General features: G+C 25.1%; 6 protein-coding genes across 10 annotated transcripts; 2 read left to right on the top strand and 4 right to left on the bottom strand.

The window, feature by feature from the left end:
- Positions 1-10426: 10426 nt before the first annotated feature.
- Positions 10427-12070, top strand: LOC145836514 (type-2 angiotensin II receptor-like). The gene is made up of 3 exons (XM_082944310.1): positions 10427-10722; positions 11123-11255; positions 11345-12070. Exons 1-3 carry the CDS (start codon positions 10427-10429, stop codon positions 12068-12070), a joined length of 1155 nt encoding a protein of 384 aa, XP_082800436.1.
- A 14916-nt stretch (positions 12071-26986) lies between these two features.
- LOC145836515 (type-2 angiotensin II receptor-like) lies at positions 26987-28624 on the top strand. The gene is made up of 2 exons (XM_082944311.1): positions 26987-27282; positions 27907-28624. Exons 1-2 carry the CDS (start codon positions 26987-26989, stop codon positions 28622-28624), a joined length of 1014 nt encoding a protein of 337 aa, XP_082800437.1.
- Positions 28625-42262: 13638 nt separating this feature from the next.
- LOC145836516 (uncharacterized) lies at positions 42263-43977 on the bottom strand. The gene is made up of 4 exons (XM_082944312.1): positions 43856-43977; positions 43544-43673; positions 43063-43469; positions 42263-42647 (listed from the first exon to the last, which is right to left on the bottom strand). Exons 1-4 carry the CDS (start codon positions 43885-43887, stop codon positions 42263-42265), a joined length of 954 nt encoding a protein of 317 aa, XP_082800438.1. The 5' UTR covers positions 43888-43977.
- A 12008-nt stretch (positions 43978-55985) lies between these two features.
- Positions 55986-67840, bottom strand: LOC145835847 (uncharacterized). 5 transcript variants are annotated; one of them, XM_082943581.1, is made up of 8 exons: positions 66875-67840; positions 63872-63959; positions 63496-63570; positions 59580-59696; positions 59320-59409; positions 58264-58422; positions 57069-57125; positions 55986-56179 (listed from the first exon to the last, which is right to left on the bottom strand). In XM_082943581.1, the coding sequence occupies exons 1-8, from the start codon at positions 67645-67647 to the stop codon at positions 56090-56092; spliced, it is 1449 nt and encodes a 482-aa protein (XP_082799707.1). In that variant the 5' UTR covers positions 67648-67840; the 3' UTR covers positions 55986-56089. The 5 variants fall into 5 exon arrangements, 4 of the variants coding, with proteins under 4 accessions (XP_082799707.1, XP_082799710.1, XP_082799709.1 ...); XM_082943584.1 differs by lacking the exon at positions 66875-67840 and having other exon boundaries at positions 63872-64865; XR_014369868.1 differs by lacking the exons at positions 55986-56179; positions 57069-57125; positions 58264-58422; positions 59320-59409 and adding an exon at positions 60811-60991 and having other exon boundaries at positions 59579-59696.
- A 13677-nt stretch (positions 67841-81517) lies between these two features.
- LOC145835766 (galanin receptor type 1-like) lies at positions 81518-91640 on the bottom strand. The gene is made up of 6 exons (XM_082943481.1): positions 91403-91640; positions 89325-89526; positions 87707-87836; positions 84472-84524; positions 83991-84207; positions 81518-82556 (listed from the first exon to the last, which is right to left on the bottom strand). Exons 1-6 carry the CDS (start codon positions 91581-91583, stop codon positions 82179-82181), a joined length of 1161 nt encoding a protein of 386 aa, XP_082799607.1. The 5' UTR covers positions 91584-91640; the 3' UTR covers positions 81518-82178.
- Positions 91641-98989: 7349 nt separating this feature from the next.
- LOC145835921 (uncharacterized) lies at positions 98990-107680 on the bottom strand. The gene is made up of 11 exons (XM_082943677.1): positions 107502-107680; positions 107109-107225; positions 106166-106297; positions 104163-104312; positions 102508-102733; positions 101845-101972; positions 101240-101459; positions 100778-100935; positions 100380-100520; positions 99859-99942; positions 98990-99370 (listed from the first exon to the last, which is right to left on the bottom strand). Exons 1-11 carry the CDS (start codon positions 107656-107658, stop codon positions 99222-99224), a joined length of 1662 nt encoding a protein of 553 aa, XP_082799803.1. The 5' UTR covers positions 107659-107680; the 3' UTR covers positions 98990-99221.
- Positions 107681-144179: the final 36499 nt, after the last annotated feature.

The following is a 144179-nucleotide window of genomic DNA, read 5'->3' on the forward strand; positions in this document are numbered from 1 at the left end:
ATTAAGATTAATTTTGTTTTACAACATGAATAAAAACATCACGCAAAAAGTTACAGCTAAATTTTTAATGATAACGGTTTATACAAAACAAACATACTGTAAAAAATATTCAAACATAAGCTTAGGTGTATGATTTAATTTGAACTCAATTGAAAGTATGCAGTGTTGATAGTTTTGTTGTTACATTGCTGTAGTTCGTTTTAAACCCAAATTAAAAGCTTTGTTTCAGTATGCTTACAAAAACAACAAGTTGCTGTTTAAACTTAGAGTTTCGAAAATACAAAGTGTTTCATGCACTAGGCCAGAGGTCGACAGCCTTATAAGTCTTTAAATTGATAATTTAATATCGTTTATACACTTTACTTGTAATTTATATACAAAATTAAGGTTTATGAAGTTTGTAAAAAGTTTTCAAAGTAGTTATATTTATAATTTTACAAATGATAAGCTTTTTAATTTTTTTAGAGTTTTGTTAAATAATGAAGATTAGCATCAATTAAGTAATTATAAAAAATTAATACATGATGACTTAAGTACATTATTGTACTAATTATTAACACTTTTTCATTTTAACTAGTAATTTTAATAATATAATTGTTTTTGTCCAATTCGCTTTGTAGTTTTTATTAGTTCTAAACATTGCCTAGCGTAAGAGTCGGCAAAATGCGGCCCGCAAAGCATAATTCGGCGGCACTTGATGCACTTTTCAGCTAAAGATAAACTATTTAAAACAACAAGATACAAAATTTCTGCTGTAAAAACGTACAACTAAATTTATAGATTGATAATTATTACTTACTAGTGAATTTTTATTGCTTTTTTTATTAGTCAGGTGGTTTAATCTAGCAATCTGTTGTTTTATAATTTTTAAATAACTGAATAACTGCAGGCTTTAAGCTACTTTTGCTAGGAAAACTGGCCCAAGACTTGTAAAAAGCTTCCAACCAACAACTTCTTTAGTGCATTGTTGTATTTTAATAAACGTTAAGTGTAAAATTGTACTCTAACATGCTGTTTTCTATTAGTAAAAGTCTAACTTTAGACTTGACTCAATGTATAAAATTTTATTTAAAATTCTAAACAATTTTAGCTGTCTGTAAAAGTGTGCGTCGTGCGAATTCGACTCGTTTTTTACGAAATACTCTCACACCTGGCTCATTGGCTAGATATGCAAGTTTGCTATACATTATTTGAAAAAGCATGTAAGTATAAACTATTAAGAAAAAATCAAAAAAAAAAAACTTAAACCACAACATTTTTTAGAAAATGAACACTGGAATGTCATGTAAAGAAGAACTAAAAATTACGATGAACCAACTAACATGCTTTTATGATCCACAAAGTTAAACAATATACATTAGTACAAGTAAAAAAGAAGCTTGTGGGTTTTGCATTAAAGTGTTTTGCAACTTTTACTTCAACGAAAACTTGTTTGTAAATGTTTGTAAACCTGCATTATATAACAAACAAATAAAAGTTAAAAGTACTAATAAAAAAGTTTTGTTGATGCCTTGTTTGATGATGATTTACTAATGTCTAAAGGATTTGAATATAAAAATGAGTTCTATTACGATATATCTAATAAGCTGTTTAAATACTTACTAGATACTAAATAATTTAAACATTTTAAACTAAATAAAAGAGCTGTTATATTAAAATAAACATTTTTGAACATTTCTTTTAATCAATTTAAAAACGATTATCTACAAGCATGTTACTAATAAATCAATTGAAAAGTTAACGTTTATTTTACACACACCGTAATGCTTATTTAGCTTTTTAAAAACTTTGAAGTAACGTCTTTGAAGAGTAAAACTCTAAAAGTTTCTAAAACAAAGTTTCAATACTGTTAAAAGTTGTTTTCAAGTTAACTTACCTAGTCCTGTAAATAAGCTTCTAAAAGACTCAAAATATCGTTACTTTTTTATTAAAATTCTATAAACGTTGATAAGTAATATTTAAACTCTAATTTCAACTTTATATAGTTGTTCCCGAAGAAAAGATGCAACTAACTAGTACAAAAGTAGACTAAAACTAAAGTTTTTATATGTAAAACGTTTAAAAACACATATAAACAATATTTTAGCAGTATTTTTTTTTGATTTTAAAAGAATAGCTAAAATAAGTTTTTAACAAACTTTGTAGTTTTGTTAAGCAAAATCGTTGTCTTTTAACTATACAAACAATATTAACCTGAAAAAACAAGTTTAAAAACTTTTAAAATTTTGAAATAAGTACAAAGTTTCATCAGAAATACAAATCTAGTACAAGTTTGAAAGACTAGTGAAGAGGTGATCAACTTTAAAAAAATTCAAAATAAAAACTATTAGCTTGCTTATATAAGTTACTAATAAATGGAAAATGCTGTTCCTTGTGACTCGATGTTATTTTTTCATGTTACATTTACATAGCTATAATTAAAAATAAGTAATTTATGTTTTGAGTTGTTTAATATTCCGCCAAAAAGTTTATTCCCATTTAGTAAAACATTATAAACTAAAATGAAAACATATAATTTTATCTTTTTGAGATTTTTTTTCGATTATAACACTTTTAGCTTTGAAAATAAGTAGGTTTGGTTTTATAACAGTTCTATGGCTTGCATGTTGTAACTGTAGGTTTATTAATAATTATTTGTATATAATTGTTTTTTCAAGTTGTATACTTCAAACTTTATGCTATTTAAAAGCTATTGGTTAAAATTAGCAATACTTTCAAGTTGTAATAATTTTATAACAAAAATAACTTACTTTTTAGCTTTTGTTCATCTATTTACAAAACATAACATTTCAAGCTATTTACATAAACAAAATTCTTAAGGCAATAGTCAAGAGAAAAAGTATTTGTAAGTACTACATTATAAAATAATTGTAACTTAAAGCAAGTGGACAAGTGTTGTTAATTTAATTATCGACAAATTTTTGATTTAATATCATTTTGATATAAAACTAAGGAAACTATGAAACTAGCCTTTTTTATACTTTAACCCAAGTATCTGTTTTAGTTATGATAACAGTTTAAACTAAGTTAAATAAACAAGTGTTTTTTATTTAATTTACATTATACCCTTAAAAAAATTAAATTTTAGCTTTATATACCTAACAAACTGCAATTTTGTTAGCCGTTTTTATGGTTTTAGATTAAATTATAAGTATTTAAGTTAAACCTCGTGTTTTTATTCTGCAGCATAACAATTAAATATCGTTCGCACGATAAAAAGTACACATAAAATTCAAGCATTTGTTTGCTTAAGCAAAAGATGATTAAATTATTTAAAACAAACGAGTTGTCGTGTCATTTTAAAAAATTTCAGCTCATTTTGCACCGCAATAACGCATTATTTTCTTTTTACACGCTGCAGTTGCTTAATAATTCATAAAACTTGGTTAGTAATAACGCTGTGTTTGCTTATGAGCTGAAAAACCGCTACTAGCAAAATCACAAAACTATTTTTTTTACCCGTCGTGTTAATAAGCCACAAAATTATCATACTTTTTCACTGTTGTTTAAAAATGAAATGCTGTTTGAAAATATTCTGAGAGATTTTCATGTTTAAGCTTGAAATAAGCACCACTTTAATGGTTTTATCAACCTTAAAAGTAAAATACTTTTATTTACACTGTTGAAAATTGATAAAACATTAAAAACTAAACTAAAGCAAAAAACTAACTTATATTGCAATGCAAATTTGTTGATATATCTTTTCAAAGTGTTTTTATTTTTTAATAGTTAAGGGTTGTTTGTATGTATTTGACGATACTTTAAAAACTTGATCTAAGGTATTTACGCGAAACACAAGTGAAAATTTTAGTAAAAAAAACTTATTTATTTAGAAAAAATACTCATTTTTGTTTAAACTTAAAAAACTAATTTTTTTTTGTTTAAAAAATAATCTTGTTATCTTGAAATTGTTACTATGTACAAAAAGTTTTTCGAACTAAATCATAACATTTCAGATTAAAAAATAAAAGAAGTTTTCAGCTCTGTTACGCCCGGTATACGTTAGCTAAATTGTGTACATTTATAAATTTAAATTTACTGAAACACAAACTTTGAAGCTAAAAACGATTAGTAGAAAAAAAAAACTATAAGGTAACATAATCTGTTTTAATAAACACCAAAAAAGTACACAAACAAAATTCAAAACGAAACAAAATTAAAGTTTATAAAGAACTGTGCAGCACATTCTTCAGTGCATTAACACATGGCGTTAAGTGTACAACTTTATCCGAAAAGTTACCGTTTTAAGCTTAATAGAAAATAAAAAACTTATTTGTTAAATTTAAGTTAGCTAAGTGATTTTAGTAAAATGTTTAAAAAAAATATCGTATAGTGATTAAAAGCAGTAGTATGAGTAGTAATTAGAACCTTTTAACAGATTATTTCAGTTTATGTGATTTTTTTTTGTTAGCTAAAGTATGCAGTATTGTGTGTAAAATATTATTGTTAAACTACTTTTGTAATGAAATATTAGGTAGCAAAAGATAAAGCGGTTTTTTCTTTTGAAGAAAGTGCGTTAATTCTTTTTAAGACTTAATACTAAAACGTAATCAATAGTGAACTTAGTTAGTCCTTGTGATATTTTTACTTTAGCTTTTTGTTCACTAAAACAACTTGTTCTGAATCTGAAAATTGGTATTTAACAGTTTGGTTTTAGTTTTTACTCTAAAGAATGTAAAACAAAATATTTTTAAAGATTATTTTAAAACTTTTTTAGTATTTAACCTTCCTGTAATGTTTTGTGTTGAATCATAATAACAATGTTTTTTTTTATTTCCTTAAAAATGCTCTAAATAAATAAAGCTTGAAATTTTAAGTACATAACTTCCTAATATAGTGGTATGCATTTAAAAAGTAAGACAAAAATATTGGATGCTGCAAATAAAAAAATAAATAATTTTAGTTTGTCTACAAAACATTTTCAAAATATGCATAAAAACAAAGGAAAAATGAATATCAACTTCAAACAATTTTTCGCTTTTGAGCTTAGTAAAATAAAAGAACTGTTATATTTAAGTTATTGTTTAAAACTAATGAAATTTTAAGTGAATAAAGAGGAAGCTAGTGTTATAAGTCTGTTTTGTATGAGCATTTTAGAAATAAACTGTTTTATTTTTTTGCGTAACTAATGATTTTAGTTCACTGACTCGTAAAAATTAACTAAACACATAATGATAACCGCTTGAAAAATTTTAAATTTATATAAATTTTAAACTACTTTTATTGTTTTTAGGTAAGTTAAAGTACAAACCTAAAAGGTTAAGTTGGTTTGAAGTTTATTTTTAATTAAAACTTCTAAATATAAACAAAAAAATAGTTTTGGTTTTCAAAATTTCTTCTACACAATGTATGAAAATTTGTGTAAAAGAGTATAATTTCTTAAAGTTTTCAACAAATTATAATTTTTAAAAGCATTTCTTGTACGTAAAACATCGTTAGTCTTACAATGCCGAAAACTTTCAAAGAAACGTTTAATTAAACATAAAAACATTTGAGTGCAAATGTTAACACAAAGGACACAAAACCACAAGTTGAAAAAAAATATATGTTTGAAAATTCAATGGTTCGCAATTCATGATAAGTAATCAATAATTGATATAGTCTAATTTAATTCTTTTACGTTAGTTTGCTTGAACTTAAAAAGGCTAACAACATTTAATTATAAAATGGAACAAAATTAGGTTTTAAATAAAACTAAGAATATTGGTTTCATATATAATAATTATCCGCTATTTAAACAAAGATTATAAAGCAAAAGATCATGTAAAAACAAGCTAGATTTAATTTTTTATAGTCTGCTTTTTTTAATTAACCTAAACGTAAGTAAAATCGTCTCAAAATAAATCATACATTTCATTTGTAGCAATGTTTTTTTGACTGTATAAAAAATTCTAAAAATCCAAATTATAGAGTTTGCTAAACTTGTTTTCATAATCGTCAAATAAGTAATCGCCCATCCCTTTTATTATTTATCACCCTTTTACTGGTTAATTGTTTAATTAGATTTTTACCCTTTACTGGTTAATGCCGTTTCACAGCCAAAATAGCCCTAAGGGGGATATCCTTTTTTTTTCGAAACCGTAATCTATTTAAGTGCTGAGCTTTGAAGTAAAATTCGAAATTATTTCATAGCTTTGTGTAACATTTTATTTTATTTTAATATATATATATAAACCTTTTTAATAATTTTAATAAATATTCACGTTTTTTTGTATTAGTTTATCAATGTTAAACGTTTTAAAACAATTGACTTTTAAAAACAAATACGTTTTTCTAACCTAAAAGTACTTAAACAGATTAAACAATAAGAATTTATTTCAGCTAGTAATGATTATTTTAATTAAAATCAAATTGAACTGTACATCACTTATGTTCATACGGATATACACAGATTAGTTCGACTTCATTAAAAGACCAGGTCTTTTTTTATGGGCTTAGTTTATTAATCAAAGTTAAAGTGTCTTAAGTTGGTTTGACATCAATTTGATACAACTACAACTCAAACAAGTTGAAATGGTTAACATCTGTTTAGCCGTACAAAGAGGCGTATACAAAGCTAAGATTTTTAAACGAATCATCAAAGACTAACTTTTTGTATTGTAAACAAATACTAGAATAACAATTACTAATAACAAGTTTTAAAATTTAAAGCTTTTTAAAAAGTAATTTATAATAAAAAATATTAATTAAAACAGAAATCCAAATTACGAGGTTACTAAAATGAATTAATTACAATTGTTTAGACTCTTTACGATTATAAGTTAAAACTTTAGGTAAAAGATAGGCTATGTTGCTTTTTTTATTGTAATTTAAAATGTTTTAAATTTAAAAAGTTTTGTTTCACCAGGAAAATTTCAAGCAAAAATATTAGTTTCTATAATTATAATAAATGATTATTATAATAAATCAATAAATAAAAATACTCATGTTTGCTTGTGAATGTTTACAGATCTATAAACAGTTTTTATAAGCATATGCTAAACTAAAACTAAATTAATTAAATTTGAATAAAGTTTCAATTAAACTTTCTAAATAAAAGCAAATACTTTTTAGACTATAACGTAAACATTAATGTTATTATGCTTTTTTTAAAGAAAAATACTTTAAAACGATCAAAAGATTATAAAGAGAAATTATAAACTAGAAATATACATTTATATGTTAAAGGAAAATTATTAAAAAAAACACAGAGTACGATTAGTAATTGTTCAGTATAATTTATCTTACCTTTATTTTTATTTATTTACCATTGATACAACCGAATGAGCACATTTAAATTTTAAAAGCAAATAAAGTATATTTTAAGGTACTGTTTAAATTAAATTGAAAAGGTAAACTAAACTTTATGCAAAAAACTGTCTCTACTCTTTGAAGAGTAATCAATAACTTCATTTTAATAGACAAATTAAACAAACTACATCGTGACACGGAGACAACTAACTTAAATTATTTAGCTTTAAAGCCGATATTTTGAGAATCTGTTGATTAAAACAATCTATTAATTGTTCAAAACTCTATATGCGTTCGGTATGAGTTATTGATGCACCAGTATGTTTTACTGGTGACAGTTTTAATGAACTTTTAACTTATAGTTCGTATTGCACTTTAAAATTACATCTTTTAAAAGTCCGTGACTTTATATTTTAATTTCCAACTTTTTAGTAAAAGTATATGTTCTTTATCTTAAATGTTTTAGTTACATTTATTGCTAGCTTTGTTTTAAAACTCTTTTAACATGAAAACCTTTATTAGTAAATTTTAAAGATATGAAAATTTTTTTTTTTGGAATAATTTAGTTTTCTTGTTAAGACATAATTTTACAGGTTGGTTAATTGAATTAAAACTATTGTAAAAGAAGCTTAGAAATGCGGTTTTATTTTGTTTAAGCAATAAGTATAAAAGTACAATTACTTAAACTTCATATATAAGATAATTGGTCACTGTCAAATTTAAACATAATTTTCAAAAATAAAATAACCTTATTATACAAATACGACCGACTAGTAGCAGTGAATACGAAATTTTGTTGTTAGTTTACTCGTTTAAATTTTTATGTTTAGTAAACTTCAAGTTAAATTTATTAGTTGGTTCCTTCAGTAAATTATTAGAATAAGGAATAAAATATCAGTAACGTTTTGATTGAATTAATATTAAAAATGTTCTTTTAGAGTATTTTTCAATTATTAGTTAGAAGTAAGATTACTTTAAATGTACATTTATAAAGCAGTTGTTATAACGATGACCTTGATATACTAAAGTAATCCGTAGAAAGAAATATTTAGATTTTAAATTAATTCGAAACTTCCCTTAAAATAAAACTCGACAACTCGAATTTTTCCAGGTAAATGAAAGGTAGGGTGGGGTATTTTACTTATTTACGTAGATAAAATGTTGTAAAGTATTTTTTTCACTTTACTGACATTTGTAAATCTTATAATTTATTTTATTATAACATTTCTTTGAATATTTACAAAATAAGGAAAATTGCAAAATTAAAAAAAAATATAGCTGTACTTAAACTTATGTTTTTGATAATAATAATTTACTTATATGACTAAACTTTAAAGTTTTTATTTTTAATACTACTAAAAACTAAATATATTATCCTCATTTATTTTTTTTTTAATAAAACTATTTTAAAGATCAATTTTTCTAATGCAAACAATTCACTTTGCTTATAAACTGTCCTGTTTTTAAAGTAGAACTTTACTATTCTATTGATAAAAATTTATGCATTTTATAAAAGGTTTTCAAAAGATTTGATTTAAAAATCAATGTTAACAAAAATTTTATTGTTTTCTTCGTTTAATCTGAACCAGTTTTTTACTTAATTGTATTGTTTTTTATTTAGGTAAAAACAAATAAAAATTTAACTAGCCAACTATTTATAAAGTTTATTTGTACAGCTGTTAATTTTCATTATTTTTTATTAAAATGGTAATAAGTTTAGTAAAAAGCTTTAAACGATAAATATTCAAAAAGTATTTTTTTAAAGTATTGTTCTTTTAACAATAGTTCAAAGCTTAAAAAGGTTATCTAGAACTAATTGATTCAATATGTTAAGTGGTTAGTGTACTTAAAAACGAAAATGCAATAAAACATAAGATAAAGATCAAAAGAGAGAAGTAACAGTTTTACTAAAAAAAAGATCAGCTATACATTCTTTGTTTGATACTCGATTCATTCGTTCGATTAAAGCAGAAAGACAAAAAGGATAAAGCAAAAAGGGTGAAATTCATAAAAGTATGTTTACATTTTCATTAAAAAATTTTCTAAATAAAGTATTTAACTATTTTAAAAATTAATAAAAAACAGTTTTTATTTTTTATTTTGAACCATTGAACGGAATCAAAATTAAACTGTATGCTTATCACTAATATTATATAGTCACTTTATTAGAAAATTTAAAAAGTGTTTTTTTATAAAAGATACTTTTTAAGCAGTTATGCATATGTTTATATCAAAATATAATTTACAACTGTTTACTAATAGACTATAAGTTTTAGAGAAAAAATTTATTATATAAGTTTAAAAATAAGAAAGTTACAATTAAAATTAAAAATAACAATCACTTCGTTTTACCTCACTTATTGTAGTTATTCGTAGAAAATAAATACAAGCTATAATACTTTAAAAGGTATAAAAAAGTGTAACCTGTTGTTGAATAATATTTATTAAAACTTCTGTTTTTAGTAAAATTATAGATTTAAGTAACATTTAGATATAACATACATAAAGTTAAGTTTCTTAAACCTAAAATTATTTAAAAGTACATAATCGAAAAGTTTACTAAATATAATAAGCTTGTTGTAGAACTATCTGAAATAAGTTTTATTTTTTTAATTAGAATATGAGTTACTTGTAAAGCATTGTAGGAAATTGTCTGACTTCTCGGATTATAAAATCTATTTGAGTCATAAGTTTTGACTTTTAGTTAGTTAAACGGTTGACAGTCAAATATTTATACATAACCACTGTTTAATTTAGACAACCTTCAAAACAAAAAAAACTATAATACAACTGTGTTATCTTAGTACAAAACTTTCTTTAAATTGTTTACATATGTTAGTAGTTTTACTCTATAGAGTTTTTACAATCTACATTTTTCTATAAAACGTATGAAAAAAATTAATTACATTAAGAATATAATCAGATTAGTGTTACTGTTTTAATATCAAAAGTAACTTTTTATATAAATTTAACAGTAAAATTTTTAGCTAAACTAACAATAGCTACAAATCTAAAAATTAAGTAGTATTTGAAATAACATTTGATACTATATAAAAAAGTCAAAAAGTTTTTACTAAAAACATAAAAAAATTAAATGTATGCAATGCAGTAAACTTTGCTCTATAATTTACAAAAATTATTAATTATAATTAATCTGCTACGCAAGTTTTTAATTTTTTTACAAAATTTGATCAGAATGAATATCGTCGGTTTGATTCTCTTCCACATTTTTGCCGTCGGTTTTACTGGTAATTTACTTTTGTTGGTGGTTTTGTTGAAACAGCGCAGCAAATGGACGTCAACCATGACCTACTTGACCAATCTCAGCATTTCTGACCTTTTCTACTTGTCCACGGTACCTTTCTGGGCCACAACTTACATGAAAAACATGGAGTGGGTATTTGGGCCACTGATGTGCAAAATTTGTGGTTTTATTCCAACATTCACGCAGTTCTCTTCTGTTTTCTTTCTAACTGCAATTTCTATAGATAGGTATATTTCGATTATCAATGGCTGTATAACTATACAAATTTGTGGAAATAAATATAAAACTTATAATTACAAAAAGTAGTTTTTTAGTTTCATTATTAAAAACTGACAGATTGTATTTTGATGTACACAACTCTAACCCTACAATAGTTTGGTTAAGTTTTTTAAAACTTACTACTATTTTATTTTGCTACAATAATTGGTTTTGTTGTTGTACATTGTAATTAACAGTGTTTTGAACAAAAAATAGTTGACTAACTATTAAAATATTGTTTTTAGATTTATCAAAATCAAAGAAAATGTAATATTGTTTTTTATAAAGTATAAACAATATAAAAGAACATTTTTGTAAAAGCTTAAAATTTATGAAACAAACGTTTTCAAAATTTTTTAAATCAAACAGATGGTTCGCGGTTGTCCATACAAATGGTCAAAAATTCCGAAATTGGAAGAGTGTTAAACGTATTACTGCCATCGTGTGGACGATATCAGCGTTTATTTCCACTTATCGAATCCCGCTCATGGATACAATGGCCGTAAAATTTAACAAAAATTCAACTTTTTTTAATGACAAAATCTAACAAGTGTTTCTAACTTCTCGAAAAAAACTTTTAACGATACCGAGTCAAACAAAACAACTAATGATTTTTCCAACAACGATTTTGAGAAATGCATATTTTTCTACGGCACGTATGGCATGAATGAAACTACCAAAAATGTTGTTAACCTTGTCATAGAAACTTTTGGTCCACTTATAGGTTTTGTAATTCCAATATTAATTATTAGCTTCTGTTACGCCAGCATTGTGTTCACTGTCCGTAGAAAAACCATAGAAACAAGCTCCAGGGCGCCAGTGGGCCGCGTTGCCAAGTTGAGCACATTGGTCATCATTGCTTTCATATTTTGTTGGACGCCACAAAAAGTCCTCAACCTTTGGTCAGCTTTCTGCGGTTGGTTAAACCTCTGTCCGTTTGATGAGAAGGCTTACCACCAAGTGTACCCATTTTGTCTGGTCCTAGCCTGGACCAACTCGATAATGAACCCAATTTTGTACGCCCTGACCACCCCTACTGTTCGCAAACACCTTGTAGAAGCATTCCCTTGTTTAAAAAGACGTCCAAAGTTTCGCAGCATTCGCCAATTTTCAATGAAGTCATTGCGCAGGTTGGACCCTGCGGTTCAGCATGGCGATGAACCTCGACCCCCGCTCTGTTCGTGCGCCAAACAAGAAAGCTTGCAGGTGGTGGAAGGGGAAAAAACCTTAGCTGAAAGCCTTGTGCCGACTCCGGAAAGCGCACGAAATTTGCACGGAACTACAAAGTTGACAGCTGTAGAAGAAAACTCAGCTTAAAGTTTGAAAAAATTAAAGTAAGTTGTTGCACTTGATTTGAAAAGGAATTATAACTTTATTACAAAAGAACTGTCTTGTTATCTGTGTAGATGTTGTATGTTCTTGTTCTGTATTAGACTTATCAATTAAACATAATAAAATAAATTTCACAATTGCATTCAGTAAAATTATACCTACTTTCATACCACAGTTGTATTAAAGTTTGTTAAAATAATAAAATGTATGTTTTTTTACGAGCTCATTTAATTTATTAGTAAATAGAACACAATTACTTAAAGAAGTTTTCCACGAAAAGAGAACTTAATAGTTAATTTAATTGTAGTTTCCCCATTTTTATCAGTTAGACTTGGTAATTCAATCATTATGATGTCTACTTTAAAACATAAAATGAACAAAATCGTAGTTAGTTTAAAATTTACTTCATTAAACAGAGCTCAGTAATTATATTAGAGCTTAAAACTGTTCATTAAAAAATTCAAACAAAAATGTTACTAAGTATAACTTTTAAAACAAACCTCTAAAAATGTTTCATCTTAAATATTAGCACAAAAATATATTTGCTCATAAACTTTTTTCTTTACAGGAGTTTTTCTTGTTATAAATCATTGATCGAAAGACGGGCTTGCTTTTAATGCATAATCTAATTATATTAATTTGGAATTTTGTAAAAGTAATTTGAAGCCTCTTTTTATATACATAAGAGTTTAAGCTCAATTTAAGGTGAAAGTTATATCTATATAAGATTTATAAACTTTTTTTACAAAATAAAATTATTTTCTATTAAATAATTAAGTTACAAAACTTTTCAAGTAGATCAATTAAAAATATAAAACTTTGTATGAAACAACAGTATTTATTTAAAACTTTTTTTCTGAAAATGACATCAGACATATTAATCCAATATTATACATTTTTAATAAGTAAAGCGTTTAAACTTTATTTCTTTAAAACTAAAACAAAAAAAACTCTAGCTAGTTATGAAACAATGTAAGAAAAAAAACGTCTTAAAAAACTAATGAGTTAAAACAGGCCTTCCTGTTTATTGATTAAGTTCTAACAAGAACAAAACATATACGTTTCATGTTAGAAATGCGAAAATGAACATATTTTTCACCTTTCATACATTAGTGCTTATCTTGTTTGTATGAGAAATACTTGGAAAGCCTACTTTAAGTAAATTTTGTATGACATTAAGTAAAAGGTGGTTAGAAGGAAAACAAAACTAATGTAGCTAACCATAGTTCAGCTAAAGTTTAACTTGAAGGAATAAGGCTTGTAACAGTTTATAATAGTATTAGTCTTTTTTGTCTGTTTAAATACGTAGTTTTTAGCTTTTTTAGCAAAATTTTACGACTAACAAAAAACAACGATTTTTATAAATAATTAAGTTTTTCAATAATATAATTGTGCTCCATGACTCACTTTGCGTTTTTTTTTCAGAAACAAATTGCTAACCATCGTTACAATTTTCTCATCACATCACATCAAGTTGACAGCTAATGCAGCGCATAAAATGCTTTGTCGAACAAAATCAAGACGAACTTTCCTTTTTGTTTTCTTTTCATTGTTTCGCATTACAAAAAACTATTCGAAATTTTTAAAACCAACCCAAGTTTTGATTTTTTTATGGTTTATGTTGAAATTTTCTTCAATACTTTTTATCAATTCCAGTTAAAGGAAAAGAGTCTTGAAATTTAGTCTTGAAGACTATTGTAACAATATTTTTTTGTTTTTATCATTTGTTTTCTGTAAGTGTCTTGTTTTGCTAAATTTTTTGTTATACTGTTTTTGTTTATTCCTGCTATCATTGAGTTAATAAATATGCTTATATAACTAAATATTTTTATAAAGACTTTTTTTACGGGTTTATTACTAATTACTGCTAATAAAAATATTATAAAATTTTTAAGAGTACTTTCTACTAATTTAAACGCATTTTATTTTGTACATAAAATTTTTTTATAAAAAAAAATACTATTAAAGACTTTCAACTAATCGTATAATCTCTTTTTTTTTAATTGATACTAATGATTTTATAATAAAAATTGTTGTTATTAATATCATTACTAAACCATTAGTAAGTATTTAAACTAGCCTAAATACTGATAACTCTACAAAAAAAGTTAAAATGGTCAAAAAAATTTTGCAGCCTATTAACCTGACAAGAAAAACAAGTTTGTAATTTGGTTAGCAGTGGTTTTCAGCTCATAAGCTAAAGCATAGACAATATTAACCAGGTTTTATGAATAATTAAACAACAAAGCATGTAGTATACAAGCACACATTAGAATGAAAATTAACTGAAGTTTTAAAAAATCCACGTAAGCTTTTTTGCTTATTAAAATGTCATTAATATTTAAAAAAAAAATATTAACTTTTGTGGTGTTTTTTCTTATTCTACGGCAAGGTTTGTAATCTTAAGCTAGCAACTCAACATCAAAGGTTGTTGTAGAAAGTTAAAACATATTAAAAATCTATACTTAGTTTCTATCGATTAAATCTGATGGTAAACATCTATGAAAAAAAGAAATACTTAACCAACCCTTTACTAATGATTCTTATTACATCCCTTTTTCAGCTCATTAAACTTACTATTTTTCAATATTTTAAGTTATTAATGTAAAAAGCACAATAGAGATACAAATAAATAAGAGTAATAATTAAAAAATCTACGCACTATAATTTAGCTCTTAGCTTAGATAGTTTGATATACAAGAGCTTAGTATATTCTTACCAGTTCTGTAGAAAAAAAAGTTCTTTTATTTTGTAGTAAGATATATTTTGACCAAGAAATTAAATGTTAGCAGATGATGACGAAAGTATTTAATGCTTAGAATAACAAATTTCAATGAAGGTTAACTAGATATCGATATAAAAATCAGTTGAATAGATTTTGTTTAAAAATAATAGTTTAAACTTTGTTAACATTTAAACAATCCGTTTTAAAACAACATTACTGAACAAAAATGTTGTTACTAAAATTTGTGCAGAATGCTTTGAAAGGTAATTTTGATAATTATGTTAATTTTGTAAATTCGATAACTATAGGTGTTATACAGTCTATGCGTTTAAATTTGTTTTTTACGTAAAATTAAAATTTAGCTAAAACATAGCTAATTTATAATTTATGACAAAAAAGTATTCAAAAATATTTAAAATCAAGTTTTAGTTTTAAACATAACTAAGAAGCATTCGTTTAAATAAAGCTTTTCATTTATTTTGATAAAATTATATGTATTTTTTGCTTTAATGAACTTGTAGTTTTTTTGTCATTAATAATATTATCAGAACTTACATTATCTAAATTTAAAGGTTGCATAACTTTTCATTTTAAGCATCACTAAAGTAAACGACCTTATCTATTTTTTGAAGATTCTGCAAAAAAAATTAATTAGTCATGGCGATGTGAACTATGAAATGTGTTTTTTCATGTTGAACCTTTATTAACGGGTACTTTTCGTAATGAGTTTTTAAAAGTGATAAATGTGTACTATTAGAGGAAACTAGATAATTGTCATAGAACAAAAATGAAAACTGAACAGAACTTTTCCACGTAACTAAACTCTCAAAAGAATTGTTTTTAATAGAAAATAATTGATTTTTGTTTTGCAAACAAAAATTGTTGCAGCTTTAGCTTCAAGTTTAGATTTTTAAAAATGCATATATTGAATTTCTTAAACTTGAGCAAATTTTTTTTTTGCTTGTTTTGCTACCTTAGTACATTTATTAATAAAAACTTATAACTTTACTCTTTTCTTTTAGTGTTAGCCTTTAATTTTTTTTAAGTTGTTGATAAGGCATGTATATTCTAAACATTATTTTTCTATTTTGATAATCGAAGTTAAGGAAGTAGTTTTAAAACTCATAAAAACTTTAGAAAAACCTATTATTTCTACAAGTCTAACTTTAGTAAAATTTTCCTTTTTTAGTTTAACTAAGAAAAAATAAACATATATATGACTGATATTTCCTAAAGTTAAATGCGTATATCCTTAGGTATAGTTTATATTTTATATTAAAAGTTTTGCATAACAAAAAACAGAATATTGTTTTAAAATACCTGAAACTTCGAAAATAGAGTAACAGCCAATATCAAAACATTTTAAATTATTTTTGTAATACTGGGTTACTTAATACCTGTTTTAACAAGATTTTAATTTTGTTTTTATTCTAAGGATTAGTCAGAGAGCATTATATTATAAAAATCATTAAGTATCAAAAAAGTCGTGAAAAATATTAATAATTAAGAATTTAAAGTTTTAGAAAAACTAAAAAATTGAAAATTTTTAAGGAAATGAAAATTATTTTTACTAAAATGTTACATAAAATTAAGCAGTGATATTAACAAGAAAAAAAAAAACTTAAAATGTTTACATTAACTTCTATTATTAGATGTTTAATAAGTATTGTTATCTTTTTAAAGCTGTTTTTGTTGTCATTTGATCTCAGGATATAATACAAGTTAATACTTTTATTTATATTTTTCTTGACTAAATATCTGTCAAAGACACTAAACTTAACTTGTTCTTTATGTCTTGTATAAGTTTATTATATGCTAACTACCAATTATAACGTGTAATTATATACATCATTTAAGTGGTAAACGAGTTTTTTATTTTTAATTATATATGAAAAAAACTCCAAATGTACTTAGTACTAGGTCCTGGACAAAACATTCGACTGTATCCGTAAAGTGTGACTCGATAACCGAAAGGTTCATTCGTACACAAGATCCTTAAACTAAACTTTTTTAAAGTTTCTTTTTGTCGTTGTATAGATAATTTTAATACACGTTTCCATACTTCAAACACATTTCAATTGAACTTTATTCAAGCATATAACTTTTAGTAAAATATCTGCAAAGATGTATAATGAAAAAGTATCGATTAAAAGTCTTTTAGAAGTTTTTTTTTTACAAAGAATTGCGAAACAGTTCGATTTATTTTTAGTAACAGTCTGGATGTGGTTTTCATTATATTTTACGTGTGTGATGAAACTACAAACAAAAAATACTTGTTTAAAGTTTGTAAAATAAAATAAAACTAAACGAATTAAGTCATTAAAATAAAGGTAGTTTAGATATTTAATATTAAACAAAAGTTATATTTTAAATGTTTGTTTTTTTTTGTACAGTTTCAAGCTTAAAGATGTGATAAAAATGCAGTACTTTTACACCACTTTAATAAAAAACCGGTTCATTCTTTTCTTAGAGTTGATTGAGTTACATAAACTTATTATTTCATTGAAGAAGATTACAGTGCGCATGAAACTTTTTCTTTTTCATATGCTAATAAACAATCGTTTTAGTACAAGTTAACTTGTTTTTTAATACAAACCTGAAACACAAAAAATATTTTACAAATGTATATACTTTTTAAATATTCTTAAATTGTTCAAAGTCTGATGCAAAACATCATATTAAAAAGTTATTATGAAAAAGAGGGTCATAGTGTACTTTGTTTTTATATGAGGATAGTTTAATCTTACAAAACGTTACGTAATTATCAGTATACTGTTATTTGAAACTTTGAAACACTTATTTTTTCCGCCGTATGGTAAAAGTTATGTATTGAAGATTATTAGGAATGAAATTGACTATTGATTTTACTAAAGCATGAAGTAAACTTTTTCTAAGTAATTGCAGTTTGTTAAACAAACAATGATAAATTTAAATACTGACATTATATACTAAGTTGTTTTTAAAGTACTTTTATCAAACTATAATACTTGTAGCTAAAGCTTGTACGAAAACTTACAACTAAAAATTAGGAAGTATTGTCAAGTTATATTTTTTGATAAACGTCAGTTTTAAAAGTAAGTTATTTTTTCACTGATAAATTTTAGTTTTTTTATAATGCTAAATATGCTAAACTAAAAATCCTTAAAGATTTAAATTTTTAGATTAATCTTAAACACTACTTGAAACAGAAATACATTTTTTTATTAATTGTAGTTATGATATATACAATTAGTTAAACTAAACAAAACTAATAAGGATTGCTAATAAAAACTTTGATCTTTTTGCAAAATAACATGACTATCTATTATTTTATTTTAGTTAAATACGTTTAACATTTTGTTTAAAAAAAAAAGTAATTAAAATAATTAAATTAATTAGTAAAAACAAATATGAAACTGTTCAGCTCTATTTAACCAGTTCCACAAAAGTACTTTCTTACAAATTTCACAACCATGCTGTTTAAAGCAAACAAGCAAACTTTCTATTTCAACTTTTCTTGGTAATTTGTTACCACAAATTTTAGTCTATTTTTTATAATTTTTATAACAACTTATGAATCTAGAACAATGTGGTAAATTTTTTTTATTATCTAATCAACCTTAGCCAACATAAACTTAACAAGGTTTATTTTTGTCATATAAGCAGACTATTTAAAATCTTCTGATCATTTTTAGTTTCTATTTTAACCAATTCTTTAAGTTGTATAAGAACTTTTTTTAAACGGTGCTTCAAAATTGTTAGTTTTTAAATAGTATACCCAAGATAAAAAAAAGTTGACGTTACAACATAATTAGTTTCCAACTATAAAAACAAAACCAAAGTTTTAACTGAATTTTGATCTAAGCACGTCTAAGCGGAAAGTATAAAAATAAAAATCGGAAAAGTTAAAACGAATGTTTTTCTTTAAATACTGAATATTAGTTATTTTGAGACAAAGATACAGACAAAACAGTGAGTTTGCATACTAGAAACCACACGAACGGATGTGACGGTTGAATAATTCAATTATCAGTCTTAAAATAAAGAACAACTGTTTACGTAGACTGTTACTTTAATCATTTCACATGTAAAAGTTTTTGCTTTTAATTAAAAGAGTGGCTTAATACAAAATAGCATATTTTCATGTTTTTTTTTTCTGTTAAACAAAAAGTTTTAAATAACTTTTCTAAAATTTAACAATGTACTTTAGGTTTAAATTATAAAATTTGTATACATTTTACGATACTAAATAAAAACCTTTGCTTTGTGTAATCACGACTTTTGAAAACTTTTATTGACGTAAAACGTACGTAGGTTTGCGTTTGATAACGACAAAATTAAAACTTTTCAAGTGAATTCCTAAATAAGGTTCATTTGTTGATGTTAATTTGAGTTTCAAGCTTAAATTTAGTTTTGAACTAATTCATAGATTGCATTAAAACATGAAACAAACAGGTAAAAATATTTTTGGCATGAATGTCCTGTTTAGATAAAAGTATTGAAATCTGTTAGAATAAAATATATTTGAAACTGAAGCTTGATTTATGGTGTTCTAAATTAATAAGTTGAATTTTTTATTATTATTTTGATAAGTTTAACCTAAAAACTATATATTTAAAATAAACTAATCAAATCAAATCTTAGAACACTATAATGACTAAGAAAATGATTTAAAACAATTATAAAGACGTAAAAAGGCGTGAATGTTGAAGATCCAGAACATATCTTGATTATTTGATTTGTGTTGAAGGTATTCTACTACTTTGAATTGAGGTTAAATACGTTTATTACGTTTTTATTATGTTGTAATAAATTAAATTTAAAACTAACTCAATACTCATTTATTTCATTAAAGTATATATTTGATTAAAGTAACTAATACTTTAGTTTTTCATTTACTTTAGAAAATTTGTTGTACATATATTTTTATAAACGAATATTGAATAGTTGATAAAGTTCATACTTTTCACAACTTTCTCTGCATATGTTCATCTTTTCAAACTGTGTATAATTGTTTATACTAAATTCATAGATAGATAACTGTATATTTTTTAAGTAAAATAGTACAAAAATAGTAATTATTAAAATATTTATTAGAGAAAAAACGTAACTTTTGAAGAACAAGTTTAGAATTGAATTATAACGCATGAAGTCAATTTTTTTATTGTTTTAAATACATTGCACTTTACCTAATCTTTTTTAACTGTTATTTTATATTTAAGATAAAAGTAATTACAATACAAACTGTTATCTATATTTAAACTACTCAATAGATTTTATTTTTTAAGCGAGGTTTTTTCAATTACAACTAGTTTTTAACATAACTCGAGATAACTTAATCTAAAAGTTTGGATTTAGATATGTTTACATCGAAAAATTTATTTATTACAAACATTTTCAAAAGTCTGTTATAAAAACGTATATACTTTTATTTTGTAATGCAACTATTTTAAGTTTAAAAAATTAATGTGTACGGATGTTATAATAACGACTCAATTTGTTTTTAAGTTGTGTGTTTTTGATTATTATAAGTTCAAAAAAGTTTAGATGAAAACAAAGAAACTGCACGATTATAAAAAGTGCATAAATCGAAAATGAAATACTACATAAATTATAAAATTAACATTTTATTCAGTATTTTTTGTAACTAAATGTTAGCTTTCATAATTATGAATCCTAGTATTTACATAAACTTTTATCACTTACGTTACAAAAACATTTTTTCTTTTGCACTTTATTTAATGTTGCAAACTTTATCGAAACATTTGAATAAAAGCTAAAATTAAACTGCCATAAAACTACTTTGAAATAACTCTTGATGTTATTTAACAAAACCTTAAAATTGAACTTTAGTATTCCACTTTTTATTAATTTTAAAACATTTTTATTTACCTTTGAAAATTTTCTTCAAAAACAAAAGCCTTACTTCAAAATAATTAAATAGGAGTTTGACAAATTAAATATTCTAATTAAAAAAAAAAACAGTTTACTACTCTATGGTATTACAATTGTAGTATAATCATTTGACAAACAAAGTTAATTTTCAATGACTGTAATTAGAAAAAAATTATTACTTATTTGACTATAACTGAACTTAAAACTAATAACATTCAATAGAAGTCTACATTTTTTTCTTAATAATGCAAAGTTATATAAAAACAGTGTTTTAAATACTAGTAACGATTGTATAAAAATCTGCAAAACTTTTATTAATTTGATAAAGATTAATCTTTGTAAACAAAAACTAAAATTACTTTGTTATATTCAAGTATCTATTCAAGAAAATGTTAAAAACTGTCCACTTCAGAAAAAATTGTTTTAGATTACTCTTCAAAATCGCAAAAAAGATTAAAATTAAGAATTTTTTATCATCTATATTGTAAAAAAGTCACATTCACATTTGGTTTATATTGATTTAAAACTGTTTTATGTAATTCAAAAATAACATACTGTTTTCAAATTTATTGTATAAACACTTTACTAAGATCTGTTGTTGTTCGGTATCATCTAACACCTAGTGTTAATTGCTTTTAAGAAATTTTAAAACAAGTAGCTAAAAGTATATTCTTTCAAACTATAAAGCTCGATAGAACTAATCATAAGACGCGCAAAAAGTGAACAAGTGCATAAAAACTTTTTAAAGCTCTTAATTTAATTCTACTTAATACTTTGTTGTTTACTTTGAACGAAAGCACAAAAGTTGAAGCTCCAGCTGTTAAATACTTATAAGTAGGTATTAAGTTAATTTCATCTAACAGTACGTACATATAAATTTAAGAAGAAGAAAACAGTTTTACATACTAACATATTAAGTGAACAAATAAAAACCACCATATAAATTACTTTTAATATTTTAAGTCTGAAAGTTAATAAAATAGTTTAAAACTTTAGTATAAGTTTTCTTGAAATGTATGGTGCACGTTAGTGTAGACAGAAGTTTTAATTTCAAAAAGTTTTACTTTCTTTTAAACTGCTTTAAATTACTGAATATATTTTTTATTAATAATGTGCGTAAAAGTAACTGTCGAACAAGTACTAATAACTGTGAAAACAAAACAAAAAAAGAAAAGATAAATATTGTTTGTGTTTAGCATAAATAATATTTCTTTTGGTTCAAAAGAGTACTTTACTTTACGTAAAAGATAAAGCATTTAGTTAAATTGTTGATAAATAAATCTGAACGTTTACGTTATAAACAAAAAAATTTATAAAATATATAGTTGACAACCTTTTATTCAAAGTAGCTGTTTTGCTTATAGCAACAAAAAACTACTTTTTAACATAAATACTTAGTGTAAAAAAACAGCTACTCTTGCTAGAACGTATCTATCTTTCTAATAAGAGCTGTGTATAACTACTTTTAATATTAGTTTAATATAAGTTAAGAAATAATCAACTTAATACACAATTTAATTTTAACCTAACGCTTTGACAACGAAACAGTTTTGTTTTACATAACAAAAAAATAAAAGGCATAAACTACTGTTTTCAAAGTTCGTGTGATAAAAGTTATAAGTAAATTCATTTGTCCAATGTTCATAACTAAGGTAATAATTTGAATAAAACAACTAGCTTTTACATTAGCTCTCTTAAACAAAAATACGATTACTTAAAAATCAGTTATGAATAAATGATAAGTTTCATGAAGTGAATTTTAGTTTTAAAATAAAAGCAATTACAATAAGAACTGTTATCTATATTAAAAAAACTCAATAGATTTTATTTTTTAAACGAGGTTTTTTCAATTACAATTACTTTTTTTTACATCTCGGGATAACTTAATCTGAAAAATTGGATTTAGATGTGTTTACTTCGAAAAAATTATATATATTACAAACATTTTCTAAAGTCTGTTATAAACACGTATATACTTTTATTTTGTAATGTAATTATTTTAAGTTTAAAATAGTTTAGATGAAAACAAAGAAACTGCCCGATTATAAAAAGTGCATATATCGAATATGGAATATTACATAAATTATAAAATTAACATTTTATTCAGTACTTTTCGTAACTAAATGTTAGCTTTCATAACTATGAATCCTAGTATTTACATAAAGTCTTATTACTTACGTAACAAAAGCAACTTATTTTTTGCACTTTATTTAATGTTGCAAACTTTATCGAAACATTGAATAAAAGTTGAAATCAAGCAGACATAAAACTAAACTCTTGATGTTATGTAACAAAACCTTGAAATTGAATATGAGTATTCTTTTTTTATTAAATTTTTAACATTTTAATTTACCTTTGGAAAATTTTGTCAAAAACAAAAACTTTACTTCAAAATAATTAAATAGGAGTTTGACAAATTAAATATTGTAATACGACGACAAACAAAATAACTTTCAATGACTGTAATCAAAACAAAAATTATTACTTATTTGACTACAGCTGAAGTTAAAACTAATAACTTTTGATAGAAGTCTACAAGTACCTTTTTTTTAATGATTCAAAGTTATATAAAAACAGTGATTTAAATACTAATAACGATTGTATAAAAATCTGCAAAACTTTTATTAATTTGATAAAGATTAATCTTTGTAAACAAAAACTAAAAGTACTTTAATATATTCAAGTATCTATTAAAGAAAATGTTAAAAACTGTCCACTTCAGAAAACATTGTTTTAGGTTACTATTCAAAATCGATTTTTTATATTCTATATTGTAAAAAAGTCATATTCACCTTTGGTTTATACTGATTTAAAACTGTTTTATGTAATTCAAAAATAACAGACTGTTTTCAAATTTATTGTATAAACACTTTACTAAGATCTGTTGTTGTTCATTATCATCTAACACCTAGTGTTAAATGCTTTTAAGAAATTTTAAAACAAGTAGCTAAGAATATATTCTTTCAAACTATAAAGCTCGATAGAACAAATCATAAGACGCGCAAAAAGTGAACAAGTGCATAAAAACTTTTAAAGCTCTTAATTTAATTCTACTTAATACTTTGTTGTTTACTTTGAACGTAAGCACAAAAGTTGAAGCTCCAGCTGTAGCTTACTTATAAGTAAGTGTTAAGTTAATTTCATCTAACAGTACTTACATACAAATTTAAGAAGAAGAAAACGGTTTTACATACTAACATATTAAGTGAACAAATAAAAACCACCATATAAATTAATTTTAATATTTTAAGTCTGAAAATTAATAAAATAGTTTAGAACTTTAATATAAGTTTTTTTACGAAATCTATGGTGCACGAAGTGTAGACAGAAGTTTTAATTTCAAAAAGTTTTACTTTCTTTTAAACTGCTTTAAATTACTAAATAGATTTTTTATTAATAATGTGCGTAAAAGTAACTGTCAAACAAGTACTAATATCTGTGGAGAACCAAAATAAAAAGAAAAGATAAATAGTGTTTGTGTTTAGCATGAATAATATTTCTTTTGGTTCAAAAGAGTACTTTACTTTACGTAAAAGATAAAGAAATTAGTCAAATTGTTGATAAATAAATCTCAACGTTAACGCTATAAACAAAAATTCTTATAAAAAATATAGTTGACAATCTTTTATTTAAAGTAGCTGTTTTGCTTATAGTAACAAAAAATTACTTTTTAAAATAAATACTTAGTGTACAAAAAAAAGCTACTCTCGCTAGAACGTATCTATCACGACTATTCAAATTCCTTAAAGAAAATTGAAACAGAAACAAATAAAAAGGTAATGTATATTTGTCAAATATAAAAATACATATGTAGGTCATATCAATATCTACAAGCCATTTTTAGCTTTTTGCAAAACACTAAATATTTTTTGAGATGTGGCTTAAATACAGTAAAAAACATAGTTATTTTTAGTATTTTTAAAATATCTTGAAAAATATTTTAGATTTAAAAAAAACAAAAAAGTGACTTTTAGATATTAATAACATCTACATATATTTTTTTTTACTTTTCTCAAATTTGTATTACTTATTGAGATATAGTCTTTTAAATATTTTTTTAAGAATTTGAATTGTCGGAATTTGAGTTGTCCGAATTTTAATTGTCATGTAACCATCTTTTTAATAAGAGTTGTGTATAACTTCTTTTAATATTAGTTTAATATAAGTTACGAACTAATCAACTTAATACACAATTTAATTTTAACGTAGCGCTTTGACAACAAAACAGTTTTGTTTTACATAACTAAAAAATAAAAGGCATAAATTACTTTTCTAAAAGTTCGTGTGATAAAAGTTACAAGTAAATTCATTCGTCCAATGTTCATAACTAAAGTAATAGTTTGAAAAAAAACAACTAGCTTTTACATTAGTGCTCTTAAACAAAAATATTATTATTTTAAGTTCTGTTATGATTAAATGATGAGTTTCATGAAGTTAATTTTAAGTTTCTTTCAGCTAAAAGCTTGTGGTCTGATGATCCAAGTAATGTGTTTAATGCTTGTTGTTAAACCAATTATACGGAAAATTTACATTAGAACACTTTTACATGAAATAATTAGTTCTACAGAAAAAGTAACTTTGTACTAAAATTAAAGGTTGATAAAAAGTTTATATTGTACAAGTTGAATGACTTGATGAACTGTAAAATAACAGTATAATGCTTTGATTTCTTATTGAACTGTTTAAGATACTTTTTTGTATTTAAGTAATAATAAAAAGAATTTTCAAATAATTATTTAGTAATTCAACGAAGATTTGAACAATTTTAATTGTAAATTAGTTTTAAATTAAAAAAAACTGTTTATGTTTTACAAGCATTACTAATCTAATTTTTTAAATGTTTCATTTTTAGTCTCTATAATGAATCATTTATAACAGAATGTAAAAAATAGTGTTATTTTCTTACATTAAATTTAATAAATTACGTTAGTATTTAAACCTTAAAATACTAAATACAAGCAGTAAATATTTTTTTCTGAATTTTTTTCAGTATGCGTTTATAATTAAAGAAGATTGGTTTTAACCTTTACCTTAAACTATTACTTTTTTTTAATGTAAAAACATTAAAATTAAGGTCAAACATAATACTCTTGTAAAGCGAGTATGCAAAAAAAAATTTTCACTTCGGTATAAAAAAGATCCGTAAATGTTATTTGTTGCACTTTATACTATCAATGCATGCGTAAAAAGTAAAAATTAAAAGTGAGTTTACAAATAGATTTTAAAACTTTTTGAAGAGATTCCTTAATAAATACTTTTAAAAGAATTACTTTAAAAAAAATGTTTTTGTTAAATTATGTTGAATAAATTATTTCTAATTTAAGTAACTTTAAGTATAATTTTTTAAGTAAGTTTTTTATAAGATTTTAAAGAAGTTAATTTATGCAGAGTATTGAAATTAACTTTTAAATGCAAGGTTACTGTTAAATACCAAACATGTTAGCTAAGCAATAAGTTCTTAAAAGAGTTAATTCCAACGCATAAACCAATAGTTATTTAAAGTTTTATTGTATAATGAAAACTAAAATTTAAGAAAAAAGTTTTTTATAGTTCTTTTATAGATAACTATATGATATATTTTCTATACACAGTATAAAAGAGCTAATTTACAACATAATTTTACACTAACTTTATCAAAAGTTTGATCAAAACCATTTAAAACCTACTTATTTAGCTTTAAATTAAAATCTTATGTTTACAAACTTTACCTAACAAATAATGTTTAAATTTGAACTTATCTCAATACCAAGATAGTTTTAACATTATCAATTTCTTAATAAGTAAGTTCAAAAAATCAAAAGCAAAAATTTAATTAAGTTATATTTTTTAAACCAGGGTTTCTCAAAATGGACCATGACAGATAATCAGGGGGCCAAAAGGGGGCCGTGAGAAGTAAAGGAGCCACAGGGGGGCCATGATGTCAATATTTGAAACTTACACTAGATATTCTGGAATTGCTGATGAAAAGCAAAAAAAAAAGTTTTTAGGTGTTTTTTATGGTAGTTTTTGATATTCTTGTTTAAGATTTGTGCCATAGCCTTTTTGATTTCTTTAAAGGGGGCCATTTTTAAAAAAAGTTTAGAAAACCCTAATCTAAACAAAAGCTAGTACTGGACAAGATGTTAGATCCAAGTGGTGTACGACTTGATTACCAAAAGTTTTTTTCGTCCACCCTAGGACCAACTATTACCGGCGTTTGTTTTGCCGTTCAATAATTAATGTACATATATGTGATACAGATTAAAATTTAAATTAAACAAATTAATTGTTTGTCGTTTAATATTAACTTATATTATAACAGAATGAATAACGTCGGTTTGATTCTCTTCCACATTTTTGCCGTCGGTTTTTCTGGTAATTTACTTTTATTGGTCGTTTTGTTGAAACAGCGCAGCAAATGGACATCAACAATGACCTACTTGACCAATCTCACCATTTCTGACCTTTTCTACTTGTCTACGGTACCTTTCTGGGCCACAACTTACATGAAAAACATGGAGTGGGTATTTGGGCCACTGATGTGCAAAATTTGTGGTTTTATTCCAACATTCACGCAGTTCTCTTCTGTTTTCTTTCTAACTGCAATTTCACTTGACAGGTAAAAAACTTATTTCACTTATTGATTATGTCATGAAATTTAATGCTTAATTAGATTTTTTTCATTTTTTACTAACTAGTAAATAAAAGTTGTTAAATAAAACTACTTTATCAAAACCTCATTAAAAGCTTTGTTAATTAAAATCACAATATTTAAAAAAATCCTTTTTAACTGTTTTTTGTTAACTGTAAAAAAAACCTTATTTTGTTAAACTTAGTACAAAGGGTACAACAAACATAATTTTTGTTACTATTATTATAACTTATGTTATGTTATTTTATTTTTTGTGCATAGTGTTTTGTACTATTACCTCAAAATATAACAAAATTGTAAGTTTAGCACATTTATTGACTGAAGTATTTGAAATATATTGATATTTAAATAATTCTTATATTTTGTGCCAATTAATTTTTTTTGTCTTAGTAAGGTATATACTATATATAAAAAAAATATACAATATATTAAGGTAAAACTGTGAAGTTTATTTAACTATGTAAATTTCACAATATTTATTTAGTTGTAAAACTGTGTAATAGAACATAAAAGGTAGTTTTAATTTTTTTTACTTAGCAAATGTATTTTTTTCAGTTTAATGCGTACGCATAAACATTATTATTCAAACAGATGGTTCGCGGTTGTGCATTCTAAAGGTCAAAAATTCTGCAGTTCAAAAAATGTTCAACGCATTACTTTCATTGTGTGGACAATGTCTGCCCTAATTTCATTTTACCGGATTCCCCTAATGAACAACATCGTATTAAATTCAAACGACAACTCAACTGGCAAAATTAAAGCAAACTCAAAAAACTTGTCTAACTTTGCTTCGAGCTTTTTAAATTGTAAGAACTCAACTGATTTAGATAACTTTTCTAAAAATAATTCTATCAAAAGTTATGAGAGATGCATATTTTTCTACGGCAAATATGGTATGAATGAAACTACCAAAAATCTTGTCAATCTTGTCAAAGAAACTCTTGGTCCATTTATCGGTTTTGTAATTCCAATATTAATTATCAGCTTCTGTTACGCCAGCATTGTATTCACTGTTCGTAAAAAAACCATGGAAACAAGGTCCAGGGCGCCAGTGGGCCGCGTTGCCAAGTTGAGCACATTGGTCATCATTGCTTTCATACTTTGTTGGACGCCACAAAAAGTCCTCAACCTTTGGTCAGCTTTTTGCGGATGGTTAAACCTCTGTCCGTTCGATGAGATGGCCTACCACCGATTGTACCCATTTTTTCTGGTCCTAGCCTGGACCAACTCGATAATGAACCCAATTTTGTACGCCCTAACCACCCCTACTGTTCGCAAATACCTTAGGGAAGCGTTCCCTTGTATTTAAAGACGTTCACAAACTTGCATTATTTTTTATTTAAGTCCTTTTCCCCGAACTAACGAGGACTAACAAACTACTTTTCGCCTCAATTATGTTCGTCTATCTACCAAGAAAGCGTTTAGGTGATTGGAGGAGAAACAAATATTTTGAAAATAGTGCAACGTTTATACGACAACTCAAAATTCTTAGATATGTAAGATGGTATCTACAATTGGTTAAAAGTATTAATGATATTGGTACTTTGTACATTTATAGTAAAAAAAATTAAATACTACTAATATTTTTTATGTAATACTTTTTTTTAGTTTCTTTACATTGACAATATGTAATCAAAAAAAATTTAAGTTAATAATAAAAAATAATACAATTGATATATAAAAACATTTTTAAATTAAGTTTTCAGTGCAGTATATTATATCGTAAGTTAACTTTTTTTTCAAATGTTTCAAATCTATCAAATTGTTTTTTGTACATTATTAACTTTTTATTTCTTCTAACGATACTAGTATTTTTAAAATACTTTTGTTATGTACTCAAAAATTGTAGTTTTGCTAATGTTTATTTAAAAATGCTAATTATAGATGACAATAAATTTTGTTACTAAATCTAAAATAAAAATACCTGCATATATATAATAAATATATCTGTTTATAATCTTTTGTAAACTTTTTTTTATGTCAATTAACAACAGTAGAAATAAATAACTTGTAGACTTGCGTATGTTGACTCTAAAACTTTAATAATATACAAGACACTTAAGTTTATTGAGCGGTATAATGCTCAAAATACTTGATCATAGGACCTGGTGCACGAAGAACCTTTCGGTTATCGAGTCGTACACCACGGATACTTTTTAATGTATTGTCCAGGACAGACAAAGAAGTTTATATATAGCATACAGGTAGTTTTAAAAACTCTTTATTTGAAAATAACTAAGAACTTTTCTTCTTAGTTGAGGCTTAATTTATGTTTGAATTTTAATAAAATAACTTAAACATACTTAGTAGTTTAACAAGTTTTTGAAATCCTAATCTGATGTCAAAACAATTTCTAATTCAACTCGATAAGCAAATAAATGTTTAAGGTTTGGCTAGGCTGTTTTATTAAAATACTTTTAGTGATTATTTTGATCTAATTACGTGAATTTTTACACTTTCGAATAACCTCAGTGATTCATTTAACACTTCAAAACTTGTAGTTTTTAGTATATCTATTATAAATACTAAATTTAATCTTGATTTTTAAATATTGTACAGTTTTAATTTTAAAACATTATCAATTATGATATTTTTTTTCTTTTAATTGTTCCGATAAAAACTTTAATGAATAACATGTTTTACAGGTTAGTACTGCTTTATATTAAATTAAGGTATTTAGATAGACAAACTAAACAAAATATTTTGAGAACAGTTATAATCACAATACTTTAAGTATGCTTTGTTTGCAAAACATAAGTTTTTTGAGCCATTTAACATCTCTTTTTTTAGGAAAATTATTAGATTGCAAAAAAACATTTTTTATCGAAATAACTAAATTAAAACAAAAAACTCATACGTTTGTTTGAATATGTTTCCGTTTAGTTGTTTTTTTGTGATGTAATCGAGTAGGCTATTATAAAAATTTAGTTGTTACAGTGTTTAGATTACTTAAAAGTTCCATAAAGATAAATTAGTTTATAAAAAAAAGTTCATAATTTAAAAGTTTTTGTCTGCTTTTTTTTAAGTGGATGAAGTTTATCACTTTATTAATACTATTTAAAAAAAAAAATATGTACTCTCAATATATTGTTTTATGTGTAAATGTTAAGCATTATTAGTAACTATTGTTACAGTTACTTTTTTATAAATAAAATTTTTTACTAGTTTTATAATTTATTTTAGTAAAGTTTTTGCATAAAAATCTTAAGCAGATAATTTAAGCACAAATTATAGTTTTCAATGAAAATGTCAAACTTTAATAAGCTCAGTATTTTTTGTTTCATAAAATTAACAAAAACATATGTGCTAGAAATGGCTTTAAAGAATTTAATTGCGAATAAGGATTTATATTATATAATATCGAGTATTTAACTTAGTATCGTATTTTTAATGTTGTAATTTGAGAATTAGTTAACAATTTTGATATGGATAAAGATCTTCTAAAAAAATATACTACAATTGCTTAAAATATATAAGAAGTAAAAAGTAGAAAAAAATTATAGCTAAGCCTAAAGTTTTTATAATTCACAAGCTGCTTTTAGCTATGTTAATCAGCTCGAACTGATAACAAAAATCAGCTTATACATAATAAGAGAAAATGATTAACAGCAGGTTTGAGTATATTCTTATATAGGATGCATGTTTCTTAGTCTATTTGACAGTATAAAGTGAAAACTAGTATTTTATCAACTAAATGTCTTAATAAACTGTTTTTAACCTTTAAATATCAACCCTAGTGAAGCATTTTTAATACAAACATTACTTTATTTTTGATATAAAATGAAATAAGACTTTTCCTAACACTATGTATTTACTTTTATAAAACAAACTTTGAGCGTATATCATAACTTAAACAAAGTAATTGAAGAAAAAGTTAATTAGTAAATTAAACTAGTATCCTCTTATAAATAATACTGTTTACGTTCTGAAAACCATTACAAAAAAATTTATTAACTTACTGTGGAACTCTTAGAGCAAAAAATTTTTTTGACAGTTTTAAGGTTAAAAAAAACAAACACAAAACAGCAAAAATATTGTAATACTTTATGTTTACAAACTATCACTCTTATTATTCTTCGTGTCAAAATTCGTAGAAAATTATTTGAACTTAATGTTAACTTACATCAGTTTTGTGACTGCTTGTCTTAAATAAATCTAAAATTATAATAGAAAAATTGTCACTTTAGTATTTAATAGCTATTAACAGTCTGTTCTCAATTTAATATTTAAGTAGTTTATAGTTTATTGAACGACAAAAAATAACTTTTACAACATTTTGTCCTAGGACCTGGTGCGCAAACAACCTTTCGATTATCGAGTCGCACACCACTAAGACACCTGTAAATTTCTTGTCCAGGACGAGTAGTAGTTTAATACACATTTGTTTACCTGTATAATAAAGTAATAAAATAATAATAACTGATTAAATAATAGCGCTAGTTCTGTAGTAACTTAGTTAACAAAAGTTCTAGATAATTGGAAAAAACAAATTTTCTAAAATACTAAATACTATATATAATTACATTTAGTCTAAATTGTGACTTGAAAGTCTAAATACTTGTTTTAATTGCAAATATTAAAAAGTTAAGAACAAATAGCATTAAAATAAATAGTAATAATTCTAAATATCAAGTTTCTCTTTATCAAATAACTTGTGCTGTAATATAAAAAAGTTTAGTAAACATCATCAATAGACGATACCGAATTTGAATAGTTTAAAAATTAATAACAATTAAAAATACAGATATAAAAATTTTTAAACTGGAGTATTATATATTGAACTACTAAATTGCCTTTTCAATTTAATTTATTGTAACGTTTTACTACTAAATTTTAATTTGTTTTGTAAATTTAAAAGTCACGTATTTAAAGTAAATCAATCAAAACAAGTTTTTAGTAAAAACTGTTGTGGTCAAGGCTTACAAATTTATTTGCTTTTCAAGACGTGTTTATTGTAAGATGTACTTTTTATAATATATCATTTAAGATTAGTCGGTATACTTAAGTTTTGTTTTTAAATTGTGTTTAAAACAAAACTTGTAAATTTTGTGCTTAATGAATCATTTTGACTGAATTTTAAATTATTTTAACACTTGTTTTAAATTAAATGAAAATTTTTAGAAGTATTTGTGTACCCAAACCTTAACATTAGTAAAATTTACAAAACTAAAATTGTAAAATTAAACACTTATACTAAGTAAAAAACATTTTGTTTTAAAAAACTGTTTTAAAATGCTTATAAGTTGTACAAAGTATAACTACTAGAATTTTTCATATTTGTAGGTTTATAATTCAGATTCTTAAAGTAGTTGTATTGATTACAAAACTTAGGAAATATACATATGTGTTGTATAAAATGAGTTGTTGATAACATAAAGTAGCTTTAAAACATATTTATGCTTTAAAAATACTTGCGACAAATTTAAATGTTTTAAAGTTTATGATTAAAACAACTAGTACTACATTTCAATTCTTTAAACTCGTGTTAATAAAATTAATGAATAGTTTTATGCTAATGTACAGAAAAAGAAATAAACATCACTATTTATCAGTGTTCTTTTATAAACGACGATTGCATTTGCTCAGCAACCTCTTTAGAACTATTTTTTCTCTAAACTATTGTTTAAGCAATACACGTGTTGTAGAACACGTGAATAACAAGATTACTTTTTTTTTTTTTATTATTAGTTTTATTAACGTATACTTGTCGCATAACTAAAACAAACAGTGTATAGCTACTTATTTTTTACCTTTACATTGTTTAGACAATTTCAAAAGTAAATATTAAAACCTATTTTACAAGTGAGTGCGTAATAATAAGAGTTTCTTTTTAAATATAAGTTAAATTTATATTCCAAATAAGCACCTTTTTCTAAACTTAAGTAAGATTACAAAAACACAGTTTTTAAATAACACTTTTATGGAACATATAAATATATTTAAATAATTGCAAACAAACTATTTTAGACCAATTGCTGGTTTTTAATCATACATTTAAAGTTCTTTGTTTCAAAATTATTGTTAAGATATTTTATTGTTTATTGAATGACAAAAAAATTGCTCAAATAATTTGTCCTAGGACTTGGTGTATGAAAAAGTCTTTCGTTTATCGAGTCGTACACCACTTGGACACAGTTTAACGTCTTGTCCAGGACAATTACAGGTTAAAAATTTCTAAAGTAATAGATTAAAGATATAGTTAACTTACAGAAAAGTATATACTTATGTGTGCTTTGCTTCTAGATTGCAAATTTCAAACCTTAATAAATTAAACTACGTCTAAAAAGTAACAAACCTTTCTATTTTTCATAAAACCTTTTCCCAAATAATTTCCAACAGAAGTTAGCATATTAAGGCTTTAAACTAAAAGTTTTATAAATTATATTATGAATTGATATTTATATCAAAAAAGAATTTGTTTTATTCATTTTACAATTTCAAAAAACAGAAGTTAAAGTTTGATCAAACAAAAAAAAATCAATAAAAGAAAAATCCAATCTTTTTTTGTTATTTAAAGATTGACCATAATACTGATGTCTTATTTTTTGCTTAAAGTGACAAAATGTGGAATAATTGTTATTTTTTTATAGCTTGCAGTAATATAGACTTGGAACTAATTTTTTAGCGTTAAGTTTTAATCATGAAGTTTAGTAAAAAAAAAATATTTTAAAATTTCAACTTCTTTAAATTTATAAAAACAAATAAAATCATTGACTTGAGGTGCACTTTTAAATTCAAAGTTAATCCAGTGCTTCCCACGCAAACATTGTTTCAAGTTCAGCTTTGAAACATTTTGTTGTTACAACTGTTATTGTGTCCAGTTCATTTGTTACTTTTATCGCTTTTGTTTGTAACTTGTAGTGGAAAGAATTATTATTCCATTTTTCTCCCAACGCGTACCGTACATGCGGTAAGTTCAACTTATTATATTTTTATTTTGTAAAAAAAATACATATCCATTTAAAGCACAAAATCTCAAAAAAAAGATGTTTAATGTAGTTTTGGTTTTAATTGTAAACTTAATTGTACACCTTAGTAAAATCTGACTTGTATTTATTAGCTACTCCAGTAGCAACCAACTTAAAAAGTTTATGTTCTTTATAACGTTAATATTTGTAAACAAAAAGGCTATCATTTTTTTAATTACAACATTAAAGTTTTTTTAGCTTGTATGAATAAACGATATGAAAAACTAGCAAACTGTAAAATATTAAATTTAAGTCCAGTTAAAAACTAAGTGTGTCACAAATAAAACCTTTCAACATTTATAGTTTGAAAAGTAACTTTATCAACAAAAAATATAAGTTTCTAGTTTAAAGACAGTAACTAGTCAATATAATCAACTTAGAAAAAAAAAACTTATGTAAAATTTAATGTCTAAACTAAAAGTATTGAAAGTTTAAAATAATAACTTTAGCATAAAACAAATCTAGCCATGCTAAAAATCAAACACGCACAAAATAAATGAGTTATCAAAAACCAAGTGTTAGCAATTTATCATTTTTACTAGATTTTCTACAAAAGGCGGTTATTGTTTGTTCAATTTACTTTAAAGAAAATTTTTGCACTTCAATAAGCAAACTTTTATTGAACTTTTTGTGTATTCTCAAGTTTTTCTATTTGCTTGATCTACAAACTTTAAAAAAATGAATAATGTGATAAATTATTTTAACTGTCAGAAAGTTATGTAACAAATTAAACTAAAAGTACAACTTAGATAAAAATAAATGATCATATTTACTAAGTATAATAAAGCTTCACCATTAAAAATCTCAACTTATTGATAAGGATATAATTAATTTAAGTTAAGCCTAATGTCTTTTTACATGTTTACCATATTTTTTCTAGAAAATACTAATAACTGATAATTTATTTCTTTAGTGAAAGACTGTTATAAAAATAAAGCCTTTGAATATTTAAAGTTAAATATAATTAAAATAAATAAGTTAAATTGTTAAGTTTTGAGAAAAAAAACAACTAAAACAACTTACAGTCAAAATATAATAAATAAGTATTTTTCTATTTTAAGAAACAAAACTATTATACTAGTAAGTAAAAAAAATGTAAAACACAAGTAGTTGAAAAAAAACAGTTTATTCATTTTTTGTAAACTGTTAAAATATGCTTCAAAAACTGTTTTTTTTTGCATGACAAGTTTAAAAAAAAGGTTTAATGGTAGTTTATGAACTTAAAAGTAAAATAATTTATGTTTGTTGATTTTGTTGATCATGAACTTTTTGTTTTAATTTTTTGAGTCTCTTCCTGAGATGTCTTATAGGTTATGAGGCCCAAGTTTTAATGTCTTGGTTCATCGTAGGACAATAGACTTGCAATATTGAACTGATAAAAAAAAAAAATTATTACAAATTTAAACTTTTTCATTAAACTAAAAAAACTACGTTATAAATTTAAAAGAAAACTGCTAGAAGTTATGTTTTAGTCAAACTATTAAGAAACCACTATAGTTTAAGTCACGTACAAAAAGGCAAAATATGCTAAAACTGCTTTAAATTTTAATAAATTTGTTTTCCAGGAACATTTAAGCTTATAACAAATAGAAAACAAGGTAAATAAATAGCAATAGTTAATTAAAATACTAGTTTTACAAATAAGTATTAATAACTCTATAAAGTACTTAATTAAGTTCGGAACCACATACAAGATCATCTTTAAACATACTGGTAAAATTGATAAATTATTTTGTTTAATCTTTTGATAATCTGTTTTATCTTTCTCTTTCATATATTGTCAATGGCTATGTTAAATTTTACAACTAGTGTACTTATTTTAACGTTAAATTAAGTTTGTTTGTTAACAAAAACACTAAACTTTAACTTCATTATGTTATTTTAGTTTTTTTCTAAATACAACTTTTATACAGACTGTTTCAAATTTACGCCATTAAATTTTTAAATTTAGTTCATTAAAAACTTAAATAAACTACAAAATATTGTTAAAATGCCATGTGTTTTTTAAAACAATAATTGCATTCCCCTTAAAAAAAAGTTTTTAATAAAGAAGCTAAACATACATTAACTTTGATGTACTACTTTAATCAAACCATCACAAACTTTAATATAGAAACAAATTCTTGTAGGAATATAGAAGGTTTTAGATATTTCTATTGTGTCAATTTTAATTTTTTTCAATAAACTGTATGTTTTATAAGGATTCCTTAAATTTAATAAAGTTTACTTTATTCCATTATTACTTTCTTACCATAACTTACGTTGTTTTTAAGAATTGTTTTTAACAGACAAAAAACTTTTATACTTTAACAAAAATTGTAATCATCCAAAAAACCTCAGTTTGTCAAAAAATAGTTTAGAAAAAATCATTAATTGAACTTACCACGTATTATTAGATTAACACAAAAAAAACTTAATAGTTGCGCTAAACACGTGTTGTAATGATTAAGAAACAACTGAACGTTATTGGGTTGCGCAAATAAATTTGAAAGTTTTGCATTCAAAGTGATAAGTTCTCACACTGAAAGTTCAACGTAGTTACAAACATTTATTTATACATTACTAACCTGTTAGTTATTATTAAATGTTAGATTTTTATTTCATAATTCAGTGCTTATCATAATACTCGGAAATTTTAATTGTTTTTAATTTGAATATTTTTATAAATATAACTGAGTTAATAATAAAAGTTTACAAAACAGATATAGTATTCTTTTTAAATTACATTAAGGCTGGTTTTATTTTTTAATTTGTTTATAGTAAATTTTAACTTGTGTTCTTATATAGTTTTATTTTTGTTCTCACACTCTTTTGAACAACTATAGTTCTTAATTGTTTAAAACTTCTATTGAAAAATCTTGTATACTAAACTATAAAAATTTATTACTGTAAATGTTAATAGTTTACATAAAACTACAAGTTGAAATTGTTTAAAAGTAATACTTATTTTTTTTTTGCTCTTTTAATTGAACTTAAGCTTATGAGCATTTTGACAAAATGTTAAGAATACACACTTTATTATTTGTTTAATTATCTTTCAAGTCTTTGCTTTAAAGTCAAATATACAAAGTCTTTATCGATATACAAAGTCGCATTACAATTAATTTAAATATGACAGTTTACGGTACAGTAGTTTATACATTTAAAAGAAAATGATTTACATTTCTAAGTATGTTAAAAAAACGAATACTTTATTTAAGAAAACTTTAGTTTTCACAACAACAAGAACACAATTTGTTTGTACTTAACAAAAGAAGTTTTGGTTAATAAAATCCATGGATTATAAAGTGTTCATACTAGAATTATTTAAAGCCTGTAAGATTTATTAATATTGTCATGATAAAGTATTTAAACCATAGATTTTTTAAGTAGAGTCTTGTTAAAATTTGTTTTATGTAGACTTAAGTTAGAAGGTATTATTGTAAAAATTACATTGTTATTTGTTATCGTTAATACTATACTTTTCTAAAAAAATTTATCTCAATATAAATTTTTTCGAGTTATTTTAAGTCTTTAAGGTTTTTAAATATTGTCATGATAAAGTCTTTAAACCCTAAAACTTTAAAGTAGAGTTTTGTTAAAATTTTGTTTTACATAGACATAAGTAAGAAGCTATTTTTGAAAAAAAAAACATTGTTATTCGTTATCGTTAATACCATACTTTTCTGAAAACTTTTATTTCAACGTTACTATTGTATTACTTTTTTTAAAAACAGCCATTTTTGTACTTTTGGATTTAGAAACGTTAGTTTTATAAGAGAAAATGAAGCTTCAGTGTTTATGTTCGACCTTCATAAGATAAAAAAAAAGAGGTTTAGTAATACTTTCTTTAAGACCAAAAACTAAATCGAAAAATTTAATTAATATTTTTTACTTAGGAGTTTATAAATAGATATTAGATTTCTCGACATCCGATAATTTGTAATCAATGTAATGTTTTTAAACTAATACTGTATAACTAATATTATACTTGTTATATTCCTTTTGTTGTATTATTATTGTTTTGTTTGGTTTTTTTTCATATTTTGAATTCATTCACTGATAATTTTTAATAATTTTTAGTTTAAGCTTAACTTATACCTTAAAATCGCCAGTCTTAACTTTTATCTCAACAGTCCTGGGCAAAACTTTAAACAGTAAAAAAGTGGTGTACGACTTGATAACCGTAAGGTTTTTTCGTACACAAGGTCCTAGTACCAAATATTTTGAGCGTGTTTTTTTGTCCTTTAATTAACAAAATTTCAGTTAAATAAGGACAAATACAGCTATTTTTTGCATCTTTATATCGTAGAAGTATCTAAAAACTTTAAAGTATTTTCTTCTATACGAAAAACCGGCAAACTACGTCCAACAGGCCTGATCTGGTCCGCCAAACAGAGATACCTGGCAAATTAAATATTTTATAAAGCACTATTTACAAAGCAAGTTTTATAAAATTTATATTGATAAAATATACAAACTGTGGAAAATTAAGTATTAGTTTTCCTGTAGGTAAGCGATGGTTCAGTTTTTTAGATTGAAGCAAAATCTTTTGTGTCAAAAAGTTTTAGGAATTTTCATAACATTTTAATCTTAAACTTAACATAAAAGAGTTAAGATGTTTTGAAAACTAAACTCATATTGCTCTAATTGGAATTAAAAGTTGAAATAAAAACAATAAGTTGCAAAAGAAACCAGTTGCTCTTCAGATAGTTTAGAAGTAAGAAACAAGACACCACTAATCTCTAGTTTAGTACTTATATTACTGAAAAGAGATATTTGATTAAAAAACGAACAAAAAAGTGTATGGATTTTCAGGCGTTTTCCTTATAACTTTTAAACAAGGAATTAAATAAAAATATGTTAAAGGTGATTGTTTATATTTTAATATGTATTTTACATTAATTAAACACAAATCTAGTTCTTAATAATTTATCTAAGCAAAAATTTTATGCTTATTTAATGAATTCAGAGACTAAATTTTGTCAATATTTTCTTCTGTAGCAAATAATTTTGTGCTTTTTCTTTTAATTTTAACTATATTATTTTTATGTTTTCGTGTACTAAAGTAGGTGGAAGCTAAGAATAGAGTTTATTTGACTATTGTAGTTGAAAAAAAGTTAAATTAAAGACACAAAATCTTTAAAAAAGTTTTTTAACTAATGGTAAAATTTTCCAAAGTAGTTTGTACAAACAAGAACGGCAAAAAAGGGCAAACATTTTCAATGTTTATGAATTAATATTTTTCAAACACGGTTTAATACTTTAGTTTGCAATACACTTAATGCTTTACATGAGTTTTTAGCTTTTTCCATTAAAATATAAAAAAGGACATAAATTTCACGGCTAAAATTTATTGGTATGTTTCTTTTTTAATTTGAAGTTTTGACAGATAAGTACAATTTCGTAACGTGCTTCTAAGAACTAAAATTTATGTAGTCATTAAGTGACTAGTAAAAATTTCATATTAATAATTAGGTTACAGAAAAACAAATATTGACTATTACAAATATGAACTTGACTTAGACTCCGAAAACAAAACACGAATTTGAGAAGAAATTTACTTTTAAGTTAATTGTAAAGTAGAAGTAGTAATCCTACTTAATCCAGATTTTAGGCAGGCTACTGAGCAAATATTATTTCAGGTTGGGTATTAAAGTTTTTGTTATTACAACTGCCCTTTTTTTGTGCAAGTTTGTTACTTTTATTACTTGTCTTTGTAGTTTGTTTGAAAATGAATTACAACTTAATTGGTTCTTTATTTTGAACATGTGTTAAGTACAACTTTCTGTTTATTTCTTTGCACAGAATTTTTTTTTGCGTGAAAAGATGTTTAATAACGATAATTAACTAAAATAATTCTGAATGTTTAGCTATATTTTTTTAATCCTATTTAGCTTTACTCCTTGAGTTATTTATGGAACTGCACTGAATATTAGCTTTAGACACGGTCACTTTGTTTTATTTTTAAAAGTTCATAAAACCTTATTAGACTTTCTCAAATACTGTAACTAAGATGTTACATTTTTTTTAGACTAAATATCTACTTAACAGAATACTATTTTTTTCTTTTCAACTATAAATCTCATATTAAGGTTTTATAGTAAACTAATGATACTATTAAGAAATTCAAATAACATGAAAAGTTTCATTTATAATAGAAAGCAATGCGCTTAAAATTTTCTTAGCAAAAATTTTCGGACAAGTTCAAGAAATGAACAAATATAAAACAGCTAAGCTATCAAATACTTAATACTGGCAATTCATCATTCTTTCTAAGTTTTGAACAAAAAGCCGTTGTTGTTTGTATAAAATACTTCAAAGAAATCTTTAAAATTCCATAAAAACAAGCTTTGAAATTCTAATGTATACATAATATATTTTACTCCTCCTTATTTAGTTTTTAGAAATAAAAATCATTTATTATTGTCAAATAAATAAAAAAAACATTTTATACTACCAATTTTACAACATCGTAAGAGTTTTATAATAATGGTTTTTTTAAATATTCAGATTAAATGTAAATGTCTTTAGTCATTTTGTTTTTAGTAACACAACAACTAAAATATTTTACTATATACTTTTATTTGACTTATTAACTTTATCAAGCATGTTAGGAAGATTATTTTTATTGAAAACAGAAAAGGCCAAAGTTATTTTACTTGACAACGAAATATAAAGGTTTGTGAAATGATCATAGAAATCGGCCTTTCTGTTTATAATTCATAAGTAAGTTCTTGTGCAAACAACTAAAGTAAAAAAAAATAGGGGAGCAATTGATTAATTAAAAGTTTAAAGTGTAAATTTTATTAAAATAGCACAGTTTAATGTTTCAACAGCTTACAAAAGTATGACAATATACTTTTAAACATTTCTTATAACTTCTTGGCAAATTATTTAAGCGATTTTTTTCTTTAAAAGGTCTTTAAAGTGATCAACTTTTTGTTTAGACTAGTATTTGATAAATTATGTGAATATTTTTTTTTAATTACGAAATGCTTAACTTCAACTATAGAATTTTTAAAGAAAGCATAAAAAATTAAAGCCATATTTAATAGTCTACGAAGCAACAATGCAACAACTAGTTTTACAAATTACATAGCATAAAATTTTGGCACGATAAATTAAATTTTTAATGATATATTACTATGTTTAAAGTGGGTCTGTAAATACAAAAAGTCACGCAGTCATAATAGATTAAATACAACAAAAGTTTGCTTATAAATACAAAACACCCTTGCCAAACCTTTAAAATTTGTTTGCTAATAATTTTGTGTTTACTATAAGAAGCACTTAATTAATGTATAAACTAGTCAGACTGCATTGTGAATTTAAGTAGTATTTGCATTAAAAATTATGTACTTAACAATCTACACCAAAGATTATGTTGAGTTAATTGTTATTCTAAGTAAAATAAGTTTGTTGTCAAAGAAATCTGCTCGGTAACGCACTTTTATCTTGTTTGAACAATCTAATTTGTTTTGGTTAAAAAGTTCTGTTTTGTCTTTTGGTGGTTTTAAAAACAATATAATCTGTTTTTATTCTTGTTTAGTGATTCAATAAAAACTGAATATTATTTTTATGATTTATAAAATACGTTTTTTAAAACACACAGCTATTAGATAATAAAAATAGAACATTTTCTTTAACAAAGTAAACAAAAAAGTTTTTAGTTGTGCTAACAGGCTTAAAAGAGACAAAATTTTTATTATCATGTTAAATAACGCAACCATAATGTACTAAAACTTTATATTGTATACGAACTGACAACATAAACATTGACATGTTGTATATGAAAACGTTTCACTGTAAGTATTATATAATAAGATTAGACATATTAAACAAGCACAAAGTATTTAACAAGTGTGATGAAAAGTATTAATTTTAACTACTTTTTCGTTTAAGACTTTCACAAAATTACATAAAAATTTTGCTTACAAAACAAACAACTAAGAATAACAGCTCTATATATGATTGTTTAAAAAAAAGTATTACAAGTTTTAAGAGTTTTCTCCAAAAACAACGACGATAGCATTTGCCTTGGCAAACTCAGGGGAAGTACCTAACGTGTGATGAACTTGTTGCAGGGCCTCTTTTCCTGTCGCCGCTTTACCAATCCACTCTAGAATCCTCTTTCTTAAAAAAATTTGGTTAACTGATTCAGAGTAGTTTCTGAGATTTTTCTCTGTCAAACGCTTAGTTTGAGCTTCTTCATTTTTTACTTCTCTTTGGCTTTGGTGAGTCGATATTTTGACTTTGAACTTCAAATTTTCAGGATCCGTTATTTTGGCGGTAGCTGATGACTTTTGCTGCTTAATTTTGTTTGGTTGTAACTTTTCTCTCCTAAAGTGCATCATTGTCGACTTTTTAGTGTCTGTATACTTTCTGTGAATATTTAAAGTGTCAGATACGTTTTTGTTTACGTATTTAAAAGTTTATTCAAACACGTGTTATTAGATACTTATATAAGTATTAAAAAAATTTAAAAGTATTAGTTTTTACTTGAAAGAGTTTAGTTGATCAAAAAACTTAAGCTCAAATACAAAGAAAACATATATCTATCATGTGCCTACTTGTTGTCAACTTGATTGTTCTTATGGTTTTTTATCATAGCAGGCATTGAAGCTCGTCTTAAAACATTATTTTCTGTTTGTTTTGGGTTTAAGCTACCAATGTTCGGTTCTATAACTAACGGAGATGTCCTGAATTTTTATTTTAAGTATATAAGAGACTACTCTTTTTTAGATATATGTATACTCATTTTAAATTGTAATTGTTATACTTGGATTGATAAAAAAACCTTAATGGTATTCGCAATAAATTTTGCCTTTGTTTTACTAAGCGATCAGTGTTTTCATAAATTCTTTGAGACACTTCTTTTATTGAACCACTTGGTTTATAAAAACTTGGTCGGGTTTTGCTTTTTTGATTGTTATAAGAAATTTCTTGTGATTTTCTGGCAATTGGAGCCTCAGTTTGACGTTTGTTGATTGTTCTATTTTCTCTATTGGTCCTATTCAATAGAGCGCAAGTTTTTGGTCTGTCAGATTGGTTTAACTTCAGCAAATTACCTTGAGAAATTGACAAACTTTTAGAAACCATCTGCGAATTGCTTCTGGAATTTAAGGTGTTGTAATTTATGTTAAAACTTCTTCTTTTTCCTCTGTTGTACAATGTTTGATTTTGTTTTGAAGATAAAAGATCAATCTGTAATTACAATAACTTTTATTAGTAGTATTAGTAAGAGTTTACAATGGTACACTCTAAAACCGTAAACTAACATAAAAAGTTTGGTCTAAAGAGCTTCGTCGATTCGTCATGCTGCTAACTGGTTTTAAAGTTTCAGATTTGGTGTTTTCCCCTCTGTAAGAGGTGAATGGCCTAGTTCCGTATTGAAAACTAGCTGAAGTTCTAAAGTTTTTTTGTTTGACAGGTAAAAATAACTAAAAAAAAATCGTTTTATAAAATTGTCGGTTTTCACTATGTTTCCAAGCATAATTGTTCTATTATAACTTGCTCTCTTAGCTATTTTTTTTTAGTTGTAAGTTTTTACTGATGTAAGTAAAAAAATTTAAAATAAAACCTATATTTACCTCTTATTAAGATTTTCTTCCGATTGTAGCATTCCAAATATTTTTAAGTTATTGTGTACATAATATGAACTACGTAAACTTGTTTTGTTTTTTGTACGTACAAAGTTTTTTGATCCTTTTAGTAATGGGTTTTGCTGGAGTTTATTTATTGTACCTTCTTTTATTCTATTGCTATCAGTATTTTTAAAAGTTTTCTTTGGTAATTTATCTTTTTTCTTGACAGTTTTTTCTGTTTGGTTGGATTCCAAACTGTTAACTCCTTAAAAATAAAATATTAAGAGATAACTTGTACAGCTAATCTTAGAAAACAAAAAATTTCAAACATTTGTAACAAATACTAAACTTCAAAATATGTTTATTTTTTATTTGTTCATCCGAAAAAAAATTGAATGCTAAGTTGAAAATGTGTTTTTAAAACTACGAGACTAAGCTTATCTTAACCTTGAAAACACAACCATAATATATTTGTTTACTTATACTTGAACTTGTTTAAGTAGCTTCGTTACTTAAACTAAACATTCAAAATGACACTTAAGCACGTTCACATAAATTTTAAAAAGTTTAAAAATAAACATCCATTAAACATACCTGCTTTTTATCTAAGGAAACAACTAGTTTGATAAATACATACTTAATAGTTTAAGCATCAAGTAACAAAGTAAACTAAACCTGAATCAATCGAAAGTCCAGAATTCAGTTCTTGAGAGTTAAGCTTCATTTCAAGTAGCAACTTCTTTTATAAACAATTTTTGTACCTTTTTTAGTATTTTGATTACAAAATTAGCTGGTAAAATGTATATTGTTTGATAAAACTAAAGTTTTTTAGATTAAATTTTTTTTTATCAATTATAAGCAAGTTTCTTTAAGTAAATAAAGTTATAATTTGTCTGAATTAGCATATAAAAATTAATTTAAGAATTTATATACACTTAACCACCTTTAAACATGAAGTTTAAAAATAAAAAGAGGATGACATAAAATTATGCCTTTATTTTATTATTTATTTTACCTAGGTTGACCTAAAGTCTAATTACAACTTTTTCAACAATTTATACACACTTTTTTGCTGAATTCACAAATCTCAAAAAAAAAAGGTTATATAGCTAAAGAGTTATTTGTAAAACTAATTAACTTATTTAGTTTATAGCAATAGGTTTTTCTTTAAAGTCTAATATGTTTCAAGTGTAAGAAATAATACTGTTTTTATCTAGCTAACCTTTTTTAATTGATACTTTTCACTTGTTTTATACAATTTTCTTTTAGATTTTTGTTTCTACAACTGCTAACTTACTAAAAAGCTAATTCATACACATTCATCAACGCAGCTAAGTTACAATTTACTTACCAGAACTTACTTGAAGTTAATCTTTTGTTCTAGTTTGATGTTTTTTAATTTTACAAAGTATGTAATAAAACTAGTGTAATATTTAAAAAAAGAAACTTAATTGTTTATTTAATGTATTCAGATTGTTTTTTTTTTAATGTGGCTAAAAAAATGGTTTTATTTCAAAGCTTAAATAACAAAATATTTTAAAAAGAGTTTTTACTAAGTTTCAAATCTTTAAATTTAAAACAAAATGTATAGCCGTCAGACTAGATCAATGGTGATACCAAACTAAATGTATTTTTTATAAGACTTTGTTTTGATGGCTGCTTTTAATTTCTAAAGCCCTTCAAAAACAAGCAGACAACTTAAGTTTAAGTTGTCTCGGAATTTATGAGGCATCAAAACTTTTTTTGATAAAATAGCTAGGAGAAAGCTGTTTTAAAAGCTTTGTATTTTTTGGTTTGATGCACAATCTTAGACATAAAAATCAATTAAAACGTTATAAAGCTTTAAAAAATAACATCTAGACTCAAATATTTTATTTCTACAACTAGAAAACTTAAGTGTTTATAAAAACATTGACTTGTGTGTATGAAAGAAGTGTTAATACATGTATGCAATTCTTGTCAAACAACTTATTTATTGTTTATTGTTAAAAAAAAAATAGTTTAGCAATACTTTTAAAATATTCAAAAAAATAATTAAAATATTTTTTCATGGCTGTAACTTAGATTTTATATATTCATACAAAAATTGCAAAATAATGTTTAATAAAGTTTTGTACAAAAAAGTTTTGTAAAAAAAATTAAACATTCTATCAAGTATACTTTAAATAATTGTTTAATAATTCATAACTCAATAAAACTTAAAATTTGATCGAGTAAAACGTCTAAATTTACTTATAATTTATATTTTTTTAACAGCTTTTGATCAATAAATAGTTTGTAAAATTAAATTGTTACATTTATACCTTTCACAACACAAACCTAGCCATTTTACTTTGTAATGTTTAAAGATAACTTTTAAGTTTTATGATATTTGTTATAAGTATTTTGCTTATTTTTTACATAATTTAGAAGTATTTATATTTAAAATAACCCAAGTATGAAACTTTATAAAGCTTGTAAAAAGATATTTTAAATCCGGTCTACCTTAGTCTAAGTATACCAAAAAATGTAGGTATAACAATCGCAAGCTTTTACTATTGAAGTTTACTCTATAAAACCTTTTTCTACGCTCCCTATCTCGAAATGCTTTCTTTTAAGGTTTTATGTAAACAACTTTTTTTTTCGAATTGTAACAAAGACTTGTTAATTTAAATTTACTAATATTTTTTATATTTTAAGCTTTGCAGAGGCAAATATAAAATTTGGAAAAAATAGTTTATTTTCTTAAATAAACTTTAAAACTTTGGAACGACTAGTCTCAAAATAAGTAAAATGAAATACAAATGCCTTACACTTGCTTTAGATAAAAACTACTTTACAGATAAAAACATTATTTTTATTTAACATGACTGTAAAATTTATAGCACTATCGAAGTTTTTTTCGTATTGATACAAACTATCTGCTTTAGTATATCTTGATTTTAGTTATTGTTACTTAAATTCATTTTTATTTTATTAGGTTTTTTAGGTTTGATAAATTAAATGACAAAAGAATACTAATCGTTTTTAGTTGACAATTAGTACAACAATTTGTACTAGATTTTAAGGGCTTTTATAAAAACGTTTAAGGAATTTTCTATTACAATATCTATTAAGAACTTAATGTTTTTTTAACTATGTAAACTTTTTTAGTTTTAAGATAATAGTTACTTAAAAAGTTCTCACCTTATAGAACCAAATTAAAACTTTTATGCAAATTTTTTGGTCCATTTTTTAAAATCTTTTGAAATAAAATCCACTATTTTTCTTGAAATATGTTAAATTTTTAACTTTTATTAGGGATGACCTTTATTTTCTAAAATAGATCCGATTTATTTTTTAAACATTGCTTTCTAACTAATCATAAATACCCCTTCCTTGATTTTAATTTTACTAATGATTATATAAGTTGTAATGTGATTAACTTTTGTTGTACTTTCTAACTAAATACGTTTTACTAAAATTTGTGAAATGATCTTCCAATTTTTTTTTACATTAAAATGTTTTTTTTTGAAATAATCACTTTAAAAAATATTTCTTGGTTTATTATAGTTTGTCTGAAAATAAATCTTAAAGAGCAAAATAACAATTATAAATTTAACTACAAAAATTCTTGAATTTTTGCTTAGTATTCCGATACAACTTCAACTTAAAACAGGTTTAAATTACCTATTGTTGAAAACTTTAAATTTATTTATTATCAATAAAATATAACACTTGGACCAAACTCATATTTAGTAGTATTAAGTTATGTTTAAAGATCTACGTTATTTATAAATTATGATAAACTAATATTGACTTTAATCAAATTTAGTTTTAAAATTTACTTTGTTTTCTACAAAGTAAGTTTTGTTGTCCTGTTTTAGTAATAGATATGCACCAGTAATATTTTGTAATAACTTATAAGTATTAACAACTTTTTTATGCAACACTCAAAATTGTTTTATATCTTTAAGGTTAGTTTTATTTTAACTGTTTTATCTAAAAAACCTATTAATACGTTTAATAGTTTCACAAAAAATCTTAATTAGATTTAGAACAAATTAAAAGAATTATAAACAAGCTGTATAAACCAAACTACTTTCAGTGTTTAAAATTTAATTTAAAAGCTAAAAAGTTCTTATTACTGTTTTTTATAAAACTTTAAAAACTAGATGTATCAAATACTGCTTGTTGCTTTATAATATTATAAAATAAAAATATTACTAATGTATAAACTTTTCAATAATTAGTAACTTATATACCATTTATCAAAGCAGTATAATTTAATTATAATTTCAAAGTTATTGATGTGAAAAACAATTGTCATGTTTTGCTTTAAAAATGTTCTACAAGTTACATAAAGTACTGTTCGTTGCATAACCAAAGTCTACACAGCTATAAAAATGTGTAGTTACCTAAGTTTTCTATTCATTTTGTTTTTGTATTGTTTATCTTATATGACAAATAAATGTAAAACTTTAAATTGAAGTTTCTTTCGAAAACCTCTCTTAATTTACCAAACGTTGTAATTATTCTTAACTAAATATTTCTTTTACAATGCAGGAACATATATATAACTTTCTATATTAAATATTTTAATCGATAATAAAGCCGACAGTATGACACAGTAGTCATTTTGAATTTATTTAAAACAAACAATAGAAACACTCCTAGACATGAGAAAGTAAAGTTGTTCCGTATAACGATGTTATCATTATTGATTTTAAACAAAAAAATACTTTTAATTATTACTGCATTGAATAAGCAGCTTAAACGACTTTTATCAAAGTCATTTTACATTGCAAAAAACATTATTCAAATAAAGCAACAGTAAAAACAACAAATTAATTTTAAAAAGCAAAATATGCAACGATGGTAATTTTTTTTTGTAGCTGTAGATTGTTTTTCAGAATAGAAAAATATCGAAAACACAATTTTATTATGTTTATATATATATTCGTTTATTTGGTAAAAAATTAATGTTAGGTCATACAAACAAAATTGCATAGTTAGTTTATAACTGGTTTGCATCAAAACTATAAAATAAATTCTGTTTCTATAATTAAATGTAATATTTGTATAAAACAAAATTAAAAGTCGTTTTTGATGTACTTTTAAGTTCGACCAGTAATCAAAGTCCTACAGAAGATTAATTGCTAATAAAAAATTATAACACATAAATATATGTATTTAAGCTAGAACTAAGTCTTTTCATGAAATTATATTTTTCTTATCACTTGTATTTTGTAAAATTTTCCAGTTTAAGTGACATAGTTTAGTTGTCCTTACTAGAAAATAAATAACGTTTTTTAATATAATGAAGCTTATACCTAATTTAAAGAATCTCTATTATTAAAGTTTTCATTTTAACGGGAGTAAGTAATGTTGTAAAAATATAACTTTTTTGGACCTTTTTACAGCGTTTTAGTTTTTCTAAAATAGTCATTACTGATTTTGCTACCATTAATCTATGTTAGTATAATTATTAAAGAAATAGTTTTCTTAAAAAATAATGAATAAGAGAACATTATTTATTGACTACTAACAAATCCTTTTATTTATCGTAGTAAAAGCTTTTAAGCAAACAATGTGGTTTACGGACAACGAACAGAAATTTCAGTTATATACCAGTAATTGAAACTAAAAATTATGTCTAAGATATTTTTCTTTCAATAAAAAAAGCTTAACTTGTAAAAAATTGAAATAAAACTTATTTAATGTTCTGATAGTCAATACCTAAACTCAAACTACTAGTTAAATTTTAGTATTATTATATTAATAGATTTATTTTATTACAAAACTTGTAAGGATAAAATAATTACTATAGCATTAAAGAAACAAAAAAAAAATTTGAAGTTTTTAAAGCATAAATCTAAAATAAAAGATTTTTTTTGAGGTTTTTTTTCCAGAAATATTCTTATTGTGTAGAGCTTGATATTTTTTTCGTTTTAAAAGACTTTCAATTTAAGACTCATATAACAATTGCATTCAACAATTTGTTGGTTTCAAATGTATTATTTAGCTGCATTGAATTACGCTCAAAAGACAAATATTTTAACAGCTTTAAAAAAAGTTGTATTCTATATTTATGTAAAAATGATTATATGTTTCTAAAAACCTAGATTTAAACAAAATTTACATCTGTCAGTTTATTGAAAACTGTAAGTCTTTAAATTGTGAATTCCTTTTTTAAGGCTAGTGTAATTGAAAACAAAAACAAATTAAGTACTTTGTTTTACAATAGTAATACTTTTTTTTTTGCACAGCTAACAAAAATATCTTTTGAAAACAAAATGTTAGAGTTTAAAAAATTTGGAACTGATCAATTTACAAAAGACACTTCATGTGCATAACAAGAAGCACTAATTCGAAAAAAAACGTCTGGTAAAACGTATGTGGTAAAAATGACATTTCCAAATGATATCCTGTAAATTTAGCGCCAAAGTATAAAGTGGAGATGCTTCTTCATAATTATAACAAGTTATACAGTACCTTAGCTTCTACTCTTTCGTTTAATGAATTTATTTTTACAGAGCTCCGTTGAAGTGTGTTAATCCGTTAACACACAGAAACATGTGTTAGTGTAATAAAAAAAGGATACTGTATAGTTTGTTATCATTATATATTCCAGTGAACTTGTTTCGCTAGAATCTTTTATTAACAAACGCTTAAACTAATATTTTTGAAAAGTGATACTTCTTCATAAAAATTTTTGTAGTCATCTACTTTTTACAATTATAACATATTTTAAGGAAAAAAATACTACAAGTAGGCATCATATATAAGTAGTGTAAGCAGGACAGTGGCCTTTTTTTGATAATTATAATGAAATGTTTTAAACAAAGGTTAAACTGGTATATAAAATTAGTAAGGTGTTCTATAACAGCTTTTTTTAAGTAGAAAACAACAACTTTCTAATAAGGTACAGAAACATAGGTGAGTTTACATAAATAATGTTGAGTAAAAATCTGTTAGAATTGATATAAGTTTATTTTGAAGTAATAATACAAAGGATTCAAAATTAGTATTAACATTCAAAACTACAACTAAACCAATTTAACTGCCGTGAACCAACTTTGAAGCTTAATAGTTTTATAAAAGCTTTAAAGTTTCCTTTGAAGTGTTGTAAATATAAAGAATGGAAACTTGAACAACTCTTACTTAGAAGATTAAGCTTGAAGATAACTAAAAATTACTTATTGTGAATGAGAAATACATCTAAACACTTATTATACTTGTATCAACGCTCGGTTTAATAGAGAAAAAACCTATTTTCACATTTGATCGATATACTTTGATACAGTTTTGAATGAAGACAATCTTTAGTACTAAGCAGACTTGAAAAGCATACTAACTCTACTTATTTTTTTCACCATTTAATTTGTATTTATCTACGCTGAAAAGAAATTTTTCTTAACTATCATTAATTATACTCTCAGATGCTTTGAACAAACTCTAGCAATTACTAGCACAACTTGAAGAACCAAAGTTTTGTTTTAACAAAAAGATTGTTTTAACTATATAAAAGATTTTACTAACATCATTATAGAACAGAGTCTGAAATACTTTCACCCAGGAAATCAGACTCTAAAAGAGAGAGTGCTCTAATTAATTTAAAACCAATTAACAAAAAAATAAAGTTTTTTTTTAATTCACTAAAATAAAGATTAAGTAACTAAAGAAAGTGTCTTACTATAGAAAATTATACATCTTGTAAGCAAACTTTTGACAATTGATATGATAAGATATTTAAACTACAAAAAAAAAGCTCAACAGGGTTTTACGTCATCATACGGAAGTGAATTTTTCCTGAATATTTTAAAACCGGTTTAAACTTGAAAATTCTCACTATTTACCGCCTAAAGTTTGAAATTTGTTATTTCGATTGTATCTTTATGATTATGTTTGTATTTGTTTATCGAAAATACAACAAACAAAAGTTTATAAAGTTTGTTGTACTACTTATCAACGACTTGAAACTATTATTTTATAGTATTTTAAATAGTGTAGAAATAATGCTTTAAAAAGATTCCTCTACCAATATGGTATTTTTTATTTAGTTATTGATAACGATTGTTTTGAACGGTTACATTAAAAAAACTAACTATTTAACAAAAAAAGATGTTTTTTAAATACTTTGTTAGTTATCATAAGCTTAACTTTACAATATAAAAGTTATTTAAAAAAATGATAATTATATTCCATTTATAAGGAATCTTACACAAATTAAGCTTATTTTACTAATATGTTTAAATACTTTGTTTTTTGAAGCCCTATCTGTTTTTATGGACTTTATTTGCTGAAAGTTATTTAGGGTAAAATAAAAACAAACATTAAAATATATATCAGATTCTTTACTATTACAGGTTTTTGATTTTAGTTGCATTAAACTATTTATTTATTAAAAGTTGTATACTTTTAAAATAACAATAACAGTTTTAATGCACAAAAAATTTAATATAAAAAAATCTATATTTTTATTAAGTTAACAAGTGATAGGTTATTTTTTAGTTTATAAGCATTTGAAACAGTCATGAAAGTTTAAAACTCATTTTAAACTAAAACTAAAAACAGTATAGCACATAAATTAACTTAGTATAAATTTTTAAGTTTGTTTAAAACAGGGTTTCTTAAACTGGGCCATTACAGAAATTTAGGCCATGAGGTCATAAATTGAAACTTACACTAGATAATTTGGAGTTAATGATGAAGAGCAAAAACAAAAAAAAGGTCTAAGGCCGTTTTAATTGTAGTTTTTCGAGAAATCTTGTTTGAGGGGGCTGTAGCTTTTTAAATTTCCATAAAGGGGGTCTTTTGAAAAAAAGTTTGAGAAACTCTCTTCTAGATGAACGCTTATATTTGATTTTTTTAATAAAAACTCATTGTACAACTGATATATACTTGTTTTTTAGATTTTTCTTATTTCAGCCGTATTACTTAGCATTTTTCAAAAAAAATCTTACTCACTTAAATATGTTTTGCAACTTTTTGTGTTGATCTAATTTTCGTGTAGTTTTTTGATGGAAAGTTCTCGTAAATAGGAGGTGCTGTAGATGTTCAGAAAAAAAAATCAAAAAATAATTTGCACTTCAAACTATGAGTTATACGTTAATGAGTTTATATTATAGATAAACGTTTTTACCTGTTAATCTAGAATGAAATAGTAAAAACTAACTAAATATAAATAGACCACTGTTATTGCAATAAACTGAAGTTTAAATAATAACAGCTTTTTTAAACTTTTAGTATGTATTCTTCAAAAAAAAAACCAGTTAGAAACTTTTTACGTGTAGTAAAACTTTAAAAAATATTAGTTTAGTAACACTTTTGACTTCACAATTAAGCTGTTATTAGAGTCATATTTTAAAAAGGTATCTGAAAACTGTTTCTATGCAATTATTTTTTGACGTAGAAAAGGAACAATATAGCTTGCGTCTCTACAGCAGTTTTTGTTTTGTGGGTTAACGAAGTGACTACATGATAAGCAGTTACTAAACATTTTCACAGTTAAGTTCATTTCACTGTGTAAAGTTACGTGTGATATGTTTTATAAATTAATTTTTAGCTTAGTTAATTTATATATGCCTTTAAAATCACCAGAATTGCAAAAGATTTTTTTTTCAGGTTGCTAAATTTTTTCCAGGTTTTAGAAGTTTTTAAGTGTTATTAGTAGAATATTAAACTGCCATTAATTGTTATCAAATATTGAAAAGATACTGTTATACTACTTTAAATGTGTTTTTAAAAAAATTTGAAGTAGTAAAAAAAAAAAAATTTAGTTTTTTTGTACCAAATCTAAGTTTTGAAAATTTGGATGTTAAAATGTTATGGTCTTAGTTTCCGTTCAAAACTCCAGAGTTTTTACAAACTTTCTCATGTTCCAGATTTTTTGGCAACCCTGAAAACCATTTTAAGTAATACAAATAATAATTGAAAACCTCTAGTTTTAGCTAGTTTTCAAATTCGTAAAAAATCAAAGTCAGTAGATATTAAAATAAAGTAACCAAATCACTAAAAACAAAATTTAAATGGTTTAAAGTCTATTTAATTGTAACATGTATAGACATTTATTTTAGCAAACTTATCTTTTATGTTACTTAGTTCCGCCAATAAAATTTTTGTGTAATAAAAAATTTTAATATCAGCTTAGAGAAAACACCGTAAAGATAACATTAAAAAAGCAAATTTAAATGTTGATTAAGTCTGTAGTAAAAGTGTAAGATATAATCTAGTTTTTACGTTGAAAATGACTTTGGTTAAACTTATTTAAATTATTTTTTTAGTTGACTAGTATTATTGTGGCTTGTTGTAATTTTTTCAAGTTACATTTTTATAAATTTATCATACCAATGGGATACAGTCGGCGGTGCTTTTTATATTTTATCATTAAAAAGAAATATTTTGAAATAAGCCCTTAATTTAAGGTTTCCCAAGTTCGGGAAACCCTGGTCTACACAGTTGTGCTTTCTTAATGATCATTTCACGACAATTCTGTTTTCAAAAGACTATTTTCAAAGTTTAATTTTGCAACACTGTTCAGTCAGGAAAGAATATTTTTGTAAATAAAACCAGAAGACAAGTCCAGGGTTGCCACTCGTTTTTTCAAAATTTTCTTCCAGGTTTTTAAAAGTACACATTTTTGGGTCTATTTTTAGTTAAAAGTTAATTTAAGGTAAGAAACTGTGTTAAAAAGTATAAAAAAAATTAAAAGATACTGTAAAGCTACTTTAAATATGTTTTATAATAATAAAAAAAATTGAAAATGACAAAAATTTTCGATAGATTTTTTGAGTCAAATCGAAATTTTACTACTGAACATGTGAAATTGTTAAAATTCCAGGTTTTTTTAGTGATTTTTGTTCTAATTCCAGATTTTTTCAAAATTTCCCAAATTCCAGAAAAGTGGCAACTCTGATAAGTCTCTCAAACTCTCGCACACATGTATAAACAAAAAAAAAAAATTGAGTTCTATATTCAATTAGTAAAACTGAATGTTAAGTTATTTTGATTTTCACTTTAGACGACTTTTAATTAACAAAAAAGTTTTTTTTGAATACTTAAAAAGTCAACACTATACTGAATTAAATGCTTTAAAAAAAAAAATATACTAAAAATTTTTTAAACTAAAGATAAATAAATCTAGTCTGGTATATCCTTTTTAAAAAGTAACAAATAAAAAAGTTGTTGTATGTAAAAAATACTCACGATGATAATTTTATACTAAAGAATAAAAGCTTCAGTTTTTTGTAACAAAAACTTTTCTACCCATAATATTAACTTAGGTGAAAAAATCATAGTAAAATTTGTATTAGAATTTATGCTCTAAAAAAACATGTGTGATGAACAACTGCTTGTTTATTTTATTAAACAAGCAGTTGATAGAGAGTCTTTAGTGAACACGATAATTTTTAAAATGCACTTATCACAACGTACAAATGTTTTATTACCTAGATTTTTTAATAAACTTTTCTGATAAGAAACGAGTTAAAATAGTTAAAAAAAATAATTTTAGACCAGTTTTCGGGTTTCTAAAATAGTATTGTTTAAGCATGTAACATATATTCTAATTATATAATAAAAACTTGAGTAACTTTTTCAAATGTCAATATATCGAATCTATGTAATCACAAAATACGCATGCAAAGTTTTTGAATATCAGCATTCAGAAACTTTTAAAAAAGTTCAAGTTAATTTTTATCTATTTTGTAAAGTCGGTTCATCAAAACCAGTTATTTTAAATGAGCGAAAAATTGTGTACTTGTTTATAATTTTCAAAACAATAAAAAAATTTTTGTCATTTCTATAAAATTGAAATTAAACAATTGGAGAAAATAACCCTGTCAATTAAGATAATAAGTATAAAAAGAATTTTCCACATTTAACTTGTAAGATTAACTTGTGTTATAAAAAAAAATTGATTGAAACTATTTTATACCAGTAATGTTTTTGAAATTTTAAACTTAATTGAAAAACACAAAAATCAAGAAAAAATTTCGTTTTAGTTCTAGAAACATAAATCTAGTATTTCATGTAAATCAAATCTATCAAGAAGTTAAAATTCAAGCTTATGAAAACAAGTTAAGAAGTATATAAAAATAAATTGCCTAAAATATTTAAAAATCATACAACTATTTAATACCTAAAAAAATCGCTAAGTATGAAATTTTCTAAATGTCAAACAGCAAAGGTTCTTGAACTAATATATTATTTCATTAAACTTGTTGAACTGCGGCTTAAAACATTTCTTCTTAAATTATAGGTTTTACAAGCCATTAAGAACTAGGTTTTGTTTATATGCGCCATCGAAATAAAAGTTTGTTGCATTTCTTTCATCTGCTGCTTCAGCATCTCCAGTTCTGATTTCAGACTCTGTGTTGAATATTGATATGTACATTTAAAAACTCCTTTCAAACAAAAGTTAAGCAAAATCGAAACACTAAATGTCTTTAAATAAAATATATATTATACAGAATTCACAACTTGTTTATTAGTAATTTCAAACTCTAGTTTGTTTTTTAATATTTACTAAAATTAATACTGTAATTTAAAAGTTAGTGTAAGTAGTTTTTAATGTAAAAGTGAACTTGTCAATTATAATTTTAATATATAAGTTTTTTTGTTAACTTCAATCGCCAAGTTTTAATTAAATTGTTTTAAAAGCCCATCGGTTTAACTGTTGGAAAATTTAATATCTTAAAAATGAAAGTGATCAACCAATGTTAGCTTGTAAATTCAGTTAAAAAATGCATAGTTCATAAATGTGCAGCAAGTTACAAAACATAAAAGCTAACTACTTTAAAAGATATCAATATAGGATGAGTAGTTTACACAGCTATATTATAAACTTTGTTTTTCAAAGTTACATGTATATTTTATATTTATCAATGACAGAATTTATAAAAACTAGTTTATATAATTATTTTTCTTGGCTAAACAAAAATGCTCCGTTTACAAAGTAAAGAATTTATTTTAATAAAATAAAAATCAACTATTTTATTGTATTTTACAAGGTCAAAATTTTTTCCCACTGAAACCTGGTAGTAATTATACTAATTTGAACTTTTACCTTTATTTAAAATTTAGTTTAAAAACCTTATTTAAAAAATACTAAATAATTTGAACCAATTTTAAATCTTATAGAAGGATGTTTAACAATAATTAAACAACAAGATTAAGCTGTTTCCTAAAAAAATATTTTATATATCATTAATTTACCGATTCTATGAAATATCACAACATTTTAAAACGTTTAACTAACTTTATTCTGAGAACTTCCATCCTTTTTATGATCAACATACACATTGTTTTGATGCACCTGTTTTTAATTGTTTTAAACTTTAAAAACTTTAAACATTTAGCATTTTATCGTATTTGTAGAATTAATTCAAAATAATAATCATTGTTTTACAAATTTAAATACACATATTATGCAACAGATATCTTGTGGATAAACGTTAAAAATTGCAAAAAAAAAAAGCTTTATAGTTTTTTGCTTATTACAATGTTTAAAACATGTTTGTCATCAAATTGGTCGAAGAAAAATACCACTGTTTTGTAAAATCGAAAATCAGCCAAAATATTATTGTTTATCCTACAACACCATAAAAGTAAATAAGTGAAAGAAACAAGTAAAGGAGCACAAAATAACATATTTAATATAAAAAATATGCGACTCTGGTGTATTCACAAACTTAGTTTTACATTTATAACTAAATTAAAAGTTTTAATAATACTTTACTATCCACCTAGCTTTAATTATCAAACAAAATTTACATTTTGTATAGAAGTATGTTGTCCAATCAATAAATAACTAGTATTGAATACAAAACGGTCTGGCTTAACAATTTAAAACTATCAAAATCTATGCAGACTAGTCAATATTGTTGGTTATTGTAAATCTAAAAAATCAAAGTCTAAATTGGTTCGATTTATTTAGACAACTGCGCAGCTTATGCAAATCTAAACAGGCCTAAAAAAATATTCTTACAGTTTTATTTTAGATTTATAATTTTAGGAGTTAAAAGTTATCCTAAGTTAACATTTTTAGATAACTTTTTTTTCTATTTCTTAACTTTTTTTCTAAACAAAGTTTTTAAAAGTTTAGTAAGCAACAGATTACACCGCACCACCAACAACAACATTTACAATCTACGATTGGTTTCCCTCTCATTATAAATCAGACATAGTGGCAAAAACAGCTGTTTCCATTTAAGGAAACGGGATTCATTATTTTCATACTTAAGCATTAATTTACAGGTACAACCGATTAAATTGCTGACAACACAACAAATGAAAGCAATATTTTGGCTATTTTCAACCAAACTGTGACTAAACGCACCGCAAGGCCATCAACAATAGTTTTCGAGAGGAATCAAACAGTTTTAAAACTAACAAATTCTCAAATTTAAGAAGTTTTAAATTAATAAAGAAAAGAGCAAACAACAATTACTAACCTTTCCAAAAGTGAGAAGGTCTCCATTATTTTGATCGTTTGCAGGAGGCAAGTCATCGTCCTTGGGAACTTCTTCATTTGGAATTTCTTCGTGATTTTCCACGACTCGAGGTTCGTACCTGTTCAGTTTTTCCTTGCAAGCCTCCAGCTCTTCGTCCAGCTTTGTAAATATTTAAAATTACAACACATGATATGAATGCAGTAAAACACTCTGAAATATTTGATTTTGATACAATTGTCTACATACAGAAAGTGGTAAACTCTAGGACTTTGGGAGGTCTAACACTTGTATTTTGTAAAAACATTAGATTTAATTATGAATTGCAAGTTTAAATGAAAAAAAAAAGTTAATATTTGAGGTGCTGGTCATTTTCGTAAAAAATGTCACCTACATGTGGACCATTTTTAAATTTCCATTTTCTTTTATATCAAAAATTAACTAAAAAGTCTTTACTCTTTTTTCAGCTAGAGATCTCAAAACTTTATGAAAAGTTTTTTGCAAAGTTTAAAGAATCTACTGACTTTTTTTTTTTGTTAGAAATATATAAGTACTTTTTTCTTAGATATTCAATTAAATTTAATAAAAACTATACTGAGAAAGATTCATAACGATTGCATGAAAACTGTAAGGTGAGATTAATTAAATTTTGTATATACTTTTTAGATTGCAACTTTATAAGAAACCTATGAAATTTGAAAGTTTAACCATTTATATCTCAAAAGTTGCTTATTCGGTAAAAAGCAGGTAGCTTAGTTTCTAACGCAAAAAAAAAAACAAGACTAAAAAGTATGATTTACCCTTCTGACCATAACTTTTTTTGATAATATCGAAAAATTAATAACATTTTAATAACTTTTAGGAGCTTTTAAATATTGTACATGACTGATTTTTATATATTTTAACTTTTGTCTAAATATAATTTTAATATTATTAACAAAAGAAAAATATCAATAAAAAATACAATAAAATTACTTTCACCAAATCAATTACTTTTTTTTTAAGTGTTAAAAATTTCATAAATAATATTTTAATCTAAATTAATAAAAATCTTGCTACCTTAACACACATTTTTCTAGTTTCTTCAAGTTCTTCATAATACAGTCTGTTTTGTTCAACCTCCATTGAATACATTTGTTTCCAATCTTCCTGTATTTCGTAAGTCTACTTTTAAAACAAAGCAACATGTGATTATGCAAAACCGGAACAACTTTAAAGACTGTTAACACTTTGATTCATAAACAAAACTGTCTTAAGTTTGTAATATTAAATACAAATCTACTTAAATAAATGTTAAGTAAAACTTATGATCAAATTACCTTAGTCTCATTTTCATATAAATGATTCCTATGAGGGGAACCATCCTCATCAAAACCATCAACAGCCTGCCACGCTTCATCAACTATGTTCCTTGTGCTTTGATTCGGTACACTAACCTATCATTTTATTTTACGGTTAACTTTCTGTTTGCAATACATTTGATATGAGTTAATTTTTTAATTCAAGTACTCATTAATTGAAACTTTTTATCAAACTAATTATACCTCATGTTCGTTTTCATTCTTAACAACTATAAGGAAGGTTGTATGCTTCTGCATTATATATTCTCAAACTTATGAAAAATACTGTTTTTGAAGATAAACGTTATAGTTTTATATCAGTCGAGATTGAAAAACAAAATTTGTGGATAACTTTATGTAACCATGTTAATTAATTTTATGTATAAAAAATAGACTTAAATTTTCTGAAATGTTAATTGACTAATTTTACTCTTACCACACGAAGTACTCACTCCAATGCATATTTATTAACTTTAATGTTAACTTCAACTATAATTACAGAAAACTGGATATTAAAAACAGTCTATTACAGTTGCATATTAGAACTAATGTTTAAAATTGACTGAATTTAAAACTTTGTACTTTCTTTTCAATAATTAACTTTTCACAAGAGCCATTCTTAATTAGTTATTTTTCACGTCTTTTCTCTCAGACTTTTTACTTATTGCATAACACCATAGCGTTGTAAAAAGAAATAAGTGAAAACTAAATATATTATATTAAGTTTTTATTAATTGTTCAAAGACTTTTTTTAGTATGAAATTTTGAACTAAAATAATGAATTGACTTAGTTTAAAAGGTATACTTACTACCGTTAAAAATATAAATAGTGTTTTCAAATATTCAGTAAACATTTACAGAATGTTTAAAATACAGTAGGGCTGTGTAGGGTTTTAAACAAAACTGTGAAACTTGCTTAAATTAACTTATTTTTGGTAAAAATTATGAAGTAAAAAGTATTGTGTGACAAACTGTCTTGGGTTGCTCTGAATAGTTAAAAACAAGCGTTTAAAGCACATACTTCACTTAAACATGTATCCGGCCAGCAGGCCCAAAACAAACTATCTGATATCCATTTCTTTAAATATTAGTTTCAACTCTCTAGTGCAACCCTTTTATACCAGGCTGTCCGACAAAATACTTTACACTTGACCAATGATATTATTTAAAGCAGATACGAATTGTTTTAATTTCCTTAAGTGATATTTACCTGATCAAAGATTCGGATACGGAACCAGCCATTTTTTGCTTAGACCTGGATTCAGCAATTCATAATTTAAAAAAAAGATCCAGAACCAACCGGATCCTAACTTCAAAAAGATATCCAGAATTGGATCCTAGCTGAGATTTGGCTTGATCTAGATCCAGTTATTTTGGAAAGACTTTGTTTTCTGCGATCAGCTTCTTTTAGTTTTTTTATACTTATATTATTGTATTTTAAATATTAGTCTAGCAAAACAGACTAAATAAAGTTTAAGTAATTTAATTATTAGATATAAACATATAGGTACATCCATTAGAATAAAAATAGTGAATTGTTAATTTAAAGTTTCTTGCAGGCTAGATTCTTCTACTGAATCTACAATTTAGTTCTATTTATAAACTTAAAATATTATATTTTTTTAACATAAAAAATAGAATTAAATTTTGATTAATTTCAATTTGTTGAAAGTCTTTAGAATTTTAATTTACCTATTTTATTCTCATTTAATCATATTAAATAACGTAAAAACTCTACAAATATAGCTTATTTAATATTTGGTTAATAAAACTTTAAGATGCAGCAATTGTTCAAGAAATTTTTCTGCACAACAACGCATTAACTGGTATATTGTTCTTATAATCCTCTTCAGCACCATTTTTCATTGACACGCTTCAACTGATAATTAAAGATTCACTGTTTTCAGAAGATAACATAAATGTGTTGATAGTCAATGCCCATCAAACTGTTGGCCACTTCAATCATTCTTGTAAAGCGTGCAAGGAACCAAAAAATTCCAGGTTACTTTAGGTTTATCAGTGTCAATGCAAAAAGCCTTGCTACTTGTGCAAGATGTTGAAATAAGGTGGAACTCAACCTACCTTATGCCAAAAAGACTAGAAAAATTAAAAACAAGTGTCCAGAACTAAATGGCTAACAAAAAATTGATGAATGGAAACTTGTTAGCCTCTTTAATGAGCTGCTCGAACACTTTTACATAGTAACGCAACAGTGTAGTCAAAACAACGCAATGATGTCAAGTGTAATCCCGCATGCATCAGTACAAATTTTTTTTTTATTATAAAGCTTATAGTCCACCAAGTCAAAGTAGTTCTACAACCTTAAAAAGCTTGGCAGAAAATATAAAAGAGTCTTTCAAAAGAAGGTTTTATACTACTAATAACAGCACACAAATAAACCTTTATGATAACAACTTGTTTTTACTCGCAACAGCTGTTGAACCACTGTATTGACTTGATTTCTTCCCTGCTAATCTCAAACAGAAGGTTTTAAGGCTGCTGAAATCAGAAGTAAAAAATTATAGTTGCCGTGAGACTGGTCAAATTTCTCTAGTACCGCCTTATAAACCTAAAGCTCAACTACCTAAAAATGATGTTCCCAAAAAAACTTTGTCAATCTATTCTACATCTAAATCGAGAACAAGTGCAAACACTCACAAAAGGGAGCAACAAGTTTCACTTAATCAAAAGATTGAGACAAAGACTAAGTTTTTTTTTGGCTGAAAAAAATTTATTTGCTGAAGAAGTAAAAGAAGCTGAAGTTTTGTCTTGGTGAAACTCAAGCAAGAAAAATACACACATCTAGCCAGATTTGCAAAAAGGTATCTTCCCGCTCCACCATCTTCTGTTTATTCTGAAAGATTATATTCAGAACTTGTACGAATAAAAGTGAAGTCGATTGCTTGCAAAAACTGACAAAAAACTTTTAAATCTTGAAAAAAACAAGAATAGGTTTTTCAGTAGCTTAATAGGCGTTGATATGAGTAAATGTTATTTACTTAATCACTTACTTTTATATTTTTTAACATAAACAGTTACTAAAGAAGTTATTATAGATCTTATAGTTTAAATGTTTATACATGTTAAGCATTACATGTAATGTAATGCTTAACATAATCAAAATAAATAAAGTTGGTTGTTTTTTAAAGCATTGTTACATTTAATGTCTTTTTTTTTAGTTATACAAGGTACAAAATTCAAGACGTATAAGTAGCTTGAATTTTAACATATAAACTGAGATTTCATATAAGTATTATAAGTGTTAAAATACAATATTTAAAATTTAGACAATAACAATGTGTTTTTTTAACAAAATGTTTGTATTTAAACAATTTTCACTAATTAATGGTATTGTAATAAATAATTTTTATAAGTTCGTTCTCTATTGAAACCACATAAAATATTTAGGATCCAGATCCGGAATCGGCCAGATCTTAATTTAGAAAAAAGACCAGGATCCGGCTGGATCCTAAATAGAGGATCCCTTAAATCACTAATTCTCACCGTAATTTTTAGTCACAAGACTCTTTAAACTTCATTTTTGCCTTAATACAATGTATATAGAATTATAGTAGTCAATGCATTAAGAATGACTAGAGCTCTTTTTTATATGAAAAACAACAAATCTTACAGGAACGCTTACAGAATAACTATAAATTTGTTTAAATAAAAATAAAAGTTATGTTAAAGAATTAAAAAATATAGTATATTTTGTAAGATACTTCTTAAAAAACTTATGTCAAGCACATTTTTTGTCAACTTTTTTGAGATTTTAAAAGTTAACTAGTGGTTAAGTAAAATAACTTATTTTCAATTTAAGTTTAGCAAGATCTTAATTTATTTTAAAATTGATCTTTAAAGAGTTAAACACCTTTAATAAATACAAACAACTTACTACAGTAACTTTATGGTATTTTTGATTTGGTTTTGTTGGTGAGACATTATTGACTATCTTGCTTAATTTTGAACTCTTAAAAAAAAAGTCTGTTATTTACTTTGATATAAAATATAATTTTTTTTTTGAAGAATCCATCTAATTACACATTAAGCATATTATTTACTTTAATAAAATCATTTAAATTATTATGTATATAAACGTTTTAAAATTTTAAACCAAGGTATGACATGTAGCAGAAAATATTTTCAAACTTGAAAATTTATATTACACAGCATAATGGTATAAAATACGTATTTTCAATAGTTGCATGACATATTAACTTTTTTGCTTTAATAAAATATAAAGAACAAATAAAACTCAAATTAGAACCAACTTTATTTCTTTCATGATGCTCATCTTTTTTGTGCATTATTTTACCTTTGTATGAGTATTCAAATTCATAGTGGCATCCATTTTCATTTCTAGAAAAATTAATATACAGTTTTATACAATAATGAGTAAATATATTTTCATACTTCGTTAATTTCAAAAGTTGTTTTGCAAGAAAAATTCATTCAAGCAGCACCTCTGGCTAATATTAAATGCAATAGCTTTTCTTAGATGCAATTGTAATACAGTACTTAGTTTTTTTTACAATACTTTCAACTAAATTTGTTTTAAGTACAATCATCTAACCATTTTAGTCTTGATTTTACAATGTAAAATTACAAACAAATTTACATGAAAACCTTGTGTGTTTTTGTAAAATTGCAATACCCAGTAGATCAAGTAAGTGGGCACCCTATATACACAACTATTTTGTAGTAAATTTAAGACAGTTTTATTAAATAAAAGTTTATTTTATCTGTTTGTTTTTAGATCAATGGATCATGAGCTAAAACAATTTTATGTTCTTAACAATTTTGCTTAAAAATTTTGTTTCTTAATTTTTTGGGAGTATTCTATCTAATTTAAAATGACCCACCAAAGACTTTTGTCTTAATACGCCTGGTCAAAAGTATTTTTTTAGCTTTTTCCAATTGTTAGCTTTGGAGGCTGTTGACCCATGTTTTTGACTTAATATAAAACTCTGAACTAACATTATAAACTTAGTAAAACTTTATGGTCAATTTCTAAAAAAACACCACTTAAACACAATAAAAAAACAAAAAGTTAAGGGTGTACTTGTTAAATTAACAAGTAATTTCAAACAGTTTTAAATTAATAGGCTTATAAAAAATAAAAACTGCACATTTACATTTGTACTTTTATACCCTTATATCTAGACAACATCACCAAATGTTTGACAACAAAGTTAAACATAAAGTTATGAATGTGAAACTGTATAAGGATGGTTATAAATAAGAATACAATAAAATATTTTTGAGTTAGGTGGTATAGATAAAGGGATAACATTTTTATTGATTTCACAGTTGCCACTCTTATAGTTTAAAAACTGACTGGAAAATTAGCTTTGATTGCTGCATCAATAACCTTTGATATGTTTGAACTAAAAAGTCTTGCTATAATGCTTTAGTTTTCATTATGTGTTTTTGTTTTATTTTTCTAAAAACTGCTAAAAAACATTCAGTTTGAAGGTATATTTGCGTTTTTTATACAGCTAAGTAAAAAAAGGTCAAATGATTAAAACAATGTTATATTGCAGATACAGTTTATTTTATTAAAGAAAAAGTAATTAAATTAAGTTGAAAAAACATACTTTACTTATAATTAAATTACCATTGATTATTATCCTTTCTATTATTTAAAATCATGTTATTTACTTGGAATCAAAAAAACTACCAAAAAAAAGTTCCTTGGGTTTTTATTGAAGTTTAAAAAGATACCTTAAACTAATTTAAATTCATTTTTAAAACTTTTCTTTTCTCCAACTTGCTGTTAAAGATGATTTTTTTCAGTTTACAACTTATTGGAAATTTCTTTAAATGAAACATATTTAGAAATAAAAGCCAGCTAAACAAAACAGTGTAATAGATAATAGTGTTTTAAACAAGAATTGTATTAGTATTTCCGAAATCATTTTATAGTATACCATTATTGTTAAACTTTTTTATTCAAGTATTATTTCAATTAAATATTTTGTTATTTTATTTAAACCTGGTACACAGTGCTCAATACTTTGTGTTTAAGATAGAGAAATTATATTTGTTGTAAACTATAAAACAACAGACAGGTAGCAATTGTTTCACAACTTGAGTATTAAGCTTTTTAAGCTAAAAACTAACATCAAAATTTATAAAGGAAACTCAAGTATAGGACCTAATAATTAACAATCTGATACTGATAGCCTAAATTTAAAAATTAATATAGTTTATAATATGAAACTTAGTTATTTTTAGATATTATAAACATTTTTTTTCAAAGACTATGTGTCTGACTAAAGCTGGAAAATTTTGGTATCTTGACTCCAATTTTTTTTTTGCTATTTTTTTTTTTTGGTTCATATTTTAATCAATAGCTTAAATGAAAGATTAGTAGCATTAAGTATTAACTACATCAAACTTTATGTTACTTACTACTTCTTTATAGACTTATTATAATATTTATGAATTTTTTAAAACACCCAGGTTTTTAAGGGCAAAGGGAAGGAGGGTTCAAACACTTTTTGTTACATAAGCAATCAAGCTACTTGTTATCTTTTACTGCTTCTTAAAATTTAAAGAAGCTTTTGAGATACAATCAATCAACCAAAGTTAGAGCGTTAACTAGGTTCTTTATTAAAAGTGCAAACTGAAAGGGCAAAATAGACTACTTGACTAAAAATCTATCTCCTTCTTCAGTTTTTGAGCAATTATTGTAAAAATTCTCAGAGTTATCTTTAATAAATTTATAATAATTTGTAGAAAATGACTTTTTTATTAAAATAAAAAATTATTTAAAAACAAATATTTTTTTTTTTGGTCATAAGTTTTTTTTTGTCAAAATCTGCTTTTTACAAGTTGTTTGTAATATTGTAAAGAACATTTCCTGGAAATTTGAACTAAACCATACGGTTGTATTGAATTTTTTTACAAACTGTGTTATATCTCTAAAACTAATAGATTTTTGTTCTATAAACAAATTCTTAGAAACTTTGAACTATAGTTTAATATTATTTTTTATTAAAAAAATATATATGGAGCCCCATATGCCCTAGACTGTTAAACTAACCCATATAAATTGTAAACTTACTATTATGAACTGTGTACCTTCTATTTTTGTGATGTCACTTTGTTTTAATACTTTTATTTATAGTCTTAAAAGTCTTCTTAGAAAAGGAAAAAGTTTCAAATCAATAAACTATGAAAAAATAAAATATACAATTATTAAAGTCTTTTATGGAAATTTTTCTGTATAACCATTTAGTTATTTTATAATGTAGTTAAAAAAAACTTACATTTCTCTCATTATGAATACGTGCTTTGTATTGCAACTGGAATGCTTACAAACAGCAATGGCTCGGAATAATGGTAAGTTTTTTTTATTGGAATTTTGTTTTTTTACATGACGGTTTTTAAAAACAAGAACACAATATGGGTTATGTGTGCTTATATAATCATTATAAAGTATACTAGACCAACATTTTTCCATATTATGAGATGTAAAATTAAATATATTTTTGACTTTAGCTTTATCAACTGCCCATACTTTTCTCTTTTCAATGGTCCTAAGAATTCTAAACTCTAAATTTTCAGCACTGTTAGAGCTTAAAAAGCTATTTCTATTTATATCTAATATTTCATTCTCTGATTCAAACTTGCTAGCCAGACTTTCAGAGCTATGGTAAGTATTATAAAAATTATTAAAATCATTCACCATTTCAATTTGTTTAATACTGTTAGTTTTAGAAACTCTGCTAGCTTTTGTAAACTCTTCTTTTTCATTTAAATTGTTTAGATTGCTTTGATCTTCAAACAATTCACATTTTTTCAACTTATTATAATTATTTTGCACAGATTTTATTTCATTTACCACTTTAGCTTGATTTCCTGGGATACTTGAGACTCTTTCCATATTCTTTTTTTGTTTAACAGGAGAATAATCATTTTTTCTATGAATTCTTTTATCAATTTGCTCTACACTTAATGTTTTTTGGGGGATTTCTGGGTTTTTCTGAGTTTTAAGTTGATCTATTTCTTTAGTTAAATGTTCTTTGTTTTTATTCCACATAGACTTGAGATTTGAAAGGTATAGGTACTTTTGTCCCTTTGACGCAAATTTTCTTTTGTAAATGTTACACAAGAAAGAGTTAAAAGCTTGACTTTCATTTTCTTTCAGAAGTTCTAAAAAATTTGATTTGATAGCAGCTTCTACAATTTTAGACCTGTTAAACTTTAACAGTATTGAAATATTTGATTCCCTTTTTGGCATTATTATACTCAAAAACTTTTACTATAATCTAAAAAAATAGTATCAAAATTTAATCTTGTATTACTTTCTATATAAAAGATCAAATATTTGTAATATCTTACTTAAGATAATAAAGATAAAGACCAAGCATGGTTGCCACTGATCAAGCTGAGAAAAATTTCCTGACTTTTCCTGATTTTTTCCTGACTTTTTACAAAAATTTTCCTGACGTTTCTAAATCAAACTCTTAAATTAAACTTATTCTAAAATACATAACCTAACACTTAAAACTATATAAAGCTTTCAATCTAATTTTAATATAGGTTAAAAACAACAGTTTTTTGCTGAATTCTATCATCAAACTTCCATTACATCACTTAAACCATCTGTGTATGATTGATGTTTGTAATAAACAGCTCTATCAGCAAATTACTTGTATCATCACCTTATAAACACAGCTTGTCTGAAAAAAGATACAATTTTTTAGCATTTCCTAGCATAAATGTATCTAGATAAACAAACGACATATAAGGAAGTTTTACAATTAAAACCTTAAATCAATAAGGAACTTTCACAACTTAAACCTTAAACCATAACGAACTTTTACAGTTAAAACATTAAAACAATAAAAAACTAAATCTAATACTGTTTTTTTAAATGTATGTACTAAAATTTATTTTTACCGTTTTTCATCTAATAAAGATATTATTATTTCCTCTTCATCTAATGAAGATATGGTTTCCTTCATCTGGTCTTAATTCCGCTTCAGTATAACATTAACTTGTTACATAAAATACTAAACTAGCTGCTTAGTTATAAAGAACTCAATTATTTACTTAAACAAAAAAACCCTTTGATTCTAAAATTATACTAGATAAACTTTTGTTTATATATCACATTTTCACTATGGAAGTGTCCTTGCTACAGATCATCAATACTAAAAACCTTACAAAATCTGCTTGTTCAAGTAGGGTACTTGTTCAATATGTTAATAGAACATTTTTGCAGTTTTATAAAGGATATTTTACTAATTTATACCAGATGAAGGCATTGGAAATAATAATAAATATTTTTGTGAATTTATAAGAAAACTTTGAAATTTTTTTCTGACTTTAAAGGACTTATAACTAATTTTTACCATTTGAAGGCTTTGGAAAACAAGGAATTTTTAATTTAAACTGACAATATCTGACTTTTATTTAATTCTATGAAATTTCCTGACTTTTCCTCACCTTTTATCAAAACCCCCCGTTTTTTCCTGACTTTTCCTGACTTTTGTCATTTTTTTAATTTTTTCCTGACTTTTCCTGACCAAGTGGCAACCCTGAATAAGTGACCAAAATTAGTCCTAGTTATATTGCAGACTCTTTACCACTACAAGGCAAAAAACAGTCAAATAATTTTTTTTTAATAAAAAAAATTGGCTTTTCTACAAAATAGGTTACAAAAAAATAAAATTTTTATCTGTTTCTCATAATATATGCATGGTCAATTTTGTTTGTGTCTACTCTGATCATGATTGGGGCTGGTTTTGGTCTGTTGATGGGAAAATATATTGTATGGTTGTGCGTGATTGTTTATTTGCTATTATCCAGTTTTTATTATATTTTTGTTATATTTATTTGTTAGCTGTATATATTAATTATTATTGCATAAATTTTTTTTTTTTTTCTTCTTAATTTTATTAGACTAAAACTAATTCCACCAATATGGTAGTACCATTTCAATAATTAGTTAGTTATCAAGCTGTAAGATAGTTATTTAATGCTAATGTATTCATTATAATACTAGTTTTATGCATTTGCTCAACAACTGATTTTGAGTTCACTATGGTGGCAGTGATCACATGATTGGATTGTTGGTGTGATTTTTTTGTTATAGCACCATGAACACTTACTTGGGGACTTGAGCTTCATGATTTTCCCACACTTTGTGGTTTTTAGTGTTGAGATTTTAGCCTTGTGAGGGGTCGCTTGAGATTTCCACTACTAGCAAAATTCCCTCAGGTACACAGTAACAAAAACTAATTAAATTTTATTTTAACCAGAGCGAAAAATAAACAGTACACATGTAAAACAAAATAAAATAGAGAACTACTTTTTACGTAATAAATTATTATACAACAAATACTTTATTTTTAAAACTTTATTATGTCAAAAATCGAACAAGACAAAATTGCAAAACTAATTTTGTGGTAATATTTAACTAATAGTTTATACAAGTTAAAGTGAAGCAATTAGTCTTAAGACAATTTATACAAAACAAAAAGGGATATGTCTTAAAATACTTTTTTTAGTGACTGTAACTAATATATAATAAAAAACACATAATAATAATAAAATATAACACAAAATTGATGTTAGTTATTGAAATTTTAGTAAATTTTTTGGACATAATTAAGTGTTTTTAAACTATGGCGGAGTAAAATATATTATTTAATTTTAAACATTAATTTAAAGTAAAATAACAAATCAAACTAAAAAAACAATTTTGTTAATAAGTTGTTTAACTAGCGATGTACACTAACAAACTTTATTTTTGAGTCCTATAAATTGTTTATTATCAATTAAATGACAAAAATACGCACAAAATATTACTTATCGAGTTGCACACTACTTGGATACCTTTTAATGTCTTGTCTAACTCTATAGTATACATTGATACTATCTTGCTTATATTAATACTTCTGTAAAAAATATTTAAATTAAAGGAATCTGATAAATCTTGATTTATTGTAATTAATCTAATAAAACAAATTTTAACCTTTATTTTAGAACTTTAATAAACTTGAAATATGCAACCTTGTTCGATTACCAATGATATTGTAACTAATTTAGACTATTAATTCAGTAGTTTTGTTCAAAAGTTTGTTTTATTCATAATTAGTACTAAAATTATAATTCTATTTCAAAAATTAAGTTCTTAATAGTGAAAACAAAACTATATAACTTTGAATATTCTTAATAACGTAAAATATTTGGAAACCATTGTTTTTCTCTTTTTTTTAATTTTGATAAAAAAAAACAAATTGCGGTCATTAACCAGCTTGTCTAACTTTTTAGTGTAAACATTTTAAATACGTCATCTACTTGGTTAGCCAATGACTGACTCGCTGTAAAATAGATTTTGGTAACAACAACAGATCATTAACCATGGAAATGCTAAGACTTAATGGTCTCACCCACTATATATTCAACCAAAGCATATTTTTCGTTTGCAAACGCAACTGCGCAACTTTGCAAGGGCAAAATTAGTTTATATGTAAATGGTATATGATAGCTGTTTATTAAGTTTTGTACATTAGTTAATAAAATTATAAATTAAACTGAAGAGAATTCTTTTTAGCCGCGATTTTTGAATTAACTAGTTATTTTTTAACGTTTCACATCTAGATCAACTGTATTTAAATTACTAACATTGGTAAGGATATATAAATAGTTTCCTTTTTAAAAGCTAGTTTTTGGATAATGTTAACAAGCTCTAGTATAAATAGTAGTAACAATTGTATAAAATTTCAGTTAATGATTTTTGTAAAAGTAACTTATATACCGGAGTACATTTTGTTATAGTAATTAGCTTTTAACAGTTTTAAACTATTTTTAAATTGACAATGTCGGTAGCAAAATATCTTCCAGGTTTTAAAAAGCTACACGTTCAAAGGTCTATTTTTGGTTTAAATTTAAGTTTATGGTAAAAAATTGTGTTAAATAGTATTATTAAACTGATAGATATGTTAAATCTTCTTTAAATTTTTTTGTTTAATTATTTTTATTGTTTAATGATGAAAGAATTTTTTTTATCTATACAATAGATTTTTGTGTCAAATTTAAATTTTAGTACTTCACATGTAAAAGTTTTAAACTGCAGTTTATCATTTTTTTTTTTATTGATTTTTGTTCAAAATGCTAGGTTTTTTTTTAAATTTTTCAAATTACAGTTATTTTTTAGTCTAATTATCTAATAATTTTAAGTACAAAACTATTATATTTTAGGATTAAAAATATATTAAGTTAAATTTTTTAACTATATGCGTTTGTAAAACACATAGTAACTCGATCAAAAATGCTCAAATTGTGAAGTTTAAAAAGGTGTAAGATATATAAATGCAAAACCCGCGATTCAGGAAAGCGAGCCGTAACGTGGTGGGTTAATGTGTCAGACCAAAATTTTTATGATCTAGGGTACCTGGGTTCAAAGTCAGCCAGTTGTACATTTTTTAATGTGCTCATTTACCATTTCTATAGAATAAAATATTTATGATCTCTAATCAAAGATGTATTTTATCTTAAAGTATATTACTTAGTTCAATAATTTTCACACAATTTTGTTGTAAAAAACAAACATTAAAAAATTATTATTTTTTTATTTCATAATTAATACTGTAGTAAAGATAAATAAATATTTATTAAATTAAAACTTTATTTTTGGCACAAATGTATTTAAATATAACAAAAGTACGAACATGTTTTCATAAAAATGTATAGAAAATAAACAAAATAAGAAACAGTAAAAATATAATAAATAACTGGTAAAATATTATAAATTTTTTAGTTTGTTTGAAAAAAAAAATTTAGCAAAAATATACTCTATTAACTTTTACACTATTAAAAATAGTTACTTTTACAAATACTTTACTACCACCTGGCTTTATAATAAATTAAAAAACTAAGCTTTTAAAAGCATTTTATTAACTATAAATTAGTTGGAAATTGGTTTGTTTTACTTAATTATTAAAATCAATCAAAGTTGAGCATTTAAAAATCAATGAATTTTAAAATAAACAAAATTTAAGTAGCTATAGTTTAGTAAATATAAAGAAAAAATAAACATCAGTAATAATTTTTTGTAGACATAAAGTTGACTTAAAATGTAAAGAAACTTTTAAAGCAATTGATAAAAAACTGCTTTAAACAGTAACTTATTTTTTAAGACACTTAATAAATTCATCAAAAATAACATCAAAAATTGAAAAAAATAACTAAAAAAAGGCAAACCTGTTTACATTTTAAATTGTAATTAAAAACTAATAAATAAAAAAGGCAGACATGTTTACATAATTAATAAAAAAACTGTATTAATAATCATTGATAAAAACTGTTTCTAAACTAACATGCAAAAGCTTATTTGAATCTAACTAATACACTAGTTAAAATCAGTGCAAGCCTGGTCACATTTTAATAAAACAAACTATATGAATTAACAAAATTGAAAACATGGATCAAACTTAGTTTGTCTAAGTAGTACACTTAACATAATTTGAAATCTTTTTTTTTTGGTTTGTAAATAAAAAGTAAAATTATACAAATAAAACATAATCAAAAAACAACTATCACTGAAATTTAATAACGATTAAACTATAATTAACACAATTTTATCTTACTAATAGTTCTAATTAAAAAGAAAACCTAAGACAAGCTCTGCCACCATCTCTTTTCTGATAGCTGGAAGATCAGATGGACAGATTGAAAAATTTAAACTATTCTTGATTTAGAATTTTTTACAAAATTTTGTTGCATAAAATAAACACTAAAAAATCATTTATTTCATAATTAATATTGTAGTATAAATAGACATATAATGATCAAAATGAAGTTTTATTTTTTTGCACTAAAAATAACTTAAGTATCATGTGTATTCATCAAAAACATATAAATAGAATCAGAAACAGTAAAAATATAACAAAAAACTTTTAGAAAACTAAAAAACTTTGAGTTTGTAAAAAATTTAATTTTTCTAATATATATCATGTTTATCAATATATAATTGTTCTAAATTATATAAAATTTAGAAACAGTAAAAGTATGATTACCAACTTAGATAAAAATATTATATATATATGATTTTTCAGACTGCTACAAAAATTAATATAGCAACTTTTAATTGTTAAAACAAAGATTAAAAATGGTTAAATTCGAGTTGGAAACATACCAACAATTGTATGCAAACCTTTCTTGTCAATTCCTCTGACTGCTACAGAAATCTATTTCTCCCAAATTTTACATACATTGTTTGACTTACCTACCCATGATTCAAAGGCATAGAATTGGGGGTGCACGACTATTCAAATTCAGTCTAAAAATAAAATAGGCTCTTATATGCTTATAAGAAAGCTTCAAGTATAAACTACAAGCCAGTTTTTATATAATTGAAAATTTATTTAAGTTTTGAGATATTGTAATTTTTGTAGAAAGTTTCCAATACAAACGTATGTACCTCAAACTTTCTGGAAACGTTCCTTTTATAGTTTAAAAATTTTTGAATTTTGCTATTTTAAAATATTTGAAATAAACAAAAATTCTAATTACTGCAAGGAATGTTTATATAACAATCAATCATATAGAATAATTTTTTAATATAATATAAATAGAAACTAACATAAATGTGAAGTATGATGTCCTTTTTCAAAGATTGAGCACTGTCATCCTATTTCTCCCTCTTGTATGAAGCCATTATTTACTTTAATAAATAATTACCAAATTTATTTAATTTGTATATAAAAAATTATAAATCTTTAAATAAACACAAGTTAAATAATATTCTGTAGTTAATGATCATAATAATGTTACAATTTGTGAATAATAAACTTTTAGTTATTATTTATATATAATTTTAATACATACATTTTTTTTTATAGAAAAAGATCAGTCTCACTCAATCTTCTACAACAATAAACGCTCATTTACACTATTACAAAAACAATTAATTGGTTTGAGACTAATAAAGTTTATAATTTTAAATTCTTTAGTAAAAAAACCTGCATATAGAAGTTAGACCCACACTTGGGCTTAAACAATCTACTAAATAGTGTTATTGTATTTGGATATATACAGACTAAAACTTTTTTCTTAACAAGTTTCGCCACATATTTTTTATCATTTAGATCAAAATATTTTTCAAATAAATGTTTTTTATTTCTTTTTTAAATTGTGACCAGTTACAAAAATAATGAGTATGATCATAGTTATTATATGTTATATTTTTTTTATTAGATATGTCATTGCTTATAATGTCAGTAATACGAAGAAAATTTGAACAACTAAAAATTAATTCCATAGCTTTAATAGGTTTTAGTTTGTTGGTTTATATGCTATTTGTAAAAACTTGGTCACCTAAAGTCAACAATGTTAAAGGATTTGAAGAAGGTGAAGAATAAGAAGGTGAAGAATAAAAAGGTGAAGAAGAAAAAAGTGAAAAAGAAAAACATGAAGAAGAAAAAGGTGAAGAAGAATAAAATGAAGAAGTATAAGAAAGGGAAGAGTTTAAAAGGATTGAACCAGAAGGATTAGAAAATTGTTTAACACAAAGGGGTTTTTGTGTTTTTTTAGGTAAAATAGTTGGTGAAGTCAACAAGGTCATTTTTTAGAAGGTGGAGAAAGGTAAGAGTTTAAAAGGATTGAACCTGAAGGTTCAGAAAATTGTTTAATACCAAGGGTTTTGGTGGGAAAATTTTTGGATGTAGAAGTTGGTTGTACGGGAACAAATAACGGATCAGAAAAATTTAATAAATTAATAGGTTGTTTTACTAATTTAAAGAAGTTTGAGGAAGTCTTATCGTTTTTATTTGAAGAATTTTCCCTGGATTTACAAAATTCCAGAAATTTATTAACTTCTAGTAAGTTAGTGTTAGTTTTTTCTAACAAATATACCTGTTCTGAAGGGCTTATACAACTTCTATCTTCTCTGTTGCTTGTAGAATACAAGAGCTAAAATTATTTAATGTTTTAAAAGCATTTCAAACATGACACTAATAATTCATTCTAACTTACAAATTAGTATACAAAAAATACACTTACCATTTTTTGTAAATTACAACTCATTTTATCTAAATGCTGCAAAAGAATAACAATAAGAAGCACCTCAACGAATTTAAATATTACTAAACCAAATAAAAAATGATGATATATATTTAACCTTAATACAAAACTTTTCATATAAATTATTTTAAATTTTATTAGGACATTACTAGCTAATTTATAACTATCACTATATATTCTTAAGAAAATGAATTAATTTCTTTATCTATCATAATATACATTTTTCATTAAATTCTCCTTTTATTATTTATTCTATTTCTTATTTGAATGAATGGTTTTACATTTCTCAGCTTAGCATCAGTTGTTGTTAAGCTACTGTTACTTCTGTTAAAACAGCCTCTGATTGGCTTAAAAAAAGCTTGCTCTAATTGGCTAATCTAGTAGTGGAATTCTCAAGCGACCCCTTGTGAGTGTTCTCCAAATGGCGTGTCACCAATGTTTTTTTTTTATTTGTTTAAAAGATAGTTTTATGTTTATTTTATTTTTGGATAGTTGAAGTTAAATATTAATGGGGCAGGTAAAATTACATATGATTTAACACACTCACTTTTCCCCAGAAAACGTTTATCGTTGCAAGGGGTAGAGTTTGAGACTGATGTTTTTTTACCATAAATAAAAAATTAAATAAATTATTTTTAATTTAATAAAAATCTGAAAGTTAAATAATCTAAATTAACAAGATACTAACAGCTAAGAGTTACTTAAACTAACATATAAATAACTACTTTATAATTAGAGTTGAGTTAATGTATTGAACTACATCAAAAATACTCGAATTTCTATACTAATTACTCTGTAGAGATAGTGTTTATATGTCTGTTCTTCATTTTAATATCATCATTAGTTCGGGTAAATTTAAAAGTCGTTTTTTTTAGGGTTATCATTTTAAACTAACGTTTTTAAATCTAATAATCATCATAAATTTAATACCTGGTCCAAACCTCTACATGTATAGGGTTCACGAGTCACGACTATTCAAATTCGGACAATTCAAATACTTTTTTTTATTGCTACAACTATAAAGTTAGTTCAACTAGACTTACGGTTGAATAATTTTATTTTCATCATTATTCAAATAAATGGAAAATAGTGAAACTAGTTTTCCATTACAATGCCACAAGTTTAGGAAATCAAATTACCTTTTTCTCGTCTGATCTGGTAGAAGTCTAAAATATAATGAAATAAAACTGTTTTTTTACTAGGATTTTAACAAATCCTTTATATGATTGATCAATAAAGAGCCTGAGTTTTATTAGATTAACCTGATTAAGCCTTAAAGATATATTTAAATTGTGATATAAATACGTTATGCAAAATAATAAAAAATTTAACCATAAATCTAGCTTATTTATTTAAAAACTGAGTCAGCAAAAACGTTTTTTTTTGTTTTTTGTTTTAACCATTATAAGTTATTTATTTTTTTTTTAACGTTTGAGTAACGTGAACTAGGAATAACGATGTAAAAAAAATAACTTAGGTTTTAAAAATAATTGCTGACTCAGCAAATCAGACTGAATTTTAGGTTTACTTTTCCTATGAAGTTATATTATATATGTTTAAGTTAAAACTTAATTAAATTGTTAATACATTAACCAAAAAATTTACCAATAAATTAAAGTAATTGAAAATAATTAAACATTACAAAAAAATACAGAATTTATATTTTTTTATTAGAGTAACATTAAAAAAAAACATCAACAACATTTTAATTGTTTGTATACGTTAATCAGCGCTTTAAACATAAATGTACAATAATTTTCTGCAAATATTTAATTTTTTTCAAACAATATTTTTATCAATGTTCTTATTTAACTAAGTTTTATATTAAAGTAATATTAAGTTATTTTATCTTTTATATAACCTATACAAGTTTTAATAAATTTACATTATTCAAGGGATTTCTGGCTCAAGTGCTATGAAGTCATGTAAAACTTGCATAGTTATTCGAGCCAAAGTAACCCTCGTCTCGTTATTAAGAATGAAAAATAAAAAATTATACTACAACTGCAGTTTGCAGAACTTTAATTTTTTAATTTGGCCTGTAACCACCACACCAACCGCCTACTAAATCCTGCCTTAAGAACAGGTATTTTACTTTTTCGCACCTTATTCTGAAAATGCATAGTTTTAACTCAGTTATATATAATTAATTTATTATAAAGACTTTTAATAATTTAACTAATTTGTGATTTTTATCTGCTTAACGTCAGAAAGAGTGTATTCATTATTTTCATGGGAGAATAAGTTAAAACAATAACAACAACAGGGGCGTGTCTAAAATTTTTTCAAAGGTGGTTCACAACTATTTTTGTTCTTAATTTGCCGCTTAAGTACGAATTTTTTAGTAAAGAACTGCCAGTTTAGTACGCAATATTTAGCCGAAAAAACTCTGTGTTTAAAACTATTTTTTCTACTTAGAAATAAATAAAAAACATATAAGCACTAACGGAAAATATTATATATTTTCTATTTATTATACTGTATTAAATTTAGATAAATTAAAACTAAATTAAAATAATATTTATAATAAAAATATTTTTTTCAAGTAATTTATTCTATAAAAATTGAAATTTCACTAAAAAAATGGGTAATTACCTAGGATGGTGTCGCAAAAATATCAAGCTAAAATTATACTATTCAAAATTGTTTTTTACCATAGTTATAGGCTTAAATACTATATTTTATAAATATGTATCTTATCTATGAAGAACTGGGAATTCTTTGTGAGTAATATTTTTTTAATATAAAAAAATAAAAAAATTAACAGGTATGTTACCTAAACAACTTCTTCAAGTTTTAAAATATTATTTAATTGTGAAATTTCAAAAATACTTGTTTATCTTTTGAATGTAAATTTAACAAACAAAATGTACTGTTCAGTTAACGGTTGCCACTGTAAACTGTTACTTGTAAAATAATCAGGTAAAATGTTCTAAAAAACTTATCCGACTCAATGGAAACTATGTTAGTAGTTAAACAGAATATCAAATACCATTTTGGTACACTACTACCAAATAAAATTATTTTTAATTATTACAACTTGACTCTTTTTGTTTTATTTAACATATAAATAGGACTTGTTTCGTAAAGACTGCACATAATATTTGGTCAAAAGTAAGAGTTAATGCTTTTTAGTTTTCTGCAAATAAATGCTTACTTATAAGTTTTAATGGATAACATGTTATGAATAAGACACTAAAGAGATACAATTTACGCGCGCAAACACTTTTTCAACTGCTGATATACCACTGTAAAAAAATGCAAATAAATCATATTTGCCAATACTCAAGCTTTTTAACTGGCGATTTACTTGATGCTTTTATACTTAAAACTTGTGTTGTTATACGTTTAAATTTGACGTATTAAGTGTAATAAGTTTGTGTTTTATAACCATTAAGAGAAATTTAATTTATACGGACTCTGACTCAAAAACACTTCGATGTGCAAAGTTGCAGCAAAAGGACACTAGTAGCAAGTATGCGCTGCGCTTATACTTTTGCGAGATATTAGTTGTCTAATAAACAAAACTTATTTAGAATGAAGTGTAAATAAAATATAATAAAACAAATGTTTAAGCACTGCTTTGGTTTATTACCGGTTTCGGTGAGCCTTGGCCGACCTTTTCAAATAATTTCAAAACAGTAAATAACATTTAGACATTGGCAGTAATGTGAATCTGAACTCATTGATGCGTAAAAAATAAATAAATATTAACTATTCAAATTTTAATGAAAAATGCATAATTAGGTGAACTAAATATTGGTATTAATTAATAAATAAAAATAAAAGAAATTAAAAAACTAAATGCAGTAATATAAACGAAAACACAACAAATTCTTAACAAAATTCTGAAAAAACTAACGGATGATTAAAATGCTAAAAATATTTAAATTATTAGGTTTTAGACTCATTCCAATAGAATAATAAAAATTTGTTTCTGTGCCTGCAAGAGCTCATTACTTCTGATCTTTTATTAATACAGTTCTTATCTGCTTGTAGGATCTTTAATGCTTCTTTCAAGCACAACCTGCTCGTCTCGATTCTCGGTCTTGATTCATATTCTTTTTCCAGTATTGTCCAAGTCAATTCATAATTCTTATTTTCGTTCTTCAATGTGTGGATGTATTTTGATAGCTCAGTTGCTTGTTTGTATTGAATATAATTTCTATCTTCTGGGTTGCTATTTATTGTCGTTCTGTGGGTTGCCACTCTTTTTTTAAATTGGTTGGCGCTTAGACCAATATATGATTTAGTTGCATTGTCAGTTTTTACTGTGGCCTGGTATATGACATTTTTTGCTCTACAGTTACCGCCTACTTAGAATGAAGTGTAAACAAATATTTTAAACGTTAGTAAACATTAAAGTTAAACAAACAGTAATTGTTCTTGGTATTTTTAAATTTTTACAAAACTAAGTTAAAATAAGAACAAAAATTTTCATTAGTTTCTTTTATTAAAATATTTATTTTAGTTGGAGAATGAGTAATTTTATAGTATAAATATATATATGTATGTAATTCTTTAACATCATAGTTATTTCTAATAAGTATGATAAATTCTATATAGTGTAATCAAAGCAAAAAATAGTCAGTCTTGATTTTTTGTTGTCTCATTTAAAAGTAATTGCAGTTTATATAAAATTCAAAAATTTTTAAATGTCTGTCTTCTAAACAGTTTCAATAAGACAGCATAAGATAGCAAGGTAGCAAATAAAATTAATAAATTGCTTAAAAAAGAAAACAACTTTACTATATCAATACTTACTATTACATAGTGTAATTTTTCATAAGAAGTGTTAGAATAAATTGTTTAATACTTAATTAAACAATATATAAGTATTCAATATTAATGTTTAAAATTTTTCACGTGAATTAAAGTTCTTAAAGTATTTCTACTTAAATTTTTTTCATAATTTAAGTTTAATAAATTTGACAATGATTTTAAAATTGAACTTTTAATTTTTAAATACAGATTTTACAGTATTATTTGTTGTACTTATTGATAATAAATTTATTTGTTGAAACGTTGTTTTTTAATTCATGTAAAGTTGCTTCTGGAAAAATATAGCATTTAGTAAGTTCTTGTATAGTTATTTATATATAGCTATACTAGTTATTATATATCTTTATCATCGTAGTAATTACTAGTAAAAACTGCTTAACTATATTAATGTTTACTGGTTAACATGACACTACAGTAAAACTAAGAAGTTTTATCTATTTTTTTATCTTAAACCCGGCATTCATAAACTGCGGTCTTCAAAGCCAAAAGCTGCAACCCGCAAGGTACTTATAAGCTGAAAACATACTTGTTGAAAAAAGTTAAAAAAATATTTTGCCAGGTAAAAACTTACAACTGGGCTTCTGTATTGCTATTTTTAGTAATTTTTGAAAATTTTCTTAAATTAACAAAAACATAAACAAAATTAATTCCGAGCAGTTTTAGTAGTTGGCATTTAGCTAAAACAGTTCAAACAAGAAATTTTCAAACTAAAAAGTGATCACAACATCCTTAAAACAAATAAGTTTTTTATGTGAATTTTTTTATACGGAGATGCTTGGCCTTCATTCTGAATTATAATCTACTTAAAAAATAAGGCTAAGACACATATTTTGCTGTGTTATTACTAACGTCTTACAATTTTAAAAACTTAACATAAAATATGATTTTATTTTAAAGTTAGAATCAATTTTTAGTTGTGTAGTTTAATACTAGCACTAACATATTCATAAAGTTAAATACAACATATAAAATGTTCGGTAAAGATTAAGTCGTTTTTTGAAACTTTTAAAAATCCTGAAATTTTAACATAGTTTTGTTTATAACTTTAAAAGAACAACAAACCATTAAAAAAAAAATGTTTTTTATTTGTGTTCCAGAAAAAAAAAAGACATTTGTAATTTAATACTCAAGCATTAATAAATTTAATTTAGTTAAACAATAAACGTACTATATTCATATAAGACTTTTTTTTAAATATATGGAAAATTAAAACTATTTTACAGTTTTCTGTTTTCATTAGTAGCTTCAAAACTATTCTATCTATTTACATTATTCTTAAAAAATTATTGTGAAACTAAGCAGAATTAAAAAGCACTTGGCAGCTTTCTTTGAAATTTTAATTGCTCAAAACTGCTTTGCCTTTAATACTAAAACCAGTTTCACAATAATAAATTGAAAATGTACCACAATTGTCATAGCTTTATTAAAACAATTTACTCGAATTTTGTTCAAAAAAAATCTTTTTTTTATTGTTGTCTACTTTGTGAACTCTGACGAGGCTAGCTTCACATTCCCAAAACAGGAAATTTATACAGAAAGAAGGAGCCATTTTTTTTATTTGTATGTGGAATGTTTAAATTATGAAGACGAGGCTTGACTGCAACCTTGATAACGCAAGTGTCTGTTACAAACACTGTAAAGTTTTTGATGATTTTCTTACAAAGTGATATTAAATGAAAGAAGCTACATGTTGTTGAAACGAAGATTTTCGCGAAGAAGTTCTATTCAATAGTCAAAAAAAAAGTCCCCGTCGGCTTAAACTCTGACATCCAACGAGTTTTTGCAGCAGTCGGCAGAACTGTTTAGGAGCTTCTGCTTGGTGGCGCCGTTGTGCGAGCTCTCGGCCAACGTGAACTGGGTCGTGTTGCCCCCGTCTTTCGTGCTTCTCCTGTGCAACTTGGGCGCGAACCTCCTGCCCACCTCGGAAACGTCCACGACCTTGCTGAAGTCGTTCCTGAAGCCCTTGGACACGAACGCGTACACGACGGGGTTGCAGCACGCGTTGGAGTAGGCGAGCAGCTGCCCCGCGATCTCCAGGGTGATGGTTGCCGTGGTGAATTCGAAGGAGGGGTCGAAGTGCCGCCACAGCTTCATGACGTGGTAGAGCACCCAGTCGGTTGCGAAGAGTATCACCTGCGTGCGTGAATAAAAAGTTCATGTCAACTTGAAACAATATAAAAAACTCACGGGATGATATGCTTTGCTATGTAACATATTTCAAATCTTTTTACATCATTGAGGGTTTAAAAAAATTCAAATTTAAAAAACTAATAATAAATTTGACTTTTAGCAAAACTACAGTTTAAAAATTTATATTTTTTATAGGTTCTTGTTTATCGATTAAGTATCTTTTTTGTAAATTTCAAACATTTTTTTTTTCAAAAATGTGATTTATTTTTTGAAATTATTTAAACGTCATTCTATTTAATTTCTATAGAATAATATATTGAAAAATATAAATAAGGTTTTTTAGCTTTTAAAAATCTAATTTTACGAACAACAAAGTACTTTATATTTAAACTTATTTTATGTAGATAATTTTTTTTTGTTTTTATTAACATTGTTTAAAGTATTATCTTTTTAATTGTTGTCTATTATTTTCAATAAGCTTAGTAATTCAAACTAAATTACCATTTTATTTCATATACGAAGCAAAATTTTCAGATTATTTTATTAAAAAAAAAAAAATTTAAGTATTTAAATTACTAATATTACAAAAACGCTCTAGTTCATAGTCTAGTTTGGCTAATTTACAGCTATTAAAACAGTTTTTAAAATATTTTTTTTAATTATAATTTTTTATTATAAAATTCAATAATTTGCTTAGCTACTTTGATAAGTTTGCAATGATAGTATAAATTAAACCGTTTTTATGTTTCTATGCTTTGTATAAATTTTAAACCGAGTGTATTGATAGACAAAACAAAACTTGTTATAAATCTTAACACGTGATTTTCTAGCAAGTAGACCCTTGGTATTACTACAAGGTGTTAACTTAGATTTTTAAGATATGTATAAAGTTTGTGTAACTTTTTTAATATTTAAGCATTAAACATTTTCATGTTAAAAGTTTAGAAGTATTTAAATATGAACTTTTAAAACTAATAGTTGCTGTGCTCTTAGTTAATCTTAAATGCATAAAATTTTGTATTTAAAAAAAGTATTAAATAAAAACTCAATTTAAGTAAAACTTAAAATTGCATATTTAAATACGTTAGGTTATGGAAGAAATATAATATTTTAAGTTATTATCAACAAAAGGCACTCTTTAACTAATTACTTTCATAAAAGCGTAGTTTAAGAATTAAGTTTATATTTTTAATTTTATTTTATTAAAACTAAATATAATGATAACAACGAGAACTAAAATATTTACGAGGTAGCACGTAATGCTTGAAAAACCAAGCTTAAGAAAAATTGAATACTAAAACAACTCAAAAAATAATATACATATTTTATAATATCCAGCTAAAAAACTAATTAAATTTTAAACTGCAGTACATAAAAAAAGATTTGCAAAAAACTACTTGTATAAAAAACTTGTATAAAGCTATCAAGCAAACCAACCAAAACAACGACTATTTTAGTGACTTTGTGCAGCATGGCGTCTTGACTTTTTCTGTCTTTTATCTTCACCTTTGACTTGATGTAGAGCTTTCTGAGAACCGCAGAGTAGCAGCACGTGATCAGCATCAGTGGAAGGGAATACCCTAAGATGAAAGTTGATAGTCGGTACCCCTTGATCCATTCCGATTCAGATTCCAGGCACATTGGTACATTGTACCTTTATTAGTGATTAAAACTATTAGAGATTTAATTATTAAGCAACAAAAATTTGAACAAAAACCAGATTTTCAAAAAATTTTTAAAAAGTTTTAAAGTACAGTATTTAGTTATCTTTAATTAGTTGATAAACGTAAATATAATTCAAATAAGAAGTTTAGTTTTTTTATTAAATTAATTAAGTTTTATTGGTTTGTGCAAGAAACATCATTAAAAAATGAATTTAACATTTTTAGTTTTAAGTTTAATGTAAACAATTTAGTACCTCTTTGAACTGTTTACTTCCAATGCATACTGGTTCAAGTATTCTTCTGTGTACTGTTGATATTTGTTTATAAGTATTTATTTAATTTATAAAAACTTTAATATATGTTTTTGCCTTTGTAAGTTTTATGTTACTTAGCATTACTACTGAATTAATGTAAAATAGATAAACTTGTATAAGAGTACATTTATGTATTAAGGTAAAATAAGTGAAAAAACTGTTAATTTTTAATGAACTGAAAGAATACAAACATTTACATATTTGTAAATGTTAGCTTGTTAAAGCTATATGTACTAAAATTAAAGTTAAACTTTTATTCGTTGACGTACTATATAATTATTTGTATTCACCGTATAAAATTACTGAATTTACTGACTAAACAGTTTATTGAAAGAGCTTATCAATATTTGACAAGTTGGAGTATTTTCTCACCGAAATACGGTAATAAATAAAATACTTAATTCGCACTCTTATTATTATAAGTAAACTAAAAAACGTTTTGTAGCATAGTGTTTTATTAAAAAATGACTATAAACTTATTTAAAACTATAAGTATAGCAAGAAAAAAATATAAAAGCTGAAAATAGTTTTAAAGGTATTAGCTTAAATACTATTTTGTGTACTTATTACTTTATAGATTACAATTAAAATTCTCGACATGATGATAAGGAGAATGATCAGTTCAAATTTATAAATTTTATTAACAAAACAATGTTTCACTCGTTTGAACTAAATCTAACGAGATCATCAGTTGAACAAAATGTGTATTTTTTTACATAAACGTGCAAGAAGGCATTAGGCTAATCTTGAAGTAGAACTGACATTTATGTGTAAAAAAATCCAAAACAAAAAAGTACACAAACAAAATAAAACTTATAGTTTGAAGCTATCAGTTTAGGAAAACCATAATGTTACAAGGTTAGTTTATATTATGGTTAGAAAAATGTAAGCTACTTAGTAATATTATAGTTTTTAAATTTAAACAAATAAATATACTTACAATTAGCAGGCTTGTAAAACTTGTGAACAACAAAAAAAACAATAGTTGATTTTTTTTTACAGTAAAAACAGTCATTCAGTCTAATGATTTGTTGCAAGAGTTGTTTTTTTTTTTGTTATTCATAAACTTTACAAGCCTGCTAATTGTAAGAATATTTATTTAAATGTTTAAGTTTTAAAGTTATAATATTATTAATTAGCTAAACTTTTTCTAAATTTTTTGAAACAATCTGTAAAGTAACATGAAGGAAAGTCTTACTTTAGTTTACATGTCTTAAGAGCATTATATGTGTAATTTACTATTATAACAATTTTTTAAATATGTTTTTCGCTAACTTTGATACAAAGCTTGTGTATTAAAAATAGTTTTTGATGTTTTAAAACTACCTTTAACTGTGAAAACATTTTGTTAAAACCTAGTCTTTATAAGTTTTTATAAGTTGTTTCTTGCATATCTAAAACTTGTAACTTTACTAAATAAATTTATTTTTAAAGTATTGAATAAATAAAAATTTTGTCTTTAGTTAAATAAAATAAAGCTATTTAATTACAAAAATTTAAAAATATTTAATTTAAAAATGAAAATGTGCTTTTATCAAAATCAATAATAACTTATGTCAGTTTAAAAAACTTGATAGTCTTATTCCGTCACTCTTTAAATGTACGACTTTAAAATAGGGATTAAAAACTTCTAGCTAACTGTTCCATTTTTGTTATAGAGTATAAGTTTAAATTAAATTTATTACTAAAGCTTACTATATCGAATAGTAATTCAATTAATTTGAAGCAGAAAAAATTCGTATTAGAAGGTTTAAAAAAGTTCATTTTGTTTTAAAATGACATTGACAAATTTTATATTTTAAGTATTATATTTGAAATAATCATACTAATTTTGAGAGAAAAAAAGTTTGACATGTTTGTCTTAAAAACAGAAATGTTAAGTACTCTTTTAAAGTTTTATAAATACTTATCACACTGACCTTATAACGCTTTATTATTTTCTTAAGCTCTTAAACTTTTAACTTATGCTAATCAAATACTTATGAATTTTTTATGATTTTTTGTAAAAAGTGTAAAGGAAAATACTTTTGAATAAATTTCCTGTTAATAATTAATAGAAGTCTTATTCAGTACCAGCTTTTACAATTGTTTCAAATAAAATTTATATCTCGAAAAAGAAATAAGTGAAAAATACTAATTATCGTAATTTAAGTTAAATTAAAAAGTTTTGTCCAGACTATGTTTTGTGACTATAAAATTATGTCATAGAGTAATTAAAATTCAAAACAAGTTTTAACAAAAGCAATTTTAGTATTGCGCCTTGTTCATTAACGAAAATTAGTAATAAATTTTATATGATATTCTGTAATTCGAATACGGAAAACATGGTGAAAATCATTATAGCGCATAACTTAAAAATTCTAAACCAAAAACGAACAAATGAAAATAAGTGCAGCTTAGACGGTAGTTGCAAATATTTTTTTTTAAAAGCCCTTTTTGAAATACCTGTAAATAATACTGCCTACAAGGCTGCAGTTAATTCACAGCATAAAATAAAGTTCTATAACAGGCTGTTCTCAACTCTGTTGAGACTTCGATATGCCAAGCACAAAAAGTATTTCAAGTTCGGTTTATATGAAATTTTTACTGTGGTTTCAAAGTATGTTTTTAGATTAAAGCGCAAATACATTACTTTGAAATCTATTGGGAGGTTATAAAACGAGCCTATTGCAAACGGTATCAAAACGGTGAGTAGAAATCTGCTGCAAACATACTTTAATTCAGTAAAAAAAAAATTGGTAAAAGCTTTTAAATAAGCTGTTAGATTTAATTAACTTTAATTTAATTTTGATATTTTAAACTACACATATAATTTTTAAAAGGTTTCTTCTTTTACTATGTGAACTTAAACATAAAAATCGATAAAAAATGTATTAGCCTAAAAAACTTGGCAACACTTATCTGTCTGTAGCATTTATCATAGTTATGTTTTTAACTTTTGAACTTAAACAAAAAAATGTATTAAAGGAAATATGAAAATTGCAATTTTTATATGAACAGCAACAACTAACGAATTTAAGTTTTTTATAAATATACATAAATTTACGGTCTCATCTTTAAACTAATTATTTTTCAAGCTTACTTCTGTAAGTATTTTTCGTAATTTATCAACTATATTTCAAGTAAAGTAATCAGGTAGTTCAAAACAAGGGTAAATGTAATTAACAAAACTAACATATACTTTTGTAAAGCCAGCGGGAATACCGAAAGCCACCGAAAGTGTCCATATGAAAGCCAATGAAGCGTACCCCATCGTCCTTGTTCTAATTGTGCTCGATTTCAACGCATAAACAATCGCTATGAACCTTCGCAATGCGTTTTAATTTATAATCAGTTTGTAAATTTTGCATTTGATAAATATTTAATAAATAAACTAAGACGACTACTGTTTTTGTACGTAAACCCTTCACTAGACTGACTATGTTTCGCTGCCCATTAAATACGATCAGCTCCACAGAGCCAACCAAAACTTCCGACGGTTTTTGCCCGTATGAACCTTTTGTTTGCTTGTTTAATGAGTTAATCTTATTACATTACACCAAATAATAAATTTTTTTTTAAACGTTCATTTCCCAATTGATTTTATCTAAATGCTTTCATAACAAATAATACAGAACTATTTTGAATAAATATAAATAAATAAGATAAATTAATGTACAAAATAAAGAACATAAAAGCAAAAAAATGTTATAGTTTTATGAACTTCAAATGTTTTAACGCATTAAATATGCTTACTATTTATATACTGTTCATAAAACAAAAAAAAAACTAAAAGAGTACTTTAAAATGAATTTAAACTTTAAAAAAAAAATTTTATGTTTGCAAACATTAGCAAACTCTAAAATTAAAATTTAGCTTTTTTATTTAAGTCAAATGTAAATATATAATTTTTCAAAGTCAGAGTACTAATACAATGAATTTTTAACTTAAAAGCGTAACCGTGAGTGATTTGTACATGTCAGCTAAAATTTACCGACCAGTAAGCAGCGAAAGCAGTAGAAAACAGACGCAAGCAATATTAGCTAATAATGTTAAAACGTGAAGTACTGGTTAAAAACAAAATATACAAATAAAACTTTGTATTGTTTATATATTCGAATAGTTAAAAGAAAATATTAAAATTCAAATGAAATATGTAAATTTCGAAAAAAATGTCTCTATGCTTAAAAAATTAGTTGAAGCGACAAAATGCTGTGGAATGTGTTAGTATCCTTAAATAAATACCGCTTATGGACAGATTTGCAGTAAAAAAAATAAAATTCATTAAATTTTTGTAACAAAATACTATTAAAACAATAAAATCTTAAAAAACAAAACGAAGCAAAGTTGTAAAAATAAATTGTTATTGGTATCCAGTTATTTTGAAAATTAAACAAAAATTGCAGAAATTTAAAAAATATTTTAACAAAAAAAATCATTATGAGTATTAATTTATAACAGGAGTTGGAAAATTGCAGCCCACGGACTAATGGTGCTCTTTAAGCAAAAATCTGCGGCTCACGATGTATTTTCAGCCTAATTTTTTTTTCATTTAGATAAAACAAAATTTTATTTTGGAATACACTTACAGTTTGACTCTTAATATAAAAATTACTAATACATTATCATTTCTTATTTAATCACAATTGTTATTAAAATAGTATTTTTTTACTGAGTACTAAGTTCAAAATCAATTTCTGACTACAAGCAACTTTTTTCTATAATATTGGCCTCTTACTAATAAAAGGCTGCAAACCGTTATCTCAAACCCTAAATCGCGCCTCCAACGCTTGAAAATATCACACGAAACTCACCTGTCAACCGACAGCGCCACAAGTGTCCACGCGCTGGCAAACATGGTAGTCGTCTCGCAGATGAGGTGAAAGTGGCAGGTGAACCTACCTGCAGTCCACCCGGTAGACAGGTTGACCGCCATCATGGAGGGAAGGTTGAACAGGATGAATGTTAGGTCGGCCAGTGACAGGTTCAACATCATCATGTGAGTGTTGCTCAGTCCTTTCAGAAACAAAAACTATAAAAACATCTTTAATGTGACCTTTAAAAACTGATATATTTAATTTGAAATTTAAAGTTCTAGAATTAGACTGGTGAAAAAATGTATGAATAGAATCTATTTTAATGCGGATAAAAGTTTTAAACAGAAATAAAAATAATAAATATGTATTGTACCTTACATCTATTTTAAAAGCCTTTTTTCAGTAATTCTTACTATGTTTTAATGTGAAAATCAAAATTGAAACCACCGATAAAAAATGTTGATGCGATAAAACAATTAAACTTTTATGACAGAATTCAGATTTTTTCCATAAAAGAAACGAGTTGCAGAGTTGATATCTAAAAGCTTGTTCAATGCTTTGGCTTTAAAGAAAACACTGTAGTACGATTACGTAGTAGTTGAAACTTAACATTAAGTACAAGTCAATTTGTTTGTTTTGAATTCTTTGATAGATCCTTGCTGATTACGTATGTAAAAGAAAAAAAAGGGTATCCAAGCTAAAGTTACTTTATAAATTCAAAACAATCTAACAAAAGTAGTCAAATAACTAAACACATATTAATGCATTATAATAGTGAATTTAATACTTTTAGTTGTAAATTTTATTAAATGTTAATGATCAATTATTGAAGCTTGACAGTTATTTAAAGAAAATTAAACAGAGTATTATTTGATTTATTATTATTAGATAGGAAAATTTAAGTGTCTTATCAAAATAATATTAGTAAGGTATGAGTTTTTAGCCTTGTAGAAATATAAACCTAAGTTTACAATATATCAATGAGTTATGAATAGTTTTACTTTTAAATAACTAAAGTGTTTAACTTTAAAAAATTGTTATACCGTGTTACTATATTTTTAGATTTAAAAACTGTTTAAAAATGTTAACAATTGCTTTAAACTATTTTTTAAATTAAAACAAAAACTAAAAGTTATCAAATTGGATAAACTTTCAAAAGAAAAGTACAATATGTTTAAAAACAATTTTGGTTTTTTAGATTCTAAAATATACGTATTTTTCAAATTTTCAACATAGATATCATGTTTTATTCATTTGCATATTTAGATATAGATCTTAAAAAAACTCGAATAAAGTTTTCTGACTAAAACAGCCTTATTAGATTCTGTCTTTTAAGTGTTTTTTTCTTATACTTATTTAGATAACAAAAAGTTGATTTTTTTTTAAACTTATGGTGAATTTAGATATTTTTTATATTATAATTTCTAAAACTTGTGGAAAGCTTTTTCAAAACCTTTCGATATAGTTTAAAAGTATAATAAAATAAAGTTAATGAACTTATAAACTGTATTACTAAAATTTTGAAGCTTATCGAGTTTATTTCTTTTAATTAAAATTTTTCAAGTCTAAACAATAATCAACAACAAAGTTTTGTTATAACAATCTTATTTTTTAAATGAAAATAGTTTTTCATCTTTAAGTTAAATATTACTCAAGGTGATTTAGTTAGACTACTTGGTCAAACCTTTATATGTACTTATCTGTACATTTTTAATATGCATTTTTAGAAGACAGGAAAACTAAAATAGTATCTTTTGTTATTGATTGTGTGTGCGTATGTTTAGCTCTATATTTACGTTATATTGTTATTCTTAAGTTATGTAAGCTTTTAACAAAAGAAATGTTGTTTCAAGTTTTAATAAAACCCTTTATTTATAAAAATACAAAAAACAACTTGAATGTTAAAAAGCTCTTAATAAATATCAAAATGAAAACTTTAAATGAGGTTTGTTTTTAAAGCTAATTATTTTAGTTTAAATTAAATCAACGTAAATACTAAAATAACAAGTTATTTAAGAAACAGAAAAGAAAAAAATGTCGTAAAAACTAAATTTGTCACATGCTGAAATTCAAACCTTGTTGTTTTGGCCAGTGCACTTTGAATATGACGAGCAAGACCAGCGTGTTTCCAATCAAGCCAATCGGCAGAACGATCGCGTAAACCACCGTCATCACTATCTGTTGGACGGACAGCGACCCGCCGTCCTCGGCGAACTGGTCCGATGTTGTGAAGTTTTCCATGACGGCAGTTGTCATTTTATTTTTATTTTTTGTTTTTGCTATGATTTGAAAATTAGTTTGTTTTTAACTAAGTAAAAGGTATTCAACTAAAGCAAGCCTTTCAGCTGGTGTAAGTAGTCAAAAATGTTTGTAACTGTTGGAATAAACAAACATGAGCTCGTATAAGTATAAAAATTCTAAACTAATTACATTTGTTTTTATTTCAAACTTAATTATGTGTAGACTGGAAACGTATTTTGTTCTAACAGCAGATGTAATAAATCAATATCTGACCGTCTTAGAAAAAGATTAAAGAAGATTTTTTTATTGTTTTTGAACTTTTGTTGGGTTTTACTTTTTATACTCTAGTCAGTAATTAGCTTTTCAGGAAGTTTAACTTGAGATAAAAACACGAGTTAAAACAGTTGTTCTGTAAAAAATATTTACGTTTTAAATAGAAAATAAAAACAAACAGAAAAATAAAAAACAAATTTTTGTTTTTCAACCTTACTTGTATTATATTTCTTGTATGTTAATTTACCGCGATTTTTAGAGATTAAATCACAAGTTAAGACAGTTTTTTGCTGAAAAAACGAAAAACGTCTGTTAATTTTTTTTAATAATTAAGTTTGATATTTAATCTAAGTAAAAAACATTGTAAGTCGTACCAAAATTAGTGTATAATAGTTTTATATGTTGTTTTGTAGTATTAAAATTTCTTAGTCAAAATAACTTTTGTTTACGTAGATAGTACTTTTTACAAACCGTTGTTTTTATATTAACTTACTTTCAAACTTTACTAAACCAATTTTATTTTAGTTGAATAGGTCGTCAAAACTTATTAAAATTTAATGATATACGTTACAAACAGAGAAAAATATTTATTTTTAGCAAGTACAAGACTAGTAAAAAAACTAATTTCAAATGACTTTAAATAAATAAATAAAAATTTTATCAATATTTAATAATTACTACATGTTTTTGCTAAAAGGTTTTAAAGTAAATGCAAATTTATAAACATATTCTTAAAATTAATACATTGTATATTGTAAAATTAAATGTGATTAAAAAAAATATTTATGTTGACAAATTAACTTTTGACATTTTTTACTGATTAGCGGTTCGTAATCTAAAGTTTAATATGGAATTGAGTTAAATAATAAAATATATAGGAATAAAAAGGAATATAAAAATTATTGAAACTACGAATTTACCATAAAACGACAAATGCAAAAGTATACAAATAAATCAAAACGATTTCTAGCTAATTATAGTTAATAAGTTAGACGATACTTTACAAAAACAAATTCAAAAAAAAAACTATTTAATTCATAAAAATAAAACAAACATTCAATTATAGTTTTAAAGTTCTTTTAACATAAATAAGGGTAATTGTCGAACACTTAGCATTAATATTAAGCTACTGATAATACAGAATCATATCAGAACTAATTAATTAGTAATGATAAGTTAAAATAATAAAAACTGTTTAAATCAGTTATACTCAAACAGTTTCTGTTGAATAATATCAAGTATGTAATCCTTATGAAAAATTGTCAAGATAATTAACTAGCCGAATAGGTTAAACTTAAAACTGTTTCGATTTTTTCTGTCAACTGTTGCCCTTTTGTTTGAACTATTTTCTTTTCTATTCCCGGCTGTCAATAAATCATTATAAACAATTTGCGGTTAAATGGATTGTTGATGTAATACAACTTATACAATGCTTTTAAAAAGTTGTCCTTTCTTTTAGTTTTAACTATATGGAAGCTTTTGAAACATAAACTTGTTTAACTTTGGATATAAAAAGTTGTTTTCTTTACACATATGACTAGTTTTATTTTAGTGCAATTTTATGTAAGACATGTTTACTTGATATTATGTTTGCAAAGCTAGTCTTGTTTGTTTTTACTATTTAGTATTAGTGGTATTGAAGATATTATGCTAGATTTGTTTAACAAACTTAAATCTGTAAGTCTTGTGAGCATAATTGAAAGATTACACACAAAAGTACTGATTAATATAGGTTATAAAAAGCTTAACGAGTCAGTATATCGTTAATTAACCTACTCATTTAAAGCATAAAGTTTATTAATTTTAAGGCAATATGGCTAACAAATAACTCTTAGTTTTGAACCATATGTTTATTTTTCTAGCTAATTCACTCAACTTAACGTGTTTGTGTTAAATACTTACGATTTGTTTTAAGAATTAAAATGACTGTTTCAATTTTTTTTAAATTTCTTAAGCAACTAGACTTTATACTAAAACCTTAAAACTTGATTTCACAATTCAAAAAAATTACTTGTGGTTTTAACTACAAATGATAAGAAAATACACCATTTATATAACATACAGCTTTTTAAGCATTTAAACTTTTATTTAAAATAAAATGGTAAACAAAACAAAGTAAAGCTGCATTAAAATTTTAGTGCCAGTTACTACACCAAAGATTTTGCGAATTTGGCAAACCCACATTTTTATAACGGTTTAAGAGAAAATAGAAAATAATACCGAAGATGTAACTTTCGTTTCACAGTAGTTCTTTGCGAAAATTAAATTTTCCTTTCAGTCTTTGAACCATTTAGCATTACAGTTTTTTTTTAAGTTTGATACATTTTACTATTAAAGCTCTACCGATTTGAAGCATATTTGTTAGTATCATTCATTGTTTTACCCAGTTGTTTTTGATAATATAACATAAAATATTACTTTTAAATTCAAAACTCACTAAACCCTCTGCGAAATAACTCCAACATTGCTGCTTAAGAACAATTGTAACATGTTAGAAATTAAATCATAACCGATTACTAAATCTAATAAAACAGCCAATTTCGTAGTACGCTTTGACAAACATATGCTTCGACACATTCGCGAATGCATGGCGTAGCATTTGTTTGTTTACAAAATCAATATACTTCACCTTTTAATGCCCATGTGGTACAAGAGCGTTCCAGCAAGTGTGACTAGGTGAAACTTGGCGGGTTGAAACGCGCGACGCTTTTGATAGCTTATCGCGGCGTTACACGGTTTCTAATGCACGGAAAAGATAGTGTTTGTGTGTAACACACACTACACTGAGAAAAAATTTGAAACAAATTCTCCGACTTAGGTGGCTTTTGAGCAAAGTCAAGTTCACTTTTTTTTTCTTTACCGTCATAACAAGATTTTGAGTTTTAATGTCGTATTATTTGGAGACTGGCGTTTTTCTGTGCCTAATTTAGCAGACTGCAGTCGCTCCAAATTAACCTTTAAACTGTTGTTGAATTTGCGAGATTTATAGGAAAACTTCAAGGCAAGCGCTTGACCTAAAATCGTTAGAAATTAAATATTAGAGTAAACAGTCTTTGTAGGTAATTATTATTAAGCTTTTAACGTATTTAGGGAAGCATGTTTGGCTGATAGTTTATCAGTTTATGACTTTTGAAAAATTTTCTTATCTATTTGAAAACATAAGTTATATTCATAAACGGTGTTTATCAAAAACATATTTTGTAGTTTACTAGCTATAATTTTATGAAATGGAATTTTTATATTAAAAAGCAATCATAGAAATATATAATTATCACAAGTATCTTTGTAAGAAACTTTTTTCTTGCTTCTTTGAACACTTTGTTGGCTATAACTACAAAACAACATCTTAAAACTGATGTAAATAACACCTTGTATAAACTAATAACTAAGCTTACAAAATTAGACAATTTATATCTGCAACAATTAAGAAATAAAAGCAGAAAAATTTAATGAAAAGTACTCATTTAAATGACTAACTACAACTAAAGCTTAAAACAAACAATGAGAAAATAACTTTTTCAAACTTTTTTAGAACAAAGAATGTTATATAAACTATTGCTACACATTTATTTTATAAAAAAAAACTTATCGCTAAAAACATATTTTTTTGTATTAGTCTTAGAAACATTTATTTAGTATTTTTTATACTTTAAAGTTTTGTTTAAAGACTAGTGTTTTAAAATTTAAACAAAACTACAAATTAAAGAAATTTCTGAAATTTCACTTAAATATTTTGGCCGATATTTACTAAAATTATTTATAATGTTACAATATATACTTAGTTTTATGTTTTATTCGAACAAATAACTTTAACATTAAGACATTTACTTATTAATATACTTGTTTTTACTAAATGAAGATAACATTATTTCAACTAAGCTGAGTCAGAAAAGCTTACTGTTTAATAAACTTCAAACACAAAAACTAAAACCTAAACAACGTAATTTTAAACAAAACATAAGTTCACACAGTGTCAAATGCCACAACGTATGTTCTTACCAAGGAAAAAATAGTAATATGTGTGTAAGTTTGAAAATGTTGGAATGAAATCAATTACAACCGAACGCAGTTTTTACAAGTTAATATCGAACGTAATCCTCTATAATCGGTTAAATACCTCTTCGCCCTTTTTCAACATCTTATCCTCTCTCGAAAAAAATTTGCAATTCACAACTGAGCTTTTCTGTTTTATTTTGACACCTTTATCGTCGGGAAAAAAACAGCAACAAACATTTCACACTTATAAATTTTAGCTGTGACGTTTGTAACACCCAGAACTGAAATTCCCGAATTGAGAAATTACGCAGTGATCGCGCGTCGTGTTTATGTAATTTTGCCGTTTGTTGTACACCTGAGTACGCGTGAATTTTCCAACTCTGATATCGGATGAGATTTGATTTTTGTCACGATGATTATATAAAGTGCGAAGAAGTTCCCGGTCTAGACTGTTTGCAAATAAACTTGACATTAGACTAACAATCACACTGCTTTCATGCAAATTGTTTAGAAAATTAGAAATCAATAGCTGCATTTTTGAATGATGAATGTATGAGGAACAGGATCTTTGTATGTATCTTTTTACAAGTTTTAACTTTGTGCTCACTTTGGGACAGCTACTTCAATATTTCGAAACGATTGCTTAAAGTAAAATAAGAAAGCTTTGTTTTGTTGCCAAAAACGAACACAAGCATACTCATGACTACTTAAGTACTTTTAAAATTGGAAATGAGATAACCTTATTGTTTTTACTTTTTTACAAAAAGCTTTTAACACATCTAAAAAAATAAGTCTTACAACATCATTAAGTAACCTGTGAAACTCTTATTCAAATAAAATTATTTGAAAACGAAAGTTATAAAAATAAGATTAAAATACGTTTATAATAAATTTTCATTACTTTGTAAACGTTAAAGCTACAGTAGATTTGTATTATAAAACAGAACCTTAACTGCAATATAATATATTTTACTTGAAACTGTTTTTAAGTTTACAAAAAACTAATTTAAAAACCATTTTATCTTTAAATGAAAACTTAATCACTTTATCAAAATTTAAGGGGTTCGTAGTTCTTTTAACAAAATAGTTTTATTTTTATTTAATAAAAATTAAATAAAATACTTTACACTTTTTTTTTTGATTTGGTTCATAAACACATCAAACTGTTAAACACAAAGAAAAGGTTATTAATTTTATTTACAAATAAAATACTAAAACTTATTAAAGTCATAACTTCGAGCTATGTAAAATTTGTAAACAGTGTGTAATAGAAGGTTATTACACTATGTTAAAGAACTGTCAGCATTTTTTAGAATATATGGTGATGTTTTATTCGTTAAATAAACTTGAATACTTTGAGAGTATTATTCTTTACTACTTATATAACAAGTTAATTACTTATTTTTAACTATTTAAACATGCTTTAGTTTAATGATTATTTCATTAATAACTAAAATATGTTACACAGTTTATAATAGTTTTGAAATTAAATTTTATACTTGTCGCAAAACACTGAGACTAAAAGTATTTTTTAAACCCATATGGTGTTGTTCTATTTATTTGATAAACATCTCAAAAATTAAGAAAAAACATATGGATATGAAATACAAATTAATCGTTTGTTATGAATATTGTATTAGTAAGAATTGTTTAATCAATAGACTGTATAGAGATGGTAGCTTTATTTTAGGTTACCTAACTTATTTCTAGACGTAACTCTCGATCTTTAATAGAACTGTTTGTATTTTTTTGCAAACTTTTAATTCTAAGCTGTTTAAATTTATTGCTAAAGATTTATAAACAAAGAGTCTTTTGTTTTAACTGGAGAGTAATTTGTAAAACAACAAACGAAAATAAAACATTTTCAAAACTACATAAATTGTTTTTTTTTTACTCACGGTCGGAGTCTGTTATTAATTGAGTAGACTCCGACCACAGCAAATAACCATATAAGTTTTGTTACAGTTTTTACTATATTTTGTTATTATTTTTTTTATGGCTTTCTTTAAAAAATGCCTTCAAGTTTTAGGTTGAGGTAACAGTTTAGTATCTATAGCTTTTTATTCTTAATATCTTCTTGCACGAAGATATGCGAATTCTCTAGACTATAAATTTTCTAGTAAACGAATAATTTTTATTGTTTGAATACGGTAGCAACTGTTGATTCCTTTAAAGCTATAGTTATTGTAATAAAGAAACAATCAAGTAACTTATAATGCATTTTTTGTTCCTAACAAGTTCAGTTGAAGAAAAAAAACACGAATAAGGAACAAAATTGTTAACAATGTTTATATAATAATATATTCTAATGTTATATAAGCATTTTGAAAGCTTACTTAATCACAGTATGTGTTTCTACTTGTTTAATTACACCCGTATTAAAAAGAATGGCATACAAAGAAATTGCATGCAGAATAAGACGTTCTAAACTTAGGATAACGAAATTTGTTTAAAATATGAATTTCTTTAATTTCTTGGTATAAGTAGAATTTATTTAAAATATTAAATTTGGTCTGTCAGACTTTTAAATTAATTTTATTGTATAACTTCACTATAAATAAATTTATAAGTGGCTTGAAATTATACTCTAAATATAAAACTTTGTTTTCTTAGTTGTTTATTTTAAGATTTTCATAACTATGTTCTGAACTTGTGTTTAATGTACTGAAGCTTATTCAAATGCTTACTAATTTACACATAAATAGTATTAGTTATTACAGGTGTCATGCAAATTTAAGTAGCTCAATAAATTAAAACTCTTACACAATAGTTTTTGGTGAGAAGTTTTTGCCTTTTTACTGTCTATTAAGTACTTTATTTGTAAATACATTGAAATTAAATTTTCTTTAATTAACTTTTAGTATGTTTATCCGTTGTTAATTATAAAAACACTTGAATATAGTACTACATCCTGGTTCGTATTCAACTGTATAAACCATAGCAGCGATTTTTTAAGATAGATACATAACTATTTAATGTTCAAAATACTAAACTGGGCAAAATAACTTTTAAAAAGTTCTTAACCAATCGAATTCGTAAAACATTTTACAGTTTTTATATTGCTAATTAGAGATATACTACACAATTAATAGTATACAACATTTAAATTTTTGTAATAAGTTTTAAACTAAAACTTATTTTTACCGTTTTAAAATTAACCATGTTTTATTAATGAATTGAAATTAACGAAACAGAGTAAAATTGTAAATGACTAACAAAGTAATTTGTATAAAACTGTTGAAAAACGAAAACTAAAACTTAACGCAAACTTTAAAGAAAAACAGATAATATTTTTCAATTAAGTATAAGCCAAGTAATTAAAAACAGTTGAGTTTTAGTTTTAAATTAAACTTTTTTTTAACGAAAAACTTATATTTGTTCAAATTAATATTCCCCTCCCACACATTCCATACCGCATGAAGTTTTGCAACAAATTTCTCCGCTTGAGGGACAATCAGTGTTCGAGCTGCATCTGTTCTCACATCTGCTCTTCAGTACCACATTCATGCTTGCTCGTGGACACCTCAACCCACCTGTTACCACAAGTTTTGTTTCTAAACTAGTTATGTAAATATTTTAAAAGGCATCAGGGGTATTTTGTTAGGATTTATATGCTTCTAGTAATTTTAACTCGACCTTAGTTTTAAAATAGTAAAACTTTTACAAACTAAGTTACAGCTACTAAATATAACACCAAAAACTACTAAAGTACACTATTCTTTCCATCGTTTTTATAGTCCAAATTAACATAAAAAACATTACATTAGTATTTTGTAAAACAAATAAACTTTAAAAATAATATAAGAAATACAACCTTGATATAATTTTTATTAATTTAATGTTGAAAACCAGATTTAGTTTTCAAATAAAACTTAATATGATTAATATGATTTAACATTAACACAAATGTCTGTAACTCATTAGTTAGTAATTTCAACGCTACAAAGTATTTTACCATTTAAAACAACTACTTCCAACTAGGGGAATGTTATCCAATTAAAACTTTTTTTTTATATCTTACTTTTAGAAGTGTTTCTGCAAATAACTGGGCAGGAAGTTCCTTTTGTGAGGTAACATTTCGTAACTTCTACTGTTCCTTGGCAGTCTTAAAAAAAATTATTAGTTAGTAATCGAATAGTCTGAATACTAAGGAATTTGTTATAGTTGTTTTAATGTACGACAATACTTAACAAAATTAAATTAGTAAAAAACTTGTAACTTGGAACACTTGTACATAAAATGACATTTAAATCTAGTTATTCGTTTAATGGAAATTAATAACCGTTTATTTGTCTCAAATTAACTATTTAAGTAAAATATTGCATTAAAATCGACGTGAACTGTTTAAGTATAGAAATAATCTCGTACGTAACTATAATTAAATTAAAAATTTACTAGAAAAGTAATCAGTTAATTTTTATTGCGGACGTAACTTTAAAAATAGTCATATCTAGCACTTAAAAAAAGTGTTAGACAAAAGTCTGTTCAAAAAAAAATCACTGTATTAACTAAAATGTAATTGACTTGTACTGTATTACTTACTACAAGGTATAAATCCAGGTTTTGTTGCTATCATGATATCGTACAAACAATCTTCCAACAAATCTTCCTCTTTATCTACAATTATTTCACTTTCTACAATCGTTCTGTCCATAAATTCTACTTCCTTTTCTTTTTGGTCATCTTGAATTTAAAATAGTTCAAGATTATTTCTAATCGCAATAGATTCTTAATTAAGTAGCACTTAGTTAGACACATTTAAAAAAAAAAAAATTATGCAAAACAATAAATGTTTAAGACTTTTTGAATTTGTTGATAATTTCAAAATTTTTAGTTAATCAATCTTTTAAACAATTTTTAAAACATTAAGCATTTGTAAACATTTGAAGAATCTGATCTACTTTTTAAAAAATAATTAAACAAGTAAAACAGTTTACAACCTTGAATTTTAGGATTAGCATCAGTAACCAGGTTGATTGCTGATTGTTCAGTTGGTTGAAACGTTGGAGGAACCGCAGTCATTTTTAACTCTTTACCGTCAATGTTTATTCTGGAAACTTCTATAATATTTTCTTCCTTAGGACAAGACAATGTAAACCTGTTTTTTATCAATTTATAAATATTAAATAATAAATTTGTCCTGTTAAGTAAACAAAAAATATAACTAATGTTTTTGCTTAAAAGAAAATTATTTACTGATATGTACTGTACTTCATACAAAGCGAACAAACCTAAGGTGATAAAAACATTATCTTTTTTCATAAGAAAGTGTCGTTTATATAACTAACGCAAATTAAACTAATAAAATATAGTTTATATAAAAACTATTTCGTTGTTAGGATATGATATTTCTTAATATTTTCCTAGTTTTTTATTGACTTAAATAACACAAAACAACAGACTTGTAACAGTTTCCATCCTTGCTCATATACGGTAAATTGATTGGACAAGAGCATCCAGCCTCGCATACGTCATTGCAACCGTACACCTGCTCGAACACGCGTGACGACATCAAGTGGCCGTCTTGTCTCAATTGGGAGAAAATGTTTTGGGTGGAAGTTTCCGTGGGGCAGGTGTGAGTGCAAGGTTTGCATTTGTGGTAAACTTGGTTTCCAGGGCATTCTGTATAATGAACGATTGTGTTTGTACCAATTGTTAATGATTTTTATTCCTTAAAGTCATAGGATGGTAAAACTTTGTTTTGTGAGGGTATATTTCTATTCTTAGTAAAAATTTTTGGCTAGCTTTTAAAACATCTCGTAATTTTTTTTCATACACTGAATGAAAAACTTATTGAACTGCGTTGTACAAACTATTTTTTCACTATTAGATCACCTTTTAATCAGTCTGCAAAAAAATATATATACTTTTATGACAGAACTTTATATGCTTTAAAGGGTTTGCAACGTAAAAAGCTATTTTATAAATTAAAAAAAAATGTTACTAATAGTTGAAAATTTTTGTTATAGTCATGCACAAAAGTAAGAGTAGTTATTATATTACGTACTTGGACAGTTTTTCAGGTTACAGACTTTTCTGTCTTCCTTAGGAGCTTGGCAACTTTTCATGTATTCTACCACATCAAAGTAGTTCATTGATTTACCCATGTACTGCATTTTGAAAATAGTCGGCTTTCTGTTTTTTGTTCAATATTGTGTTTTTATTAAAAGCTTTTTTTACTCTAAAACTAAACGATAGACTTAGTTTTGTTTATAGTAAAGTATAACAAGTAGTTTTAACTATTTATTAAAATTAAACCAAATTTTAAAACTTATTTTTATAAGTTAGTTTTAAATAGTCCTTACTACCATATGTTTTAGAAATGTTTTAATGATAGACTTAAAAAGATTAGTTTAAATAGTAAAAACTAACATTAACAAAATTTTGATAAATCAATACTCGATTAAAGAAAAAACTTAAAAGCAAAATACTTTCAATTTAAATATTGCTTTATTAAATTTACAATTATTATTATTGCTAATTTAATTGAAAAATAAAGTACAATAAAATTTGAAAAGTTTTTTTTTTGTCAAACATGCACGTTTTACTATCCGACTGATATTAAAGCAGTGCTAATATTTTAAAACTATTTAACTTTAATTTTGAATAGTTCTAGTAAAAAATCATACTCATAAAATACTACTTGAACTTTAGTGGTTTTCAAACTCACCCAGTCATTTGAAACACTCTCATGTTCTGAAGGAGCTCGTTCAACAAATGACCGCTCAGTGACGCCATTTTGTCCAAGTAATCAGCTGTTTGTCTGAGCGATTCCAGTTGGGCGAAATTGCTCGTTGTCGACTGGACGGCAAGCTCGCAACTCCTCCTCCTTATTTGCACACCGCCTCCGCAAACAGCAGTGCAGTTCGAATACTCACTCCACTCCGACATTTTGACTGAAAAACGTAAAAGTAGGAACCACTCGTGGGCTGAGGCATTGGTTAAAAAGAACAAACTGTCTAAAGCGTTTTATTATTCCTTTTGAAGTAAGCTTCTTATCAAACCTAAATATAATCTATTACCATTTCGCCCAAAATACCTGTGCATTTTCTGTACAGCTCAGTCCATTTTAGGAGAAGAATAAATATCGTTTTGTTGAATGAACTGAGCTGTGCAAGAGTTGCTGTAAGCATGTGTGCATAAGTTTAAGTTTCGTTTTTTAGTTCTCTAATACACTAAGCTGGTGTTTAACAGAGATTTATTTTCTGGATACTATGAAATCTCATAAGAAATCAAGTTAGCGTCAAAGCATTTACGGCCGTTCTAGTGGCATTAATGTTTTGAAATTTTTCCAAAATGTTCTTAGAACGTACAACTAGCGCATCTAAAAGTTTTATGTAACAAAAAGCTAAAATGATAAAAAGAAAAAAGTAGTTGTAATTGATAAAAAATAGTGATGATTATATTTTTTGAATACAAGTTCCGTTTCTTTAAAAAAAAATATTTCTCTAAACTTTTATGTGTAATTGTATTGCCACAAAGTGTTATGAAGTAAATTTAATGTAAAATTAAAGCACTTCAAAAACGTTCTACTAAATTTGTAACTAAAGAGAACGTGTTGACATTTAAAGCGTTTCCGCACCCCCTACTAAAAATACCACGCATAGCCACTGCTATGAACGTTTAAAATAACAAGTTGTCAAACTTTGTTTATATTTCAATTAATCTTGATGTTTTAAACAAAAGAAGTACTTATACAGCTTACAAAGTATACCACTCCTTCAGAAGACTAACATTTTAACTTCAAGTTGTATACCAAACTGTTTTAGTTTACTTTAAGTTTGACAAATTAATATTGCAAGATAAAGTTAATTTTTTTTTATGTTTTATACTTCCAAATAAGTGTTGTATTAATCCTTCTGAGATACATTTGAATAACTCTTTGTTAGTATTGTTCTTTATTGGCTTTTTGTCATAACTTAGGTAAGGGGTGGGCAACGTACGGCCCGCGGGCGGGTGCCGACTTTCTAATATTTACAAAAAATAAGTTGAACCCGGCCCTAAAAATGTAAAACTACGGCCTTCGAGCATGTAAATACAGAACCGCAAAACCAAATTTAGAAACTTACACTAAATATTCTGGGACTTGAACTAAAGAGCACATGTACGTTTTACGAGCGATTTGAAATTACACTAGATATGGTAGGAAAAAGGGTCACATTAAAACAGTATTTTTTTGAAATGAGTTAAATAATTGAGTAATTTTTGTGAATTAAACGAATTTTAAATGCTCCGGCCCGCCAAGAACTAATTTTTTCCATATCTGTTCCCCGACTAAAATTGTTGCTTTACGACCAAAAACGTAGAAAAGCTACAAAAACTAACAGCAAGGTTCCAGATTACAGTATTTTTCGCGCAAACTTTCAAAATTACATTCGTCCTGATTGGCTGAATTCAAACATTTTTGTGATGACGTCATTTTCCCGCCACCGCAAACTCTCGAGCAAGATGTCCATTGAGACCAGTTTGTTGTTTCTATGATAATTTTGCTACATTAGCTAGTTGCATTTATTGTTCAACATTATAGGTTGCAAACCATTTTAAAATTTTTATTTGTCGAACAAAACGCTGGTTTTACATACGTTTTAATAACCTTAAAAAGTTCTAACTATTTTGACTAACTTTATTTGTTTTTGCACCACCTAGTTAAGTTATAGTTACGTTATTAGACTTTTAATTAGTACTTTTACTATTTTTAATAAACTTTGTTCAAAAATATAACAAAGTTATTTGTTTAAAGTGATACAGTTTTTAAGACATCGTTTAAATTGATCAAAAATACCAAATTACAAAAAACTAATAGATCACCGGTTATTATTAACTTTTTTTTATTAAAACCATATCACGTTAGCAACGCTTTGTAATTTGTTGACAAAAAAACAAATGCATTTTTTTGCTTGAAATGTTATTTTGTTTGCTACTTTTTACTATTTACTAACTAAACATACATACAAACTACGGTAAAACATTAAAAATATCAATTAACGTTGTTTGTGAACATATATTTTGTTCTACGATTAAAAACTTAAGCTTACGCCCTTTAACCTATAAGGATCTTCAGAGGTTTCTAAGTGACAATAAAATGATATGGAAGCATACAAATATATATAATTAGATGAGGTATTGAGAAAGTAATTATTTAGTGATTATTTAGTAATTATAATTACGTGCTTGAGCAAATAGAAGGAAAGTTATTTAATTAGTTGTAAAATGAAACCAAGCAAAAAAAAACTCTTCGAAAAAATAAAATAATACTTTTAAATAACTTGATAGTAGTGAATAAATAAAAAGATAAAACTTAGGATGCTATAATAAACAAAAATTACGACAAATAATAAAATAAAAATAATAATGATACACTTTATTTGCAAAAATTTAGACGTGTAATAAATGAATAAACCGTACCAAAATAATATTGTATCTTTGTTTTAATTTGTAACCACAATCAAAAATTACAACAGTGTGGTTCAATTTTTACTTTCTTCATCCTTACAAAATGTTAAAGAAATGCTAATGTTTTTTTAAAACTATTTAAGAAGTATTTGACTAAAAAATCTAAAATAAGTACAATAAATACACCTTTTATTTTTTTATTTTATCACCTTTATCTTAAAAAAAACATTTTTTGTGTTTGTTGTTTTTTAACATAGGTTTAAAATGATTAATTAGGGAATTATTCTACAAATAAAATAATGAAAAACAAGTCTGACATGAAGTTTTTGTTTACATAAGTTATAAAACATAATGACTATAATTTTATCATTTAAGCATCAAATATTTTACATGAGCACTTAAGACGTTTCTTACTTAAAACACAAACAACACTATAAGTTTATATTAAAATCGTATTTTAACTTTACAACTATACAATTTTCTAACTGTATATAGAGTTATCTTGTTCTCATATTTTTGATTATTTCTCATCAATTTTAACTAAATCATCATAAGTTTTAATTTTAATTTAAACAAGTTGTAATAAAAAAAAGTTTATAGGGTCAAGTAATATTTTGATTGTTAAAAAAAGCAAGCGCACCTAAATGATAAAATTGATATTACTAAGACAACAGGGTTTTAAGTTTATAGATAAAAATAGTATAAATAAATCAAAAATTTGTTTAGTTCCCAGGATAAGAGTTACTTTATATATCAATTAAGACTAATAAAAATCAAGATTTAACAACTTAATAATGAAATACAAAATTTGTTCACGCAAAAATTACTTAAAGTCTTTTTACAGCTCGTCTAAACATTAAAATATCAAGTTTATTTATTTGATTAAAAATTATCTATCCTCGTACAATTAGTTTCCTATTGTTAATTAATCTAACCACATGGTAATGTGTTACACTGTACATCCCTGGTTTGCTGGATGTGATCGTTCCCTCCAACAAATCTTCTCAATAAATCCATACTTGATGAAGAGCTCTCCACTCCGCAATACTCCAATTTTACTCGTTTGCCTGTTTGTGAAACTTGTATCACTTTGGGCTAATAGTTTGTGTAGAGTAGTCTTATTTAAATTACATCTTATTTCGGTATGTTTACGTATGTATAAACGAAAGCATTAGATTATTTTTTTAAACTAGGTGTTTACTTATTTAGAAACTTCTGTAAAGTATTTGGTGCTAAAGTTTTTAGAACATTTTATACCTTTTCATTGAATCAGGTAACATTAATTTGTAATGCAAATCTCTTTTTTAGTTAAAATCTTGATAACTACCATTAACTTTAAAACTGTTGCTGTAAGCTTTACAAACTATAATCTTTTATTCTGTTAAGGTTTGTTAAAAAACTAAGTTTATTCTACCAATTTTTACTAAGTTTATTCTACCAAAATTTACCAATTGAGTTGAAACTAAACATAAAACTCACACATGTCGGCTTTAAAACCATGACAAATTAAATTAAAAATTCCAACGACTGAACTTTAACTGTCATGTACTAAACCAGAGGTCGGCAAGCTGCGGCCCGCGAACCCCTTTTTAGTTAGAAATATACATTTTAAAAACAAAAAAAAATCAATATTTTTTTAGTAAAAACTTACAGTTAGGCTATAATTTAATAAATGATCTTTATTAGTGCTCTAATGTTGCTTAATCTATCAGATATTTGATATTAAATAATATTTTTTTACTGATTACTAGAACTTTTTTTTAAATAAATGCGGCCCTTAAAGGTTTTTTTCTAAATAGCGCGGCTATAAGCGAATTTTCCTAGGAAAGTTGTCCCGCGAGTTACATAAGGCTGCCGACCGCTGTACCAAACACTCACCGGTGTCGACATCAACACAAGTTCGTTTCAATCTTCTGCTGCCCCCACCGCACACCTTACTGCAGTTTGTCACTTGCTGCCACGCACTCAACTCGTACGTCTTCTGTATTCGGCGTGCTGTGCAAAAAGCAAAGTTTTTATCGGGCAGATTCATTTAGTTATGTTAACTTAGTTTTACTTTTTATATTGTTAAAATAGAATTCAGTTCGATTTAAAAGCTAATATCTTGATCTTGTGTTAGATTGTGAAACTATATAACAAATTACAAGTTTAAACCTACAAAAAGTTACTAAAGTTTCACACAATTTTACAAAGTACTTTTTTGAACAATTTGTTAGTTAGCTTGACAAGTTTAATTTTTAAATCGTGATAACAAAAACGACGTCAACTGACCATCAGCTCTCTCTTCAACACCAAAATCGCTTTCCAACACCGAAGGTTGCGAGGGGTATTTCAGCCGCAGAAGCTCTCTGATGAGCTCGTTCAAGCTCTGACAGTGTGCGAACTGAATCGCATGAACCAACAAACAACAAAAAATTATCAACTTCATGTTTGTGTCTAAAAATTGTTATTTAAATAGAAATTTACTGTAAATAAATAAAAAAGCGCCTATAAAAACTAGCTTTAATAAATTAAGAGTTAAGTCGACAAATAAATACAAACTAGTTGTCGTTGATATGTCTAAAGTTTGAGTGCAAAAATGAAATTAAAGAAAACTGTTAGTTGAATTTAAAAACAACACAATTAGCAATATCATTAATAAATATTTTATCCATTTCAAATCAATTCTCTCAAAACAACATTCAGTTCATTTTCATCATCGAAATATTTTTAAACAAAAAATCTTAATTGTTGCTCATAGCAAAGTTTAAAACAAAACATCAATAAGTTCAAACATTGAATGGCTGGAAACAAAATAACTATAAGACTTATTTAGGTTTTATAAATACTTTACAAGTAGTACTTTTTGTAAAACTATTAGTTTTGTAGGTTTTAAAAGGTTTTTTTTTTTAAACTTTGTGAATAATATTAATGACTAAAATAACAAAACTAATAAACGCTAAAGATAAGTATTAAGTACCCTAAATTATCCATATTTCAAAATGAAGAATAATTTCATACTTTAAACGAACACATAAAAACGAGGAAAGAATCGCCTATAAACAAAAAATATGACTGATAAACTCATTTTGATTGCAACACAAAGCTTAATCAAACTTATTAAAAACTTGTCTATGAAACACGAAAACCATTTTGTAACGAACACCGCAGTTCACTTCACAAATGCAGCACCACCTTGTTATTCTCGTCTTTGTAACTTTGCCACGGGCTATTTGTGATTTTCATCTCTGTCTGTTTACACAAGCTAATCGCTTCAACTTTCCATTTGGTCGGTGGTTTTTCGACACATCATTCTTTGGGATCTTATTTTTCGTAAGGAAAGTAGACTTAAACACATGCGTTCATTTTGAGTAACTTTGATACAGGTAGCATTTTTAAACCAATGTTTTTGAAAAAAAAATTGCTAAACCTTTTTTTTAAGACATCTATGATAAACGTTTACAAAATTAAAATAGCAAACCACTTAATTATTTTTACTCACGTACGCGAATAATTAAACTTAGCAAAGTATGCTTTTTATTTTTAACGACAAGACTAACTTAATGTTTATTGTCTATGCAGGTTATTTTAAACAATATTGCTAAATTTTAAATATACTTAAGTATAACAAAAATCAAAACGTTTTAAAATAATAACAAAAAACATAGTATTTTACTACAAGCTTTGTGTTTAGAAATAATTCTAAAATTTTCCCTGTGGCAATGTGTACTTGCTACTGTTTTAAATTACTGACCAAGTAGTTTAACAAGTAAAATTCAAAGAAAAGTTCTATTTATATCCCAGGTATCGGTTATACTCACAGCATATAAGCGTAATTTACTTTATTTTTACTACAATTTTATTGTCTGTTAGTACAAGTTATATTCAAATTAATACTTATAACTATATTTTTCTTTTTTTCTTTATATAAGATTTTCAGTTAATAAAACACCGGTATAAGTTAAATTTATCATCCTTCTAAATATTGATAGTAGCAAAATATATACAGCATTATAAACCTTTTAAATACTTTCTTAATTTTTTTTTCAGGTAAGTTAACCTATTTTTTTAAAATATTTAGTATGTATTTAAGATGCTTGACTGTAATTTTCTTTACTTCAGTAAAAAAAAAATAGTGCAAACAAAGCAAGGAACATTCTATAGCAAAACAGTTGTATAAGTACCTTAAGTAATAAAAGTTTATTTAGATAAAAGCTTTAAGCAAATTGTTTTTTACGTTCGATATAAACTGTTTTTACTGTAAAGTATTAGCTTATCTCTCTAGTTAGAGAATTAAGAAAACTAGTTTTGGAAAAATAATTGTTATTCTTTTAGTTTAGAAGATATTTTTAAAAAGTTAAAACATATTGTACTTTAGTTTTAGTTTAAAGTAATGAATTACCTTGAAACTCGTGAAAAGTTACTTATAAGTGATTTCTTTTACTGTACGTTAGTAAACTTTTTCTACAAACCAAACTTAAAACTTAAACAAAAAACACTTACTAAAACCTACTAACAAGTTTTTTTTTTGATAAATAAAGTATTTTGAACAGTACAAACTTTAACTTTTTCTTGATTTGCTTTGTGAGTATTTTTTATAATAAAACAGCTCTTGAATTAATTAATTCATATCCTGGACAAGACTTTAAAAAGTATCCGTGGAATACGACTCGATAATTAAAAGGTTCTTCGTGCACCAGGTCCTACGACCAAATATTTTGAGCTTTTTTGTCGTTCAATAGACTATAATTAAGAATAACATTGTACTGACCTTATGTCTTAGGTTGTTACTAATAAATAAATAAAGTTTACAATTAGAGTCAAACTTAGAATGTAAAGTTTCGTGTAACGTATTATAGGACTTAATAAAAATAGTACTTTGACTACGTTTTAGAGTTATTTTTTCATTACCACTAAAACAAAATAAAACGTATTTTAATAACTGTTTCAACTTTCTGACATAGAGTTTTTTAAATTTGAATTTGTTTTGTTAATATTTTTTTTATAGTTATCATATATAGTAGTTATAAAAACAATTACTTATAATTACTGTGTAGCGTAATGTTTTGAAGGGAACAACTCAAAAAGTAATATATTAAAAAAATAATAATAATGACTATGTAAGTCTAACTAATACCTTCATTTTTTTTTTTTTTGAAAAAATACTTATAAAAGACAATGTTCTAAAAATTTGCAAAACAAAAAAAAAAGGTTTATAGGTATTAAATATGGGTAGCTGTCTAAATTTCGCGAGCGTACAAAATTGCACAAGGGGACAAAATTGCACGAAAACACAAAAGATTTTTTTTGTTAATTTACGAGACTTGAAAGTAAACTACATATATTTTTCAAATATCACTTAAAACGCAATAAATATTTTTATTTCAAAACTTTTAGAAATCAATTAAATGTATTTGAAGGGAGAAAAACAAGTAAAAACTACTTTTAGTTCTAAAATCTGAATCAAAAATTTTTTTTTTAAAAAGGTTTATCTGAAACAAACTAAGTAAAAACAAGAAACTAAAAACCTTTCCAAGTTTAACCACCAAAAAAAGTTTTACAATTAAAATAATTTATGTTTTGATAATGTTAAAGTTAAATTTTTTTTTTGAAAACAAACATAATTTAGTAAGCTTTCTACAGTCCAAATAAAAAAACTAAGTTAAAAAGTGTTATCTAAACGTTTGTTTTTTAAACAGCTCGAAAATGGTTTTGAACTTCAGTCACTAAAACGACATTAATTGATGATAATGTTATACATCTCGCACTTTTATATGTTAAAATTTCAACAAAGAACATTTAAAAAGATAAGTAAAACTACGTAAAGCTATTAAAATACTTGTTAATATTTTCTAAAAAGGTTTTAGATATGTAATAACTTATTAAGGTTATCAAAAGTCGTCTAAATACTTCAATAATCTCATAAAGCAGTAAAACATAAAAGAAATATTATTTCGTTTGAGTAAAGAAGGTAAAACAAAAAACCTTAACAAAAACAAAGTTTATATATTTACTTCTCCAAAATCAAATTAGAAAACAAAGTTTTACTCTAAAAGCTCGACAATGCATTGAATAAACATTTCTCAAAAACATGCAAAAGTCATGGAAAATTAATTTGTAATTGAGTAGTAAGTTAATATTTGAAACATAAACAAAATAACATTCAGATATGCCTTTTAAAGTAGAAATATTTTTTTCTATAATTAGAGATCTTTAATTACTTTCTATTTATTTAATAAATAATAAACAACTTTCTTGAATGTTCTTATACGTTTGCCTAATGTTTAAATTAGATAAGCTATATCTGAAAACATTTTTCAATGAAAATCATCTCAAATATTTGCATAATTATTTTGATAGTGAACCGTTTATGATAAATCTTTTACATCAAATTGCTAAAGTTTGTGTTCAGTTCTAATAAATTAAAAACAACTTGAAATAAAAAAGTGTCAATATGTAAAACAGAGTTAATTTTTTTAACTTCAACTAAATTTAAAAACAAAATATATAAATCTATCAAAAACACATTCAAAACATACATGTTTTGATTGTTCAGCTTGTACCTGAAAAGCATTAAAACTTTATCAGTATAAAAATAGTTTAGTTATAAATTGATAGGAATTGGATCAAACAAAGCTATTTATATCTGTAGATTTAGTAGGTTCGTATAATTGCTTTTAGAAAGTTTCAATTTAGAAAGAAATATAACGTATTAATACAATCAATAATAAACTTAGTTATATAAAAAAAATCTCAAAAGGTTGTTTAAAAAAATTGTTTATTGACTCCTATTTTTTAACAACTGCAAAGTATAGCTTTAAGTTTAGCTTTTGTAAAAACTTTATCTTCCGAAAACTTGTACTTCAAACATGTGTACACGTTTTACGAAACTATTTTGTTAACTATATTTAATACATACTTAGGTTTGAACAATAATTTACTCTTGTCTAAGTTCGGGCTAAAAGTGTAACTCATTTTAATAACTTTAGTATGAAAAGTTCAATAAAATATCGGTTGTGACTTTAATGTTCTAAAATTTATCTAAAAATTTATTTTGAAATCAAAACTACATTAAGTTAGAAAATGTTTGTAACACATTTGTATATTTTTGATTACTGACAAAATATGTTCCACTTTAGGCAAGCTTAAGTATTCTGTAATGAAAACTAAATATATTTTAAAGTAAACTAAACTTACTTTCATTCAATCTTTGTACTACTTTAAAGGATTTTTGATATTAATAATTCAATAAAAAAATAACATTTTTTGGCAGTTATCAGCTAAGCTTAATCGTAATCTTGAAATACATTGGCAAAAAGGTGCTGATTTTTAGGCTTAACTATCTTTTTATTGAGCATTAAGAAAAAATAAATAAAACTAAGTTTACTAAAAACATTTAACTTCAAGTTGCAAACATTTTAGCTCAAGTAATAATTTTTTCTAGTCAGTACTGCTTTTTAGGTTATCGAATTGATCAATTATTTCGATTTTAAGGTAGTTTCTAATCCGAATTCTTGTTAAGCATTAGTTTTACTTCGTGTGTTTTTTAGAAAATACTGTAATAATAACCACTTTCCTTTTGAAAACTTTTTGGTTATTGATATAAATATGGCTCTGCATTTAAAAGGATTTAACTAAACAAACTAATGCAAATATTGATAATGGTTTAAATGTTTAGAAAAATGCTTAGTTTCAAAAAGTTTAAAAAAGTTAGAATTCGAATTTTGAAAAAAAAATTATAAAATATTAATTAAAAATACAAAGTTTAAATAAACTAATCTTTAAGCATGATTTATTTAAAAAAATGATAAGATATAAATACTAGATATAAAAGGTTGCACGAAAAAAAACCTTACATTGAAATTATTATTCATGTTTCTTAATAAAATAAACTTAGATTAAAAAAGATACATTTTGAAATAAAAATATTGAGCAAAATGTGAAAAAATTTTCATTTTAGATTTTAAAACAAAAACTTCTAAAAATACAAATACGGTGGTGGTGTATGGTGACGAAAGAATTCCAGTGTCCAATACTGCTTCTTTTACTAGAATAATTAAGGTTCCAACGCTACAAAGAAGATATATGCTTGAAAAACTTCATCTTCAAATTGTCTATAAATTGTCTTTTTGTTAGTGTTTGTGATGATTAAGATGTTTGAAACACCTGTTATAACTTTACTTGACTTTATAACTTCAATTCACGCAAACTTTTGTAAGTTGAGCTTCAATTAAGTTTAAAACATGTTTTAAGTACTCTTTTTCGAAAGTTTAAATTTCAAAAAATCTAAAAGAGTAAAATGACCGTTCATTAAAAAAAATGTTGGTGCTCTAAACGATTGTTAAATTTGTATCAGTATACTTTAAAAACTTTATATATGCTTGAATATTAGCTCGACTAATGTTTAAGTAAAACAAATTTAAGATTTATTAAACATAGATGACATAAATTATTTGTGCTGTTTTTATTCTTAATATTTCATTTTAATTGCGTTTAATTAAACTTTATCAATTATTCATGTAATGTTGCGTACAAACTATTTCCGATAAAGCATAAAACCATAAAACATAAAAACCTTTTGATGTAGTACATATATATAGTTTTCAAAAGTTTGTAGCTTTATGCAATGTATATTTTTTTATATTCTTATAAAATACAACTACTAATACTACTAATAAAACATACTACTATATCTATTACGTATTTACACTGGTGAAGAAATGTTAATATATTATAAATTTATATTCTTAAATTTAAAATATAGTAAAGGTATAATAAAACTTAGCTAAAAGTTACCGTAAATTATTTTCATTTTGTAAAATAGATTTAAATTTATTATTACTATTTAAGTAAAAGTCTTATGACAAAAAGTTTGATTTAAATAGCTTGATCAAGTTTAACTAAATAGATAACATTGGAAAAAACGCAACTTCTATGATTTTCGTAAACAACAACAATTTAAAAATAATCCAGATTGTTGAATGCCAACGATGCTTCTCTGCTATATGACGTAGTTCTGCTGAGTTATCAAAGAAATATAAGTATTTTAAGGAATAAAATAAAAATATAGAAAATAGTTTAAATGGTTTTTACAAATACATCTACAAACACATGCAAACTATATGTATGATTAAACAAACAAAATGTTAAAAGACTTTAAACATTTATTAATAAAAATTTTTCGATTTTCGAGTACTTTTAAATAAAACAATAGAAATAAATAAGTTATACGTAAAGTGCTATTAAAAATGCTTGTACAATTATCTTTTTATCTTTTTATTTTTTAAAATTGTATACTATATTATAGGCCTATTATAACAAATTAAAACAAAAGAAAAACAAACTAACCCTGTATAAACAGGATGAAAGTTATTTACAAGTTGTTGTCGTGCTACAACGAGCTTGTTTTGTTTGGATATTCTGTTATAAACATTATTGACAACTAAAGCTTTTAAAAATTAGTTTTACTTTATACCTACATTAAAAAGTAAATTTGAATTTTTTTTTTACAAAAGTACAAAAACAATAAATATTCGCAAATAGATAAAGTAAATCAACACGGCGTTTAACAAACTTCTACAGACTATATATTTAGCTAAGCCAATACTACTACAAAGCAAGTCTAGCTATGCTACTCAAGAAAAGTTTTCATATGTTACTTATACAATCACTATTTTAAACAAAAAAGTTATGCATTCTGAACTTATAACTTTTTCACTTATCTATAATTTATTTAACTAAAGACAAAATGAACTTATGAAAAATATTATAATTTAAAAAATACATTTACCAGATCAAATGCAATTTAAACTTTCGCTAATATCCCTTTCGCTAATATTAATTGAAACTTGAAAGAAAAATATTTTTAATACTTATTGCAAATCGCAATAAGTTTCTAACTTAATAAGTTCACTTAGTAATATACAAACAAAAAATAATACTGACATATATAAGCTGTATTTTTAAAGACTTTGAAAAATTTGACTTTATTTAAACAGACTTAAACACACACAGAATTTTTTGAATTTTTTTTATAAACTAATCACTAATTCACAACTACAAAAAACAAATTTAAGCCATATACAGCAAAATAACATTTTCAACTAGTTACATAGTAAAATGAAATAGTTTAATCATGTTGCAGGCTAGTCTTTTTTAAAGAAACAGGTATTTCCAGTTGAATGTCTGGATGAATGAAAACAGTTTCTTGCAGCTGCATCACGACGTTAGACGTTTTTGTGTACACAATTTCTGAACTTGAATAATTTTTAAAAGTAATTGCTGTATGTAATCTTTCATCACCAGCTATAGTGTTTATAATTTTCAAGTTCGAACGGCTTTTCGAATTCATTACAGTCCTTTTACCTGCAGTTGAATTTTTATTAGATAGAGATTTACTGTGATTGGCTCCGTCAATTTCCGAGCGGCACAAGAAAGGAAACAGACGCGACTTGTAATTGTCGTAGGAGCACATCAAACAAAGAGTGTTGATGTTTAGATTCAGAGCAATAATTATTGGTGTTCTCACCTCGTACATTCTAACTCTGATGAGAAAAGTTATTAAACTGCCAAAGTCACTCAAACTGAAAACCAAAGTGGTAATAACAATTCTGTAAAACCTTTTTCTTAAGCTTTTAATTGAGAGTGCTGAATTTTTTAGACGTATGCAGTGTTTGAAAATTGGTTTGACAACTTCATACAGTATTATTGTTTGAAAAATTGATACTAAAATATACAATAAACAAGTTGAAACAAGGTAAATGCGATTGTTAGTGCGCTTTACACTCTTGTCACTCTTGTTTAAACAATCTTCATGGTCAATAGATGAAAAGTGTATATAGCTAAAAATAGTCTGAATAACAGTGACTATGATAATACCAACTGAAAACCAGAAAGCTTTTTTAACAGCGAATATACAAACTCTTTTATTTACGGTTTTGTAACGGTACACAAATATCAAATTACAGAAGCACTTGCTAATTGCGAATGTTGTTTTGTACACAAAAAACATCACAAAGCACGTAGATACGTTAAAACTTTCAGCACTGCCGAGGTACAAATCATAGTTAGAATAAAACATTGTATACGTTGAACACGAAACAGAGCATAGAAATACAACTGCGTTTTCTGCTGTGTGCTTCGATTTGAGATTTCTGATTAGAAACACGAAGCAAAATATCGTTGTTACAGAAGATAGGAATGCTAAAAACCATGACCCATACTTCTCAATGTTTTCCTTCGTGAAATCCATGCAACTTTATCTTAAAACAAGTTACACTGAGCAATAGTGTCGTATCTGTTTTTTTTATAATTTGAACATACCAGTAATTATGCTTACAAAAATTCTTGTTTTTATGTTTAAAATGTAGCCAATTATCTTAACTTTGTTGTAAATATTGACTATTGACTAAAAAACAAAATAAAATAAATGTAGGCATATAATAAATTCTGCTTGAAATGTTCAAAAAAATTAGTTTGTTGTGTAAAAAACGTAGTTAAAAAACTAGAGTATGGTATATTAACTTGATTGTGAATATTGAGTAAAAATTTTAAGTATTTCAAAAATATACTTTTACATTATGTATTACAGCACTTTAAAACTTAAAAGCGACTTCTTTTAGCTTTATTAAACTTTACAAATAAAAACTCTGAGAGTTTTAGTTATTAAATTAAAAAACAATAACTAGTACAATTAAGCACAACCTTAATAATTAAAACATTATTATTTAAACATATATACACTTTACGCAAAAATTACATGAAGTTATAAAAAAAACGGTTTACTAACGACTAATGAGCAGAGTTTGAACAATTTAATTAGTTAATTTTGTTGAAACACTTAAGCTATATAACTTTAAGTTGAAACTTTAAGCTTTATTACGTATGAGGGATTAAAATTTTGTTGAAATAACTAAATATAATGAAGATTTTTGACTTGTATGCAAACAAATACTATATATATATATCTACAAATAACGTACAGTATTTATTAAAAAAAATCATTATAAATAAGTAAAGCAGCCATAAATTATTCATAGATAGTTTAAGTTTATATTAATTTTTAATAAAGTAGTAAAAGGAGAATATATTTCAGTTTCAGTCTAATAAACAAAAACCGATGAAAATTAGTAAAAAGATAAACTATTTCTATCTATTAGTGAAGTATAAAAATTGTATAAAATAAATCAAAAATAAAATCTTTATAATTAAGCAAATAGTTTTATGGTAAAACAAAACAGTTCAGTACAATAAAGTTAAACAGTTGTTTTGATAGAGAATTAAAAAAACATAATAGATATTTGTTAACCAATATTTATGATTTGACTATACTTTTAATTAAAAAAACTGCTATATAAAAAAGTTTAAACAAATAACAACAAATATTACATTAAGTATCTAATATAAACAAAACGTTTTTAATCTCATAACTTTCTATACTTGAAACACTTTTTTTGTAACAACTTTTGTCCTAATTTAATAATAAAGAACTTTCGAACGGTAATTAGTTTAATTTAGTTTATAAGAAATTTTCAAACGAAGACTTTTAGTATACATACGATATTTTGTTTTGATTTACTGTACTTAGATTTATTTATTCTATATAGTGTAATAATGCAATGATTTTCTATTATTAAAAGTATTTTAATTTAGATCAAATGAGATAAAAAAACATAACAAAAAGATTTCTAATTACTAAGTTGTTCGTTTAAAATTGATATATTCTAATTTAATTACTTCTATATAAATTCTTAATTTTTTGAAGTGAAATAGTTTTTTTTGTTTCTAAACTATATAGAACAAAAACAAAAATCACTAACTGTAAAAAAATTTTAATCAACTCAACAAAACGTTAATCTTATAATTTATATAATCAATTACGATGATCAATTATTCAAAAGTCTTATTTTTATAGTTTATTATCTGTATGTAAAATACAAACCATAAGTTAAAAGAAATAGTATAACTTTTGGTTATTTATTCTACCTTAATTTTATACATTTAAACAGATTAGTTAGCTCAGTTACATACAGATTAGTATAATATTCTATATTGAGTCGTAATACTATTCTAACAGTAAGAATATAACTTATTGACTGCTGAGTACTGATTAAAAATAAAGATGAAAATTTACAAACTGTCGAATTTAAACGAAATGGCATTAAAATGATTAGATAAATTATTAACTAATAGTTTTAAACGATAAGAGTAATTACAAATTAATGTTTAGGTGAATGACAACTATTTGTTGAACTTGTACAATGTCCTCACCAGCCTTAGTATCAGTAGTTATTAAATTGGATAAACTTTTTGAACTCCTTATAATCCTTTTGCTTACAGTTTGATTGCGACTAGGTTGACGTTTATTTTACAACTAAAAAAAACAAACACCTAAAATTATATAAGACAAATAAAAAACAGCAGTTTACATACTTCTGCATTTCAAATGTATAGCCAGGCAAATACTTGTACTAGTTTAATCTAGTTAGGTGAATAAATAGAAGTTGCTTTTCTGAGTTAATCGCATAAAACTAGCTTTTAGAATATTACGTTGTAACATTGTTAAACACAAAAACAGCATGCAAACTTTACTTATCTTGTTTTACTGACCAATTACCAGTTTGAATAAAAACAAGTAGAGTGTATAAAGATCATTAACGTTTTTTTAATGCATATTCTGCTACACATTCAAAATCAGAGTTTTTCAGAACTTCCTTAGAACTTGAACTGGTAGTTTAAACATTTGAAAGAATTATTTCTAAATACTTTACAATCGATCTTTTTTACTAATTTTTACAACTTAACTTAATGACAAACAAATAGATATAAACATTTGAAACATGAACCGTATACCAAAGACAAGTTAACACAAAGTAGTTAAACTATGTTCCAAACTAATGTTTTTTATAGGAAACAGGTATGTTCAGTCGAATATCCGGATGAATAACAATTGTTTCTTGCATTTTCATTACGACGTTAGATGTTGTTGTGTCACCGGTTTCCGACTCTAGAGAATTTTCAGAGTACACTGCAATTGGTACGTTGACCTTATCGGCTATGGTGTCGACAGTTTCCAATCTCGATTTCAAATTCATCGGAGCCCGCTTACTTGCGGTAGAATTGTGGTTAGCTTGACGTTCGCTGTGATTGGCTCCGTCAATTTCCGAGCGGCACAAGAAAGGAAACAGACGCGACTTGTAATTGTCGTAGGAGCACATCAAACAAAGAGTGTTGATGTTTAGATTCAGAGCAATAATTATTGGTGTTCTCACCTCGTACATTCGAACTCTGATGAGAAAAGTTATTAAACTGCCAAAGTCACTCAAACTAAAAACCAAAGTGGTAATAACAATCCTATAGAAACTATTTCTCAAACTTGCGAATGATAATGCTGTGTTGTTTAGTCGAGTGCAATGTTTGAAAATTGGTTTGATGATCTCATACAGTATTATTGTCTGAAAGATTGTGACTAAAATATACAATAAACAAGTTGAAATAAGGTAGATATAAAGTTTAGTAACTTTCAAGTCCGTTTTAACGCACTCATCACTAGGATCTTTATACACGAAAAAAATATAACTGCAAACAGTTTGTAGAGCAGTGACAACTATGATACCAACTGAAAACCAGAAAGCTTTTTTAACAGCAAAAATGCAAACTCTTTTGTTTACGGTTTTGTAACGGTACACAAATATCAAATTACAGAAGCACTTGCTAACTGCGAATGTTGTTTTGTACACAAAAAACATCACAAAGCACGTAGATACGTTAAAACTTTCAGCACTGCCGAGGTACAAATCATAGTTAGAATAAAACATTGTATACGTTGAACACGAAACAGAGCATAGAAATACAACTGCGTTTTCTGTTGTGTGCTTCGATTTGAGATTTCTGATTAGAAACACGAAGCAAAATATCGTTGTTACAGAAGATAGGAATGCCAAAAACCATGACCCATACTTCTCAATGTTTTCCTTCGTGAAATCCATAAAACTTTATCATAAAACAGCTTACACTAAAAAATAGTGTTTTATCTCTTATAGTAATTTGAGCAGAAAACGAAACTATCTAAACTTTATAGTGATCTATGTAAAATTTATTAAAAATGCAACTACTTTTTATTTAAAGTTTTTATATTTTATTAGTTGTTAGAATATTAAAATAAAAAACTCAAAACAAAAGTATATTTTGAATGTCAACTTGAACAACTCAAATAGCAATTTTTCAAAACATATTATCCTGGTATCCGCTTTTAAATGCGTATATTCGAGAAATAGAGTATTTAACTTAAAAACTTACTTTTGCAATAAGTTTTTATTGTTTTTTCAATTCAAAAATAACTTTTTACCGGTTCATTAAGTTACCGGTTCATTAAGTTACCATTTAAATACATTTTGAATATTAGCTATTAATTTTTTAACTAAAACTAGTACAAGTAAGCATAAGTTTTAGAATGAAAAAGTCATAGAAGTTTGAAAATTAAGAACTATATAACGAACTTTTAATTTACTTTTTGCAATTTTTTCCTTGTAATTTTTGCAGTTATAAACTTAAACTAAGTTCAGATTAAGTTATAAAACATGATTTACTAACGACAACTGAGAAGAGTTTGAACAGTAAAAAAAAAACTTTACTTGGAAACACTAAAACTGCATTTTTAAATCTTAGCATAAAATCATTTATTTATAGATGACTTAAAAAGCTTAGTCGTAAAACGTTCTACACAAAATTATTAAAAGTCGTTTGCACATAAAAATTAATTTTGGTCCTTAAACAACTTCGTTTTAAGTTAACTAACTGGTAGTTATACTAGGAAATACTTTAAAAACTATATGTAGAACTATATAAAACAGTACTAAATTATTTGTTACAAACTTTTCTATATGAACTTTGAACAAAGTAGTGAAAATCGAGAATATAAAAATTATAAGCTTTAAAAAAAACCTAATGATGTTACTAAAATAATAAAATCAATACGATATTAAAGTAGAATATTAGTAGAATAAAGTAGAATATAATTTAAATTTGAAACTGTGCTTTTATAAAAATGATTATAATGGTCAAGTTAAATAGTTTAGAACAAACAGTTCTAAAAATTGTTCTAACAAACTTATTATTATGTTGTAATTTATGTATTGATATCATTTAGAAAAACAATTAAAAGAGTTTCTTTTCTAAAAGTATTGTTTATAAATTTGTATTTAAATAATACTTCATTGTTTATCTAATACTGTTTATTTTAATGACTATGTAAAACATAAACAAAAAAGCACCTGATGCGTATAATTTTTAAAACTAGTTAATAAAACAATTTTTAAATATGAACCATATATTAAAAATACGTAAGAGAAGCTTTGATTACTGTTTTTAACACAGTTTTATGCAGTGTTAAGTTAGATACCATTGCTAGCTTATTCATTTATAAACTACTATAATAAACAGTGTTGAATCATAGTAATGTTCAAAAAGGAAGATTGCTACTTGTCGACTGCTGATTGAATATAAAACTAAAACGTAAAAAATGTAAAACTAAAACAAAGTACCATGTGTACAATTAATGAAATTACTGAGTAGTTTTCTTTTAAGAAACTGGTATTTTTAACTAAATTTTTGAGGAGACGACAATTATTTCTTGTGTTTGTATTCTGTCCTCACCAGCTTTTAAAACGGAACAATGTTCATTAGTTATCATATTTTCTCTTGCTTACAACTACATTGCGATAAGATTGACGTTTACTTTGAATGGCTTCATTAGTTTCTGAGCGGGACAAAAAGGAACTAGACATGATTTGTAATTATTATGAGAACATATCAAAGAATATATATTTAGACTTGGTACAATAATTGGCTACTGTATCTTAAGTTTAATACTGCTTTTTTTTAGAGTTTAGTGCTTAAAAGATGGTTTGAAAATTAGAAAAAATGTTATTGCTTGAATGATTGTGACTAAAAAGTAAAATGATACTGTAAAAATAAGATAAGCTCAGTGTTCTATGTTAATAGTCATGTTAAGGTATGTTACATAGTCATTAGTTACAAGCAAGAATAAAATAGGATAAATTGTTTTTTGTTGTACTGTAACAATGATAGTTTTAATTGAGACCAACGAGAGTTTTACAGCAAAAACAAGAGTCGTTATACGAGTTTTATTCAAGCGTTAGGCAAATATCAGGTTAAAAAAGATTTTACAACTTGCAAGCCTTCTTTTATACAAACTAGCGTAGCAAAGCAAAATGACTCTTTTTTTTAAACGGCAAAACATTGTATGTGTGAGACACTCTATGATATATAAATATGCAGCTAAGTTTTTTTTTTTGGTAATTTTAAACTGCAACCTCTTACTAGAAAAAAAAACAAAGTTTATACCAAAGGCTGACAAAAAATTAACATCTGATTTCTTTTTAATAGAGCTCATAATTAGCACAAAAGTATATATGCATAAATCATTCCGTAGTATCGTTTAAAGTTAATCTTAGTTTTACTTTGTAAGTAATTATTGATAAATTTTCTAAAACAAAGAATGATTGTTCCTTTACACTCTAATTTTTTAACCTCTTTTTTCGTTATCAAAATAACTCGTTACTTAACTATTACTTAAAAAAAATTTTTGAGAAGCAGAAACACACTAGTAATTGATACAAGAGATTATGACAAACTAAATTATAAAGCTGTTTTAAAATAAAAGTAAAGCATGTTGAGAGCCCAGACTACGTTTTTATGATCATAATCATGCTGTCATGTTAATGCTTAAGTACGTAAGTTGTTTTACATTAAGTAATAAAATGATGTTTATTACTGCCAAGCAAGCGTGAATCGAGTTTCTAAAAGTTGTAAATTTAGTAAAACCACTTACAGTTCAGCCTTGTTATTGTAACTTAAGATACTTCTTGTTGGTAAGCGTAAAGTAGGGGTGGGCAACGTAAATAGTTGACGGGCCGGATCCAAAAAATTATAGTCCTCAGCGGGCCGGATCATTTCAAGTTAGTGATCTTTTGGATTCAGCTGGATCCTTTTTTAAATCCGGATCCCATTTTAAACATATTATCCGGACCCGGCTAAATACTAATTTTAGACAAAGATCTGGATCCGAATGGAAGCTAATTTCAAAAAGATTTGGATTCGGTTAGATTAGGGGTGGGAAACGTAAATAATTGGAGGGGCGGATTCAAAAAAATTATTTCTCAGCGGGCCGGAGCATTTCGAGTAAGTGATCTACCGGATTCAGTTGGATCCTTTTTTAGATCCGGATCTTTAATCAAAAATGTTATCCGGATCCGGCTGAATACTAATTTTAGACAAGGTTTCGTATCCGAATAAAACTAATTTCAAAAGACTTGGATCCGGTTGGATGCTAATTGATCTGGTGTTTTAAAATTTTGAATCAATTTATTAACTACCAAGGTTCTCAAGTGTGCAATTTACGTTAATTAAGTACTCATAATTCTCTATTTTTACAACTATGGACCGAATTATTACTATTTAGTTTTATAAAAACAATAATTTACTTACTATAAATTACTCGAGCCTAAGATTTCAAACTAAAACATTAACAACTTTTAACTATTCGAAATTATCTAATTTTGGTAATCCTTGGCTTGAGGCTACATTAATAGAATTGTTCAGAAGTTAACTAACATTACAATATTAAACTACTATCTTTTATTTAAAAAACTTATAAAGATTCATTCAAAATTTTGTTAGATTGTAAACTGTTATTACAACATGCACAAATAAATTTCCTGACCAAATCATACTTAAAATTAATGAAATATTGTCATCTGTTGGTCATCATTAAACTTAATCATTTAATTAATCAATATCAATAGCAGAAAAGAGTTCAAACTGTAGTCTCAACTTGGAATATTCTACTAAAATGTAAAGTTGAGCAGTTTTACTTAAATTAGGTTTCAATGTTATTAAAAACTACTTTTCTTAATATTTATAAGAACAACTCATTAATACACATTTGGGAAAGACATCAATTTTTTACATGTCATTTTTTATGAAAATCATTATGATAGGTAAGATCATCAAAGTTAGTAAAGCAAACAATTTTTTTTGGATTATTTGAGAAAGAGTTAATTCAACTTACTTGAAACAGAACAAGGTACTATAACAAAAGAGTGTTTTTATTACTAAAAAAACTAAAAGTCATTTTTAATAACGTTTTCAGGTTAAAGTCTCACAGTTTATTTTGTGAAAATAATTAAAAAAAGGTTTTGTACAAATTTTAAAATATTTACATTGGCTTGTAGGATTCATATAAATTTTGAAAATGCCTAGCGGGCCGGATCATCCACTCGCGGGCCGGATAAATTTTGTCCGCGGGCCGGATTCCATTTAAATTAAAAAAAGTTTTGGGGGCCGGTCATTTTGACTCTGGGGGCCGGATTCGGCCCGCGGGCCGTACGTTGCCCACCCCTAGCGTAAAGAAATATAGATTATATTCTAAACAGTTTTACTAAAATTTTGAACAATATTTTTTTATTAACAGCTTTTTTTTTTCAGCATAAACGCTTCGTTTTGTTAACTTATTATATATATAAAATAACTAAAGGAAGGTTATTGTTAAATCGACCATACTAAATTATTTTGAGAAATTAAGAAAAAAATTTAGTTTCATATTTCTCAGCTATATTCAACTATCATATATCATCTTTAACGACCACTTATTATACTATTTATCGTGTATAAAAAAAGTACTTTAAACAAAAAATTAATGTAACTATAACAGAAAAATGCTTAATTATTACAATTTTTTTTGAAGTTAAACATTAGACGTTAAACATGAGTATTTTTTGAAACTTTGATGATTTATTTTTAATATGCGTTATTTTGACTTTTAAAAACTATTGTTAAAACGAGTATGAAAAAAACTGGATGTTTTAATATTAAAGCTTTGTATAGAAGTGAAATTTAAAAAAGATATTAAACAAAAACGCTAGCCATAATAAATAAAGCTTTTAATTTTACTTACACATACAAACTAAAACATTATTTAATTTTTTAACTTTAAATACTTAAGTGGTTGTTTATTTTTAATATGAATAATTTTAGTATGGTTTCTGTTATAATTAACATAATATTCAACAAGTAAAGTCCTCGATCTAAACTTGTATATTAAAACTTTAAATATTTTCACAATAAACGTAGGAAAACCCATTAATTTTTATAGTTTTTAGAAAATTTTCTTGACAAAGCTAAATTGGAAACTAAATTAACTTATTTAAACTAGTATCTATTTAAGAACTTGTATGTATTTGGATTTAGGTTCACACAAAAATGCCTAAAAACTCTGCTGATCATACAAGTTAATTTTTTTTACTAAATAATTTTCTACCTAAAAAACATGTATTTTGAAAATAGTTAGAGTTATATGAGTTTATTAGTAAAGAAAGTAAATAACCGTTTAGAATTTTTAAACTTATAATACGTCTTACTTATAATTTAAAGCACATAAGATGGTTGTAATAATGTTACAGTTTTTTGTTAGCACTTTTAAAGTTCTTAATGAGTACAATTTTCCTTCGTGAAATCCATAAAACTTTATCATAAAACAGCTTACACTAAAAAATAGTGTTTTATCTCTTATAGTAATTTGAGCAGAAAACGAAACTAGCTAAACTTTATAGTGATCTATGTAAAATTTATTAAAAATGTAACTACTTTTAATTTAAAGTTTTTATATTTTATTAGTTGTTAGAATATTAAAATAAAAAACTCAAAACAAAAGTATATTTTGAATGTCAACTTGAATAACTCAAATAGCAATTTTTCAAAACATATTATCCTGGTATCCGCTTTTAAATGCGTATATTCGAGAAATAGAGTATTTAACTTAAAAACTTACTTTTGCAATAAGTTTTTATTGTTTTTTCAATTCAAAAATAACTTTTTACCGGTTCATTAAGTTACCGGTTCATTAAGTTACCATTTAAATACATTTTGAATATTAGCTATTAATTTTTTAACTAAAACTAGTACAAGTAAGCATAAGTTTTAGAATAAAAAAGTCATAGAAGTTTGAAAATTAAGAACTATATAACGAACTTTTAATTTACTTTTTGCAATTTTTTCCTTGTATTTTTTGCAGTTATAAACTTAAACTAAGTTCACATTAAGTTATAAAACATGATTTACTAACGACAACTGAGAAGAGTTTGAACAGTAAAAAAAAAACTTTACTTGGAAACACTAAAACTGCATTTTTAAATCTTAGCATAAAATCATTTATTTATAGATGACTTAAAAAGTTTAGTCGTAAAACGTTCTACATAAATTATTAAAAGTCGTTTGCACATAAAAATTAATTTTGGTCTTTAAACGACTTCGTTTTAAGTTAACTAACTGGTAGTTATACTAGGAAATACTTTAAAAACTATATGTAGAACTATATAAAACAGTACTAAATTATTCGTTACAAACTTTTCTATATGAACTTTGAACAAAGTAGTGGAAATCGAGAATATAAAAATTATAACCTTTAAAAAAAACCTAATGATGTTACTAAAATAATGAAATCAATACGATATTAAAGTAGAATATTAGTAGAATAAAGTAGAACATAATTTAAATTTAAAACTGTGCTTTTATAAAAATGATTATAATGGTCAAGTTAAATAGTTTAGAGCAAACAGTTCTAAAAATTGTTCTAACAAACTTATTATTATGTTGTATATTATGTATTAATATCATTATAGAAAAACAACTAAAAGAGTTTCTTTTCTAAAAGCATTGTTTATAAATTTGTATTTAAATAATACTTCATTGTTTGTCTAATACTGTTTATTTTAATGACTATGTAAAACATAAACAAAAAAGCACCTGATGCGTATAATTTTTTAAACTAGTTAATAAAATTTTTTTTAAATATGAACAATGTATTAAAAATACGTAAGAGAAGCTTTGATTACTGTTTTTAACACAGTTTTATGCAGTGTTAAGTTAGATACCATTGCTAGCTTATTCATTTATAAACTACTATAATAAACAGTGTGAATCATAGTAATGTTCAAAGAGGAAGATTGCTACTTGTCGACTGCTGATTGAATATAAAACTAATACGTAAAAAATGTAAAACTAAAACAAAGTACCATGTGTACAATTAATGAAATTACTGAGTAGTTTTCTTTTAAGAAACTGGTATTTTTAACTAAATGTTTGAGGAGACGACAACTATTTCTTGTGTTTGTATTCTGTCCTCACCAGCTTTTAAAATGGAACAATGTTCATTAGTTATCATATTTTCTCTTGCTTACAACTACATTGCGATAAGCTTGACGTTTACTTTGAATGGCTTCATTAGTTTCTGAGCGGGACAAAAAGTAACTAGACATAATTTGTAATTATTATGAGAACATATCAAAGAATATATATTTAGACAATAATTGGCTACTGTATCTTAAGTTTAATACTGCTTTTTTTTAGAGTTTAGTGCTTAAAAGATGGTTTGAAAATTAGAAAAAATGTTATTGCTTGAATGATTGTGACTAAAAAGTAAAATGATACTGTAAAAATAAGATAAGCTCAGTGTTCTATGTTAATAGTCATGTTAAGGTATGTTACATAGTCATTAGTTACAAGCAAGAATAAAATAGGATAAATTGTTTTTTGTTGTACTGTAACAATGATAGTTTTAATTGAGACCAACGAGAGTTTTACAGCAAAAACAAGAGTCGTTATACGAGTTTTATTCAAGCGTTAGGCAAATATCAGGTTAAAAAAGATTTTACTACTTGCAAGCGTTCTTTTATACAAACTAGCGTAGCAAATCAAAATGACTTTTTTTTTAACGGCAAAACATTGTATGTGTGAGACACTCTATGATATATAAATGTGCAGCTAAGTTTTTTTTTTGGTAATTTTAAACTGCAACCTCTTACTAGAAAAAAAAAACAAAGTTTTTACCAAAGGCTGACAAAAAATTAACATCTGATTTCTTTTTGATAGAGCTCATAATTAGCACAAAAGTATATATACATAAATCATTCCGTAGTTTCGTTTAAAGTTAATCTTAGTTTTACTTTGTAAGTAATTATTGATAAATTTTCTAAAACAAAGTATGATTGTTCCTTTACACTCTAATTTTTTAACCTCTTTTTTCGTTATCAAAATAACTCGTTACTTAACTATTACTTAAAAAAAAATTTTTTGAGAAGCAGAAACACACTAGTAATTTCTACAAGAGATTATGACAAACTAAATTATAAAGCTGTTTTAAAATAAAAGTAAAGCATGCTAAGAGCCCAGACTACGTTTTTATGATCATAATCATGCTGTCATGTTTATGCTTTGTACGTAAGTCGTTTTACATTAAGTAATAAAATGATATTTATTACTGCCAAGCAAGCGTTAATCGAGTTTCTAAAAGTTGTAAATTTAGTAAAACCACTTACAGTTCAGCCTTGTTATTGTAACTTAAGGTACTTCTTGTTGGTAAGCGTAAAGAAATATAGATTATATTCTAAACAGTTTTACTAAAATTTTGAACAATATTTTTTTATTAACAGCTTTTTTTTTTGTAGCATAAACGCTTCGTTTTGTTAACTTATTATATATATAAAATAACTAAAGGAAGGTTATTGTTAAATCGACCATACTAAATTATTTTGAGAAATTAAGAAAAAAATTTAGTTCCATATTTCTCAGCTATATTCAACTATCATATAGCATCTTTAACGACCACTTATTATACTATTTATCGTGTATAAAAAAAGTACTTTAAACAAAAAATTAATGTAACTATAACAGAAAAATGCTTAATTATTACAATTTTTTTTGAAGTTAAACATTAGACGTTAAACTTTGATGATTTATTTTTAATATGCGTTATTTTGACTTTTAAAAACTATTGTTAAAACGAGTATGAAAAAAACTGGATGTTTTAATATTAAAGCTTTGTATAGAAGTGAAATTTAAAAAAAATATTAAACAAAAACGCTAGCCATAATAAATAAAGCTTTTAATTTTACTTACACATACAAACTAAAACATTATTTAATTTTTTAACTTTAAATACTTAAGTGGTTGTTTATTTTTAATATGACTAATTTTAGTATGGTTTCTGTTATAATTAACATAATATTCAACAAGTAAAGTCCTCGATCTAAACTTGTATATTAAAACTTTAAATATTTTCACAATAAACGTAGGAAAACCATTAATTTTTATTGTTTTTAGAAAATTTTCTTGACATAGCTAAATTGGAAACTAAATTAACTTATTTAAACTAGTATCTATTTAAGAACTTGTATGTATTTGGATTTAGGTTCACACAAAAATGCCTAAAAACTCTGCTGATCATACAAGTTAATTTTTTTTACTAAATAATTTTCTACCTAAAAAACATGTATTTTGAAAATAGTTAGAGTTATATGAGTTTATTAGTAAATAAAGTAAACAACCGTTTAGATTTTTTAAACTTATAATACGTCTTACTTATAATTTTAAGCACATAAGATGGTTATAATAATGTTACAGTTTTTTGTTAGCACTTTTAAAGTTCTTAATGAGTACAATATGAGTTTAATAAAGTATAATTATCAATACCATGTATATTCAATTGGTTTTGTTAAATTTTTAGTAAATCATATCAAAAACATCTGTATGCAACTAGCCTACCTAAAACATAAACTGTAACTAACTTATTAAAAATTATCACAAAGTAAGTCATATATGCTTTTTTATTATACTAATTATAGTGACCTATTTAATTAATTTACATTAATTTTTTGTTTGAAACTTTTTGATCTCAACTCTAATCTTAGTGTGGGTATTTGTATAAGTTTTACTGATAACATGCAAATAGAAAATGAACAATAAATTATTAACATTTAAATTATTGTATTGAATAATAAGAATTTAAGTCAATAAAGAAGTTTTGCGCTGTGTTGAAAAAGTCAAAATATTGACACTTAGATATTTCAAAAGTGGCAATAATTGATTGGTTTCAGTACCTTTCAAAATTTTGTATAATATATTTTTACATTGTAAAAAATTTTATGCATATTGTATAGCTTATGATTTTTGAAATAATCTAGAAGTTTTAATTTTTAAACAAAAAACCATAACTTTGCAGTTACTCATTTAACTTTGCAACTTCTTTTAAATAACCTTGTTTTTAGTTTTACTTAAGAACATCATTAATTGTTCAACAATTTTATCAGCCACTCTACAGTCTCAGTCTGCATAGTAAGTTCATAAGAACTTAAATGTTTAGACAAAGACTTAGATTACAATAGTTTAGTCGTTCATAAAAAGGTATGTAAAGTTTACAATAAACAGAGATCAAAAAAGCATTGTTCTAGCTGTGAACTGTGTAAATATACTATATTTCGATTTACTGGTGTTTATAGCCTAACTGACAAAAAAATATTAGTTTTAAACTGATTTCCAAAAATTAGAAAACTTTTTGTGTTTAATTTTTATTAGTTTTTTTTTAATATATGCTAGGCTCATTGTCAGTTAAAACACAAAAAACATTGAAATTAAACCGTAAAGTTTTTCTACTTTTAGAAAAATTCGTTTTTAGTAACTTTGACTGTGCTGAAAATAAAATGAAAGAGTAAGCATTTTTAAATCTAATAGCTCATGCTCTTACGTATTTATTTTATAATTAAACTCAACTAGTCTTATTATTTTGGTCAACTAAACTATCTTTCTTACTATAATTATTTTTGTTCTCTTTGTAAACAGCGCAAAAGCATCACTTCTCAACAAAAATAAAATACTTAAGCTTGTACGCTTAAAATATTAAAAAACATAGAGCTTGTTGTTCTACTCACTATCTTTAAACCGTCAGTATAAAATTAAAGTTTTTAATATTTTGAAAAGCCATAAACTGCACCTGAAACGCGCCATCAATCGACTATTTTGAAAAAGTAGCTTATATTTTAAAATAATTGACGAAAAAAAACATCAAAGAAACATTTCTAATCTTGTATATAAACTAGAAGAATAAGAGTCATAAAACAAACCGTTTAAGGTTATCTACCTAAATCTCAAAAAAAAATCTTGTTTATCTTAGGTAGTATTAAATATTAGATACATTTAAAACTTTAAAAGAAATGTTCATATTAAAAAGATTTCTTTAGTACTATAAGTAAATTGATAATTTGATTTAACAGAAGGTGTTATATCTAACTTTCTAGATAATTCGTTAATTTAAAACTTAGGTAAGAAAGTGAACCTAAATACGATGAGAAAATAAAAACACAACTATCAAATCTTCCGTTTAGGTATTTTAAAGTAGCGGCAACCTACATACCTTGTGTGATGTAGAAAAAAGGTAAACTCGGTAAGACTTTTGACAATATAGTTTGAAAATTAAGTACATTTTTTGCTAAGAGTAAAATAAGACTGAAGAAAATTAATTGTAATAACAATTAAATAAACAAATAAAACTTAAGGCTTTTGTTTACATGTTAATTCGATATAGTTTTTCTACTATTAAAAAATAATTGAATAGAAAAAAAAGAATAAATGACAATTTTTTTAAGACACAAAAATACAGTATGAAATAAAAAAGATTGTATGAAATGTAAATTCTTACTTTTCATGTTAAACCCGAGAAGTTATAATAAGTTTTTAAACTTTTCGATGATATTAAGCACGTTTTTAGTTGAAAAACATAAATACAGAATATAAGCAAGAAAATAAGCTTGAAAGCTTTATAAAAAATGTAAAATTAGTACAACAATAAAAAAGGATAAGTTCTATTTACTATTTAAGTTTTACGAAATGTTTTGTAAATTTTTTCTATATTGTCTTTCGTAGATAGTAATCGTAAAATATTAAAAACTTGTTTTAAAATTTTATAAAAATAAGTAGATAATGTAAAATTGATTTATATAAAAAAAGCTTAAATAATTAAATATATTTTCTCAAGTTTTCTAAAACCAAAAAGTTTTCGATCTTTATCTTAAATGTTGTAACTTTTATTTGTTTACAAAATACAGTTGTTCTTCATAAAGTAAATTAGTTAAAATATGATAATCTAAAAACCAAAATAAAGAAGTTATTTCAATAATTCTTGTTTTTAAATAATATTGCGTGTTTCTATTTAGTTAAACAACGGTAAAAATAAACAACAAAAATTACATCTATAAAAAAAATGTTTAAAAAATGCTTTGATCAATTGTTCAGCGTTTTTCACAAAACTGCAAATATCATCGACCGTAATTAAAACAACTTGAAAAAAATTTGAAATTGCAATAGACGAAAGCAGCATTCTTAAAAACCGCAAAACTTGACAAATTGCTTTAATTGTGTTTCAAATAGCTATAATAATTTCGTATGTATAACAACTATGTTTATTAAAATCCTAAGGTCAGACTAATATTTTGAATCCTTAAAAAAAGGTAATTTAAGGTGCAACTTTAGCAAGTATTTAACGGTGTTAAAATTGATAGAATGTTTTTAATAAATATAAACTAGTTTTGAATAATTTTCTACGTTTTACTTTATTAGACTTTAGACTTATTCATTTTTGTACGAAAATAGAGTAAACTCAGATATTTATCTGGTATTATTAAAAAAGAAATTTGTTTATTATTTAAACTTACTTGTTGATGCCATTAGTCTGATTTTTAATACATTACAAATTTTAGTTTTTTGACACTTTTGCACGAAGACACTTTTGCACGGGTTGAAAAAAAAAAAAGAAGGTTTTTATTAACTTTTAGTATTTTTTTACTATCACTTACTACCTTCATACAAAAGTGACCCTCCGTGCAAAAGTATCTTTGTGCAAAAGTGAACCTTCGTGCATACTAGACCCTTCATGCAAAAGTGTCTTCGTGCATATTTGACCCGTTCCCAAAAATAAGAGATTTATTGAGTTAAAATAAAACTTTATTAACTATTGTATAGAGTAGAAGATTATACCTTGTATGATTTAAATGTATAAAGGGGGACTAAAGCAAAGCTATAAAAATCATTAAAGAGTAAAGCCATTAAGTTCAAAAGATTTAATTTAAGAGGCACAAATTTAAAATGGAAAAATATCAACTTTATTAAAAATATATATCCTCCTACATTTAAAAAAAAATATTTGTTTTAAATTTTCTTGAAATTTTTTATTCACAAAAAATCCAGAGTCATATAAAACCCTGGAAATACCTAAAATTTAAAAGCAATAACAATAAGTGTCCTACGTTTTATAAAATAACTTATTTCTGTAGTTTTTACTATATTATAAAAACTATAAGCCATAATTTTGATAGAAACCGATTTTTTCTAGGAAAGTATGCTGACAAAATTTTGAAAATTTAAATACTTATTAAAATTACAAAATAATAAAAACAAACATAGATAAAGGTATAAGGTTATGCATGTTCGGAAATTCATACGAGAGTGTTAAGATAGTTTTTTATGTTTTTATAGGATGAAAATTAAGGCGTAACTACACAACAGACCATGTTAAGACGTAAAATTCTAACCTAAATTTAGCTTTTAACGATAACCAAAAATACGTGTATCACAATAGGCAAAAGGAAACATGTGTAAATTTTAGGTATATAAACTCTAAAAAAAATTCTTAAGTTTGAAAAGCTACTACATTTCAAAAACACAATAAGAAACGGAGTAAGTATTTACGTAAAACAGATGCAACAGTGGGAAATTCTAAGGAAAATTGCGATAGTTTATTTTTTAAGTTTTAATATAAAAGATACAAAAAGTTTTTATAGCTTCGGAAGCTTTTTGTATCAAACCACAACACAAGCCACAATAAAGTTACTTGCTACTCTTCTAATACTTGCTTTTTTTACATTTTTACTCCTTAAAGAACAAAAAACAAGTAAGCTTTTTTTTAATATTCATTTACCTTTAGTTCATTTAAGGTGAACATTAAGACTAATTTTGTTTCCCACAAAGGTTTTTTTATTGATTAGTCATTAACTTAGTTATATTAGTTTATTACGTAGTTGTTAAATTAAGTGAAAATAAAAACTTTCTCAACTTTTTTTTTGCTTAAATATAAGTTAAAGTTGTTTTTTAATAACATATTTAAATTTATATAAGTTTTTAGTTGACTTTGTTGTCTATACAAATTCCTACAACTATGTATGCATCTATATTCCTTTTTAGAGCGTCTTTAACTAATTGGTTTAGTTTATCACAGAAAATTTAATATAGAAATGCCGGGTAGGTGTCAAAAATGTATGAAGGGTCACATTTGCACTAAGGGTCACTTTTTACTAACTTACGCAGGGCGTCAAACTAGCACGGGTTTAGTTTTTTTTTACATTATCTGTTTTTTTATTTTCATTTTTTTACTACCATGGTTACCCCTAACCCTTACCCTATATGGTACTTTCTTATAATAGTTATTATATTATTTTATTATCTTATTATTTTTATTCATTTGTTATTTCTATAACTTGTACCCGTTACTGTTAGTCGGTAATTTTATTTATTTATTTGTTGTTATTTATTTTTTTCTTATGTATTTTTTTTGCACTATCACTGCTACCCCTAACACTTACCTTTGGTCAATACCTTGTTTTTATATACTCTTTAAACTTACTCATTTCTTACCTTTTTTACTATAACTACTACCCTTAACCCTTACCACCTTTCGTGCAAAATTGTCAATCGTGCAAAACTGACGATTCGTGTAAAAGTGACCCTTCATGCAAAACTGACCTGTCTGGACAAACCCTATGCAGTTCTAAACAAGGTTAACTTTAATATATTGATTGTTTTCACTACTTAAAATCAACCGTACAACATATATGATTTTTGTATATGTAAGTATTAGTTTTGCTACCTTAAGTTTAGACTGCACCGCATAAACAAATTTTCAAAATACAGCAAATTTAAGTTTTACACCTAACCAAATTTTTGAAAATACAAAAGTTAGACACTTGACAATTTTATTTCCTTATTATTGCCTAACCGCTGTATAAGAGTTTAAACTATTAGCATACTAGTTAAACATTGTAGAAGTTTCGAAGTATATACTACAACAAATAATTTTTTCTATTTATTAAGATTAACAGTATTAGAAGACACTATTAAAGAGCTTTGAAGATCTCCAAGTTTTTTAAACGTTTTATTTAGTTTAACCTTGTTTGGTAATTATAGATAGAAAATTATTTCAGTCTTCCACCAGTAAACAAATTAAGTGGAAAAAAAAAACTCGATCGGGTTTCCTACTTAATTTTTTACGTTTAGTAATTTGCCATATTAATCATTACTTTTTTTCACATCTACATTCTTTAGTTGCTGAGTTCAACATCTTAGGTAATTAATCATTCACCTAAAATTGTTTTTTGACAGTTGGTAAAAATCTACTTACAAAAGAATCTAAGAAAAGTATTTGACAAATAGCTTTTCACAGCATGATATATTTTGTAAATTTTAAGAAAATGAGTTATATAAAACAATATTTAAAGTAAATAAAGTAGTTGGTTTTTTTTATTAACATCTGTTTGAGGTCATTGAACTTTGGCTGTAGAGTTTCGCACCGTGAAAGAGTTTTATGAATTATGTTTAAACATAATAAACTGTGTGGAGCTAGCTTTTCTACAAAACTGAGTGCATATTTTTTACAAGATTTCAGCATAACTTAAAAGATTTTTTTGTTACGTAGCTTTTATACAAATATATCAAAAAATATTTTCGATCATATTTGAGTTTTACTTCTGCAGTATAATGTAAAACAGGAGTCCAGAGCTTATTATAGGTAATAGGCCAATTTTTCTAGAAAATTTTTACTCTAGGGCCGTGCTGTATAGAAAACAAACTGCTGTGAGAGCATTTATTTAAAGTGGTTGTATAATTCAAGAAAAAAAACATTTTTCTAAACCAAAAATGTGATAAAGTAAGCTTGAATAAAGTATTATTAAGTAATAACTATTAAATTAGTATCTTAAATGTAAGTTTTAACTATAATAATATTTTTTGTTGTTATAAGAAGTATATTTTTAGCTTAAAAGTAAACTTAGGGCCGGCAGTTTTTACCTTGTGGGCCATACTTGTCCAACGGGCAGCAGTTTGCCGACCTCTGATCTAGAGCTTTTCAAATATTGCACAGGTAATTGTCAATAATAAATGTTAGATGTTGTAGCAACCAAAAGTCTTTTAGTTTATGTTTACTTCGTTATATTTGTCAAAACATATTATTGTTTATGTACAATTCTCAAATTCTACTTATCTAGTTTAGTAAAAAAAACAATAATTTTAATCTGATAGACTCAGTCGATTTAATCTAACTATTTATTTATCTATTTAAACTAGTCCACTTTAACTAATTGTAGACATTTTTATAAATGAGAGAGTGACTTACATAGAGGAAATGAACTTAAGTACAAGTTAATACTCTATTTAAATGCAAATAAGGAAATAGTTACTTAGTTGAAAGTCTGTACAATTATGTATACCTTAAAACTTTATTTTAGATAGAAACTAAGCGTTTTGATTTTTTTTTAAGCTTTAAAAGAAATGTTGTTACATAGTCAAATATAATGTGTGATAAAAAATTAACAAAACATGATTGTAAAATTTTCAGAGTACTTTTCACAAAACATAAAGTGTACTTCTAACAAAAAGCAAAAAACAAATACAATAATTGTAAACGAAGTATAAACAGTTGGTAATCAATCATTTTAAGATAAGTTATTGTATAGCAATTAAAAGGATCGTCTGATGAAAGACAAACACTTTAAAATATAATATAGAAACTAGTTAAAAACTCTACCTATTTTAACATGCTTATCAAGTCATTTATAAGCAATAAGTGCTTTAAATTTTTTTAATAAAACTGCTGGTGTAATTAATCATTCAGGTGAACATATTTTTGGGACAGCTTGTAAAAAACTAAGCGCAATAGAAACAAGTATTTCCTAAACATTTTTTTTAGCACAGTGAAAATTACTAAAGTGTGAAAAGTTTAATAATGATTATGACATATATTAATTAAGAGAAATACTTAGATTAAAGAAATTTTAATTATTAGGATAAAGTATGAACTTTATTTTAAAATAATATAAAAGAACTTGTTTTAAAGATTTATTGTTGTTGTCGTTAGTGTTATGGTCATACATTTAGCAATTGTTTTATCTTGTTATAACACAAAAAACACTTTGTTTAATACTTAGTTTTTAAACATAGAAACTAAACTTTTGTAACAAAAGTTGAACTAATTACGTAAAATTTAAAAATTTCTATCAACTCATAAGTGAAAAAAAAAACATTAACGACTTTTTTTAATTTGTTTTTGTTTAATGATTTAATTTAAAATAGGCCTGCGAGATTTTGTTTTTTGAGAAAACTGTGTGTTTTAAAAGCTGTATTAGTTCGGCTATTGTAGGTTTTACGATAATTTAATTGAAAGTAGAATTAACTTTAATTGAAACCCCAACAGTAAATATTTTCTTATTGCTCTAACTTGTTTGGTTCTTACAGACTAATAAGTATCAGTGTAAAAAAAGCTATTTATCAATTTCAAAAAGAAAAGCTATGGACCAATACTCACCAGGAGGCCTAAACTTCACAACAAATGGGGGTCAAGGCGACAATAACTACGACCCGCAGAACTATTGTTACTACGGAAAATACGACCACCAGCCGAGCAACAACCAAGGGTTCTTTCCTCAACCCGCGAAAGAACAGGAGCCTGCGGAAAACTCTCGCCACTGGATGGAGTACGTGAGCAAGATGAAGGAAGCTCAGAGGGCGAAACTGATCGAGCAGCTCAACTCCCTCCCTGAAACGGGGATAACCCTCCCCCCTCCCTCCGCCAGTTCGACCAGGAAGGCTGCGCAGAGACCAGGCTACATAAAGAGGCCACTGAACGCTTTCATGATCTTTTCTAAAGTGCACAGGTTTTTTTAAACATATTTATAATGGTAAAATTTAAAAGTGTGTTTAGCAAATTAAGTTAACTTTACGACTAAAAAACACGAAAAAGTTACAACAGTTATTTTCAGTGTAAAAGAGCGTTTATCAAATAAATAAAACTTACCGAAAACTTTAATAAAGACTCATGCGATTAGAACACAAAAGATCTACTACCCAACTTACAAACAGGCTATCCATTATGAACGCGGAAAAGCCGATGCTGCACAAAAACATATCAGTTTCCCTGGGCACGCTTTGGAGGAGACTGTCGCCGGCGGAAAAGCGAGTTTACGAGATCGAGGCGGAGCGGGAAAAGATCAAGCATCAGCTCAAGTTTCCCGACTACAAGTACAGACCCAGGAGAAAGTTCAAAGAACCCGGGGAGTACCTTGACGCTCCGGGGGTTTTTTCAGTCCCAAGCACTTCCGGTTTTTCGTCACAGAAGAGCAGTTTCGATGAGGACGACAGCAGTCGCTATGACTACCAGGCTTATAACGACTATTCGACTAAATATCCCAACCAGTACCAGCCGCAGAATTACGCCAAAAGCTCTCATAGTAACCAAGCTTTTTACTCTCAAAGTTCTCACAGCAACCAAGCGTGCTACGACCAAAGTCACTATGGTAATCCAAGTACAATATTCTACCAGAACCCAAGTAGCCAGATGACAGAGAGTTTCGAGCAGAAGACCAACCACAACTTTAACACTTCGCACCACAGCGTCTCTTGGCAACCAATGGTAACAACAAACGAAGTTGCCCCTAGCAACGCTGACCCTTTCGGAGTCCAGACCTACAGTGGCGGTGGTGCTCACGGTAACGGTGTTTTAGGGGAATTCCCAAATTCTGCCCAACAACAAAGTTACTTTTTGAAGCCGGATGTTTCAGCGGTGAGCATGGAAAGCAGCGGGTGCATCCAGGAGGGAAACTACCTGCAGGGAGCATCTGCAGCAGTTGCCAAGCACCCGAGTCCCAGGTTGCTAAGTTTCGAAGAGCAAGCGATGATGCGTAACGTCAAAGAACAGACGGTTATCAGGGAGGAGCAGGATGACGTCATTCCTTCGATGGACGTCATTAGTTTGGAGGAACTAGAACCGGTGAAAAATTGAAACAGCAAGTTTAGAAAAGTGAGGCATTTTGACAACAAACTGTAACTAGGTTACGTTTGAGGTGTTAGTTAAAAAATTTTTCTGTCTTGTACGTCACGTTTTATGTTTTAAATCTTTAGCTAGTGTTTTACAAATTCTTAGTGTATTTATATCAGTTTAATGAATTTTGATCTCAAAACAAAAGTGATAATTTTCTGATAAGTTATTCTTAGAATTTTGATATTTTTTTTGTTTTACTTAATTTTTTATATTAGAAATTTATTTCCTAATACAAAAGTCGTATATTGATATAACTACATTAAGATTTTGTAAAGCAGTTTGTAAAAGTTGTTAGTAAATGTTGTTAGTAAAATTTGTACGCACAGCTTGTTTAAAACTTATGATATACGTTCTTATTTCTAAAAAGTTTATTGTTTTCATCATTGCCTTTTAAGAAATCCAAATAAAAAAGTATGCCGACAAAGCTCAAAAAAGTTTAAATTGCGCCAAACTTAAAAAGAGAAACATTTCAATTTTGTACAAATGTCCAACATTAATTTACAGAGAAATGTGCCAGTGAGAATAAAGTAAACCGTAAACTAAACTTATTTGTTTTAGCAAAGAAAACAATTTAAACATCTTTAATCCTTATTTCTAAAGTGTTTTAATTTTTTAAGCTATGCTTCTAAGACCGTCGTTTTCATTATTGAATCAGTTAAGACAAAACTTTTGAACTAAATATTTTAAAGACAATATTTCAAGCAGTTTTTTTTTAAAGAACTTCAAAAGTCTGCCTCTGCACTTTGTTCCTTTGTCTGACAAAATATGATTTTTTTTAGAAACAATCATGCTTCTTGTTAACATATTTGAATTATTTACTTAAAACAGTCATATATAAGTTATGACTTGAAAGTAAACACTTTTGATTGATGTTTTTAAAGCCAAATTTTTAATATGTTTCAAAGTTTCAAAAAATATCATAACATCGAATAAGATATCTTTATTAACTCTTAACTTGTAAGAGTTTATTAAGTTAATAAAAAGTAAATCTTTATGAATATATTTACTTATAGTTAACTTTAGAAAGAATAATTATAATGATGAAACTAGTTATTTATCTTAATTAATGAATTAGTTATAAAGGAAATTTCTAGCTGTCGTTTGAAAAATAAAAAACAAATAAAGATAAGATTATCAGTTGTAACTGTTAAATCGTATTTTTCTGATTCCATTTTTTAATATTAAGTGTTTTTATACCGACTGTTTTTTTTTATTCATTCTTTTTTCAAAAACTTTAAAGGTGCTAATAATAACTTTATCATCATTGTAGTATCTACTTAAGAAATGGTATTATAGGGAATATTTATTTCTAATTTAACACTTAAAATTTTTTTAGGACATCGGTAGTCTTTTTTACTTTTTTGATTTTAAAAAGTACAGCTAAAAATCAGTTAGTCAAAAGAAATTTTCTAAACTTTTACATTTACTTAAAAATGTATATTAAGCTTTAAACTAAGCAAAACTAAGGATTTTTATATTAATTGAATTTTAATCATGAAGTTTATATTGAACAAGGTTGATTCAAAAATGGTTTATGATGTGTTAATCATTGATTTAAAAAGTTCAGAATATCCTTTTTTCAAAAGTTTCGCTACAAGTTTGTTCTGACAACTATTTGCAAAGTAAAAGTTATATTTTTACAATTTTTAAGAACTTTTTAATAAATTAAAATGTTAAAAAACCTTAAATTTGACTATTTACAATGCTTGAATTTTTTAAAAGTTATTATTAAGTGTTTTTTTCGGGTTTTGTTTTGCCTTTGTCGTAAAACAGTAAGTATTTTTTTTTACAAGTTATCTGTTTTTAAACTAATTTTAATTAGGTGTTCTAATATTAAAACTTTCTACTTCAATACTTAATGTATTAAAAAATATAATACAAAAATACTTTTACAAATTGTTGTTAAAATGCCCACTTTTAAACTAGGCTGAAATTTTTGCTTGAAAATTGCACAATTTTTAAATCTACTGCAACTTTTTCTAATATTAAAACATGGTGTGATATATAGGTAACAATAGATTACTTACAAACAAAGAAATAAATAGGCATTGTTTGCTACAAGGATTTCCTTTTTAAAAGGTTACTTACTTTTTTAGTTTTTACTATTAGGATTTTAAGGTTTTTATGTTTGCTGTTAATCTTTACATTGAAAAGTATGTTTTAAATGTACCTTTGCTCAAATAATAGCGTTAAAAGTTGAATATTTCTTTAATGTGAAATGTATTGTTCTTTATAATGTTTTCCATTTGATCATACTTTGTAAATATATTTTTTTATACGGTGAATGTTTTCTGCTTTGAATTTGAATAAACTTTTATTGTGGTTGTCCAGGACGAATAGTTGGTTGCCTTAAGTTCTTTATCACGTTAAATACAAACTTTTAAAGTCAGTCTAAACTGTCTGCCATTTTGATTTTAAAAGTAGTTAAATTTTGCAGATTAAGCTTCAATCTAATTCGTGAATGTTATTTTACGCTAAGATGTTACTAAGATAATAAGATATTTCAGAGTATGGAACAATATAACTAAAATTACAAAAAAAAGTTATATCATATTAAAAACTAAAAGATTTAAATTTTGAAGAACACAAAAATTTAAAGTTTAATTTGTTTAACGTTGATATCTACTTATCTAATATTCTTATAAAACATCCAACTATTTGATTCAAATAGTCTAAGACAGGGGTCGGCAGGCAGTTGGTGCTCGCGGACCAAATTTCATGTTTTCAAAATCTTCGCGGGCCACAGTTTTAGTTTTAGTGATATTTGAATAATCTTTTGGCTTTAGTTTTGATCACACCAGAGATAGTTTTACTTTTATTCACTTTATTACTTTAAACAACTTTTAGCAACACATAGAATGCCTATTTAACATATAAATATCTATTTGAGTAGAATTTACATTGTTTAATATACTTAAGTCTTAATAAATTATGTATATTTTTTAAACACTTAATAAGTTAAACTTGATAAAATATTTTTATCATTTACTTACAACCTAACTCTCTATAAAAACCAAGCTCGAAAAACATTTATGGGTCACTTTTATACATTTTTTATATTATGGTCCACTTTTTCATGTTTAAAAAAAATTTTAACTTTTGAAAATAGTTTTTACGTCTTAAATAGTTTTCATTCTTTAGAAAATTCAGTAATTCGTTAATTAAATAAAATCAATACCTATTTGTACTCTAAATAAGCTAAATCAAATTTTTTAACATATTAAGTGTTGGAATACTTTAATAAAATACCTTATAAGTACTTAATTAGTCTTTTACACGGTTGCTACTTTAAAAGCAAAAGTGTCTGAATTATATTAAAAGTTTACTAAAAGATAAAATAGCTAAAAACTTTCTGTTAATCACACTTAAATACATAACTAATATATCATTTTATAAAAAAGCACAATATGTAAATTAACAAAAAAATTACAATTAGTAAACTACACAACAGTCATAAAAACTGTTCTGAGAATTCGAAGATTTATTCAAAGTGTTTAAAACAAAAGTTTCAGATACCCCTAAATTTTATAAAAATTTCTTAAACAGCTTTAACCTAGTCTGAATTTTATAATTTTTTTAAACTAGCCTGTTTGTTTGGCAACCCTGTTTAAAATCATGTTCACAAAATAAAGAAATACAGAAGTTTATTAACAGTGAATTAATTAAATAACTAAAAAAAATATTTTAATTCAGCTTGAATGGATGATTAAAATTTTAAAAATTTTTAACAAATGTATAACAAATTATTAAGCTATTAAAGAAATTGAAAAACCTATTTTTTATTGAGCATTATAGCAATTCGTCATCTGCATTAAAATTTTGTACTTAAAAAGAGCAAATGTAAGTTGTAAGACGAGCTACAAGAACTATAATACGTTAGTTTCGAGTTATTGCGAGAAAAAAAAAAGATGGCTTATGTCAGTTTCAACAACGCACATGATTATTTTCAGTAACTACAGACTGATCAGAAAAAAACTATTAAGGCAAATTATAATGTAGCAACATTAATTAATAAAAAAAGATACCGTTTAGAGTTGAAAACTTCTTTAAATAATTTGTGTTGGGGTTAGTAAAATGTTTTTATTTATTTCTTTAATATCAACAAGAAGTCGTGTTTAGGAAATGTCTGAAGATTTTAAAGCCGCATAAACCAAATAAGGACTTAAATCAATCTGTTAAGATGTTAGAACTAATACAACAGATATTGTTCATTTTAGAATTTTTATTACAGATATTTTACTAATTTTGACATTTTAGAAGAATTTCTAAGTTTAGTATCAACACAAAGCACAAAAATAGGTAAAGACAATTTAAAAGCAAAAGTGCAATGCACCAATATGAAATTTTTAAAAGAACAACATTTTTTTTCTATTTTTAGTATATAATTAAGTTAAAGTTAAAATAAAAACGTCTTAAATAATATAATAAATTTAAAAAATACTGTTAAGCTACTTTAAATGTGTTTTTGAATATAAAATATTTATATGGTAGATTTTGTGTTAAATCGAAATTTTATTACTTTACATGTAAAAATTGTTTAAAATTCCAGTTTTTTTTTTTCAATAATTCCCAAATTCAAGGCTTTTACAGATTTTTTTAAGTATAAATTGTCAAATTCCAAGCTTTTCCGGGATTTTTTGGCAACACTAATTGTTCAGACTTATATGTATACAATTAGTATAAATAATAATAATTCAAATTATATCAGCTGCAAGACTTAAAATTTATAATATATTCTAATTTAAACCAACACTGTGCAATGAACATAACATACATCATGAATTTAATTTACTGCTCTTTAAAGCAAAAAAAGTCAGTCCGAGTGACCAAAACTAGCTTGATATTTTAGCATACAAAAAGCAGTTCAAGTCAAAAACTGAAAAATGACTAAATTGACCTGAGATTTGAAGTCTTCAAATAGTCATAGTCTGAGTGTGTGACAATTTTTTTTTATAATTGATCGAATTTGAACTATTTTGATT

This window comes from Thalia democratica, chromosome 5, assembly GCF_965202585.1.
Source record: "Thalia democratica chromosome 5, ktThaDemo2.hap1.1, whole genome shotgun sequence".
Lineage (NCBI taxonomy): Eukaryota > Metazoa > Chordata > Thaliacea > Salpida > Salpidae > Thalia > Thalia democratica.

Excerpts from the sequence above, each read along its gene's own strand:
- LOC145836514 (XM_082944310.1), top strand. The coding sequence starts at position 10,427 with ATGAATATCGTCGGTTTGATTCTCTTCCACATTTTTGCCGTCGGTTTT. Across the intron at positions 10,723-11,122 it reads ACTGCAATTTCTATAGATAG|ATGGTTCGCGGTTGTCCATA; the intron begins GTATATTTCGAT and ends TAAATCAAACAG. Across the intron at positions 11,256-11,344 it reads CGCTCATGGATACAATGGCC|TCAAACAAAACAACTAATGA; the intron begins GTAAAATTTAAC and ends AACGATACCGAG.
- LOC145836515 (XM_082944311.1), top strand. The coding sequence starts at position 26,987 with ATGAATAACGTCGGTTTGATTCTCTTCCACATTTTTGCCGTCGGTTTT. Across the intron at positions 27,283-27,906 it reads ACTGCAATTTCACTTGACAG|ATGGTTCGCGGTTGTGCATT; the intron begins GTAAAAAACTTA and ends TTATTCAAACAG.
- LOC145836516 (XM_082944312.1), bottom strand. The coding sequence starts at position 43,887 with ATGCTACAATCGGAAGAAAATCTTAATAAGAG. Across the intron at positions 43,470-43,543 it reads CTTTAGACCAAACTTTTTAT|ATTGATCTTTTATCTTCAAA; the intron begins GTTAGTTTACGG and ends TTGTAATTACAG. Across the intron at positions 42,648-43,062 it reads TTATTGCGAATACCATTAAG|AAAGTATACAGACACTAAAA; the intron begins GTTTTTTTATCA and ends AAATATTCACAG.
- LOC145835847 (XM_082943581.1), bottom strand. The coding sequence starts at position 67,647 with ATGTGGAATAAAAACAAAGAACATTTAACTAAAGAAATAGATCAACTT. Across the intron at positions 59,697-63,495 it reads AATACCATAAAGTTACTGTA|GTTAGTGTACCGAATCAAAG; the intron begins GTAAGTTGTTTG and ends ATAAAATGATAG. Across the intron at positions 58,423-59,319 it reads CTAGAAAAATGTGTGTTAAG|CTGGACGAAGAGCTGGAGGC; the intron begins GTAGCAAGATTT and ends ATATTTACAAAG.
- LOC145835766 (XM_082943481.1), bottom strand. The coding sequence starts at position 91,583 with ATGACAACTGCCGTCATGGAAAACTTCACAACATCGGACCAGTTCGCC. Across the intron at positions 87,837-89,324 it reads GTGGCGCTGTCGGTTGACAG|GTTCATAGCGATTGTTTATG; the intron begins GTGAGTTTCGTG and ends CGCATTGCGAAG. Across the intron at positions 84,208-84,471 it reads GAAGTAAACAGTTCAAAGAG|GTACAATGTACCAATGTGCC; the intron begins GTACTAAATTGT and ends TCACTAATAAAG.
- LOC145835921 (XM_082943677.1), bottom strand. The coding sequence starts at position 107,658 with ATGAAGTTGATAATTTTTTGTTGTTTGTTGGTTCATGCGATTCAGTTC. Across the intron at positions 100,936-101,239 it reads AAGGATGGAAACTGTTACAA|GTTTACATTGTCTTGTCCTA; the intron begins GTCTGTTGTTTT and ends GATAAAAAACAG. Across the intron at positions 99,371-99,858 it reads TTGCAGAAACACTTCTAAAA|GTGGGTTGAGGTGTCCACGA; the intron begins GTAAGATATAAA and ends TTGTGGTAACAG.